The sequence below is a fragment of the Schistosoma haematobium genome, chromosome 2, assembly GCF_000699445.3.
Source record: "Schistosoma haematobium chromosome 2, whole genome shotgun sequence".
Classification (NCBI taxonomy): Eukaryota; Metazoa; Platyhelminthes; class Trematoda; order Strigeidida; family Schistosomatidae; genus Schistosoma; species Schistosoma haematobium.
Window position 1 is genome coordinate 30,103,580 of NC_067197.1, and position 121,896 is coordinate 30,225,475.

At 36.1% G+C, this 121,896-nt stretch overlaps 5 protein-coding genes across 10 annotated transcripts; 3 read left to right on the forward strand and 2 right to left on the reverse strand.

Annotated features, from left to right (window-relative positions):
• The first annotated feature begins 22,469 nt into the window (after positions 1 to 22,469).
• SETD3_1 (Histone-lysine N-methyltransferase setd3) lies at positions 22,470 to 34,356 on the forward strand. 2 transcript variants are annotated; one of them, XM_051219208.1, is made up of 12 exons: positions 22,470 to 22,723; positions 22,763 to 22,993; positions 23,027 to 23,140; positions 23,172 to 23,252; positions 23,290 to 23,410; positions 26,621 to 26,735; positions 30,075 to 30,149; positions 30,850 to 30,949; positions 32,051 to 32,117; positions 32,835 to 32,917; positions 33,065 to 33,234; positions 33,710 to 34,356. In XM_051219208.1, exons 3-12 carry the CDS (start codon positions 23,062 to 23,064, stop codon positions 33,890 to 33,892), a joined length of 1,074 nt encoding a protein of 357 aa, XP_051068072.1. In that variant the 5' UTR covers positions 22,470 to 22,723; positions 22,763 to 22,993; positions 23,027 to 23,061; the 3' UTR covers positions 33,893 to 34,356. The 2 variants fall into 2 exon arrangements, with proteins under 2 accessions (XP_051068072.1, XP_051068073.1); XM_051219207.1 differs by having other exon boundaries at positions 22,483 to 22,723; positions 22,756 to 22,993.
• A 2,253-nt stretch (positions 34,357 to 36,609) lies between these two features.
• MS3_00006683 (uncharacterized protein) lies at positions 36,610 to 48,062 on the forward strand. Its single transcript, XM_051214889.1, has 5 exons — positions 36,610 to 36,748; positions 38,069 to 38,185; positions 40,703 to 40,795; positions 44,554 to 44,709; positions 46,377 to 48,062. The coding sequence occupies exons 1-5, from the start codon at positions 36,681 to 36,683 to the stop codon at positions 46,543 to 46,545; spliced, it is 603 nt and encodes a 200-aa protein (XP_051068074.1). The 5' UTR covers positions 36,610 to 36,680; the 3' UTR covers positions 46,546 to 48,062.
• A 2,347-nt stretch (positions 48,063 to 50,409) lies between these two features.
• Positions 50,410 to 66,297, reverse strand: VPS37C (Vacuolar protein sorting-associated protein 37C). Of its 3 annotated transcripts, none has more exons than XM_051214890.1 (6): positions 59,487 to 62,739; positions 57,695 to 57,772; positions 56,648 to 56,798; positions 56,421 to 56,592; positions 56,301 to 56,383; positions 50,410 to 56,265 (listed from the first exon to the last, which is right to left on the reverse strand). In XM_051214890.1, the coding sequence occupies exon 6, from the start codon at positions 54,840 to 54,842 to the stop codon at positions 54,033 to 54,035; it is 810 nt and encodes a 269-aa protein (XP_051068075.1). In that variant the 5' UTR covers positions 54,843 to 56,265; positions 56,301 to 56,383; positions 56,421 to 56,592; positions 56,648 to 56,798; positions 57,695 to 57,772; positions 59,487 to 62,739; the 3' UTR covers positions 50,410 to 54,032. The 3 variants fall into 3 exon arrangements, with proteins under 3 accessions (XP_051068075.1, XP_051068076.1, XP_051068077.1); XM_051214892.1 differs by lacking the exon at positions 57,695 to 57,772 and adding an exon at positions 65,865 to 66,297 and having other exon boundaries at positions 55,632 to 56,265; positions 59,487 to 59,654; XM_051214891.1 differs by lacking the exons at positions 50,410 to 56,265; positions 56,301 to 56,383; positions 56,421 to 56,592; ... (1 more) ...; positions 57,695 to 57,772; positions 59,487 to 62,739 and adding an exon at positions 62,818 to 66,297.
• Positions 66,298 to 73,032: 6,735 nt separating this feature from the next.
• TRIP11_1 (thyroid hormone receptor interactor 11) lies at positions 73,033 to 113,417 on the forward strand. 2 transcript variants are annotated; one of them, XM_051214893.1, is made up of 22 exons: positions 73,033 to 73,114; positions 76,155 to 76,474; positions 76,509 to 76,585; positions 76,619 to 76,729; positions 77,464 to 77,599; positions 78,375 to 78,508; positions 81,976 to 82,044; positions 83,468 to 83,792; positions 85,175 to 85,242; positions 86,966 to 87,026; positions 89,778 to 89,823; positions 90,876 to 91,359; positions 92,120 to 92,320; positions 96,270 to 96,824; positions 97,835 to 98,662; positions 100,062 to 100,226; positions 101,691 to 101,943; positions 105,871 to 106,074; positions 107,234 to 107,315; positions 108,010 to 108,124; positions 108,739 to 108,855; positions 112,490 to 113,417. In XM_051214893.1, the coding sequence occupies exons 2-22, from the start codon at positions 76,384 to 76,386 to the stop codon at positions 112,748 to 112,750; spliced, it is 4,383 nt and encodes a 1,460-aa protein (XP_051068078.1). In that variant the 5' UTR covers positions 73,033 to 73,114; positions 76,155 to 76,383; the 3' UTR covers positions 112,751 to 113,417. The 2 variants fall into 2 exon arrangements, with proteins under 2 accessions (XP_051068078.1, XP_051068079.1); XM_051214894.1 differs by having other exon boundaries at positions 73,035 to 73,114; positions 76,155 to 76,729.
• On the reverse strand, positions 107,532 to 118,933 carry MED4_1 (Mediator of RNA polymerase II transcription subunit 4). 2 transcript variants are annotated; one of them, XM_051214895.1, is made up of 6 exons: positions 118,321 to 118,933; positions 118,170 to 118,276; positions 118,007 to 118,122; positions 117,564 to 117,969; positions 113,586 to 115,377; positions 107,532 to 107,816 (listed from the first exon to the last, which is right to left on the reverse strand). In XM_051214895.1, the coding sequence occupies exons 1-5, from the start codon at positions 118,386 to 118,388 to the stop codon at positions 114,833 to 114,835; spliced, it is 1,242 nt and encodes a 413-aa protein (XP_051068080.1). In that variant the 5' UTR covers positions 118,389 to 118,933; the 3' UTR covers positions 107,532 to 107,816; positions 113,586 to 114,832. The 2 variants fall into 2 exon arrangements, with proteins under 2 accessions (XP_051068080.1, XP_051068081.1); XM_051214896.1 differs by lacking the exon at positions 107,532 to 107,816 and having other exon boundaries at positions 114,791 to 115,377; positions 117,564 to 118,122; positions 118,321 to 118,497; positions 118,880 to 118,933.
• Between the last annotated feature and the right edge of the window lie 2,963 nt (positions 118,934 to 121,896).

Sequence of the window (121,896 nt, forward strand, 5' to 3'; positions counted from 1 at the left end):
GAAAATTCAAACCCCCTTTGTGTGTTCAAAAACAGTTTGTTCTTACCTTAAACCTACCCTGGTATTATTGACTTATTATCCAGAGTGATTAGGTTTCGAATTGTGTTCACATCATTATTATTACTCTTATCATTATCCTTATCTCCTGTTACCCCGCTTCCAGCCTAGTTGACCTTATATTTTTATATATAAATGCTCTTAACAAGTATATGTATGATCAGATTGTTCGAAATGTATTGCGCTAATATATCACATAGTTCTGATAATCTTCGTCTTCTAATTACATTATCGAAATATCTTCTATCAATTCATTTCTATATCTGTACATTTTAAAATAAATGTTAAAAGGTACAGTAAAACTTCAACTAGTTTTTAGTAAAAGGGTCAAATTTCATAAAATTCCGAAGAATAGATGTCAACCATATCAATAAAATCTGTTCACTATAATATTTTACAAATCGATCAATCGGTAGAAACCAATTCTGTTTAAGATCTGTAAAATTCTATAGACAAAATTGAAATATGCTTACTTATCTAAACAGATCCACATTAACGGAACACTTTATTTAAAATGACATAGTTACAGAAAATTAGAAACAATCCTTTCTGAGTCTAAGATGTCATATGTCTTTATAACACTGAGTGAAATTGGTCCAAATTCCACAGAGATCATAATTTCTTACATAACTATAGATAAATATCACTGAAGAGTGACAATCACTATAAAACTTAGATCTGTGATTTCTTTACAACAGCTACAAAGCACCAAAAATCAATTAATGTTTGTTTACTGAAGACAAGACTAAGCCACTGGAAAATGAAATTCGTACATAAAAATTATTCCCTACATCTTATCAGTAACTCCGCCTGAAGCCTCTGTGGGGCTACTGCCGGTCATAAGCCCGAATAAAGGAGGAGGGTTGTGCATAGGGTTAGTGACCTCATCCCGTAAAAAACTAACTCGCTAAAAAACGCTAACCAGAAAAAAAAATATTATTCGTAATATCTTCTCAGTAAATATTGTGAAGAAGAGTGGTAACTACATTCGATTAGAAAGATTGAGTAATATCTCTAATCAGATTAAAATACAAAACACTAATACACAAATACTAGAAAATGAGTACATTGATGAACACAAGAACCGACAAATATTATTGAACTATAATTTACTTAATTTTAATAAGCACAATATTGAACGTAATACAATAAAAGACATTTAACTGGAAAACAAAATACAAAATAAAGTGGACCAATAATCAAATATAAATTCGCTATTAAAGAATACCGTAAATAAAGTACAATCTACCAGTCTCAAATACTATTATGTTATTTATTATTTATTTATTTGAACACAAATATTGGTACTAGAGGGCACCAAATGTATACGCGCCACAAAAAACAACGAGAATGGGAAGAGAAAAAAGAAGGTAAGGAGCGCAAAGTAAAAAAGAACAATAACGACCAGATTAATGTAAGGTAATGTAATAATAATAATAATAATAATAATAATAATAATAATAATAATAATAATAATAATAATAATAATGGGGGTAAGACCATCTTTCGAACCCCAAACAGGGAGTCGTGAAGAACCAACACAAGCCAGTCCTTTGCAGCTTTCTTTCATACTACGACACAATGTCATACACTGACCACCTCCCCACCTTTTCCAACCAGTCCCAACGTCGGCAAATAATGCACGACGTGGAATTCTCTGGGACGACATTCGTAGAACATGTCCAAGCCACCGAAGTCGGTGTTTCAAGATGTTGACACCATTTGAATTATCGTCTCTGCGCCCGAACACACGATGCCGAACCTCTGCATTACTAACATGGTGTTGCCACTGGACGTCAGCAATCCTTCGGAGACAGCGATGATCGAACACAGAGAGTCGTCTAACGTCCTCAACTCGGAGAGACCAGGTTTCACAAGCATAGAGCAAAACTGCTCTCACCGACGCGTTGTAGATCCGACCTTTTACAGCCAGACTAACATCACGAAGGCGCCAAAGGTGGCCCAGATTGGCATAAGCCGCTCTGGCTTTCGCTATACATGAATTTATTTCATCACTCACGCCACCACCAGCACTTACGTAGCCACCTAGATACACGAACTTCTCGACTGCGTCTATCTGCTCACTACCCAGTGTGAGCAGAGGATTAGAATCCTGCCAGTCTTTTAAAATTTCTTTGCACCTAGAAGGTGCGAAGCGCATACCACACTTACGGACACTAACTGCCAACTGAATAAGTACGGATTGCATGGCTTGGGCATTATCGCACAGTAAGACAATATCATCCGCATACTCAAGGTCAAGAAGTCTTTCTCCAGGCAACAGATCCACACCGCCATTACTTACATTCATCAGAGCTGTTTCCAGAATGTCATCGATGGCAAAGTTAAAGAGCAATGGTGAGATTGGGCAACCCTGCCTAACCCCACTGCTCGAATGGAACAATGGAAAGAGGTGATTGGATGCCCTCACTCTGCATAAGGTGTTTGTATATAGGGCTTTTAGGATGTTAATGAACTTCTTATGCACAATCCCAGAGAACAGTCCTGTCCAACAAATTAAAGGCAGCCCTAATGTCAGGAAACATCACGATTGTTGGCCTGTGATAAGTATGACGGTGTTCTAACATTTGGCGGAGGGTGAAGATATGATCAATACATCCTCAACCAGAACGAAAACCAGCCTGCTCCTCGCGAGTCAATCTTTCTCGGAGTTTGAACAACCCTCAAATTTTGACAGAAGCCAATAGTTTGGACGCAATCGGAAGTAGACTTATCCCCCGATAGTTGTTACACGAACGACGTGAACCGTTTTTAAAAATAGGGACAACTATCGATTCATCCCATGATGTTGGTACACTCTCTAGCTCCCAAACTTTTGTAAACAACACAGTCAGTTCCTTAACGAGAAAGTCACCTCCATCTTTAAAAAGGACGGAGGTAAGTCATCTGGGCACGGTGATTTGTAGCGCTTCAAGAGTTCGAGTTCCTTGCGGACTTCCGCCTCATTTGGTGGATCAGTCGTCACCGGCCATGGAGGGCAGGACAGTCTGACCGATGTTGCCGGAGCAGCAGGCCAGTTGAACTGCTCTTCGAAAAATTCTGCCCATCGTCCAAGACGTCGATGGATGTTAGTGATTGGCATCCCGTCATCCTCGCAGATTGTTTCGCTCACACCAGACTTCTTGCTGCCAGTGGCTTCGATGAGTTGGAGGAACTTCCGGCAGTCACCAGATTCAGCTGCTGCTTCCAACTCGTTAGCACGCTCCGATCACCAGGCTTCTCGGTCGTTACGCAAACTTTGTCCAATTGCATTACGTAACAGCCTTCGCTTGTGGTCAAACTCACGGTCACTCGGAGTAGACCGACGGCATTCAATGGTTTGTAAGGAGTCAGAAAAAACCCAGTGCCTATAAGCAGGACGTTTCGCGAAGCCACATACAACTTTACTCGCCATTTCCTTACATACTCCAAAAGCAGCAGCAGTCTTTTACAAAACCACGCCAGCCGTAGCTGATCGCGATGTGACCAATGAGTCCAGGCTTGGGATGCAGAGGGAGGACGCCAGGTGGCACATCGGCGATGACTGTGCCGAAAGTTAGTGCTAGCCAGAAACAGGTTGTGGTCTGTGCACAGTTGCAGTAGACGGTCCCCGTTATCTGTCCTGCGACCAACATGTCCACATCGGCCACCCAAACGACTCTCTTCTGTGCCTAGACGCCTTACCTGAGCATTCAAGTCTCCGGCTAGTACTACGATATCTGCCCAACACACTGTCTGAAGAAGAACAGTTAACTGGTGTTAAAATTCATCCCTGATTGCATCCAGGCTGCAATCTGTCGGGGCATAGACGGAGATGACGAAAAGACATCGTTCCTCACACCGATTTCTCAATTTGATGGAACTTTCTAATCTAACAGCACATGACCGACTGTTAATGGGGATCCAATCGATTAGTGCTGCCTCAGCTCTAGCGCTCAGTGCGACACAAACGCCAACAAGACCAGACGAATCTGTCACAAGGTTCCCGGATAAACGCACGTAAAACAAGCTTTTTGAAGCGACAGATGGAGAGCGAATGTGTAGTACTTCACCAAAGTCTTTAATACGGGTCACGGATAGACAACAAACGTCGATATTAAGACTTTCCAAAGACAGCCAGCCCTATCTGTTGTCCGACCTGCATAAGTGTGCAAAGGTTGAATGCAGCCAGTTTGAATGGTGCACGTGGTTTCAAAAAAACTGCTTCAGTATTCGTATTTGGTGGTAGCATACAATTTTCAACCAGGCAGTGACTCGAGAACATTTAGATTGATCTTAAGGTCTAACCCACAAGGCAGTGGAGCATCGTGAGGAGATGCAGTCTCATGGTAGCCGGTCACTAACGATTGGTTCATACGCCATTTGTTCCTTCAGGATACTGCAGCCCATCTGCACCATTTGTTTGGAATCCGGTTAAAGCGCCGGACATTCGCTTTTCGTCCTCTTATTTTCGTAAACAACACCCCCGCCACGAGAAGGCAATGAGTAGGACTTCCCTGGCAAAGGTTGTATATGCGTGGGCGTGTGAGAGCATTTCGAGAGGGGAGCGGGCCCACCCCACTCTCGACCATACCAGGGTATTTGGGGGCAATAATTGCCCCCAAATTATTGGTATGTAGTAATATATTAACTATGCTTGTCTTTTTTTAATTGAAGATTTAATATCTATTGAACGAATTTAAGAAAAAAAAATAGACTTTAACCAGAAAGCTAGTTTTATTTAAACAAAGTATGGATCAATGAAACATGTGAAGTATGTATGTGATTATTGATTTTTGCTTCTTAATTATTCCAAAAAATAAATACTAATTTAATTGTTGAATTTGAGTCGAGTAGAGCTAAATCACTATGGAAATCCTGAAAGCACAGAACGGCCGTTTCATCCTAGTATGGGACTCCTCAGCAGTGCGCATTCACGATCCTGATCGCGGGATTCAAACCTAGGACTTTCGGTCTCGCATGCAAACACTTAACATCTAGACCAATGAGCCAGCATCCAACGGTGTTAATATCTAACTTCAACCAATCCATGAAATTGTGCCACCGTCCACCATTGTCTTCAGTGAGTCATTGCTTCACAACAGACACGGTTAAACTACACTCCTCACTAGAACTAATTCGTCCCATACATAAAGAGTATAGAGAATGAAAGAGTTTAATTTAATAGGAAGAAGACGATGAATCATAGTTGGAAAATAATTACAAACTGGCAACAATTTTAAAATCATAGATAAGTTAGATGTACATACAAGAATAACAAAATATTAGATATGTCTTATAGATTATTGAATTTAATATTGGCCAAGATAACTAATTAGATGTTGAATAGCACCCTACTAGTAGAAATGAGAATGTGTGTACTGTTTTGACCGATTCAATTTGAGTACCAAAAAAAATGAAAATGTGAACCATTTAAGATGTTTTGAAAAATTTCATAGCAATTTAACATATTTGTGATTGTCATGATTAAATATTAAAAACAACCCTCTAATGTTTGAAGTGATCAGTGGTAAGGTTGGAGTCCCACTGTGAAAATCAATAAATCAATGCTGGTATATTCAGAAAGAAATGGCCGCCTGATTATTACTAATAATCATTACTGGAAATGAAAAGAACTTGCAAATATTGATTCAAACAATGCACATCTAAACCGATTTACTTATTGACTAACGCCTGTCACTCCTCGTGGAGGAGCATAGGCCACCCACCAGCACTCGCCATTCAACCCTGTCCTGGGTAATCCTTTCCAGCTCCTTCCAGTTCCTATTCATCCTTTTCATACTTGCTTCTATTTCTCGACGTAATGTGTTCTTTGGCCTTCCTCTTTTCCGTTTACCTTAAGGATTCCAAGTTAGGGATTGTCTCGTGATGCAGTTTGGTTACTTCTTCAATGTATGTTTTATCCACTTCCAACGTCTTTTCTCAATTTCCTGCTCAGCTGGAAGCTAATTTGTTCTCTCCCACAGTAGGTTATTACTGATGGTATCCAAACAACGGATATTGAGTATCTTGCATAGAAAACTGTTTAGAAGTACTTGTACCTTGAGATTAGATGGTGGTTGGAGGTAGTCAACAGGAAACCCTGGACCCGCGTTTCGTGCTACTTGGCACTCGTCAGCAAGGTGTACCTGTAATCTTGAAGGAACTGGTGCTCCCTGGCGGATTCGATCTCGTGTCACCCAGCTTCACAGTCAGAGACGTTACCACTGAGCTATCCGAGCCGTGACTAACCTCCTGTAGGACTGAGATGTAATCACAATTGATTGATCACTGGGTGGTGATCAATCTCATGCTTGTCTAGTCCTTAATAGTGCAGATCGAATGCTATCGATCATGTTGCAATGTGGCCACCAGTCTAGGTGATTCGACACTGCGGGCACTATGTATTGAGATTAGATGGTGGTTGGAGGTAGTCAACAGGAAACCCTGGACCCGGGTTTCGTGCTACTTGGCACTCGTCAGCAAGGTGTACCTGTAATCTTGAGGGAACTGGTGCTCCCTGGCACCACCATCTAATCTCAATACATAGTGCCCGCAGTGTCGAATCACCTAGACTGGTGGCCACATTGCAACATGATCGATAGCATTCGATCTGCACTATTAAGGACTAGACAAGCATGAGATTGATCACCATCCAGTGATCAATCAATTGTGAGTACTTGTACCTTCTTGATGATGATTGTAGTAGTTCTCCACGTTGCAGCTCCGTATGGTAGAACTATCTTGACGTTCGTATTGAAGATTCTGACTTTGATTTTGGTTGGTAGTTGTTTTGAGTTCCATATGTCCTTCAGTTGTTGGGATGTTGCCTTTGCTTTGCCAATCCTCGCCTTTACGTCTGTACCTGGTCCTCCTTGTTCATCGATGATGCTGCCCATGTACGTGAAACATCCCACATCTCCCAGAGTTTCGCCATCAAGTGTGATTGGGTTGGTGTTTTCCGTGTTGTGTTGGAGAATCTTGCTTTTTCGTTTGTGCGTGTTAAGGCCTACTGATGCACAGACTGCTGCAACACTAGTTGTCTTCATCTGCATTCGCTCGTGTGTATGAGATGGGAAGGCTAGGTTATCTGCGAAGTTCAAATCGTCTAATTGGTTCTGAACTGTCCATTATATTCCGTGCTTCTCCTGAGATGAGGTCTTCATAATCCAGTCAACCACCAGAAGAAAGAAGAAGGGGGAGAGTAGACAGCCTTGTCTGACTCCGGTCCTCACTTCGAATGCACCTGTCAGCTTTCCTCCATGCACTACTTTGCAGTGTAGTCAGTCGTATGAATTCCGCATGATGTTGACGAATTTCTCAGGTACTCCATAGTGTCGAAGTTTCCATAATGTTCTCTTGTTCACACTGTCAAACGCCTTCTCACAGTCAATGAAGTTGATGTATAGTGACGAGTTCCATTCGATTGATTGTTCAAGTATGATCCGTAGTGTCACAATTTGGTCTGTGCATTACCGATCCTTACGGAATCCGGTCTCTTGATCTCGCAGTTGGGTGTCTACTGAGTTATTCATCCGGTTCAGCAACACTGTTGAATACGTTTCCTTGTACTGATAGTAGTGTGATGCCTCTGTAGTCCTAATTTGCTCAGATCTTTTTTCTTTGGTATGTTGATGAGGTGTCCTTTTTTACAGTCCATCGGCGCTGGTTCCTCCTCCCAAACCTTCTTGAATAAAAGGTAAAGCATGTTTGTAGTTACTTCGATGTTTGTCTTCAGTGCTTCAGCTGTTATATTGTCAGGTCCTGCTGCTTTCCAGCGCTCGATATGTCTGGTGGTCATCCTGATTTCTTTCGTCGTTGATAGAATGATATCTATGGGAAGGTCTGTGTGTGCTGCTTCAATATCCGGGATATTCAATGAAGCTGGTCTGTTCAAGGGTTCCTCAAAGTACCGGCTCATTGGTCTAGAGGTTAGGAACTCGCGCCCGATACAGATAGGTCCTGGGTTCGAATCTCGCGATGCGGAGCCGTGGATGCACACTGCTGGAGTCCCGCAATAGGACGAAACGGCCGTCCAGTGCTTCCAGGTTTTCCATGGCGGTCTAGCTTCAATTGACTCATGATCGGAACAGATTTGACTGGATTAATTTCTTAATTATAGGTGCTGGTCTTCATTTGCAGAAACCAATACATAAAACTCTAGTTTCCATGATAGTAAATAACTACGGTTAAAACATTATCCTATTTTTTGATACAATATCGAATGAAAAATATGTATTTCAGTCATTTTATGTTGGGAATATTCGTGAAATCACTGACAACATTCTGTTGAATGGGTAATTTCGACACTGTAATGTTTATATTCGTGAAAAATAATTTTAACTGAAAATTTCATATTCTCAGTAGATACTCAGTAGAGATCAGTTTAACTATGATAATTATTCTATCAAAATGTGAAATTGATGGTTATTTGGTTTACTTAGTTATTGTTATTTGAAGAAACTTTTTGAAATTTGAAAGATTTGAAAATAACGATAATAATTATTTGATTAAATAATGGGAACCAAGAAAAAATGAACTGGTTGAGCCTAACTTAGGACGCCTAACGTTAATCAGTAGCTGCTATATTGGCTGATCTTAACTATTCATCAAAATTACTGTCAGATAGTGTAAACATTTTAATAAAAGTACAATAGAAAATCATATGATCAGCTTATCAATTAGCTCTGAACTTTGTGATTTAGCTAAACAACTAATCTATAATTTGGTGATAAAGTTAGCAACTTCTATTTATTTATTTTACCACATAGATATTGGTACAAGGAGGCACCAAATAGGTATGAGCCACATAAATCATTCTATTTGTGTGAGGGCTGTGATACAGCCCGGGTGTTCAGACCGAAGCAGGTGGTTTTCTTAGGGGACCACACCCCGAGCCTTTGACCTTAAGGTCTAACCCACAAGGCAGTGGAGCATCGTGAGGAGATGCAGTCTCATGGTAGCCGGTCACTAACGATTGGTTCATACGCCATTTGTTCCTTCAGGATACTGCAGCCCATCTGCACCATTTGTTTGGGATCCGGTTAAAGCGCCGGACATTCGCTTTTCGTCCTCTTATTTTCGTAAACAACACCCCCGCCACGAGAAGGCAATGAGTAGGACTTCCCTGGCAAAGGTTGTATATGCGTGGCCGTGTGAGAGCATTTCGAGAGGGAGGGCTGGCCCACCCCACTCGCGGCCATACCAGGGCATTTTGGCGTTAAAATGCCGACTGAAATGAATATAGTCCAGTTGGCTAGTGTGTGTGAATTACTGAAAATACATAAACTACAACCAAACAACTGTTCAATGCTCCTCGCTCGTGTTCAATTATTATATGTCAAACATCATTCTGTGATACAAATCCAATTCACAAATGATATACCGCGATGAAAATGTCTAAAACAATCTAATACTTATTGTCAACAAAAATAAACGAATATTACACTGGTAAATGCCAGCTATTCAGAATAAACTTATCCAACTAGAGGGAGTCAGTTATGTTTTATTGATTATGGACCAAACATGAAATTCTTTTTAATGAATAAAAATGTAACTAACGAAAAAGTTACTGTCAATCATAGAGTTGTTTGGAAAACAAAAGTGATGAAAAATTGAGAAAGAAAGCTTGACAAACCGTCACACAATAATCGATTATTTTTTTAATATAGATCAGTGAAATTTCTGAATATATTTATGTATTATTTCATTTGTTTCGAAAAACAATAATAAGTTATAGACATTTTAATAAGATATAAAGTCTTATTGGGTTGATGTAAGTATATATGACGTAACAGTTGAGGTGAATTTTCAATTGTTGAGACGTGGTTATATGATCAACATAACTAGAAGAAATGGTGAGCTTTACATGAACACTATCTCTTCATCAAATAAAACTATGTGAATGTAGGCAGACTGAATATAACAAAAATGGTCGGATGGGATAATTTTCTTTGTAAGGGCTGATAAATATTTGTAAAAGAATAACATATTCCAGAACACTAGATAAACAGTAATCAAATATTTTTAAGAAAAAATGGGTGGTGGCCTAATCTTCATGATAATCAATTATCAACCAATAGGTTGTCGGTTCAAACTCAGCTCCGTATACTTCAGCTTGGGAAGTCAAGTAACATTGCAATCTCCCTTACATGTGTGTGTTAACAACCCAATAGTTGTTTTGTTCTAGTTTCTGAATTCCAAACGTTACACAATCTTGATGGATATATGAGATGGGAAGAAGGATATTCAAGTTTTGAAGCATGCCCATCACCTTTAAACCATTGAGTCGGAGCTTAATCATCTATGCTTATAATGTCTATCACAAATTAATTGAACTTGATCTCATGTGAAGTCGTGTGTGAGCACTACTAAGGAGTCTGAAGATAAAGTGAAATGACGTTTCGCGATGAAAAACATCGTATCATTGTGGAAATAAACAAGTCAAAATTTATACCGAAAGAACAAAGAAACAATAGATGAGTAATATTGACTTACCATTGAATCGGATACAACAATGAAACAGAAGTTAAGACACACGCTGTCAACTTTGTCAACCGTCTTGAACAGAATAGTAAACTTCGCTCCAAAAGTAAGCTATAAAGGACAAAAACAAAAGAATCCAAAGAACAAGTTAAATTTGATTAAGACAACGCCTTATGACAATTCTTCATTAGAATCTCTGATTGTACCACTGGATGAGCAATAGAGTATTTCACTATCTATCAGTGGGTCATATTTATGTTTACATTTTCATAATCAGTCCTAAAAAATATCAGTACAAAAACCCACAATTGCTGGAAGCTAATTTACGAATATTATATTAAGACTGTTTCGAATACACTTAATACCAGCAAATAAGGGTCTATTTAAGATCCCGTTGATACTCAGAGCTTTAAACGTCTAATGATCCCAATTAGAACTTAAATGAATTCATTTTCAAAAGACTCAAAAAATAATGTCATAATCCTTTATCTGTGAATCATGCTTTTATGTTTTCACTATAAATTTAGTCAACACAATGCTACAACCCCAATCATTTTCATTTTTTCATTAAAGCTTCCAGATCCATAACAGTTGAACAATATCACTTCAACTCAGTTACAACGAAATTACAAACTAAGTATTGATACATTACAAAATTGCTTTTCATTTAACATGAAATTACATTTCTAACGCTTTTATTATGTGATAAACAACGACAGAAATTAAATAATTTGAAGTAATCTCAAATGACTGCTACTGTATCATCATTTATCCCCACAAAGATTTAAAAGAAATTTGGAATAATAAAATGAATTCTCACCTTACAAATATATGTATCCACAGTGAAAGATCCAATGCATTGTAATATTCGATAACGTAGTTCTATTTAAAAATTATAATGTATGTGAACATACCACAACTTACCAAATAATGTGGGGATTGAGGTGTTGGAATTCGGAGCACAAAACCCTAAAATATAATTTCATCATCAGTTTGTTAATTCTTTAGATATAACAGTTTACATGGTATGTTACGTTTGTATTGAGTATTCACTTCATTTTAATTTAGAATTTCTACTTTTCTAAAACTTAATTTTGACTGTGAAAGGGTTGAGAAGTTTAGAAAAAAGTACAAACAGTCACAAAATAGGATAAAAAGAGCTCTTTTTAATAGAACTACTATCCGAAAACGTCTTTGAATGTTGTTATAAGCAAAATGATTACTAACAAGTTCCAAATAAGGTTGTATAGCGGTTGGTAATTGAATCGACGACAAGCGCTTCGTCGATTTGGGGCTCGGCTGCTGGATATACTTCTCAGTTTTAATTTTTACATTGAGTACATCAATTACACATTAGTGACAATGATAACTATGATGGGAACAAATTGAAAACAGCAAAAACTCAAATAAGTTTTTATTCCAAGAAGTAAATAAACATCTTGGTTGGTGCTGATAGCAAATTCATAGTATTTAGACGATTTAAATCGATTATATTGACTTTTGATTAGTAGTTAAGGGATTGTTCGAAAACAAAACAACAGTGTTCTTTACCCATGGAAATAATATCAATCGCTAATTTATATCCCAATTTAATTGAGATACACATGGCAAATAGTACTTTAGGTAGATAATATAATCTCGTGCTCTGGTAAATAAAAACTTTATTTAGAATTGATATGATGGGAAGAAAAATCAATTTTCGATTGATTTACTCATTATGAGTTTTATTCAACATTACATCCATTCTAATTCAATGTAATGATCATTCACTGTAGTAATTGTTTACTTTTGTCGCATGATATTTTATTCTGTATACTATACGATATTCTTGTATTCCATTGACATGAACTATACTCAATCTGTGATTTGTTATAACTCTAAGTATTCTTCATATATGTGATTTTATCCTAATTATTAATCAAAAATGGGTGTACAATCAATATATAAATGAGTGTATTTTCTACTAGAATCGTCGTCGTCGTGTTTCGGGGTCAATAAATCTTCACTTATACCAGTCTTTGTGTTCTTACTTCGTATCGTGGGAATCGCAGGGGTTCCTCGTTTCTAGTATAAGTGACTAGCGGTTTTTTTCCGGCACAACAAGAGTTAAACATAACTAAGACATGTTGTACTCCTGCTGTACTTTTGTTTGTCGAATGAGTGGATGTATCTATAGCAAGTTACGCCATCCTTTCAGATAAGGTTAAAAAATGCAAGTTCAATTTGAAAATCAAATTCATTTAAGCATACCATAGACGGGTTGAATGGATTCGCACATTGAATACGATCGATCGGTAAACGAGGTGGAATAGTAGAACTTAGATGAGAGAAGAATGGCTCCATAATGGACCAGTGAACATCACGATAAAGACCATGATGCCATAAAATGCTTAGCAGAGAGTGAAAGCACTCACACCAAGGAAATTTGCTAAATCAGACAAAATGTAGTTTATTAAAAAACAACTAATCAACATCCTGTTTACGCCAGTAAAGTAGTAATTATTGAACCAACAACAATAATATTTTTTACACCTAAATATGCATTGAAATAATAGACAAAATGTAAACCACAACAACGATAGAATTGATGTTCGCTTACAGATGAGTGCGACTTGTAGAGTGGTTAACTAAGAATTTAAATTTTTTTCAAAATCTGTCATTTTTAGCACTAATTCACCTACGCTTATAAAACAAATCAAGTTGTACTTCAGACTTAGGAAAAGTGTTTAAACTTGTTATTAGTTAGTGCAATACATTCAAATTATTGAGTAGCATTAACATGTTTGATGTCTCTCTGCAGTAATACATGCAAACAAAAAGTGGACAACAAAGACTCTAGTATGACAAACGTAAGTATATCTGAAATTATAAGTGAATTTTGTTGATGAGTGGTAACAATAAAAACCGACAGATGTTTTTAGATTATTTATAAATAACGAAATCAGCAGAACAAACTCTGTGAGTGAGTAGTTCATGAGTAACCTTTAAATTTTGAAACACCATAACAAGATAAAAATCTAAAATTACCTAAAGATACTGTTTCGAATTTAAAGCATACCCATTACGTGTCTACTAGAAGGAATAACTCATCTAAGTAGTTTGACAAACACTTTTGCTGAACTTATTCGTTAGCTACTGAGATAGACGACTAAAATTATACTAATGAAAGGAAGCAAGGAATATGTGCAAATATGCATCCATCCAAGGTAGATGCACTTCATATAATCATAATGAGACTTCGTTTTAGAAAGGACTAAGACGAGGAAATAATAACAGCAGAACAAAAACGTTGGGTGTAAGTCATTCGTAACATCGAAGAGCTGCTCACATATGTTAGTGGATGCAGGTCGTTATGATAGCCTATCAATAATTTTGATTTCATGTCACTTCAATTTGATATACCTTTATCAAACATTCGTGCAGCTTATGTGTACAATATGATAAGGATGTAACTGAAGTAATTAGCATAAATAATACGTTATTCGATCCATAATATCATTTTCAGTTATAACGGTAATGAGAACTATCATTGTTGAAGAAATAAAGTCAAAACACCTACCTTGAAATGCAAAGCAGAAATCTTTCGTTTGGTTGGTAACAAAAAACGAATTCCAATATGCCCTTGGCATCTGTGAATACAATCACAAATTCCTCTACTGATAAACGTCTACTTTATGATAAAATTATGGAGATAAAGCAAATTTAGAGAACCTTACTCATCACAACAAAATGCGAATTCGATGATACGTTCAATGAATACATCAGAAAGATCACTGGGATAACATCTTTTGACAGCTGGGCCTACAACATGTATTAAAAATGTTCAATAAATGAAACTAATAAAGTACCAGAAAACAAAAATGTGAGAATTACATTGTAATATCCTGATGAAATTTATTCAGACCAACTGTTAAAATGAATCCTTAAATTCAATGATATGAAAAATCCATCGTCTTAAAATCTTATAAATTAAAGTATTCTAAAAATCAAACTGGCTGGCAACTATTTTAAGTAAGCATCAAAATAAAGATTATTCGCGTAGATTCTGTCAGTCGAATTTGTAGGTTTTTTACATTCAACATTATGATTAATAACAATATTTTGTTAAAATTTGAAAATGCTTTTGTAAAAAGCAGATAATTTGAGAAGTAGTTCTTATATTTTTTAACTGAACGGAATGGATAGTTTGTTTTAGTTTAATAGCAGAACTATGACCATCTCGTAGAATTAAAAGAGACCTGGTAAGACAAGCATCAACTATAAGTATAAATTATGCCCAGACACGTTTTTATATGTGATAATAAACAAACTGTCGAGCACTACTTTGGATTTTTAATGCCTCGTTGAGAGCGTAAATAGAGGTCAAATAATAGAGAATTAAAAACGTGAATATAACGACGCAAACTATAATGATATGGAACTACAATTACAAAAAAAGTAAAGGATTAAATTTACGTTATTTTAGAAAGTAAAACTCCGCAGTATTTGAGTAGGATCATTCAATTCGTTATTTTGATCAGTAATGCAAAAGCTGCCCTAGAACTTGCAAATGTTTTGCAGTAATCTTTACAAATGAAATCATTAAACTGAAGTGGGTTGAGTAAAAACAATTATACATAGAGAATGTACAGGATTTGATATTACTACGGACCTACTCATAAATCATTATAATTTGAAAATTCCGCCACCGAATATTATGTGGAGTTCATAAAAATGCGAACTATCAAAAAATTACAAGAATAAGGACACCTAGTTTAACTAACTTCAAGACCCTATACGCACCGCCAAAAGCATCAAAAAACAGCTCATTTAAGTGAGCACCAGGTAAATATATATCGAAATATGTCTGTTTCGAGGGCATGGAGAATCACATAATAGTACAGTTATTCTACATTTACTGAAGTTTTTAATTTTCATGACCTATATAAGACCAAAACCAGGAAATAAGCGATGACATGTAAAGCTGTACTCAGAATGGAAAGAAACAATGGCGCGGAAACTATCCAATATGTAAATAAGTGAACAACCGGGAAACTTTTTTTAAATCAATCATTTTCGTGCGCAAAGAGAAAAAGTTCAGCATGAACTCACTGTCCTGTATTAAATATGTGACTTACCGTGATCACCTTGTTCATACAATATGTAATACTCGATAGTATGGTGCAGATCCCTAAAAAGAATAAAAAAATATAAGCTTGTTCCATCATGAATGCTAAGACAATTGATGCTAACCGATCCGCTACCTGGCACACAAGTCGAACATCAGCAAACACAAACAAAAAAACTGTGTTGAGCGCTGTGTCTTATTTTTGACCTACAGAGGAATGCAGTACATCATAACAAAGAGTGCATTAAACATGCCTCTCTGCAAAAGACGTTGAATATTGATGAAGAACGTCTATCCATTTGAGAATATGAGCTTTTGTGACAGTAAAATTAGCTTCAAATAATTAGTGTATCGTTCTGACCCAAATTTATGAACATGTCTGAAAATTTTGAAAATACAATATTTTCATATACAAACGTATGCGAACATCTAGTGAAATAAAAGTAGTATAATTTTTTTCTAAAAATACTGTCTTGGTGAATCAGCAAAACAAATAGAACTCAGATAAAATTAATAACTGTTATTATTTACTTCTGGAAGCATTTAACACAATATTTGTACACCATTATTTTTAACTTTTTCACATCGTAGAAAAGTAAATGCTCTTCAGTATGTCCAAAGAAAGCAAGTGAGTTTTTCGTGAAATTTTTTTGAGGGTGAATGAATGTATTATTCATTATTTCAGTAAATCTCTTTATTATCTATACGCTTACGCAAATATTCAAGCATTTGACCGACCAAATTAATGCGTGGGACTGAGAGAAATGCCACTGTATCGTATTTTACATAACATCTACACTTCTTGTCTTTGTGCTGTAAGTTGAACTTAGTTTTGGGAGACTTTCAATACAATGAACTCAGTTGATTACCTTCATCAAACTCCTATCATCAGTAACTTATCTCTGGGTTTTATCTCATCTCTCAAACTGTCGAGACAAATTTTCCGTGTGATCCAATCAAAAAGAATAATATCTATATAGATGGAGTGCAACCACAGTCATATTTATAAAAGGCCAAGATGTGTTTAGAAACGTTACCAACTTTATCATTCCTATTACTTAGAATATTTTGTCTATAATTCTTCGTTTGTCAAATCCCAACACTTTGTTCATGGTGTAGAAGCCTGAATCGGGATATATTAGATAATCTAGATAGGATAGTGAAATCAACATTCAAGTGACACTAAGAGTAATAAGCATAGGAGAGAAGCCTAAAATTCACTGAACTTTTGGCAATCATAGTGACACTAATACATACAAAATGTTTTAACTTACAATAATGCGTTTATTGATGCGATCGGCCAGTCATCTCTGTTCCTTGCTTTCGTGAGTCCAAGCTCCTCTAATGCGATTCTTAAACCAATGTATTGAAGCAACTGTAATTTTTTTCAACATCAATGTATAGATCTCACTGTTAGTTCAAATCTGTTCCTCAAAGATTCACCAAATCCAGGTCTTATTTCGTTATTAGTACATCTATGAATGCAACACGTAATTTTTTCTTTCCATCAAATGCGAAATAAAGCCCAGTTGACAGTATAGTGAAAGTGAAATGTCACTGTGCTTTAACCAAGTCATCTGTCAGTTGGGTCAGCAATCCTCGTCAAGTTCAAAGACAACCAACGCGCATCAAATAATTGCTCATTATAGACGGGGCCACGTGGTCACACTCTCTTCCTTTTACCTAATATTAATCATTTATATCATTAGCAAATTCCTATGTGTTATATCGTCATCAAAGTAGCTACCTTGATGAGAAGAAAGGGCAACCCACGTCAGCTGCTCACCGTATCGTGTGACTTCGAATTTGGCTTGTCCGTCGCACCTATCCGTCTTACTCGAGTAACCCCCAAATCATTCGACACTGCTTATCTACGGTAATGATCAACAACTTTGTTTGCAAAGACTTGAAATATTTAGACATCAGACGTCAAACTGTTTGTTCCGGAACAAGAAAATTAAGCTTATTCATTTTCAACTGAGTCGAAGCACACTCCATACAGCTTGTCTGTATTGATCAAATCACTAAACTAGGCTGAAAACAAAGAGAAGCAAAAATAAGACAAGCACGATGAATTTTTTTAACATTGCCACTATGAAGAAGGTTGCAAGAGCATGAAGACTGACGTGGATGTAAAGGCTCTTACCTACTAGTTTCAGAAAACAATGTTCATTGTGCAGATATCGTGCATTTTGTAGCTGTTTTAATATTGAATATCTAACATGTGAACTTTTGTGTTTCCAAATATTCAGTCTCACTTTGCGTTACAATAACATGTCTCGTTTGTAAACCAATGCACACATGTAAATTTTCAGAAACATTCATCTGTCATCTACTTTGGTCTATAGATTATCAACGTGGTCGATTTTAGTCGAATGACTGAGGGCTTATTCGAGTTATGCAGGACTGGTGTGACGAACCAGCTCACTTCGAATTCACACCTAGCAGTCAGCATCTAACGTGGATTGACCTTTCGACGTATCAAAACACTATGTCTGCTTTAACTACCGTATAACACAAAGGATGTTAGTATGGAAATATAATACTTAGCAAAAGTACAGAGAAGATAGTGAGAACACCACCGGATTGGCCAGTCTACGGCATACAATTAACTGATGCGCGTTGGTTGTCCTTGGTCTTGACGAGGATCGATTATCTGTTCGATATTCAGCAGCCCGATTGCCTGATGATTTGGCTGGTACTCTGTGACATTTCGTCGGCTCTGCAGATCAATTATCTGGCAGTCTTAGTTCTGCACGTGTTATATTCCTTAATGTCGTCCATTTCCTTAGTTAATAAATGTAAGATATTCTTATATACATGCTTGTTATTGAAAATCTTTTCTTTTTTCCCAAACTTTCAGATCAACATGCCTTCTGATTATACATCCTCTTAAGTACTGGACGACAAATAATTCTTTTAATGATTTCTACCTTACAGTGGGTAGACGCTGACAAGGTCTCCATGACTGTTGAAACATTGAGAGGTGACAATCAATAAATGTAACTGCTGAATCCTCGAAAGGCTTTTGTCAAAAACAATAGCGAATTTTCAACGGTTTTGCTTGAACTATTCGTTAATACTGCCAATGAATTGAATATACACGTCGCAACAATTTGATCATTTACAAAAAACCCTGAGATGATATGGAATAGGAGTGGATAAAAAGCAATTGTAAACATTAATTTTAGCAAATCATTTCTCTCGGTTTGCCTTTGAACTTATTGAATCCATTTACATAACCATACTTTTCAACCAACTGGTCATATCTAAAAGAAATCCACTCGATGTCTGCTAAACAAATGTCATCTGAAAGTCTCAAATGTGCAGGAATGTCAAGATTTAGCCTGTGAAAATACTTTTCAATTGGTTGTTTATTGTAGCGGCTATTAAATCCCCAAAATAAATAGCTCTGTACGTTTTCGACATTGGATACTGACCACATTACTTTTAATGGACTCACCTAGCTGAAGGCGCTCGGTCATGCATCCGCACCAGATCACGAGTGGGAACGCCGTGCTCAACAACCCCTGCAATCGCTAGCCAGATAAGATCAGACGATCCTCGATATATTGATAGCATATCAAATATATCTTCGAAACTCCTCGCTTCTGTCTCTTGATTTCACTTGGTGGGTACGCTTCATATTAGGTGTTACTGCTTAAAGCGTTGTCAAATTCCGAATACCCGTGTCATCTTCATTGGTGAGACCGACGTGATCTGGTACACCAAATTGCAAACTGTGAGTCTGTTCCTTTTTGGGTTTCTATATATCATTGACTTATTTTAATTTTTTATACATTGTGATATTTTTTCCTGTTTTTGGATATATGTATATATATTTCCCTCGTTCATTCTCGTACTTCATATTTCACCATGACTAAACAGACACCTAAGGTACTTCAGTTAAAGACTATGTCACCACCTTCGTTCTAACTAATGCCCTTCTGGCCAGACAACATTGAAGCTGACTTCTACGAGCATGGTGTGATTGACACACGTGCACAATTCCTCGCAGTAGTTAGGGCACTACCGCGGGAATTCAACAGGTATGTTTTTCGTGCCTTGAGGTAACCCTCGTGCTATTGATAGAAGAAACCAGACAAGTAGTGAATAGGTCTTTATTCCGATGTTCGCTCAGTCACAGTGGAGCGTGGGGTTATTTAATTAGACAAAAAAGCCTCTCAACATTCAATATAAGATAATAGGAAATATAACGCTTATACAAAATAAGTAAGTGCATAAATATTTGAACTATATTGTTTTGGCATATGCTTGGTTGTTTGGGGTCAACTCTTAACCAACCAACCTAAGCTGTTACATGTTTACTAGTGATGTTTCTGAACCTTACGAAACAGTGAAACGTTCTATCCTTAAACGCAGAGACCTAACCGATAGACAAAGGTAAGACCAACTCCTTATTAAAACATAGACCTGCAACACGGTTCTGCGACGGACATGTTGCAAAGGATGAGAGGGGGTATCGGCCAAAGGACCTTCGATGATGGCCTATTTAAACAACTTTTCTGATCCAGATTTCCTTAACAGGTGCAAACTGTGCTAGTCTAGTTTCACAACAACGCCTTAGACAAGCTGGCTGCATCTGCCGACCGCATTTTAGAAATCACCAAATCTTCTAATACCAAGGTTTTTCCAGTCAAAGAAAAGCCTCAAACGACCCAGAATGACACTACAGGGTGATGTCATACACTTACACGTTATCTTAAGTTTCGTAACGAACGTAAACGGTCACACACCCCTCGAAGAAGCACTTCACGTAAGCGATCTGTCTCTAGTCTACGAGAGACTGATAACCCCGACTGGTGCTAGTATCATAACCAGTATGGAAAGTCTCCCAGAAATTGCAGAAAACCCTGCAATTTTCCCAACTCCAAACCGACCGATACAATAAACGATACGGGAAACTTCGAAGCCGGCACGCGTTAACGGCAACCGTAGCCGGCGAACATAGCCGTCTGTTGTACGTCACAGATGTGACAACGAGAGTTCGCTACCTCGTCGACACTGGCGCAGAAGTTCGCGTTCTCTCAGCGAATTCTAACGACCGGCTTCACTAATCGGTTTTAAACTTACAGGCGGGAAACGGAAAGCCTATCGCCACATACGGTAAAAGGAGTTTATCTTAACGTGGGTTTACGCAAACCCATTCACTGGATCTTCGTTGTTGCAGATGTTTCTACGCCAATCATTGGTATAGACCTCCTACAACACCACAATCTGCTAATCGATACGCGCAAACGGGGGCTAGTAGACGGAAACACAAATTTATTTGTTTGCGTAACTTCTTTTTCTGGTTGCAGATTATCCCCTGTCACAATCATGCATACGATAGACCCACTTTATCAACCACTACTCAATAAGTATCCTGGGATACACCAGACGCAACCGAAATTACCGTGTGTAACCAGCAACGTTACACATCACACCACGACTATAGGACCACCTGTATTCTTTAAAGCACGTCGACTGGCCCCCGAAAAGCTGACGTTGGCGAAAAACGAATTCGATCACATTATAGACTTAGGTATCACAAGACCGTCAAACAGCCCATGGGCATCTCTGTTGCACATGGTCTCAAAAAATGGCAGCAACGATTGGCGTCCAACTGGTGACTATCGGCGATTGAATGCAAAAAACATTCACGGTCGTTACCCGTTGCCTCACATTCACAATTTGACAGCTACCTTGAAAGGTACAACTGTCTTTTCGAAAATCGACTTGGTTAAAGCGTATAACCAAATCCCTATGGCTACTGACGACATACCGAAAACAGCTATCATAACTCCCTTCGGACTCTATGAACTTTTGCGAATGCCTTTCAGTCTACGAAATGCTGCTCAAACATTCCGAAGATTCATAGACGACGTTTTTCGAGGTCTCAACTTCGTAGATGCGTATGTTGACGACTGCCTAATCGCAAATCCGGACAGAGAAACACATCTCAAGCATCTGGATCTTGTTTTCGAACGACCACAAAAACATGGCATAACTGTGAACGTTCAGAAATGCCAATTCGGAACCGACTCATTAAACCTCCTTAGGACACACTATAGATGCTCGGGGCATTCGACCCCTTAGAACCAAAGTGGCGGCAATTCTGGATTACCAGAACCGACCAACGTCAAGCAATTACGAACGTTTAACGGCCTCGTAAGTTTCTATAGACGTTTCATACCGAAATGCGCGTTACTTATGAAACCTCTTACCGACCAACTTCGTGGAAATACGGAATCTATTAATTTGAACGACACTGCACGAAAAGCATTCTCCACAGTTAAAGAACTGATCGCTAAAGCAACAAGGCTTGCACATCAGGACACTGAAGCACCCATTAACATCGCAGTAGACGCATCCGACTCAGCAATCGGAGGAGTCTTACAATAATGGGTTAAACACTTATAGCTGAACGGTTTTGCTGGCCTGGTATGAATAAAGACGTGAGGGAGTGGGCACACTCCTGACCAATAATTTGAAGTATTTAATGAGATTACATTAAAGCTAGAAAGGCCATACACAAAAATATACATACATTTACCCACAGTAACAATCTGGACACTGAGGGCTTCTGAAACCCTATTATGTTCGTAAGGAGCAGGCTAGTAAAAATAAGAAAACAAGAAAAAATAGTGGTGAGCAAGACCACATGAATATATTAAATTCACGTGTAAAATAACAAACTATCAATCACCAGGACCACTGCAGTCGTAGGAACAATTTAAATCACGAGAGGTACTGGAAATTGGAAGCTGCTGCCAAACATCAGAAACCTAGATTAAAAATATCAACTACCTTTATTGGATTTTCAAGGACATCGTATATTGGACAACGTACTCAACTAGGAATTATGCGTTACTGTCGGCCTGAGTGGGATGTGTAGGGCAAATAAATACAGTAAGAGTTTACGTCAGGTGCGTGAGAAGACATCATCACTTGCAGCAAAACTTATGGAAAGTAGGATCTAGCTTTTTTTCTATTTCTTAGGATGCTTGAACTCGACAATAACCTCCGCCAATGCAATAGAGATTATTAAAGCATTGCAGTCTCTAACTTCTGAAATTATTTCTATCCAGAAGGGTAAGCGGTTTCAATGGATTATGCATGTTCAGAACATAGCTATGTGTCTAAATTGATGAAGTCTTGTGAGAGGAGAAAGAAAGACCTGGAGAATTTTCTTCCATGTGATAATTATACGGTTCACTGGTTCGAAAAATATGGGTTTGGACTCACTGCCTCCGTTCCTGTTAAGGTAATACTGGAAGCTTTTATACCTTTAGGAGGGTCAACAATTAATCAGGTTGCCTAGGCGGGCCGTGCTCTCTGTAGAAGATTCATCAACACGTCTGAGTATGTTTTATCTTCCAGTATTTAATCTGTTAGGAGAGTTTATAGCACAAGATAACCTGGCATCGAGTATGGAGAATGTTGCACTTTGTTTGTGCTTATTGCGTGAACTGTACCAAGGAGACAAATCAACATGGAGAGATTATATAAGTAAAATGTTTCACAATAAATTAGTGTACAGAAACATTGCCTTTTGAGTATTCTACATTTCTGTATATGGACGTTGTGGATCTTTGCCTCTTGAAGGGATCGCCAGTTCTAGGTAATATGAATGCTTGACCTTTGACATCGCTTTTCAGAAAAAATTGTTTCAAACTATTTGTTCATTTGTCGCCAATACGCTTACTTTTGCTGTCGCTTCATTAATAACCCAACGGTCTTTGATATCCCGGATCTCGTCTTTTGTTTCGATGATTATAGGTCAGTGAACGCAATGTTTAATTTGTTTGTTTATTTACAACATATGTTTTGATGTTTAAGTGAGATATACTCTAAGCTACTATTACAATATTGTGCCCCTCTCAAATGGGTATTTTTGTTGTTTCATCAATTGTTTCTCGTTTCTGCCTGTGGTTGTGAATGTTTATCAGATATTGTGAGTTAAGTATACGTAGTTATCATGGTCTTTCTTGTACATATAATCCAAAGCATTTCAAAAATACGGCCTTCGTATGCCAAAGGTGTTTTACTTGTTTGTTGAAAAATAAAACTGATTAGCTACAAAAAGATAATTTGTCCGTAAACTCCAGTCAAAACCTACAAAGGTCACCTAACTTAATGAGCGAAGTGTTTCCATAGGACCAAGTCATTAAAGAAATAAACCGGATTAAGTTGTGGGACAGATTGTAGTTTCTAGTGTGATTACAAACACCTTATGTGTTATCGACTATGCACTTGTCGAAGTCATATATGGCCATCAATTCCCTGGAATTCACAGCATATCTTGTCTTAGAAAATCGTTTGGTGATATGATAAAGATGTAGATAGGTAATCCAGAATGCTGCACAAAAAAGTTCATTAAAGTCTGTACGGGTTTCGACGTTGAGACGAATGTAAATGAGAGCAGTCGACCTAATTCCAAAGTGAGTATCACAATGAAATTTTCGTAAATTGACGGAAAATGTATCAAAGAGTTATCCAGCCTCCGGATGCCCTGATACGGCTGAAAGTGAGGAGAGTCAGCTCTCTCCCTCGAAATGCTCTCACATAGCCACGTGTTTACAAGCACTGTCAGAGAAGTCTTACTCAATGCCTTCTCGCGTTGCGGGTGTTCTTTCCAAAATTGAGAGGACGGAAAGCGAATGTCTGGCGCTTTGACCGTGTCGGTTGATACGGAAGATCCACCTAGAAGAGTTGAAAAACCCTGATTCCAAACCATTGGTGTACATGGGCTTCAAGCTCCTAAGTAAACAAATGTCGTTTGAACCTGTTGTTAATCACCAGCTACCACGGAACTGCGTCTCCTTACGTTGCTCCCCTGCGTTGTGGATCAGGCCTTTATGTCAAAGACTCCAGGTTTGGCCCTCTAAGAAAACACCTGCTTCGGTCTGTGCACCTGGGCAGTAAAACAGCCCGCACATAAATCAAGTGATTTGTATGGCGCATATGTATTCGGTGTCTCCTTGTATTAATGTTTAAATAATAATAATACCAACTAGTATCTATCTGTAGTCAAGGAATCCTAACTTCATGGTTCATACAAGAAGCATATACTAGAATGCATAGATTAGACCGACTTTTCACTCCGTAAATTACCACTATTTTTTATTCTGGTCCTATTATTTTACCAATCAATATTACACCTTAGGATATGTTGCTTGACATAAGTCGCAATCGACTTTCTTCTCGTTCCCATTTAACCGAACAACTAGTCCTCCCTATGCAAGACGTTCAAACTCACAATTGTTCTCCTTGTCAGTTACATTAAATCAGTTCAATCTGCCGGAGTAATTCACTTTCGCATTTTCAATATAGATGAATGAAGTTGTAAGAGTGTTTCTTAATGTAGTTAAGATACACTTGACACCATCAATGTATCGTTCGATTCTGTTAATCAGTAGGTTCTATAGCAGTATCTGTCATTGAAAAGCGTATGAAAGTATATTAACTTTGTACGGGCTCTCTACGTGAAAACTACCGGTTGGGTTCAAGCTTATGGCGAACTGCCATGGGAATCGATTACTTCAAGTGGTATTGGTCAAGATTATCCGCTTTCTCTATTTTTATCTTACGTTTTCGCAGAAATTCTTTTAGATAACACTCATCGTCTGACTTTCCAAGAATCGAACCTCCAGGAAAAATTTTTTGATTTAGAATATTCAGATGATATAGTTCTGTTTGAGGAAACCGCTGACAAAATGCGTTCTTTTGATCACTTTAAGCAACAATACGAGGATGTTTAAGCTGCATTTCTCTGCTTTCACATGCAAAATATCGTTCAAAATCAGTTTATATCAAACCCTGATTTTATGATAGAGTTAAGTAGTTGAATGTCTATAATTTCATTTATCTTGGTAATCTCATCAGTCCTGGTGGTTTGTTGTTTGACGAAATCTCCTTACGAATTCGGAAAGCCTGGTTAAATGTTGCTAACTTGCATCACTTGTTGCGTAGGCGAGATATCCACCAGTCATCTCGACGAGTTTGCTGAGTAGCAGTTCGCTCCGTTCTACTTGGTGGCTATGAAAAGTGGCCTTTGAAAGTGAAGAATATTCGTAGGTTACACTATTATTCGATTATACGTATCACCGAATCATAGCTCATATATTTTTGGACCATCGCGTTAGAAATTCTGAGATTAGACAATACTGCATAAGGATTGCGAGTCGATTGACTTCGTACTGAGTCTGTATCGACTAGAATCGTTAAGACATGTGCTCATTTTGTTTCTTGATTTTTTACGTTGTATATTGAACACTGAGTTGCAACTAACGTTAAGTAACTTAATAGTTATAGGAATTATTAATATTTATGTAGCCGAGTGTATCCACACCGACGAAAAGCAGTTTTCAGTCTAGCTTTGTGAGTGCATCACACAGTCTGTTGCACACAGCTAGTTATTATATATCTTCCACGTAGGATATTTTCAAGTTTCTATGTTGATGATAGATTCGGTCGATTAGTCATCCATAAGCGAAGTAGAATCTGGCATATTTGTTCTTCTACCTAAGATTCCACACCATATCAGCCCAATGAGGACAAATCGAAATGTATGCAAGATTTAAGAGGTTTTTGTAATACTAGTGGTACAAAGACTGAATTTGTCTGAAAACATTTTATGGTGTTTAACTACAATGTATTTATCTCCCTGTACATTATGAATAATACAATAGTTTTCCTTCTCCAACTCATGTGTTCAGTTAGAATTGAGCGTTACTAATCTGAACATTTTAACTACCAAAGGTTTTTCATCATAAAAAATGTTAATTCTTCCATGAGTCTGTATTAATAATGTAATTCGTTTGATAGGTACATATTGAAATCATTACGAGCTTCTGATGTTTTAGGTATCGATGGTGTAACCTGCAGCTTTTCATGCATGTCTTGTCAAACTTTACTCTATGACTTCAGTACGATACTGCTTCCAGTGCTATCCCAACTATTTGATGTTTTTTCATTATTTTTATCTAGATGGGCTGTGTCAACAGTAATGAGTAGGAGCAATTACATACCACACCTTAACGGAAGAGATAAAATTATGTGTCTTATCCCGGTTTGGGATATGATGAATCATAAATCCGGTCGTGTAAGTCAGTAAACTGTACTTGATAAAATCTTGTTCAATGTTGCTTTAAGCAGTGGAAGTATTCCAATTTAGTATGGTATAATGAATTCCAGGACTTTCCAGTGCGTACTCTAGTAGTCTCAACCGTTGCTGCTACCTTGACGTGGTGCTCGGGCATACTAATCGTGATAAGCCAATCGAGTTATACTGGCTGGAACAGTTGTTGCTCAAGGTCCTACCATGCCAGAAAGGTTGGTTGAAGAGTGGTAAAACTTAAAGCAGCAAACCGAAGGTCCGAGGGCGAAGTTGTAATGCTGACTGTACAGAGGTGTAACGGCAGTAAGGTGTTTCCTTCAGACAACCAGCATAACAGCGATAGTGCCTTCCCACAAGGGATGGTGGGTCTAGAAAAGGTCGATCCTAGTGATGCACGTCTTGTCTTATTCCACGAATATCCGTCTCCATCGGTAAGGTTTCAACAAGTATAGAGCTAACACGAAAATTATTCACAAAAAGGTCGTGCGTGACTGGCCTACAGCTGTTGTCCCTTGGATACTACGGTCACGCTCTCAGGTCACTAAGACTGCCCGTAACCCAATTTACTTTTCAGGAATCTCTAGAAGAAATCTTCCATGGTGTGAGCAACTGGGAAGTGATAACCAACCTCATATCTAACAGCACATAAGACCACTGTTCATAATCAAGTTCCTTCTTCAACTCTTATAATTCCTTCTAACTCAGCTATCAACTCTAAACTCCCCCCTCAAGTGTCACCATGGCCAACGATTCCAGTGTGCGAAATACTGTCTCAACTCTACTATAACCTTTCTCCAAACTACACATTGGAACCTTCAATGTACGCATCCTACTTCAAATCGCTCAGCAGGTCTACTTGGCTAAAACCTTAAAATCTCGTACGATTGATGTATGCTGTTTCTCCGAAACACGCATATATGGTCCTAGTGTAGTTATTCACTTGACCTCACTTCGCCAAAACAGAGAGCTGACGAGATACACCTTCCGTTAATCTGGCAACCGGATGGCTAGTTCTCGTACACTGGAAGGTGTAGGCATAGCACTGATTAGGAGGGCAAAACATGCATTATTAGAATGGATCCCTTATAACAGTCACCTATGTGCTGTTCGGCCAAACTGCTCCGTAAGAACTCGGAAGCATAGAGACACACACCGTTACCTTTTTGTTGTTTCTACTTATGCTTCCATTGATTGCAGCCTGGTTGAAGTGAATCAAGAATTTTGCAGAAAGCTTTTTTTAGTTTTACAGCTCAGCAAACAGATAATCGTGACCGTCAGCTTCAACTGTGTTCAGACAATATTTTATTTCTGACCAGTATAAAGAGAGACATCGTCTAAGATGGCGACCCCCTGCACCAAATGGACGATGCATTCAAATAGACCATGTTACCATCAGTCAGAATTGGAGAGGCTCGGTAGAAGACTGCCTATCCTTCTGGAATACATGTTTAGACTCTGATCATGCTCTAATACGAGTATGCATTTGCATGCGCTTCATTGGACACAGAAAAGCCACATTAAAAAGACCCATCAGAGTTGATCTCAGACGTGACAAAGCAAAAGACGATTTCCAGGAACAACTGAAGTCATACTTGGGCCATTTTAAAAATGAGGCTGACCCAGGTGTTGCTTGTTGCGGCTGTAGGTAACACAAGACAGCTCTTCAGATTAATAAAAGAAACTTGAAATAATAAGTGTAAGTGGAGCAATCTCGGAAAAAGACGACACTTTTGTGCTCTCAATCCCGACGTTTAGAACGATGGGCGGAACATTTTAAGGAGCAGTTCAGCTGCTGTGCAGCTACCCACTATTTCCAAACAACCCGGATGAAACATCGAAATAGACCCCCAACTCTAATTGAAGTTCAAAAAGTAATAGCTAGTCTGAAAAGAGGAAGAGCAGCTGGTTCGAATGAATTAACTCCAGAGATCTTTAAAGATGGCAGTCGTTTTAATTGTCAAGTTGACTGATATTTTAGCTAAAATCTGGAAACTATGTAATCCCACGTGACTGGTTACAATCACTGACCGTCCTAATATATATATATATATATATCCAGCATTAACTCAGTGAAACTTTTATAATCATCCCATTATCTATCGTATTTAGTTTGTAATTCCTCACCATCCGAAAGACTAGATTATATTACCTCAGTCCTCGTGATGGTTTTACTGCATGATTCTTTTCCGGGCTTTTGAGGAAAGACTTCTGTGTCGCAGAGAGTGCTGAAGGCAGTTAGCAAGATGTGTGGTGAATCTTTCGAGGTCATAATATGGTTGTGGATAGACATCTAAAGTCATGCAAACTCCTGGCAGGTGTTATTTTATCAGACTCTAACCATCCCCTTCACTCTTATCTTTCTCCTTGTATATCTTCTGGTAGAACGAGACGTAATTACATTAAAGTCCGTGCACGCAAGCAAAAGTATAAGAGTTCTATAATACCTTATCTAGCAAATATACTCTGTGAAGAACAGGTTGTTAGAGTTGACCTAGTCAATAGCCTGCATTCTTAACATGTCTCAAATTTGAAAATTTGTACGGTTTTTCGGTGTTTTTTTAAACCTTTTTTGTCTTTGTTACTGTTTTTTGCGTAAGTAACTTGTTGAAATACCTTGTGCTGAGAATTCTATATTGTACCAAAATATAATATTGAATAAAGCCATTCAATAAAAAAGGTTTACCGGTTATTATCTCTCTAGTCTGACACCAATTCCCGTTCCAAGGAATAATCAACGGGTTTTTATATAGTGTGATGTAAGCCACTTTTCACTCCATATTTATGAACTATCAATATTCTTCGTTTTCATAATAGTTATCGTTTTATGACCTTTTATGAAAAGAGGCTTAGTGACATTTAGCAACAGCCTTGCTTTGATAAAACCTTTTACTGTTTAAAACAATTTTCCCTAACGCAGTTACATCTTTTTTCTCTTGCTCACAATCCTGCAAGTCATATCATTTTCTAATTTGTTACCGTCACCACCCATATTTTTGTTAGTTTTTGACTAGTTGGACACTATTCACAGGAACCTCTGGTCCTAATTCTTGGCTTGTTGGTACCCGTTAGCAAGTCATATTTTCAATCTTTACTGAGCTGGTGCTTTTCCATATAACTCAAATCTGTGTCTTCTAGTGTCACATATATGTCTACTGATTTTCTAAATTTGTGTGCCAACTTTAGTCAATTCATTTTTGTATTGAATGGCACGTTGTTTATCTATGATCTGCTTTAAAGTGAATTTCGCTAATGATTACTGATACTTCCTAGTGTATTCACATACGTTTTGTGTATAGATTTTATTGTCTTCATTTTTTTATTTAGGTTACAACACACTATTATCCTGAAGTAGATGAATTAATATTCTGTACAATGGAGGCATACAAACCTGGTGATCAGGTACATTTTTTTGTCTCAGAGCTGTATTTTTATAAGTTAATAAGTCTGGAACGTTTCCTGTCTAATTATAAGTTCACTTTAAGATGATAAACAATAAACTAGCATCCTAGTGTTTATTTTATTGTGCAGATCAAAACTCACAATAAGTCCACTATTTTGGAAATATAATTTGTGGTCTTGTAACACTAATGCAAATTTTTAATATAACTCAACAGCTAAATATAGATACGTATACCCGACTTTGAGTTATGCTTCTCATGTGAGGATTATTGATACCATACCTATTCTTGCAAATCAAATTAATGTGCATAAACCACTGACTTATTGTCAAACATTAACTTGCTAATTAGTTTCCAACTTATAATGGTAAATAGAGTTAATTTACAGTGCAATATATATGGAAACCGCTCAGCTGATGACTGTTCTTCAATCTTTTCATAGCGTAATACGGAAAACATAAGACCAAACTACCTCAGGAATTTTTCTTTCAAGATCGGACGATTTATTGAATAAAAAATTCTTCCCACGTTCTAAACTTGTAGGCCTTTGTCGTGCCACGAAATTATTACCTTACTGGAATAATTCCGTACTAAAAATGATGTTTATTTGTTTATTTTGTGTCAGCAATTACATTAATTAATTAATGAGGGTAGTTTCTCCTATTTCTTTATTTTTCACACTTCCCTGTTTATATATTTAGATATTTATGGACTACGGAAACCGTTCAAATGAAGATTTTTTCATGTTCTCTGGTTTTATACCTCATGTTAATCTGAACAATAAGTTGACAATAACTCTAGGCAAGTTATCATTTTGATACATCAGTTTTACCTGTAAAAAAATTCGTGCTTATTAGCAGTTGTAATTACTTTTTTTCATGTACCTCGTACTAAATCTGTTTGGATCAAATCATCGTATCCTATGTTACTATGGTAAAATTGATCCAAGAAATGCATATCTCATTGATATTCAATTACAATAAATGTGGTATACTAGTGGCTAAAGCATTCACTTGCCAACTAATAGGCTTTAGATTTTAACTACAATTCACTTTGATTTGACAAGTTTGATAATATCACTAATGCTTACACTTGAAGTGTTCCTTAAAGTCGGGTACATGAAACTGTACTTGGCAAATGAGTTACATTATTTATTACTAAAGGACTCTCTCGTTAATTAGTTTTCATCTGTTCTCCGTTTTCATATTGTTCATTACATTACACTGAACAATTATAATATGGATATGGATAAAATTGTTTGTTATTTACCATAAGTTTGAGCATCCGGCCAGTATCTTAACCCTTACAAAAATTTTCTGTAGCACATATATATTTTTTTGCCCCCTTATATCAATGGCTGTATGTATAAATAATAATAAGACATTATTGAAAATACAAAACGAGTTTAAGTAAATATCTCTTCTACTCACAGTGACTGGAAACATAACCATATGAACTGTTAAGTCACAATATTTCTGTATAATGGAACTGATACTGGCCATTAATATTATGGTGTATAACTTTCCTAGATTGGTATTGTGAACTTGAAATTGGCCGAACATGCTTCATCATTCAAATAAGTTCAATAGATCAAGTATTGAAGGTTTATTTTTTTACAAAGTGTTTATATTAGGCAAAAGTTATTCAAGTCAAAAGATGTCACAATAGTTTTCAGATCTTTCCTTTAACATTCAGTGGCTATATAAACTTACCATTGAATAGATGTCAACTGTAAGTTTTTAATAACATTTATTCGACAGTAAGATAAATATATTTTTTCCTATTATTTACATAAATCATAAAGTTGTATGGTGTTATAATTGGTTAGGTAAAATACACTATTTTCTTTCTTCCTATCCTCTGTTTTATTCATTGTTATAACATTCTGTTCTATTCTTCAAGGTATCAGTTCTTCCGATTCTCTGGCATTAACACGTAAACAATTATTACAATCTTTTGGCTTAAATGTGTAAGTCACAAACTGAGGTTTTTTTAATGCTGCATAGTCGTATAAATTCATTTTATAATTTATCAATGATGCCTAACATACTTGATTTAAAACGTGTCAACAAAACTAAATGTTTATTGAACTCTCTGAAAAGAAAATGAAAACTATTTATTTATGTGATATTACTAACCGAGTTCCTTTTACAGCTGTCACTATTTCAGCTTACTGTATGTTTATTTTGAATGTCATATAACAAGGATTCGACAAACCCATTATTGATGATAGGCTACTGTAACATGTACAACCCTATAATTCGTAACACATGAAGTTGAATTTCATTGTTAACACTTTAAAGTTATTGACATACTTAAAAATCATATATTAAGTATGGGCTTATATGTTTGGCTTTGAAATGCATTACTTGTGTAATTGTGATACTCCCAGCCTAATCAAATTAATGTGTGTATAGCCAGGGTTAGCACACCTAACCTAGTGTTTGAAAGTCAGTCAAAGCTATAATTGAATATAAATTTACAAGTTACGTGATCATTTCCCATTACAGTTTGATTCCATACAGAGATGAAAATCTTTTCGAGGTAGAGCCAAGTATTTTTTAAGATATAATACTTAATTCTCAGTCATATATAATACAACACATATGTAAGACTATTCATTCTTACATATGGTTATATTAAACTTGCTTAAAGTTCCGTTTCACTCTATTTTTTTTTGTTTTAGTCCATTGAAGTGTGATTTGCGTGGTGATATTGAATCCATGACAGAATTCCTCATATTTTCACGTATTTTTTCTATGGACAAAGGTTAGCGCTATCATCTATTCTCTCCTCATAATAATATCTGCCAATATATTACTTTTATTTATAATAAACTACGATAACCTTTTTCCGTTGTATGTCAATTTACATATTCATACTCGTCTTCATCTTTTTTTCTTCTATACATTGCAGATGAACTTAATAAATATCTAGTAGACTCTAAATCGAATCACACAATAATGAAACTTCAGTTGAGTAGTTTTGAGTTTAATAAAGAAATTGCCTGCGAACACAAAGCATTAAGTTTTATGATTAATCGCCTAAAATTATTAATTGCTGCGTATGGGACTTTACTGTTAGAGGTTAGTTTATTCTCAGTTTTCTGAAGATTGATTATTCATAATAAGTGGATGTTTTGGTGTTGATGTAAAAAAAAACAGTTGTTCTAGTGTGTATCGTTTAAATTCTTGTTGTTTTGTTACTGATTTTCCACATAAATCATAATTATGAATCGAGTTAACAGTGAATATACTGGACAATTTCATCTCGCCGTAATAATGGGATATGGCAGTGTACATACATACCAGGTTCTATGTTGAGACTGATCAACTGACCAACCGGTTATGATTATTCGGTTGACCCTTCATCTTATCGATATGGTAATTTGATATAATTCGCACTTGAGATATCTATGGAGATCTGTTAATCATTTGGGTTCTAAAGATATTTTTATGTTATTTTTACCATTCTATTTGGATTATATTTAAAAATCACGACATAACATATAAATGACTTAGTTTGACTTGATTAAAATTTTTCTCTCACTTGTCTATGTAGGATACTCCTGAATGGAATCAGTTAACGTTAATTCAACAGAATTGTGAACGTCTTAAACATCATGAAGTTAATATTTTACGTTCTAGCATTGAAAACATTCAAAATATCTTGGATAATACTTACAACGTCATCAATAATAACTTACTATCTGTCTCTATTAACCGTAACAGTGGAAATGTATGATTTTTCCCCTTTGTTTGAGTTAGTTATAATTTCTAAAGCGATTCATGACTATAATTCTATGTAATTTGCTTGGCTTTTTTTCACATATTCATAGTAGACAAATTCTGTTTTTTTTTAATAAGATAATTTTCCCTTCACTTATTTTACAATGTTTAAGTAGGTTATAATACCCGCTGTAGCTAATTTGAAGCATTTGTTATCTTATATCACTATCTCCTGGTGAATCCTCTTTTGCTTCACTTTTTCTTTCTATATTTTATCTTCTCGTTTGAACACTTTTTTTCAATGTACTTTTTATCTCCGTCGATTTTATAACCATTTTATACTTTTATTGTAGATAAAATTAGAACGTTTCTTAAATTGTTATTGTAACGTAAATTGTCTTCTTTATCCAATCCTCCTTTAAACATATTCAGATATGTGCAAGCTTTTGTAAAATAAAATAAATTATACATAAATCTGCATTTCTGTTGTTTTTTGAATTATTTTAAAGTAAAAATAGTTTATTTTATTGTTGTTCCATCTTATCAAATAGTTGTGTCTCATACGTTATTAATTAGTGAATATTATTACACCATTTAGTTAGTAAATTCAAACCTATTTAAGGCAACTAACTAGAAATGTTTATATATTGACCAAGTATTCAATTGTAAGTAAATCATGTCATGTCTCAACAGTTGGACTAATATAATGCATAGGGTTGTTGGTCCGTTTAATCTGGTAGTCGCATTACGTCTTAATCGGTAGACGTCGACCACCCAACATGACTCACTGATCATTTAGTATAAATATATCAGCCATACAGGAAGTCGACTGAGTTTGAATGAAAAACTCAGTGGTAGCGTCTCTCATTGTGACAGTAGGGGGAATCTAACAAAGCCCATCAGTTCACTCATGGAAACAAACATGTCTTGTTAATCAGTGTTAACTAGCATGAAACATATTTTCAAAACTTATTGTCGACTCTTTCCGATTATGCAACATCTGACGTTTATTTGCATTGGGTGGAAATTGTATGAAGGGGTTTGCTTACTTTTGTCAGTACCACCTTATTAATATCGATATTAAGTATAAAATACAATGTAACTCATAATATTTTTATACACCACTATTTCTCCTAGTGACTGAAATATATTCACTAAATGATTCCCTACTTTGAATGAATTACGTAAAAATTATGATACACTAAGTTGTATGGTTAACTGACCACCGAACAAGGCTATAAATTGTAGTGTGAATATCCGAACTGTCCAACTCGATCTAGTTGAAATCAACTTTCAAAGACTTTCTGTTACAATTATCCACTATCATCTCTCTTTTTGTCTCTCTAATTGAGGAACACTCATCCTCTGTATATTTTATTTTCCGGTTTATGCACAGTTATGAAGTGTGGCATTTTGAGTCGATGATGAATATGACTTCATATCATTGTATCTATTTTTAGCTATCTTTCTATTATCTATCAGAAATGATTTATCAATCGTCGAAAATTAAAAAGCACTGGATACTTATACAATTATAAAGTGCCTTTATTCTCAACTATTACTAATGTATATTGAGAAACATTCGAAAGTAGACAAATAAATAACCAATTCATTATAATGTAATTTGAGAACTAATATCAAATCTTTAAGTGATTATGTCTATTTAAAGTAACTGATTAATTCGATTCTTTAATATAAACCCTAAACAAACCGATACTGCTTATAGAGATTGCAAATTAGATAATTATGAAAAGTGAATTTTTCAAATAAATATGAGTCGACAACTCTTCGTAGGCCATAGTAATATGCAAATTCGATAAGTTTTTTTTTAGATGATAACTCTGATCATATATCAACCTATGTCTCAGTTCATTTTTAATCTTTATAAAATATGTCCAAATAAGGCATTATGTAATTCAATTAATTAATATCATTGATTTGTATCTGTGTCGTTGTTGTCTTTGTTAGTTCCATGGTGATTAGTTTATTAACCCCATTAGTTATGTATAATCTTGATAAGATAATATTTTGATATTTACTATTAAACTGCTAATTAAATCTTAAATGAATAAATTTCAGTGTTTAAATTAAATTAACTAGGGATACAAGACTAATCTAATCCAATGAACAAAATATAACATCTCAATTTAATAGAGTATTGGGTAGATTATTTACAATAAAATAATCATATATTTGTGATATCCCAATGAGTATACATAGGAATTTCGTACATTTCACAACTTAGTTTAAGTCGTTTCTTTAAAGAGAAGAAATCATAATTTCCTCTCATTAGGACACCACAAATATATCATTATTTTCGTACTGAACGAAAACATCTAATGAATAAATAAAAATAAAATGAAGAAATATCCATTACGTAATTCAAAGTATGATAGATAATCTTTTTAAGAAGTACATTATCCGGAGATTCGTTTGTATATTGCAGTTAATATCTCGGTCACAAACCCAACAGCTCCTACTTCAGCACGGAAGGTGAAAACTCACTCTCGACTTACGAATGTAAATTAGCTCAAAACCATTTTATAAGACTTCATATAATGTACGTCGAATAATTTTTATATCAACTTAATGTCCACCTTGATGTATCTTTTAGTTTAACGCTCACAATGTAAGTGTTATTAGGAGAAGTGATCACCTCTAAAGACTATACATTATGATATTATCTAGTGCTCGTTGACAGATCACTATTTACCGTCAAGTTGTATTTGATTTTTTCAATCTGTTCGTTCTAATTCTTTTCATACTTCTTTTTTAAAAATTCTTTTACGCTAATCTTCAGTACAATGCAGTCTCATCCATTGTTTGATGGAGCATTTCAATGCCTATTACCGACGAATGTAGTTGATGCCAGGTGAGACAAATTATAAACTTTTCTGTACTTGACGAATTGTGCCGAAAAGTAATTGAACTGTATGCCAGTTAAATATATCAGGTAGTACTTATCGAAATATTAATGCTCCATTGTAAAATGTTTACTCTATGATATAGATTGAAAGAGCAAAAAAATAATCAACTTGTGTATGAAGTAAAATATAATAATTTTATCCCGAACGGCAATTAAACCATCTAGCTCAGGCAACAAGTCATTACCAATAGTTAATTTGTATTCAAACTTCAACTTTATTAGTATGCACTCTAAACACCAAACATTCTAACGATAATTCATTCAGCCTTATAATCATTTTGCAGTTTTCAATAGATTTCTGTAAATAAATGAGTACCAAAAAACTACCGAACTCTTCATTGATATTATCATCGAATCTTTTATTTCTGGAGCACAATTTTTACAATACCCTGTACCCGTACTAATAATCTTATAAAATATTTAAGTGATTGGAATATGTTTAACTGTCATTTTTATTATTTCCATCATTCTCACCCTGAAACAAATATTTAGCTACACAGTAACTGTTAATGTAAAATATAATTTGTTTAACACGACAAAAATGTATGAACTAGAATATTTGAAAAAACCAGAAATTGTTTGATAACTTCTCCATGAATTCACAGCTTTCAGCTCTTGTAATTGTTAGACTAGGTATGTTGAAATTCAGCGTTGCACATCTGGTTTGATAAATATATAAACTTAAGAAATACTGAATTTGATTTCCGAATACGATGATCTTTTTTTATTTGCTTGATTGAATAGACGATAAGTCTAGTGAAAAACTATAAGGATATTAAAATAAGTTATCTGGAAATCTACATGAAATAGTAAATTATCCTAATGGCAGTATATATTTTTTCCATTTGCTTAATTGACTAATTAAATATTAATGTTCACCTTTGTTCTACTTTAACATTAGTTTCCTTCTAAGTATCTTTCATATTGAATTGGTATTAGATATAGGAACATCTAAAAACCAAAATACATTGGATAACTAACTTGTTAGTCCTATTTCGGGGGGCCTTACTAAAATGTTTACCTTTGACCCTTTCCATACAAAGTTGAACTCAAAACCTTTAAGTTTCATGAACACCAATATAAATTTAGATCAATTGAGATTGGGTCCTGTGATCCATATCCTAGTGCTCATCTTTTGTCTTGGCTTCTAGGACTTTTTCATTTCATATTTTATTAAGTATACTTTTTGAAAAAAACTGCATATAACTGATTCTTAATTCATACATTCTTTTTTTGATTAAACTGTTAACTACCTGCAATCGTAAGTGATTTACGTCAAATTCCTGATAACCAAGAAGTATTTGTTCATCCGTCAACCTCTCAAAGTATCACTATAGATATTTTGGAATATGTGGATGCTAGTAATCATGAAGATGCAGCAAGGTAAAGTCGAATTTTCTATTGAATATTATCTAGTTTTTGGTTTTTAATGAAAACATGCAAAATACGTACACGATTTCTTAGCATAACTTATGGAGTCCATTCCCTATTTATGTGATTGAATAGTTGTCTGTGCTTAACGTTCCGAGGCATGGTGCATTGATTAGAAATCTCAGTTCCTTAAAGTTCTGCTATGGAAGATTCCTCGGGAGAAAAGGTCAAATCAAAACACTGACAATTGTATTATAAATTCTATCAATCCGTTCGTGATGGAATTTGACGTTAGTTCTGAAGTTTTTGTTAGGTTATTCAGCTCTAGAAACTTTTACTGCTACCTAATATTATTGTAATCCCGTACTAAGATTAGCTTATATTGAATTACAGGCTAAGGTTAACTGTAGAATCTATACTTTTAAAAATAGAGGTCCTGTATAATTAACTACAAAGATATGTCTTCTACTTTGTTTTCATATACTGTACTCAAACATATCAATTAATTTGTGTTACCTATTAGTAGCTATTATTGTTAGTTCCACATTTTTTCCATGAAATTTTTTCATTGGTAATTTGAAAACTTATTGCCATGTTACTAATAATTGTAATCATTATTATTTCCCTCAATGTGCTTCATTTTTAATGAATATCTACAATTTACTGAGTACTTAATGTTTAACTACGTATTGTATTACCAGAAAATATATTCCTTTCATTAAAGTTTTATTAGGCTCAAAATTCAAAGTACTTTAAAACTGTAGATAGATTGACTGAGAAGTTTAATATTTTATTTCTGTTAATATCTTCATGATCTCTATATGTATACAAATTTCACAGTATAAAATGCTGTATTTAGAGATATGGTCTAATGAAGATTTAACGTAAATACATATATAGTATCAGAAGGGGTTTTGTGGGTGTTATAGTAATTTTAATAGTTGAGATCATGAGTCAGTTGAAGCTGTTGTGAGATAATGACTCACTGAAGACAATGGAGGATGTGTCACTCAATTTCGTGGATTGGCTGAAGTTAGATATTAACACCGCTGGACGCCGGCTCAGTGGTTTAAAGTTTAAGCATTCGCGCGCCAGACCTATAGGTTCGAATCTCGCGAGACGGGACCGTGGATGCGCACTGATAAATAGTCCCACAGTACAACGAAACATCCAGTGCTTTCAGGTTTTCCATGCTGGTCTAGCTTCATTTGACTCATGATCTCAACTATCGTAAATACATATTAACTGAATATTACACCTTTCACATTATCACATAATTTCTAGATATCAAAAGCGTAGATAGCTTTATTAAATTAATAAGGATATGGAAAGGTACTTTCATTCTTTTGTAAGTGTTAATTCCTTTCATTTTCGGAAATTTTATCGGTATCGGTTTCCTTTGTGTAGTTGTAAAGACTAACATTTGAATAGATTTCATGCTGTAAATTATGTGTCTTCACTTTGAATTGTGAATGCATTAGTTATATGCTTTTCTGAAAGGAAAAATACTGTGTTTTATTAGACGTTATTAAACTTCATTAGCATGATCTACGTTCAATCATTCTGTACTGAGATGTATTATATATGAATTGTGTCATGTTTTATTTATAAAATCCATAATTTACACGTATTTTACTGTGACACTGTAAAGAGTTTTTACTAATGATACGTGTTACTGTACCATTGTACATTCTATTATAACCTGGAGTGTATAGTTAACATTGTTCCTAATTGTGATAATTCCAATTACATCTGGATTGAATATTCATCTATGTGGTAGATTACCTTGACTTTACTTATCTAATTACTGATTGTTCATTTTGATTAGTAGTCCTTGCTTTTATATTTTGAATATCCTCTTGAAGGTAATTCCTGTCATAATTAATTTTACATGTACTTAAAATCTGGTAACGTATTTATGTCTGAAGATCACTGAATAGCTGTTTCGCACCGCTTTAAATTTCATTAGTAATCCTATGGTTATCATTTTCTAATATCATTCAACTTCTGATATAACAAGGCTATTATATTATGTCTTGATTCTTAATTCACTTTACAGTTTACTTGCTTGGTTCTATAGGTTAGATCTTCACCTGAACCCTTGAAGAGTTGTTCTAAAAAATTACCATTGAACAGTGGGTTACTAGTTTTTTCAATTTTGATTATTTTAGTGACAATTTCTTTTACCACAGTTTAATATAAACTTGTGAGTGATTAAAGTCATGAGCATTGTACAATCAGATATAAGATTTAACGCAGTAACTTTATATCTCAGAAGAAACACTATGTCATCCATATACCGGTTGTTTAGTACAGAACAGAAAAAATTGATCTATTATTTTCTATTTTCCAATGGTTGTGTAATTGTTGTCAATCGATAATCAGAACCCCCTTTAACTTGAACAATTTTCCTTTAACCATTTAATTTATTATATACTAAAATATTCAGGATTTTTTCTTGAATTTTATAACCATCCTTTTTTCTCATTGATTAATAATACATTCCTTTTTGATTTCTACCATTATCAGAATGCATTTTAATGAAATCGGTGCAGCTAATGAAGCTACAGATTCAAACATTTCTTCTCTAAGAACTGTGTCACTACATAATCCAGATCCTTAGTAAGTTTTCTAAAATAGACATATTATGCTTTAATCAATGTTTTTGTGAATTAACTTGTAAAACGTGCTTCTAGTTTAATAAAAGTTTTGTGAATGCAGTCAGCAGGGATTTTCTAAGTCCAGTTTTCATGTTTATAATCATTCACTAACATATTTGAAACCATTAACGACAAACGAATTCAATTTAAAGGTAGTTATTACCAAGATCTGACTCCAGCTAGATAACCATGGAAAAAACTAGCTGTCACTAGACATTGTTACTTCTTTAATTGAAGCAACTACACTGTGTTCAAATATTATGACCCCTTGAGATATTGAGTTCGGAATTTTCAGACTTCACACGATGGCTAAATACTCTTGAAGGGTTCGTATATCATGAGTATTTATCTGTGATCCACTAGGATTATTAAATCGAGCAGAATAATTCATTTTTCCCACTGTTATCCATATCTACTCAGAAATTTCATAACACCGTGGCGAAAAACTTATGTCAGTTATATGCTATTGCCTATCAACGAATGGGTTAACCATGGTATTGATGATAATTCCCTCTCTATAAAGAGTGAAGCAATACGTAGCTTCCTGAACTCCATTCATAACTATTAAACTAACAAATGATATAAAGGTGACATGTAAACCATGATATATCAACTTAGTGGTTTAAAGTTTAGACACAGCAAGGCCTGAATTTTTGAGTTAGATCTCTCATGAGGCCATGGATGTGCACTTTTAAAAAATCCTACACTGGGAAGAAACAGGTGTTTTCTGCTTCCTGGCTTTCAATAGTTGTCTAGTTAAGATCAATCCGCGAAGTAAGTTGTGATATTTTTGTAAGTGCTGTCGTGAACAAAATATCAAATCGAGTTATGCTTTAGGCGAGTAGTCATTCCATTAGAAAGTGTTGCTAAGAGGAACAGGCTGGTTTCGTTTAGGTCACGGATGCAATGAGCGCATTTTCACCCTCCACCATATGTTAGAGCAGCTCCTTACTTATTTCAGGTTAACAATCTTTATGTCTTTTAATATCAGGGATGCCTTTGATTCATTGAACAGGACTATTTCCTGATATTTCATGCTGTAGAAGGATGCATCTGTAAAGTTTATCAGCATCTAGAAGGCTCTGTGTGTAAACACCTCAGGGATAGTGCGTACGCACAACTACTTTTTTCTATTGTTACATTTGAACAGTGAAGTTAGACAGGTTTGCCCAATCTTGCCATTCCTTCTTGCATTTACGATCGGTCCCATCCTCGAAACAGCTCCGATGTAAGCAGGTAGTAGTTATGTGAATCTATGACATGTAGAATGACTTTTTCATTTTGAGTATGCGTATGTTATTGTCTAACTTTTAGATGATATCCAATGTATGCAACCTGCACTTATTGAGTTAGTGATCAATTTCTATAGGTATAATATGTACCTTGGACCTACTGAATGCAACGTATTTCTACAAAACTAGCAACAACCTGTGTCTCCACTCATTCCTGGTTGTAAGCTCTTAAAAGTAGTCAGAGTGAATTATGTCCGTCTGAGTCATTTTCGGAGCCGTCATGATGTTTGTGTATCTGTAAGCGGCCGAGTGAGAAGAGTTTTGTTAAACCCGACCTCTTCGAGTTGTGGGATGTTAGCAACTCTCTGTGTCCGATTATCTTTGTCTCCAAAGGATTGATGACATTCAGTAACAAAATTATGTTCTTAATTTTGAGGTCCAGTAAAGTAAAAATGGAAATGTTTCAAATATTATCCTAGCGGCTTCCAAATCGTGCGTTAGTTACGAACACTAGGGCTGGTTGGAAAAGGCGGATAAGTGGTTAATATACGACCTGGCACCCTAAAACGAAAGAAAACTTCAGAGGACTAGCGTCTGGCGACTCTTCGTGACTTTGTGGTTTTGATCCTAGATGTGTTGCAACTTATTCGCTTGAGAACATATCAGACAGAACTCAGAATGGCAGCCAATTGTGATCCTGATTTAGTTTTCTATCCCATTTTTTATAAAATAAGAACTTATTACATTCCTTCTATTAGTCTTCCTCTCCTATCGCAATTTATTTTCTTTCATTAATTTTCTACACCTTTTTCTTTTGTTTTTGATTACGTTCCCCTTCTCGAATCTTATCTCTCCACAATGTCATATCTTATTTTTATGGAGCATATTTATATAGTACCCACCCATACCAATATTTATATGTTCAAATAAATAAAGTTTGGTCAAAACATTCTCGAAATATACATAATGTATTTTATAATGTACCAAGTGATAATCTAGTGAATGAGAACACCTGTGGGGACAACCAATTGTATTTGATAAAATCTGATGACCATACGGTAATACTTCATTCTCAAAATATCCACCAATTGTCTCAAACTTTGTTTTTCCTTCGTTTGCATACCAATCACTCTCTGTTCTTATTCTCTTCTCTCCGATTTTCTCAATCTTCCGCCTCCAAGCATTCCTTTTTTGATTAGTGATACACACTACCTATGTTTGTCAATATCAGTAGCATACACCATAATAATAAACTAGCATAAAAATAGAATATTTCCATATTTAGATGTTTATTAGCTAGACTACTATTATTTTCTTTAAATAAAATGCGTTAGACAAAATCATTTAACCTACACAAATTAATTTCTCAGTTTACTGTACTTAAACATGCACAAAATTCAATAATTCATTCAAGAGTTTTTCTTTTTTGAAGATAAAAACCAATAAACTTGTTGTATTTCAGAAATGCAGAAAAAATCTATCTATTGATACGTATTAGTAAGAATGTTATACTCTTTCACCCGCTCTCTCTCTCTCTCTCTATGTCTATCTTCCAACAACTAGATTATGTTAGCCAGCACAATAATCAAAGATTTTTTTAAACTTATGTAGATTACAGTCTTACATTCATGGAATAATTAATCTCAAATTAATTATACTGGTTTCCTTTAAAAAAAAAAGGGTTAACATGAGAAATAATAAAAGTGAATTTGATTATTCTAATTGGTTAATTCTTATATTTTGAAGGCTCTATTTTTTTAAACAAACAGTTGCTTTTAAAATTTCTTACATAACCATCGTTTCGCTTCATATTTACACTTTCTCTCTCTTGAAAATGTAACAGTCACCTTATATATATATATATATATATATATATATATATATATATATATATATATATATTCAGGTAATTGAGTAATTGCCAACTTGGTATTCAATATCTGTTGTCGTTGTTTGGGGATACAACTAGGCCTCATTATCAAGATTTGTGTTTTTCTTGAATTTGTTTTACGGAACATAAATAAAAATCTACTGTATTTGGAAGGATCTATGCATTTACTTATGTTGTGAACCAATGGTTTTACATGTTTGTCTGAATTGCTTGTTTTGTAAACTAATTTTTAAAAAATCTATGAAGCTACCTTGCGGATTTTTCTGTGCAACATCAGTTACACATACGGATTGTAACCAGCATTAAAGTCCAGTACATGCGTTTTGCCCTGTTTTTAACTCGTCAGGTGGGTATCCTTTCATCTTAGTGTTGATTTCTACACAGATTCAAACCAAGTGCTGTTCACTCCGAATCTCAACGTGTTATCTACTGAGCTACTGAATTCAAACAATCACTAACTTGTTCAGTGGGTTCAAAATCTAACTAACACTGAAAAGAATCGACTTCACTGTGAACGTATTACTTATTCGTTTGATCTCTCTCTCTGTTGGTAAACCTCTCTATATAATAAATTTTATGTTTTCAATTAATTTATAGCTGTTCTTCTGTCGTTTTATTATCTGGACAGCAAAAAGTGTCCAAGTTTAATCAATCCAACGAAGATGTTGTATTCATTTATATGGCTTTATATAGATATACACAATTCCAAGCGGATGTATTAGTTATTGTCAATAATCCTGATGGTGAAGATGGGTATGTTATAAAGCAAAATAATTCTCTTTCTTGTTATAAGTAGTACGTATTACCCATCTACAAAATGTAAGTCGGTTTATTATTGCATTTCTCGTTTTATTATGAATCTTATTCCCACTATTACTTAATATTATCAACAATTTAAAATCAACCATTACTATAAACCAGTTTGCTAATACCCAAAATCGAGCTTCCTCGATGTTTAACAATTATGAAACTACTTGATCAAAGTTTGATGATGCAGTCGCTAATTATAGTCAATGAGTTCAAAAGTTCAAATATGACTATATCTGCTTCATTTGGGGGAACCGGCTAGTATCAATAAACCTCAAATCCTCAAAGTGTGTTTTGAAGTTAAGTACACAATTTTGTACTTAATGAATGAGTTGATCCATTACTTTTGATCGGATTCTAAAGAAATGCATTCCAAATTCGTTCAGAAAAATAGTTTTCTAAACTACGATTGTGAATTTAGAGGAAATAAATTGTTGATTGTTTATCACATTTGTGTATTACAAAATGGTGACCGACAAAGTCCTCAGTTAATTAGCAACAAGCAATAGTTATGTAATTGGTTTATCAAATATTCTGTTTTCTACTGAATGTTTTTCTCAACTTATCCCGTATATCTTGAATATCCAATAAAATGTCTACATTAGGATGTTGCACTAAATACAAAACATCTTCAGACGAATTCTGTTCATTGAAATCATGGACATTTGTGTAAACGCTGACAGTAGTGGCAGTATTGCTATGAATAACTAGGTCACCGTCGTCTTTTCTTAAACAACATTCCTGGCTAATTTTTCAGTTACTTTTTAGTGCTGTCATAAAATATTCGTATTTTAATTAATAACAACGCCTACACCCGTTAAAATTATACCATTCTTTGCAAATGTTTTGATTAAGATTAAAAATACTCAACTCAGTAACTCAGTAATAATATCGACCAAAAAAACCAGTATCATTTTCACAAAAGTCGACTGATATAAGTTCAATCTCTGAAAACCAAACAAGAACCAAATTGGCGACCTGCTTGAATATCTGGTTATCTGTTCTTGTCATCTAGATATTGCAACAGGTTACCTGTTTCTTGTTTGTTTCAACAATATCATTATGTCTATTAATCGCATAACTTATTCAGGCGCATTTATGAAAATTTTATGACCTTTCGCTGTACAAATTAAAAAAGTACAATCAGAGACATCATGGTGGCTGGCATTAATCATTGAAATGTCGATTTCATGAAGTGCTGTCATCCAACTGGCGATCACATATTATTTATCGTCAGTATCGATCAAGAAATAAGAAGACGGAACTTTTTGACATACTTCGTGCTGGAAATTCTATATTATACCAAAAATATAATATTGAATAAAGCCATTAATAAAAATAATAATAATGTACAGACTATAAGGAATTAGAAAGAAAATGCTAGTTCCGTAATTTAGTCAACTCGAACTGATGTACGTGCGTACGAAATTCTACGTTGTTACTGACTGACTGAGAAAGTAAATGCCGTCATTAATTACTTGATAGTAAAATCATTATTCCAATAGGTTAATTAATTGATATATCACTTCTAATTGATTTTGTCTGTAGTATCTAATGCTTTACTGTCATTAAATACTAATGATTGTGTTTCTTGTCCTTTTTTTTACTTTCAGTAGTATCATTCATTCACCTTCATCAGGTCACGATCAAGTTCATTTCACGTCCCAAAATAATAACAATAATGATACTAGCTATTCTACAGATTTAATATGGTCACAAGATGAAATAAACACAATACTACCTTCTTTACGTCTAATAAATTCAAATGTGTTTGCATCATAACATTTGATAATTGTTTAGATAAAATGTTGGTATATGGTGTTTTTTCTATTCATATATATATTTGAATGAATATTCTATTTTATATCCTTATACTGTTTATAGTGCATTTAAAAAAGTCCTCAACTAACAGATTTTGTTCATTTTTCTTGTAATGTATTTGTTTTGAATCCATTACACTTTTGTAATGAAAATTTGTGTTTACAATTCAATTAACAGATACATATACACCATGAAATGGTAAATAAACATAGATTCCAATAAATCTATCCTAACCTACATGAAGAACATCTTTATGATCATAAACAGACTATTAAGGTCTTTAGGAATAGGTGCACCTCATAAAATGTTTACTTTCAACATTATACAAGCCAAAAAATACAACGACAAACAAACATTATCTACAAGCTAAATTTCAGTATTTGAGAAAAGAGTTACATGTGATAAAGTACTCACCATATCCTCATGTATATACGTAAACATTAAGTGAGTGTTAAACATCGAGATATAGCCTCGCCTATAGCAATACATGTGCACAATTGTGGAGATGAGTTAGAATGACAAATATTGAACAGATGAAACATAAAATACTGCAACTTCAATCAACCATCAATCAGTGGGCATATTGAAATCGGCCTGATCAATAATTCATGAAGGAAACGGATAAAATTTAACTCCAGATCATCGTGTAAACAACGGTTACACAGTAATTGACAACAACTAATCAAATCCTTAGTCAACAAAACGAGCTGTTAGTCAATTGTTTGAAAATTCTAATATTATATTTTTTCGAGTGTGCTGATTGTTTTTTCTAAAAAGATCATGAAACGACGAATAAGTCATCCAGTTCAGAGAATACATTACCTCTAAAATCTTCATTCTAAGGTATCAGTATTCCTCACTATCTCAATGTAGATTTATGTAATTAATCTTAACTCCCAAGTAAAAATTTAAAACCTCTACTAATAATTCAAAACAATCGCTATGATTGGGAATCTTGGACTTGATAATTATTCCATAATATTGTGATTATTTCACTTATCGTCTATAAAGTCTTCAATGTCCAATTTGCTACAGATAACAAACTCGCCAGGTTTTTAATCAGTTAACGTGCTCCTCATTAAAACTTGATGTCTTAACTGATTGTAAAATAAATCTAAGTTCAAAAGAATTCTGTACTGTGAACAGTTTTACGAAATTTCTCATCTTCACAGACTCCTAGTGTTTTTTTATTCAACTCAAAAAATTTAAATACGGAAATATAACCCTAGAGTGTATTGAATTTTAAATGAGTGCCAAGAAATATAAAATCACCAAATATATATACATATGTAAAACATATTGTTGAGTCGGCTTCCGGAGAACTTCAACGGAGCCTCTAGAGGCCCAAAAAGAGCCGAAGAGTCCTAGACGATCAGAGCATGATGGAGCATTCTAGAAGTTCAACGTGGCGTGCTACTATATGTCAGTAGCATAATATGTCGTTAACGGATTGGCCGAAATATGATGTTGATTTAACAGACGCCAACATCTATAAATACCCATGATTTTCTGTACAAAAATGAACCTTGGGATAAAGTATTTTCTCTCCTACTTGCGTCTTTCTGGTGTTCAAGTCGCTAAGTAGTTCTAGCGTGCGGGTCATCGGAATAGCTTAGGAAAACGAATATAGCGTTCGATCGACAAGACTTATCACATATGACAAATTTTTTACGCTACTAGAACGTGTTTCCATATTTATCGACTGTTAATATCTAACTAAACACAAACGAGTTATGTTTTCAAGACAAAATTAACTCATATGATTTTCCATGTAAATAAAAAAAGTTATTACAGGATAAACCAAAATTGAATAGATCTGTCCTTATTTATTGACTATTCATACTAAACAATAAGCCAAACAAAGTTCTGTACAACCAATAAAAATAATTCAATTTTAAATATTCAACTCATGATCTCTACTTTTAAATGAATGGAAACTTTATTTAAGGTTACATAACAGTAAAAGTTGCCTACTTACACGAAGACACAAGTGGTGTCACCACTTCTTTTTTTTTAATTGGTAGATTACTAATGCCCTATTACAGTCATCTGATCACAAATAGCGTGACCAAATTGTATTGTATACTTATTTATTTAGAAAAACAATTAACTATGGTAACATAGGTAAACCGTGCTTTATGTTGTATTGATTTCTAACTAAACTGTTTTGGAGACATGGGGGTTGTATAAACTGAGAATAAGCAAGTATTTTATTTTGATGGGGTACACAATGAAATAATCAAACATGAAGTATGGCAATCATCTTAGTTAAGTTCCAATAAATCAGTACTCCTGTGATGGCAGAGAATTATGTAGGTGTCGTTGATCAGATATTCAGGTTCCATTTAGGTTAATTTTAAAAAAATTTACTAGTTACCATACCAAGTACGGAATTCTAAATGTTGGGTCATTATATAGTTATTTGTGATTGATTTATTTGCGATAACAGATGGTCGTATATCGACTCATTTCAATAACATACTGAAAGACATGGAGAAAAAGCCCATGGGAAATTTTTAGCTAGAACAATTAATTAAAGTATAAGGAAACAGATAAAGAACTAAAACTAAACTATCTTTCAGCAACCTTGAAACTACTAGGTAATCAACATAGATCGTCTTCAACTTACCAAGATTCTTCCTGTACTATATCCTTATTGCAATCTTTCTTTTATATATTACCACCTCTGAATTAACTACTTTTATGAATCCGGTGTCCATCTTGTTGGGTTAATGAGGTATGGCTACTTGGACCGATGCATATATGTGCCTAGTCCTATGTTGTAGCTGACTGACTTACCAAGATTTATAAGACCAGATAATATTTATTTCTAGCTAACTGTAACCTTCACAGTCTGACGCAGGAACTTATACGTGATTGTTGATTGGTATCATTTGTCGTAAAAACAAAAAAGGATACAGACCTTCCAGAACATTTCCCTTTTCGATGTTTCTTATGTTTGTGTAATCCCAGTATTTGTTTGTTCATCTAATTTAATAATGTGGTTTTCAATTCTGACTACAACAATGTGACTCGCTTCATTTATGTTAAGACCGACAGAAATGTACTTGTCTGACTATATTATCACCCTCACTTTTAACCTTGATCAATTAACTATGTGCCGTATGACAAGTAATACCTCACTTTAGTTCAATATTTTGAACACAAATGACATTTTTAATTCCTCAATATAAAACTTCGCATAATCAGTTAGTTTTTTAGTGTTTTTATCATTCAGACTCCATTCGTTTGAGTCCGGTTTTGTAGGTAAATTATCAGTTCAGCTACTTCTATCCATACCACTAATTTCATTGTTTACAACTCTGGGTATCATAAGTTTCCGACGGTAATTTGATCCGGTCCACCTTCCAAGGATCATATAATCTGTTTCGAATAAGTTTTAAAGAAGTTGCTCGTTATTGTAGTTATTAATTCTGTTTGGAAAAGTATTGTTGCAGTAGAGTATATAATAATTTTCTGGATTAAAAATTATTCAGTTCTTACCTTTGATTCATTGAAATCATGAACGGATCAATGTTAGATCACCGTTGAAAACCTGGAAGCACTGAATAGCCGTTCATTGATTTTTGTCATCAGTACGTTTTTTTTGCAGGGACTTATTTCCCTACTAACACACTGTTTGATATTCAGTGAAATTTTATATAGTATTTGAAGTTCATTTCCTTTTCTTTAAAGATATTTTATCCAGTATTAATTATTTAAATAGAAAATTTATTTAACAGATGTTGATCTGATAACTTAACCTATTGATGTAGAGAAGCAATGAGAAATTTGAAGTTTTTCTAAAACATGTTACTAACATTCGGAACATTTAAATTATTCAGAATAAGAAATTTTCTTTACGCTAGTCAGTATCTAGTCATAATTAAATAAATATGTCAATTAGTTAGTGATGGAAATAATGACCAGAATAAACTTCGTCCATTTTATATGTTCAACATTTAAAAAATATTACCACAAAATATGGCAAGATAAGAAGTCCGTTAGTATCATTTCTATGTCATTCTTACTTTCGTGTTCCAGAGCAAACCGTCGGAGACTACTCATCTCTTGTGGTAATAATAGTAATAAATTTTGAACAACCAATCTGAAACATGAATACACAGAGACATCTGTAATTGAGTGGCTTAACAACCCGGAATTTAAAAATTAGTGTTCAGTCTTGCTGATTTGAACGCTATATTCGTTCCTAAGGTATTCAGATAACCCGCACGCTAGAACTACACAGCGACTTGAACACCAGAAAGAAGACGCAAAGTATGAGAAAGACACTTTACTCCAAGGTTCGTTTTTGTACAGAAAACATGGGTATTTATAGATGTTAACAGTTGTCAAATCAACATCATATTTCGGCCAATCTGTTAACGACATATTATGCTACTGACATATAGTAGCACGCCACGTTGAACTTCTAGAATGCTCCATCATGCTCTGATCGTCTAGGACTCTTCGGCTCTTTTTGGGCCTCTAGAGGCTCCGTTGAAGTTCTCCGAAAGCCAACTAAACAATTAGTTATGTTTGAAACTGATCCAATCAACTTCGAGTTAGACACTCCACAAATTGCAACTTCAAGCCTGGAACACAAACCAGTTGTTCATTATCGAACAGAATTAAACTTTACAATCAGTTATAGATGAGGATCGCTTCCAATTTATAAACAATGGCGAAAAATGCTACATAAAGTGTCTTATTTTTTCAAATCGACTCCATCCAATAATTTTTCATTCACGAAGTACAGGCTTCTCTGATTTCGGTTTTCAGTCACACTTTATGTGAAAGCCAGTAATATAAACCAGCTCTCCAAGTAGGTGGAAAAAAGTTCGAACAAGGGATTAATTTATTATTTATTTGAACACATAAATATCGGTACAAGGAGGCACCAGATACATATGCGCCACACAATAACAATGAGAATGGGAAGAGATAAAGGATTTAAGGTAAGTATAAAAAAGAAAAAAAACAATAACGACCACAAATTAGTGTACGGTAGTGAAATAATAATGGGAGAAACAGAAAGGTACAGCCAGAAGAAATCTTTTAGTTAGAGAAGTTACGGCCACTTTTTATGAAGAAAGTAAGAGATTACAACACGATCGCTACTGGCTTCTATTCTGAGCCTTATCTGATAACGTCTCTAGCCACTGTGTAGCACCATCGCTCGCACCCCAAACAAGGAGTCATGAAGGACCAACAGAAGCCAGTCATGTGCAGCTTTCTTTCATACCACGACACAATGTCATACATTAACCACCTCCCTACTTTCTCCAACTAGTCCCAGAGTCGGCAAATAATGCACGACGTGGAATTCTCTGGGACGACATTCGTAGAACATGTCCAAGCCACCGAAGTCGGTGTTTCAAGATGTTGACACCATTTGAATTATCGTCTCTGCGCCCGAACACACGATGCCGAACCTCGGCATTACTAACATGATGTTGCCACTGGATGTCAGCAATCCTTCGGAGACAGCGATGATCGAACACAGAGAGTCGTCTAACGTCCTCAACTCGGAGAGGCCAGTTTGGGCAACCATATCTAACCCCACTTCGTGAATGGAACAATGGAGAAAGGTGGTTGTATGCCCTCACTCTGTCTGAGGTGTTTGTATATGAGGCCTTTAAGATATTAATAAACTTCTCAGGCACACCCTTCTTCAATAGACAATCCCAGAGAACAGTCCTGTCCGACGAATCGAAGGCAGCCCTAATGTCAAGAAACATCACGATTGTTGGCCTGTGATAAGTATGACGATGTTCTAACATTTGGCGGAGGGTGAAGATATGATCAATACATCCTCAACCAGAACGAAAACCAGCCTGCTCCTCGCGAGTCAATCTTTCTCGGAGTTTGAACAACCCTCAAATTTTGACAGAAGCCAATAGTTTGGACGCAATCGGAAGTAGACTTATCCCCCGATAGTTGTTACACGAACGACGTGAACCGTTTTTAAAAATAGGGGCAACTATCGATTCATCCCATGATGTTGGTACACTCTCTAGCTCCCAAACTTTTGTAAACAACACAGTCAGTTCCTTAACGAGAAAGTCACCTCCATCTTTAAAAAGGACGGAGGTAAGTCATCTGGGCACGGTGATTTGTAGCGCTTCAAGAGTTCGAGTTCCTTGCGGACTTCCGCCTCATTTGGTGGATCAGTCGTCACCGGCCATGGAGGGCAGGACAGTCTGACCGATGTTGCCGGAGCAGCAGGCCAGTTGAACTGCTCTTCGAAAAATTCTGCCCATCGTCCAAGACGTCGATGGATGTTAGTGATTGGCATCCCGTCATCCTCGCAGATTGTTTCGCTCACACCAGACTTCTTGCTGCCAGTGGCTTCGATGAGTTGGAGGAACTTCCGGCAGTCACCAGATTCAGCTGCTGCTTCCAACTCGTTAGCACGCTCCGATCACCAGGCTTCTCGGTCGTTACGCAAACTTTGTCCAATTGCATTACGTAACAGCCTTCGCTTGTGGTCAAACTCACGGTCACCCCGTGAGGTCACCTCGCGAGGCCCCATGTGACTTCACTCGCCATTTTCAATACATCGTGCGATTGCAACCCATGCTTAATTATACTTTTCGGTGGGATGGTAGCTAGCCTAGAACCTAGATCAGTTTGATATTTATTTACAACAGAAGCTGCAACCAATTCGCTAACATCGATCGGTTTAGGACGACGAATTCGTTGGCCACTGAAAAGTAAGGTAAGATTAGCGCAAACAAAGGCATGATCCGAGTCCAGCTACATACTCCAAAAGCAGCGGCAGTATTGTACACAACCACGCCAGTGGTAGCTGATCGCGATGTGATCAATCTGAGTCCAGGCTTGAGATGCAGACGGAGGACACCAGGTGGCACATCGGTGATGACTGTGCTGGTAGTTATTGTAGGTCCGAGACAGGTTGTACTCTGCGCGAAGTCGTAGCAAACGGTCACCTTTATCTAACCTCTGACTAACAAGTCTCCATCAGCCACCTAAACGGCTCTCTTCTACGTCTAAACGCCCGACCTGAGCATTCAAGTCTCCGGCTAGTACTACAATATTTGTCGAACACACTTTCTGTAGAACAGTCAACTGATTGTAAAGCTCATCGTTTGTCGCATCCAGGCTGCAGTCTGTCAGAGTTCACTATCCGTAGTTGGTGGTAGCATTCAACTTTCAACTAGTCAGTGACTTGGGGTCGTTTAGATAAGACAGGAATTCTGCCATGGGCGAGCTGTTGCATAAGTTTAAAAATGAAATGCGCAAAATGATAATAAAAAAAGAAAGGTCAAGTGGAGTAGTATAAGGAAAATAAAAACGAATATTATCAAATGATCGTGACTGTGATTTGTCAGAGCGAGAATTGAAGCAAAAATGATTTTTTTAGTAGAAATCATCGTTTGATTTGTCTGAGGGTTGGGATAAAATCCAGAGTCCAGATAGGTACTTTAAAAGGAGCGGCAGTCTTGTACACAACCACGCCAGCCGTAGCTGATCGCGATGTGACCAATCTGAGTCCAGGATTGGGATGCAGAGGGAGGACGCCAGGTGGCACATCGGCGATGACTGTGCCGAAAGTTAGTGCTAGCCAGAAACAGGTTGTGGTCTGTGCACAGTTGCAGTAGACGGTCCCCGTTATCTGACCTGCGACCAACGAGTCCCCATCGGCCACCTAAACGACTCTCTTCTGTGCCTAGACGCCCGACCTGAGCATTCAAGTCTCTCGCTAGTACTACAATATCTGTCGAACGCACTTTCTGGAGAAGAACAGCTAATTGGTGGTAGAATTCATTCTTGATTGCATCCGGGCTGCAATCTGTCGGGGCATGGGCGGAGATGACGAGAAGACATCGTTTCTCACGCCGATTTCTTCTCACTTTGATGGAACTTTCTAATCTAACAGCACATGACCGACTGTTAATGGGGATCCAATCGATTAGTGCTGCCTCAGCTCTATCGCTTAGTGCGACACCAACGCCAGCAAGATCAGACGAAGATGCCACAGGGTCCCCGGATAAGCGCACGTAAAACAAGCTTTTTGAAGTGACAGATGGAGAGCGAATTTGTAGTACTTCACCAGAGTCTTGAATATGGGCCTCGGATAGACAGCAGACATCGATATGAAGACTTTCCAAAGACATAGCCAGCCCTATCTGTTGTCCGACCTGCATAAGTGTGCGAACGTTGAAGGCAGCCAGTTTGAATGGTGCACGTGGTTTCAGAAAAACTGCTTCAGTATTCGTATTTGGTGGTAACATACGATTTTCAACCGGACAGTGACTCGAGAACGTTTAGATACAGTCGAATTTCCACCATAGGCGAGCTGCTGTATAAGTTGAAAAATGGAGATACATGAAGTGAGAATAGAGGTAGATAAATGACGTAGTATATAAAATAATAATGATGAGTGTTACCAGATGGATGTAGAATGTCTGAATTCTAATTAAAGCGAGCTTAGTATTTCGTGAAGTGATTGTCATCTAATTAGATCTGTGTGAGGGCTTTGATACTGCCCGATTGCCCAAACCGAAGCAGGTGGTTTTCTTAGTGGGCCACACGGCGAGCCTTTGACCTGAAGGTCCGATCCACAAGGCAGTGGAGCAACGTAAAGAGATGCAGTCCAGTGGTAGCCGGTGACTAACGATTGGTTCATACGCCATTTGTTCCCTCAGGGTCCTGGAGCCAGCCCATGTGCACCATTGGTTTGGAATCAGGGTTTTCCAACTCTCATAGGTGTACCCTCCGTGTCCACCAACTCGATTAAAGCGCCGGACACTCGCTTTTCGTCCTCTCAATTTCGTAAACAACACCCCCGACACGAGAAGACAATGAGTAGGACTTTCCTGGCAGAGGCTATATACGCGTGGCCATGTGAGAGCACTTCGAGAGGGAGAGCGGACTCTCTCCACTCTCGGTAGTACCAGGGCATTTGGGGACTCGGATCAGGGACATACCAGTTGGAAGCCCAATGCTTTACCTACTAAGCTATCTTCAAAATAAGCCACTAATTTAGAATTATGAGAGTGAGATGATAGCAAAAGATTATCTCATTTAAATAATTTTTTCTAATATGTACATAGATACAATGAATGCGATAATTTGGTTTAGTTCCTTACAAAAAAAAGACAATATTAAAGTCGGCTGAAAAGAAAGTAAATTAAGAAAACGCACAATTACTATTCTTGTTTTAACTGTTCTAATGAGCAATATAAAAACAATTGAATCTGAGTACTTAATAATATTTTTAAAGAGTTCAATCTCAACACATCACCGCTGAATGTAGATCCAAATATGCTATTTGGTTGACAAAAGAAACGATTAAATCTAATATCTGTTTACATGCACAGGAGCAAGCACAAACAAACATACATCTGTCCAACATGTTTATATTTTAAAGCCATAAGTTGGTGGTAAATGGTCACTCGTACTACTTAGAGATAGTAATGAAGGATAAAGCTGTGATGTACTGGCTGACACATCTGAATTCGTCATCACATTAGGTACATATGATGAATGAGGAGTATTGGAAAAGCTTGATGCCCTTATATGACCAGACGATAATTGCTCCGCTAACTTTTCACATTTAAATCTACGTTCATTACATAGTTTACGAAGAGGAATAAAATCTTTCAAAAATGCATCAACATCCATGGCTTTGTCAAGAAATCGACTAGCCAGTTCCTAGAAATAAAGAAATGAGGGAAATGACAATATACCTCAGATTGTTCTTCTGCTTGTGCGTTGGCAGTTTGTAATAAAGCAAGAATTACACTCGGAGAGTATTTTGTACCGATGTTGTCTTTATTTTAAATGCTCAAGTATTGTGCAAGACTTACCAACTTCTGATTTACGTTTCATATATTCATTTTCTAATTGTCTGTAATTAGAATAGGTTTCTACAAGCTCCGTTTTGATCATATTGAAAGTTGGTTCCATAGATAGATTTGCTTCAGCTTGACGTCGGTTTTCATTCATGCAGGCTTCTTTGTCAGACTCGATCTTTTTAATCTGGTTTTTCAGAAAAAAAGTAAACGTTTAACAGGGAACACTTTAGGACACTTACATCAGGACAATTTTTAGCTAGCTTTTTTATGCCTTCATGATCAGATAATAAGGCTTCAAGTTCCGTTTTGGATAATTTTTCCAAGTAGGATAGAATTTCATCCTTGCCATCCACTCCGTTATAACTTGTTGCATTCATTATAGTTCACAATCTAAAAAACAAGGGCATTATGGGATTTTTCCACAGTGATTCTTTTTTAAACGAACACATTAAAGCAGAACTTTACGCTGATACAGAGAAATAGAGTAGTCTGAGAGTCAAACTTTAGTTTGCATGGCCCCTGAATGACCTACAGTGTTTAATCGCTTATGTTTCAAACGACATTTAGTTGTGTTGATTTACCAGCTTAGTACTTTATGTATATCTTATTTAACTGAAAAAAACTCGTTGTGCTGGGTAGCTGTGTTCGCTTTTAATATCAATATTACTTCGATAATCCAGTCTTAAGGATAGTTATAAGTCAAGCACATTGTGTCACTGTGTATTCACTGATTAGCATTTTGTTCATTATTTTAACAATTTAGAAATTGCATCACCATAACATCCTAAACCCCTCTCAATAACACTCTGAAAATAAATATCCATCTCTTCAAACTTTCACACAGGACTGCAATCAGCTATCACATTTTGGTTAATATCTTTCATACATCTAATGTTGAGCGTTGAATAAAGTGTAACGATATAATTTATTGATCTATCCATTCTGAAGTAACTTATAGGTCAAGTACATTAGATTTCGACCCTCAAAATAACAAAGAGAACACCACTGAACAAGATGCAATATTATTCAAACAGAACCAAAAGAATAGCTAATCATTTCTGAATTTTAAATTTACAAAAACTAACTCAGCAGTGATTGACGTATTCTGGAACTAATGATTTGGTATAAACATAAAACATATTAACTAGCGCCATGATCTCTGTAATCTGATAGTCACATTGCCTAATATGATGACTAAATTAAATAAAGATCTACTGTACATAATTTTCAGCAATCCAATCACTCTTGATGGCGAAACTCTAGAAGATGTAGAATCCTTCACATACCTGGGAAGTATCATCGATGAACAAGGAGGTTCAGATGCAGACGTAAAGGCGAGGATCGGCAAAGCAAGGGTCGCATTCCTACAATTGAAGAACATATGGGACTCAAAACAACTTTCAACCAATATCAAAGTGAGAATCTTCAATACGAACGTCAAGGCAGTTCTACTGTATGGAGCCGAAACTTGGAGAACTACAACAACCACAATCAAGAAAGTACAAGTATTTATAAATAGCTGTCTACGCAAGATGCTCAACATCCATTGGCCGGATACCATCAGCAATAGCCTTCTGTGGGAGAGAACAAACCAGCTTCCAGCTGAAGAGGAAATTCGGAAAAGACGGTGGAAATGGATAGGACATACATTACGCAAATCGTCAAACTGCATCACGAGGCAAGCCCTAACTTGGAATCCTGAAGGGAAGCGAAAAAGAGGAAGGCCAAAGAACACATTGCGTCGGATAATAGAAGCAGATATGAAAAGGATGAATTACAACTGGACGGAGCTAGAAAGGATTGCCCAGGACAGGGTTGGATGGAGAATGCTGGTGAGCGGCCTATGCTCCTTCACGAGGAGTAACAGGCGTAAGTAAGTAAGTACATAATTTTGGAAAGTTAAAACAGATCAGTCAGGTCTGAATCTAAATAGCATATATGGCTAAAGAAATGTAATGTAAGCAAAAAGATAAAACAGGAGATTACACAACGTTTGTACGTAAAATAAATACTTTAGTTAATAAAAGACAACTATATTAATAAGAATGTTTTAAAATTGAGGTACAGATTACTCAGAAACAGCTTCGGGTTAGTACTTAACAAGCGTAGCTTAGTGTACAAAATATATACAACTTTTTCAGATCCAGGAATCGAATAATGAAGGATTTATTTGGTTTAGGCTGTCATTAGTTATAACTAACTAATCAAAGGTGAATAGTGCACCCAATCGTCGAATGCTCTTAATTTACAGTCTGAATATTGTCGTCAGTTTTTTTCAAAAGTTCTCTACCTAAAAGTTAAATCCGTTTTAAAGAAATATGCAGTCTATATATATTTGATTATTTTGATTATTACCCTGAAGTCCAGACAGGTTTGCTGGACGAAACGCTGGAATTATTTAAATTTCAATCACTGAGATTAATTAAATATAATTGTCACATACAATTAATCAGTAAAAATCCTCAAGAAACGAATGAATTCTACAAATGAGTAGCTGAGATAACAAATATATCATCTTTTATTGCTCGGTGATAGCACAAACAACAGGTTTTGGAGAACAAATCAAATATTTTTATCTAGATGAATAGTTGGCTTCATACTGAAAACATCGTGATTTGATGAGCAAATATATAGATCTATTATTGATTTCACACATCGGTTTTGATATTGATTCTTGTAACAAAGTACAAAACATGTTTGCTGAAATTATATATATATACCAAAATCACATATATTTCAAACTGTTAACAGATACCTCTGCTTTTCCTAATATCTGACAAACTGCCTTTTATGAAGAGATCAGCTTTGCCGACTATACTGTTTCAGTTTAACTATGTTGAGCGAAACCCTTGTTAACTGAAATCTAGAAACAATTTGAGTGATCGAAAATAACTACTAGTGTATTGTAGGTAATTATACTAACAAAATCTATGATTTTTAAGCTACATAGAGGTTAGTGATATTCCAGGCAGTATTGTCCTTCAATTGTAAAATAACGGGTTATAATTTAGTAAACAACTAATACAGACCATTGTCATAGTGATAGTCAAATTTAGTTGAATAAAAATTTCTAACCACCTGGGAATCATGCAATCGTATGTTGTACTTGACTGTGTTAATATTCTAATATACGTTGTTAGCTAGGATAAGCAACAAAAGCATTTGTGAAGTACACAGGTAAGACAGGAGATAAGCAAGTATGTATTGATGAAGAACCCAGCACAAAAGTGAGTCGATTTAAAAAGCCTGAGTAGAGAAAAAGAAATTCATTACATGTGAGAAAGTATTTAAAACAAGAGAAACGTCTAAAAAAGACAAACAAATCAAGAATAATACGGTATTTGAGATTCAGAAGGCGAAGAGTAGATCCATTTGCATCACTTCCATGCTAATACCACTCAATAACCATTGGATTCTAGCCTATCAACACCCAGCTCATGGAGTCTGTATTTCGATACACAACTGACAGACTGTCAGGTGCAGCCTGATGGGATGAGTTTACGAGAATCCATCAGTGCAACAGACCTTGAAGAAATCCATTGGTTCTTTGTAATACTGAGGTTTAAATCACTAATAGATGTCACTGCTGTTTCCATAGCTGCTTGTATATCTTTCCAAGCAACATCTGGGTCAGTTTCGTTTTCAGAACTACCTAAGTGTGACCCCTACCTACTTTTGGTTTTCTCGTTACTCATTTCAGTTCTAATAGGTCTTCTGAGTATGCTTTTTCTGGGTCCAGTGAGGCACAAGCAGATGCGTGCCCGTATTAGAGCATGGTCAGAGTTCAAGCAGGTACTCCAGAATGAGCGACAATCTTCTACTGACCCTCTCCAACGATGACTGACGGCAATATGGTCTATTTGAGTCCATCGTTGATTTGGTGTAGGGGGTCGCCATGTTAGACGATGTCTCTCCTTATGCTTAAAATTTGTGTTTGCTAAAAATAAACGATTGTCTGAACACAGTTGCAGCAGACGATCACCATTATCTGTTCGTTGTGCCGGAATACTAAAATACCCACCTAAATGCCTTTCTGTTTGGTTTAAACTACCTATCTGGGCATTAAAGTCACCTGCTACGAGTACTATGTCTGGATGTTTGACTTTCTGAAGAAGTTTAGACAGCTTTCTGTAAAATTCATCTTTCACATCATCCGAGCTGCAGTCAGTGGGAGCATAGGCAGAAACGACAGAAAGGCAACGACTTGTGTCCCTATCCTTCCGAGTTCTTACGGAGCCATTTAGCCGAACAGCACATAAACGACTGTTAACGGGGGTCCACTCTAGTAGTGCTTGTTCCGCCCTCATGCTTAGTGTTATGCCGTGTAATATACCACTAAAGATAGCGGACTGTTATCTAGTACGTCCTTCACTTGGTAGACAGTCAGGTGTTTCCAGTGCAACAGAGCAAGTGGATTCGAGAACTGCAAACAAGCTTTCTGTGTACATTAGTACTTATCTCGAGGAACCGACTCAGTGTTGATACAACTGACATATACAGAATTACCAACATGCTAAACCACTCCACTCCCCATCTCCAAATTAGTAGAAGATGGTTATTCCAAGAGTGTGACCTTAAATTCTAATAGTTCTAAACACAGACTATCAGTAGATTTCCCACTGATTCACTCATAAAACCTTGAATCCTGCTACAGTTTATGTTTAATAAAACAATGTTATCTATCTGCTTATTCAAAAGGGAATCACCGAGTAGAAGAGGACATTGAGACATTTAACTCCAATAGATGCGTTAATACGATCTACTTAAAACGAAGAATCCGTCTGTCATCGGAACGCAATATGAACATGTTAGAAATCCAGTTAGGTAAACCCTTTTCACATACTTGTAATTAGTAGCTGATTGCTATGTGAACTATGGAGGGAATTCTGGATAGTTCATCGGTTGTGGTTGTGTTGAGAAAAGGTATTGAACAAAAGCGTACTGTGATATGAATAAAACTGCAGACAGCAGCACTTGTCACTTGATTAGCTACTAAAGAACCCCCACTGGTAGCTTAAATGATTTTCCCTTGTTTCGAAACAAGCTATCCACAGCTAGCACCACAAAACCTGTCAGACAAAATCTATAAAGACCAATTAGATGGTGTAATTTAAACTAACAGTCCTAAATAAATGAAGCCTAGGAAGAATACTGACAATGTCATGAGCAAACATAGTTTACGACTGATTTAAGAATTAATTTCGTCCAAATTTTAATCACGAGCTTTTTCTACAGTAATCACGACCGAATCAATTTAAAAGGATATAAACATTCAAAGAGTCCAGGTTCTATCAACAGAAGACGTTTCAATATAGTGAGTTGAATTATATTAAATACCTAGACTAGGGGATTAACAATTGTTAGCCCTATACGTCTATACCACGTTCCACTAAGAGATTTCATAAACCAACCACACCTCTATTTCATCTGTCAGATTTCAGAGTAAAGGACTAGTTTTTGTGTGGAAACTCCAGAAACGACATTCGCAAAATATATCTAGGCCACGAGAGACGTGTTTTAATATGGTGAAACTGAATTATCAGCGTCCCACAACATTACTAGATCTCAACATTTTTTATATCATGCTGCCAACGGATATGATCTATGTTTCGGAGACAATTGCCTGATTGTGATAAAGATTAGCGTACTGTAACATACATAACATTATTATCCGATTGGATCAATATACGACGTTACGACTACGCACTTCATTAGTCCTCAGTTTCCGAATGCCCTAGTACGGCCGAGAGTGGGGAGTCCACTCTCACTCTCGAAATACTGTCACACGGCCACGCGTTTACAGCCTCTGCCAGGGAAGTCCTACTCATTGCCTTCTCGTGTCGGGGGTGTTGTTTACGAAAATGAGAGAACGAAAAGCGAATGTCCGGCGCTTTAACCGGGTTGGTGGATATGGAGAGTCCATGCATGGGAGTTGGAAAACCCTGATTCCAAACCAATGGTGCACATGGGCTGGCTCCAGTATCCTGAAGGAACAAATGGCGTATGAACCAATCGTTGGTCACTGGCTACCATGGGACTACATCTCCTTACGATGCTCCACTGCCTTGTGGGTTAGACCTTTAGGTCAAAGGCTCGGGGTGTGGCCCCCTAAGATAACCACCTGCTTCGGTTTGGGCACCCGGGCAGTATCACAGCCCACACGCAAACGATGAACTCTCTATATCTATGGAAACTACTTTTCTCGCTTCGAAAAACAACTAAATGATTCAAACTATTATCATTAACATTATTGCCATTATTATTACTATTATTATTGTGATTATCACCATTATTATTATTATTATTATTATTATTATTATTATTATTATTAATATTATTATTATTTTCCACATTATTCACCCTCTTTTATACTTATACAGCGGCTCGTCTTTGGTGGAAATTCGACTGTATCTAAACGTTCTCGAGTCACTGTCCGGTTGAAAATCGTATGTTACCACCAAATACGAATACTGAAGCAGTTTTTCTGAAACCACGTGCACCATTCAAACTGGCTGCCTTCAACGTTCGCACACTTATGCAGGTCGGACAACAGATAGGGCTGGCTATGTCTTTGGAAAGTCTTCATATCGATGTCTGCTGTCTATCCGAGGCCCATATTCAAGACTCTGGTGAAGTACTACAAATTCGCTCTCCATCTGTCACTTCAAAAGCTTGTTTTACGTGCGCTTATCCGGGGACCCTGTGGCATCTTCGTCTGATCTTGCTGGCGTTGGTGTCGCACTAAGCGATAGAGCTGAGGCAGCACTAATCGATTGGATCCCCATTAACAGTCGGTCATGTGCTGTTAGATTAGAAAGTTCCATCAAAGTGAGAAGAAATCGGCGTGAGAAACGATGTCTTCTCGTCATCTCCGCCCATGCCCCGACAGATTGCAGCCCGGATGCAATCAAGAATGAATTCTACCACCAATTAGCTGTTCTTCTCCAGAAAGTGCGTTCGACAGATATTGTAGTACTAGCGAGAGACTTGAATGCTCAGGTCGGGCGTCTAGGCACAGAAGAGAGTCGTTTAGGTGGCCGATGGGGACTCGTTGGTCGCAGGTCAGATAACGGGGACCGTCTACTGCAACTGTGCACAGACCACAACCTGTTTCTGGCTAGCACTAACTTTCGGCACAGTCATCGCCGATGTGCCACCTGGCATAGTCGTTAAGTTGCTTGAAAAGATAATTCGGGTTAGGTTGCTTCTGCATAAGACCGAAGTGTGAAACCTTGTCAAATGCTTTGCTAAAATCTATGAATATCACATCGACAGATAGACCTTTATCTAAGGCTGCTGTCCAGTCCTCTCTCTCAATAAGTTTGTCAAGCATGAACGCTTGTAACGAAACCCATGTTGCTCAGGAGTTAACAGATTGTGTGAATCTATGTGACTTAGCAACCTAACCCGAATTATCTTTTCAAGCAACTTAACGACTATGCTGGTTAGACTGACAGGCCGGTAGTTAGATACGATCTGTTTCTGACCATCCTTAAATATAGAACTGACTATAGCGTCTTTCCAATCTCTAGGGAGTTGGGCGAGTGAAAGAGACATGTTGAAGAGTGTCGCGAGCGGTTTTGAAATAATGTCCGCAAGAGATGACAGCAGCCGTGGATGTAACCAGTCAGGGCCCGGTATCTTACAAGGTTTGAGGTTAGTTATCAACGGAATGACAGTAACGGGGGGATACCATGACTACGTTTCATTCGCCGTTTAACATACGAAAACAGTCGTTTCGGACAAGTACGACTATCATATACCAACCGTCGTTCGTAAGTAGTACGGGATTTAGCTATGGTTTTCTCACAAATATTCCGGAATTTTCGGTACTCACATTTAAATGATGCGTGACCTGTCAACATAAATAAGTCCCAGAAGTGTTTCCTACACTTTAACAGCTTCCGGGTCTGTTTATTAATCCATGGAGGTCAATGTGATAGCTTACGTGCTGACCATGGGATAAACGGCGACGTTACGGACTCGAATGTAGCCTTAAACTTATTCCATTCGTCTTCAATCGGTCCGTCCGCTTCGACCGACCAATCAGTCGAGATAGCACAGACTCTGATTGCCAGAATATTAGCTCGCCAGATAATGGGACGGGGTGGGGCATATACAAATTGTATACCATGTGTCCTAAACTTAAAGTGAAGTACAACGTGATCACTGTTCACTAGTGAGGGAAGGTGCTGAATATCAAAGACATCCTCACAGTGGTGGGTGAGGGCAAGTTCCAGCAGTGACGGGTCATGTTTCAAGTCAGTATGTGTCGGTTTTGCCATACATTGTACAAGTGCACACTGAACAACGGTTGATAAAAGGTCGCTATCGAAACCACCACCTGGAGCTGTAAGCCCTATCCAGTTGATACGCGGTGCTTTGAAGTCCCCAATGATGAAACAGCATTCTGCCATACTCCAATAACAGATGTGTCTTAAGATAAAGTCGTCAGCAAGACAACACGGACTACGGTATATTCCCCCTAAAGTCACTAACCCATTTCTAGATTTAATTTTACAACATGCTAGCTCACATGTACCACTAGCATAAGCCTCAGATATGATTGATTGTATACGAAAGTGATCCCTAACGTATAACATTATGCTTCCCTCCTTGCGACTTAAACTCTATCACTTCTAATACAGATAGAGCCTGCAATGACAGGAGAACATTCTATATCTACTGTGAACCAAGTTTCTGTAACAACAATTATATTGGGACTTAATTCGTCCACCATCAGACTTAGCTCGGACGTTTTATTTCTAAGACCACGGGCGTTCGTGTAGCACACACTTAAAGTGTTTTGGCAATTATTCGTTCCACCTATACAGGCCATGGAAGCATTGGCTTCCAAGACCTGACCACCCGAAAACCCTTAATGGTTAGTTAATTTCTCCATTTAACTTGCGAGTTCTCAACTCCGTAAGCGCATTCTTCCACTCATGCGGCCAGTCTGGTGGGATACGAATATTTGTGTTACCGCTGTTGCTTAGATAGTCGACACTATTGTTTGTGGATGACTTAAAAATCTGGAGAACAACAAAAGTGAGGCTGATGATTTGGATCTTTAGGCTGACTTAAAGGAATTAGTTAGATGGGCCCGAGGTTGGATCTTGGAAATCAATTCTAAGAAGAGTGTGCTAATGCACATCGGTCACGGTGATAGTTACCATTATACTATTAATGATAAACCTCATCCATGCGTGCAAGAACATAAAGACTTGGGAGTGATGATAAGTTATGACCTGAAAAACAACTACGCATTGCAACGCAGCTACTTTAGTATTTACAAAACAAACAATGAAAACAGTGCATTAAAACCCTTTTATAAAAGTATATCAACCAGTTTTAATAACTTAGAAATATACAACATTATCATATTTTTCTAAGGGACGAATATTGTGCTATTGGATCCAACCTTTCTTACAGATTGGGAATAACCATCCGACTTACGCAACGCAAACAGATGAAACTCCTGCCGATACAATTATCATTTTGTTCAAAATCGTTCAAGTGGTTCAAATGGTTGTGGACGGAATAGAAGAAGCTTTCGCTTAACGGGCTTCCATGTCTAGTAGCAGGGGATCACGAATAACTCCAGGCAGGAACCCAGGTATGTTAACGATAAAAGAAGAAAAAGAAATCGGTAAATCATAGTATGATACTATCCTTAGACCATAAGAATAGATCAGATTGCCTCTTAAAGGACTCCTGGGAAGTCTCTTGGACTAGCTCGGCCGGTAGCGAATTCCAGCATTTGACAATTCTTAAGGAGTAGAAGTTGTGTCTACAGTCCGTTCTGTTTTGTTGTGTCTCCAATTTCTGGGTGTTACCACTTAGGTTGGTATTGGGACTAAGCATAAATAGGTGTTTATTGGGATGTCCAGAAGTGCTAAGAATAATGTAAGCCATCAGAAGGTCACATCTAAGACGCCTATACTCTAATGGGTAAAGGTCAAGTGATTGGAGGCGCTCTTCATGAGGTTTGAATTTTAGTCCCCGAACTGACTTCATGGCTCACCGTTGGATACGCTCCAGAGTGTCCTTATCCTTTTGGAGTGAGGGAGGAAACACTATGTTTCCGTACTTTAAATGGGAACGGATAAAACTGTTGAAGATAATATATGGAAAGTTCTTCCGTCAAACTGGCTAAAAATGCGCTTCAATGTTACCAGTGCAAGGTTTGCTCGAAAGACATTTTGTCACAGTTAGCCTGAGACTTCGAATTGTAGAGTACCAGGACTCACAAATCTTTTTCGACTCCGGATACTAATACAGAGGAGCCTCCTAAGTTGTAACTATAGTCTGCAACATGTCGCAGATGGACTACTTTACACTTTGATGTATTAAAGGTAAGTCCGTTGTCGTCTGCCCAACTTTGAAGTGCCTACATATCCTCTTTGTTGCGTTTCGCGTCATCAGCAAATATTAACAAGTCTGACGATACCTGTCGAGGAAGATTATTTACATAAATCAAGAAGAGAAGAGGTCCTATTACTGAGCTCTTGGGGACCTCACTAGGACATTCCATAGCCTGAGATAAAGTGAATTTACCCTGACCTTAAAATGTCGGTTTTTTTATATGAAATGAGCAAATCAATTAGAGGTGGTCTGACACCCAATTGTTTAAGCTTTTTGATATGACATATATGGTTGACCCTATCAAAAGCTTTAGAGAAATCAAGGTAAACGACATCAACCTTCTCCATGAGATCAAGGATGGTTGTCCATCTGTCCACCGCAGTCAGCAGGTTGGCTATACAAGAGTAACCCTTCCTGAAACCATGCTGTTGGAGTGAAAAGAGATTTAATAACAGTAAATAGCCACATATGCCATCGCGTATGAGGGACTTCATGATTTTTGAAGGTAAAGAGAGAAGAACCACTGGTCGGTAACTTGATGGTTCGCTGCGTCGACCTCTTTCAAAATTGGTGTGATGTGAGTCAGCTTCCAAATTTCCGGTAGTTTGCCTCGGCTTAGTGAGCGTAAGAACATCACTTTAAGCGGTGTTGCCAGGATTGAAGCCGCTTCCCTTCGAATAACAGAATGAACCATGTCTTCGCCAGGAGGAGTGTCTTTTCTTAGGTGCTGCAGTTCCCGGGACATCAAGTCGGCGCTCAGGTTCACTTCGGAAAGTCCTGTTCAGTTGCGAATGAAGCTATCCTCAGTATAGTTTATGTGGGCCGGTTGGAATGTCCGGAAGTATTGTTCAGCCAAAAGGTTAGCGGCATCGCTGTCGTTATTGGTTGGGACATTAGGACCTAGCAGTTGGGAAACTCCAGTTATGGCTTTTCGAAGAGAGGCAGCATGACAGAATAAGCTTTTCGGACTGGAGACGAATTTATCCATAAGCTTTATCTAGTTTGAAGCCTGTCTTCTCTTATAGCCTTCGTGCATATGTTCCTTATATGTTTGTATTGCCTGTACGTGCCGTCGTTATCAGTTCGTTTGTATTCTGCCCAATAGTGCCTTTCGAGGCTTAGCAGACGAAGATTGCGGTTCTTGATGTAGCTTGCAGCTGTTGGGGACCGTTTGAAGGCTAGTTTGTAGCACATGAGAGCGTGTGCAGTAAGAAGTCCCAATGAGTATCCACATCGAGTTGATGGTAAACATGTCAATCCACCTGTTGTAGATAGTCCTGTAAAGCTGACAGATTCAACCGTTTGAAATTCCAGCGCATGTTGTTGGTGGGATATCTTAGATCATTTTTACTGACAAAACTGAGAGCTTTGACGGCGTGATCGCTTTTCCCCAGGGAAGCCAGGACTGAGAGGATGTCAATGAGGAATTCTTTGTTTGTAAATACCCGGTCGAAGCGCGACGGTATCTGACTGCTTCTCCAACGAGTTGCCGACCTCACATGTTCGTATAATTCCACATCCTTAATGAGTTTGGAGAACCGAGCTTCAGTTGAGTTTTCACCTCCAATATACATATGTTCCGCGAAATTGACTCTAGGGAGATTCAAGTTCTCTAGAATCAGGATATGAGTAAATCGGAGACAAGTAGAGAGGGATAGTCCCTTCAGCATATGACTGTCATACTCGATGTCAGCAATGGGCTTCCTATATATGACTCCGACTAGGCACCTCGAAGTAGTAGACAACCTTACAGAGCACCATATGGATTTCTCAAGATTGTTAAACTCTTGGTTGTGAACTTGGTGCACCTCCAAGCAAGATCGTCTGTATACGGCTACTCCACCCCCAATTCCTGATTTCTTGTCGTTGCAAAACAAAGACATCCCAGGTATTGCTAGGTCCTGGTCCGAGAACTGAGATGTCCAAGTTTCAGATATTCCTATCAGATGAGCATTAGTAGCATTGCTAAGTTCACGTAGCTCATCCATTTTGTTTGGTAGACTCGCGGCGTTCATGTATAAGCAGTTTATGCTTTCAATTTGAAACGAGTGAGCTTCCACGTCCTGTTTGTCTGTATGAGCCTTACGTCAATGGACACGTAACCTACCTATTTAAGGTTTGCTGAGTTGGTAGGCCCTGTCTTTTACACGTTGTTTTATGATTAAAACAGTCCACAAGTGGAATGGTCTTCTACAACTTACCTTAGTGCTTGATCCTGGCGTCATAAGGCCTATCCGGATGCATATGGATTCCAGTTGACAACCAACGTCTATTGGCTGGAAATGCTTCCACGGTTGCAGCCGCCATATAGGTGGATGGGAAAGTTATCCTCATAAGCCAGGCCCAATATCTTTGTAAATGCTCCGTGTAAACTAATTTATTTATACTATCATCTTCGTACGTTGGTACAGTTTTTGATCTCTGGTATTGCTTATCTCGACCGAAGCACCAATTTCGTGGACTCTGAAATTACCCGATGAGTTTATTTCTAACACTAAAAACGGTTAGGTTGTCAACACACCTGGCTGTCTAAAAATAAAATATGTGCTCTAGATGTGTCTTTCGAATGTTTAGCACCAGATTCTAGCTATTATGATAACAGCAGACGTAGCTCATGTGCTTTTATGAAGGTAATGTGTTAATCATAGAGGATGTAATCATCCCGTTATGCTAATAGAGTGCTGAAACGTATGATACTATATCTTCAGATCGAGCCCCGAACTGTTTATATACTTCGCTTTCTTCAATAATGCTATACCTCTTTGGTACTACAGTGCAACTGTATTGCTTGGTGTGAATTACTAGTTTTACTCAGCGCGTAGATGACAGCTGGTGAACTGTTATGTTCTGGACGACGTTTAGTCAATATCAAGAAAAGAGGACCTACGATTTCTTTTTGAGATACATGGGATATCAGCTTTTCCTACATCGACGTAGGATTCATGGTCATATGGATAAGGTATCTAACTTCTAATCAGAAAATTTCTGATTCCAGTCTTCTCGGAATCGGCCTTTCTGCTCTAGATATGAAAGCCATTTAAGCGAAAGCTTCTTCCACTCCTTCCGAAACCATTTGAATCATTTGACTTTTTGACCTCTGAACAAGATTGCCGGTGCTTCGCATAGTCTGGCTAATGAATGAAATAAACTTGCCAATCGCACATTGAATACTTTTATAGTGAGTACAGTGTGTGGCTCAACGCTGCATGCTTCGGCTTCTCAAGTGATTCCTTGTCCGAGGAGACCATCTTGAAGAGTTCTAGAAGAGGAATCAACATGGTTCGAAGAGTTACTTTGATGCTCATGTAAAATGCTAGAGAGCTAAAATATAATGAACTTTTATGCTAGAAGAATTTCATCGTGGAACAAATGCCAACAGTCTAGAAAGAGATAGACAGAATGAGAATATGGCGGGGACAAAAACATCGTTAATGGGAGAGCGGTCTTTCCATACTATATATCCTATTTGTGAAAAGACCACAAGGATGAAGTTGTATGGTAAATACACTAACCGTTTATTACCTCTCTGTTTTAGAAACACTGAAAAGTATGTTCCCGAAATGTTACTCACCACAAAACGAACAAGATAATTCGAGTTTTGTAATATCACCACTTGATTAAAGTGATCTCGCAATGTATATTAAAGTAAGAATAATGAATCTATATATCACTTGGAAACCAGATTATTATCTAATTTATTGGTGTCTACGTCGTACCAACTATAACGTTGACACAAATAATCCAACCAAAGGTCGGAGAAAGTTTTAGCGGTTTATAAGTCCTCAAAATTGATAGTTCCACAAGTCTTTGACTTTTATATTAACCCCATTAATTTCACTGTACATACCTTATCTGAAGGCGCTCAGTTATGCATCTTTACCAGGTCACCGTTAAGTGTACTCTGTTACGCATCCTTCACAACAGTTAGCCAGATAAGATCAAACACTTCTCGACATACCGAACACCTTTCGTGCCTGTAGGTAACCCTTGTGCTATTGATAGAAGAAACCAGACAAGTAGTGAATAGGTCTTTATTTCGATCTTCGCGCAGTCACAGTGGAGCGTGGGATTATCTGTTCAGACAAACAAAGGCTCTCAACATTCAATATAAGATAATAGGGGATATAACGCTTATACAAAATAAGGAAGTGAATGAATACTTGAACAATACTGTTTTGGCATATGCTTGGTTGTTTGGGGTCAACTCTTAACCAACCAACCTAATCTGTTACACACCTTCCGAATATATCTTCATTCCTGACTTGGTTTGCAAGACTTCTATTACGATGGTGTCAGGGGCAAAAGCTTGGTCAAACTCTTAGCATCTGTGATATTTTTTGAGTAATCGGTGAATTGCTGGCGAACGTAGTCTGTCGAGTACGGTGTTTTGCTCCAACTTTATGGACAGACAGTTCAAGTACGTGGCGAAGCAAAACATTTTACCATCGAAACTCGCAGTTGTGAGTAATGTTCCATGGTCCCAAGTTGGCTCATAACAAGTAAAAATCATACATTTAGTCGGATGCACGAATCCAGGTAACTCTTGTCTCCTGTACTCAATCACACAGCAGAAAAGTCTCATTTTAAAAATTGCTAGTTTACGGCAAATAACCCTTAACACTGGCAGGTAATAATGATAAGAATAATTGCGTATGTAGTTAACAGTACCGTAACTTTTCATTTGTATATATCCATACCTTACCTAACCCAAAAACGGTGAGATATGAAAGGAAAGTGATATAAAACTGGGCGTTTGCCAGCGTGGCATTGTGGTCCTGGTTTTGTGGTACGACGAAATAGTTTTGATGTAGCTTAAAAAATAGGCAAAAACATGGTTTACAGCGAGAAACAAATTATCGTCACAGTATAGGAAATGCTAATCATATAGCATTTTTCAAAACTAGTTGTCAGGTTCTATAATCTGACTGTAAGCTCCTTGTAATTTTGAGGGATCGTTTGTTGGGCTAACAGTTTTATAGCATATAAGATCATGTGTAGTACGAAATCTTAGTAAGCGTACACATCAAGTTAAGGGTGAACTTCCCAGCCCACCTGCTGTAGCTTGACCTGCAAAGTCGACAGACTGAACGCCTGTTGTTAGTAGGACATTATAGCTCATCAATAAGCTCAAACAAACAGGCTTACTTCATGTCTAAACGATCGACTTTTTGAGGCAGGGAAACTTTACTTTTTCTTAGGCTACAGAATGTCGTTCTGGGTTTCCACAGTGTTCCGTCATAGGACCTCTCCTCTTTTCAGTTTATATAAATGACTTTCTTCAACGAGCATCGTCAGATTTTTTACTTTTTGCTGATAATGATAAACTTTGGAGGGAAGTATGCGACCAAGATAACAAGCCGACAGTTCTGGGAGGATCTGATGCAATTCGAACTTGTGAGGATAAAAACAGATGTACTTATAACACTTCAATATGTAAAGTGATTCCAACTGTGACATGTTGCAGACTATGAATGCAACTTATCTAACTCTATTCTAAAGGTTTTCATAGTTCAAAAAGATCTAAGAGTCTTGGTACCTTATGATCTAACGTCTTACGCAAACTGCGATAAAATGTCTTTCAAGTCAACCATGCACTGGAAATGTTGAAACCCATTTTTGGCCAGTTTTACGGAAGATTTTTCCATCTAGTCTTCAACAGTGTTCTTATAGTGTATGGAAATATTGTGGTTACTCCCTCACTTCAAAAGGATAAGAATACACTGCAGTGTATTCGAATGCGAGCCAGGAACCTAGATCAAGGACTCAACTCCATGCCTCATGAAAAGCACCTCCCTTCATTGGATCTTTACTCACTAAAGCACAGAAGTCCCAGACATGGTCTTTTAATGATTTGTAGCAGCCAAAAAACGTCTTCTTTATCCCCCTAAATACCAATCTGTCTCAGTGCCAACACAAAACTTAAGGGTAACATCTAGACACTGAAAATACATCATTACAGGACGAACTGTAGGCATACCTTCCACCCTTCAAGAACAATCAACCGCCGAAATTGGCTGCTGACTGAGCTTGTGCAAGAAACCCAGCAGAAGTCCTTTGAGAGAAAACTTAACATATTCTTATGGGCTGAAGACAGTTCCTCGCTATAATTTATCAATATTTTTTCTCTTTTATTGCTAAATTTTCCTAGGTTCCTACTCGTCGACATCGCTGATCCATCGTTACCAGATACGGTAGTCTGTTAAGCGAAAGCTTCTTCTATTCTCTCCAGAACCCTTTGAACTATTTAATGTGACCGAAGGTAATTGTCCCGCGTAGAATAACGCGGTTCAGTACGTCAGCTTTTTTGGTTGTACACAGTTTGGAGGCCCTTTAGTTAACTGGTAAGGAGGTTTCGAATTGTTTTTACACATGCTTATGTGGGTCCAATCACGTCTCAACCCAACCACTTGACTCACGGGGAAATCTTGGTAATTATAAGGATCCCCATAGGAAATGCTGTGTTTTTAATCAATAATATTTGTCAAGATCAAGTGATCGTCACTTGAGGTTGAATGATGTGTAATATGATGAATATAAAGTCTGGTTTCGCAAAACTTTTACAAATCTCACCTTATCTGGTAATAAACGATAGAACATTACTGGGTGTATACGGCGTACGCTGGACATCATTGTTCAGCGTTCTTTAGAAACACAGGTTTAATCCTACTTATATTCCAAACACATGCATGAGCTCCTGAGGCAACATGGGGAATGCGTAAGCCTATAACTGTTAAATCCATGGATTGAATGGAAAAGTTAGGGATAGTTGCTGAGTTGTAAATATTAATTTCTCGGCGAGACTCTAATTTAGCGACGACCTTTGAACGAATCTTAAATGACCTTGACAATTATTAGCCAATCAGAAGACAGTATAAAGTGAGAATATAATGTAAGTAAGTAATGAATTACAGTGAATATTCTTCTTTTACATGATTTAAAAACTTGTTAATGTTTGATGAAGGTTCAGCGGCTCTGAATTCATAATGCATATTGTATAGAAACTCGTCCATAGGGTTAGGGTTAGGTTATGGTTAGGGTTAGATTAGGGTTTAGGGCTAAGGTTAGGGTCTAGGGTTAGATTAGGGTTTAGGGTTAGGTTTATGGTTAGGGTTAGATTAGGGTTTAGGGTTAGGTTAAGGTTAGGGTTAGATTAGGGTTTAGGGTTAGGTTAAGTTTAGGTTTAGATTAGAGTTTAGGGTTAGGTTGAGGTTAGGGTTAGATTAGAGTTAGGGTGCTAACATGCGATCGGTTTACATCGGATTTTAGAGAAGAGGTGTCTATTGACAGGCTACAACGAGTTTCTATACAATATGCATTATGAATTCAGAACTTCTGAGCCTTTATCAAACCTCAACAAGTTTTTAAATCATATAAAAGAAGAATATCCACTGTAATTCATTACTTTCTTGTAATATATTTTTACTTTATACTGTCTTCTGATTGGCTAATAATTGAAATTGCTCAAACGCTTCTCATTGGCTTGTCCCTAAATTAGAGTTTCGCCGTCCCATCTGTTTTAACCTCTCATTAATCACCTCCTCTCTAAAATCCTCTGTGAACCGACCGTATGTTAGCATCGCGTGTTGAACTTGGCTCCGTGACCTTGAAATTGCTCAAACGCTTCTGATTGGCTCGTCGCTAAATTAGAGTCTCGCCAATTTCTCTTCACGAGCTTTACCTAAACGTTAGGAGCTAATATTTTAGACACCGTGTTAATCAAAATGGTTTTTCTGTCATTGTTACAAGAGGATTTTGGCTCTTTCTTGTAGACTGCGATGATCAGGGATCGAGACCAATTAGATAGAATTACATTCAGTCTTCAAATTCTATTTAAGATCTCAGCTAATATAGCTGCTAAAACTGAACCACCATCCTTAAAAAATCTCAGTAGTTAGTCCACCAGTCCCTGCTGCTCCCCATCGTTCTAGATTACTTATAGCCTTTTCAATCTCTAAGAGTTGGAGAACTCACATCAGTTTGCCATTCCGGTTATTCGGAGATAGTGGGTAACTGAAGTGTGGCTGAAGATTAGTTGAGCTGTTCCCTAAAGTGCTCTACCCATCAGTTCAGTCTCCTGAATTGAGAGCGAATAATAGTTCCGTCGTTTTCCAAGATATTTTCACCGACAAACGGATTTTCAATACCCGTTTCCTTGATAAGTCGGAACAATTGTCTACTGTTACCCATCGCTGATGCCTTTTCATCTCTTCTGCTTTCGTTACCCACGACTACTCACGATCATTACGTAGGCTTTATTACCAACCTACGTTTAAAATTACCTTCGCTCCTTACCATGTTCTGAACCAGACGGGATGAAATTCCGAGCATCTATCAGTTCTGTAGACGCTGCCGAAGTCCACTGATCTCTTTTCGCCTTTTGATTTAATTCGCTGGTTGCCATCATTGCTATTTTCACGACTCTTCGCATAGCGTGTCAAAATGATTCGGTGTGCATATCACCTTCATGGTTGACTAACTACATTTCTGGTCGATCCTGAAATATTTTCCCCATTCTTTCTTATCATCAAGTTGAATTCTGACGAGTTTTCCCACTGTGTATTTTCTGTTTTCTGTAAGACACAGATAAATACGACACAAAATAGGTGTAATAAAATTATTAGGTTATTAGAAGATTTGAATACTCCGGGGTAAACGAGCTGGCGTTCATTAGGGATAATTCTTTACTTACTTACTTACGCCTGTTACTCCCAATGAAGCATAGGTCGCTGACCAGCACTCTCCAACCAACTCTGTCCTGGGTCCTCCTTTCCAGTTCTATCCAAGTTTTGTTCATTTTTCTCGTGTCTGTCTCGATTTCTCGGCGTAATGTGTTCTTTGGTCTTTCTCTTTTCCTTTGGTCTTGAGGATTCCATATGAGGGCTTGCCTTGTGACGCAGTTGGGTGCTTACCTCAATGTGTGTCCAGGGGTAGTTTTTTAGCAAGATTATATTGATATAAATAGTCCTTTTAGGCGATCTACATAAAATTACACAGTAAATTAATTACATTTACCTAATGTTATTGATTATAAGGGCTTATAAGTCATATTAAGTGATGAATTAATAAATTAGGGTAATAGTAAACTTGCTTCTTTGAAAGATCGAGTCTTATTAGCTATCTGGATAAAATGTTCCGAATATTATACCTGACTTGTATGGGACCATATTTGGAATATAGGGTTCCTTTTTTCAATGTGAAGTGGATACACTAAACCGAGCTCAAGGGTTGGGCTCAAAATTGTGAAAGGTCTTTTTAGATTGTGTTATGAACATAGATTGAGACGCGTCATCCTATGTCCATCTTACCATAGGTTAAGGTGCAATTGAATACTAGCTTATTGCATAATTAACGATGATAATGGTACTATCTTTTTTTGTCTAGGATATCATTTAAGAGAACATACTCAAGAATTTCAAGTATCAAGACTTAATCGTCCGCCCCTAAAGTTTCGTCTTTTGCATCTATTCGTGAATGACTGCAATTCTGTATCAGAACACGTAATATCACTACCTGTTAGTGCGTTGAAAGTGAGATTGAATCTTCACAGTACGACATATCGTGAGGACCAACATAGGTCACTTGACCTACCCTTACCCTTCAAGAAAGTCAAATGGATTGGCTTGGGGGATTATCGTCCATAAAGGGCCAGTTAACAAACATCACCAAAGATCTTTTGGCCGAAGGGACGCGTGAAATTAATGGTTTGTTTTATCTTAAACCAATATCTGTCAGCAGATCCTGAAAATGAATTATCGATTGCACGCACACGTATATGTGAACTTGAATCAGTTGTTGAGACTCAGAAGACAGAAGTTAGCAAACATTACCTTTCTGTGTATTGTTAGATTAACTCTCTTAGGTGTAGGAATGAGGAGCTTGTGGTGCAGCTAGAGTCATTACAGCTGAGGCTCGATCACACAAAGGAACTGTTTATTCAACAATTGCGTGAAAAAGATGTATGTTTTCCTCAGTTTGTTTCGGTTTTCTTTGTGTATTTCTATGCTATTCCAATCAAATCTTATGACTATAGATCTTCAATAACATGTCTACTGCTGGGCAATGTAATCGGTACAGTTGCACTAACTGAATATCCATCTATTTAGGAATTCACATTTTGTGTCTAAATTATGAGATGCAATCATTGCATATTATGGTTTCTGATATATATATATATATATATATATATATATATATATATATATATATATATATATATATATATATATATATATATATGGTTAACGATTTGTTAATATTTAACGTATTCAAAGAATGGAAGTTCATAAACAGGTAACTTCGTCTAAAAAACTCACATGATTTCTAAGTTATATCTCTGTGCTTCTTCCATACCCTAAAATTCCGTATAGCTTCTACGGATTTTGGTACAGCATTCACTACATATATTAGTTGTGGATATGTTTACTTTTCATTGTGTATTCCAAATATTAGTAAGAATTTATATTTAGAGAGCTTGATTATTCTTGTCAAAATATTGGTTTTTACAGTTCTATTATTATCATTAAAGAGTAAGGAGTTCCGTAGTGGAAGATGGCTTTTTTATGGGATTTAATAATCTAGTTTATAATTACACACCTTTCTTTCGTCTCATGATTGCCTATGTAATAATCTGTCATCTAGTTTTCCCATCTGTTTTCCCATGTTCACCAAAAACTGAATGTTAATTCTTTAGATTTTAATTTCCAAGTTACAAGCTGAGGTGTCGAATGAACGTGGGGAACCTGAAGGACAGCCGGAAGCTTCACTTAGGACTACAAGCTGTCTTATTGACAATAGTGCAACCAAATCTGGACTAACACAGTATCCTGGTGAGTAATTCATATACTTGTTCCAGCAGGCATTGTGACTGAATTTACTGAGGCTTTTACATACATGATTTAGGGAAAACATGCAAAGAAATTTTAAGAAATCGTGTACCTCACACTCAAAATGGTTAAATTATGCGGAAATACTTATTCTATTCATGTGTTAATAATCCAATGACTGTTTACTGTACATGCAATCAAAATCGTTAAATCACCAAATCATCTACTATTAACTTCCTTTAAACTGCGCCGTTATAGTAATTAGTATCTCAACTAATATCATGGTTACTCCCTTGGAAAATCTTATTTGCCTCATTAACAGTCCACAGTGTAACCTTTTGAATCCTGGTTGTTGAGCTGATAGTTGCGAGAGCGGACATAAGTCTGTTCTATCTTCTTAAAAAGTGTTTCTTATTGTTAGAAGTCTCTGTATTGTGGTTTTCAGCCATATAAAGTGTTTGTATTGACAAATCATCAACGAAGTAGAGCTTCATGTACCACACTTTGAGAATCATTTGTTGTTGAGAAATAGGTGTTTTCACTTTAATCTTACAGTGAAACTTCAAAAGTTCTCTATGACTCCTGCCTTTAAATGTAAACTACGATGTTTGTTTTACAATTATTAGAGGGTTTCGCATGAGTCGTTTATAGAATTTTTTGGATGGAATAAATCATTTGCCTTACGTAACATATTTGTTTCAGGCAACTAGATAGATTTTCAAATAACTCCGTTCATTACTTTCTCTGAGGCAATTAACATCTTTCTCCATTTTCTTAGATCTTGCAAGTGAAGATCATCAAGTTCCATCAACTGTATCACATTCAGATGGCACAGTCACTTGGGAAGAATTAAAAAATGAGGTTGTCCAACTTCGTGCAGAATTAACTAAATGGAAGAAAGTTGCCAAAAAAGTGAGGCTTAAAATTTTTTTTTCGCTTTTACCTTCTGATGTTTCCACAATGCAACTGGAAAACAAGTTACTTACTTGCTTAAGCCTGTCACCCTTCTTGGGTCATAGAACACCGATTAAGGTATGATTTTTTCTTGTAATTTGCGGATTCAAAGTTAGGACTTGACTTGGTGCAGTTTAATGGCTTGTGGGTAGTTTTTATTATCGAACTTCTTCTTATTCTCCTAGTTTCCTCGGATAGTAGCTGTTTTGTCCTCTGACACAGTATGTCATTGTTGATAGTCTTTTGCCAATGGATCTGGAGTATCTGACTTTGGTCTTAAGTGACTGTTTATTTGAGTTCCAAATATTCTTTAATTGTAGTAATACTTTCCTTGCTCTGTCATTTCGCGCCCTCACATCTGAAACATATCCTACTTTTCACCTCTCCTAGAGTTTCCCCATTAAGTGTGATTTGTCTGGTACTCACTGTGCTGTTCTTCATGGTCTTGCTTTCTTCCTTGTGAACGCTGAGGCGTACATTTGTGGAAGCCGTTGCCACATTGGTTGTGTTCGTCTACATTTGTTGCTGTATATATGAGAGCAGGACTAAGTCATCTGCCAAGTCCAAATCGTCCAGCTGAGTCCAATGTGTCTAGTCTGTGCTTCTCCTGAGATGTGGAGGTTTTCATAATTCAGTCAAGAACTAGCAGAAAGAGGAAAGGTGTGAGTAGACAGTCTTGTCTAACATTAGACTTCTCTTGGGATGTATATGTGAGCTGCCGTTGATGTATGACTTTGCAGTTGATTCCCTCATATGAGTTCCGTATGATAGTGATGGTCTTTTCAGGTACTCCATAGTGTCATACTATCCATACTATAGAATTTCTTTATCATAATCAAAAGAGTTGAAATGTGATGAGTCCCATCCACTTACTAAGACCTTTTTTCGGTATCTTAGTGAGTCATCCATCTTTCTTTTCTGCTGGTACTTGTCCTTCTCCCAGGATTGCAGCTTCCTGTCTACTTGAATTTAGTGCTTCAGCTAGTGTACTATTTGGTTTTGTTGCTTTGCCATTCTTACTTAGTCTGATGGCCTTGCTTATTCCTTGTATGGTTGGTAGGGGACTATATATATGGAGGTCTGTTTATTCTATTTCAATGTTTTGGGGGCTCAGCGTGGCTGGTCTCTCCAAGAGCCCTTCAGAACACTCTAATTACCTGTCCCTCTACTCTTGAACCTCAGTGTTTGGTTTATTTTCTTTGTTCTTAGCTATGCGCTATAGTCTGCTATATTTCCATGTGTATGAGGCATTTTCTTCATGACTGTATTTCGATATCACCTCTCTCGAAGCTAGTCTTGTTTTATCCGAATTGGCTCCATTGAGTTTGGCTTATTGTAAGCCCAGTTAGGTTGTATCTTTTCATTTCTATGGCCATTTCATTGGCTATCTCCCTGCCTCCCGGATTGTTTAAACGTTTCACGTCACCATGTCTACTGTCATCCTGTTTCTCATAAGGGGATTTGGCCTAGTGACTTCCAGGGATTCCCGACTTTTATCGTGAGGCGTTATAACTCTTCTACACGAGGATCATTCAACGTCTACTCACTGCCTTCTCGTGGTGGGGGTGTTGTTTACGAAAATGAGAGGACGAAAAGCGAATGTCCGGCGCTTTAACCGGATTCCAAACCAATGGTGCACATGAGCTCCAGTATCCTGCGGGAACAAATGGCGTGTGAACCAATCGTCGGTCACCGACTTCCATGGGACTGCATCTCCTTGCGATGCTCCACTGCCTTGTCGATCAAACCTTCATGTCGAAGGCTCGGGGTGTGGCTCCCTAAGAAAACCACCTGCTTCGGTTTGGGCACCCGGGCAGTATCACAGCCCTCACACATATCGAATGAGATTTGTGTGGCGCATATGTATTTGGTGCCTCATCAAAACGTCTAAGGGAGAGTTTAAATAGTTAGAATGCATTTTTGGCTAAAATTTACTAGTTTTCTTTTTGACGAGGTGGGGTAGCTAACCCTACGTCCATCTCTGCCTTATCTGGTCTCAGGACCAGTCTTAACCTTAGAGGGACTTCAGGTGTAGTCGGGTTACGATCTACAAACTGATAAAATAGACAGATGGCATGGTGTGAACAGAATTGAAACTAACATAAATAGACATCGGTCTAAGTTGCTACACCTGATCAGCATAAAAAATAAAGAAAAAAAAGTGTAGGACGAAAAAAGGTAATATCGAAATGAACGAATGTAAATAGATATCATTACTAAAGTTTGACTTAATAATTTCGAATAAGTTGAACATTTGGTACGTTGTTATGAATAAATTAATATCTTTATATTATTCCAGTATGTGGAAATTAACTTGGATTAATTTCGATTTGGTTATTTATTCTCTGAAGGAGTGGCTTACACTTAGTCACGAAACGTCATAAAATCTCATTTTTGTACAAATATATTGTTTTATTTAGAACGAATGTAAATGAAAACCGAAGGATATGGAATACCATAATTCCAAGATTTAAATTTTTTAAATAAGTACAGCTGCACAACCGCGAATAATTTTGAACCATATCACCCGCAGTCTCTCGCCTTGGGTTATGGTTGTTTTGCCAAATGCAACGAGGAATTCTGTATCTCTTTACAGGTCTCAAACAAGTATAAGTGACTTTGTGGACTGATTTCATGTGTTGATTTGACCATCTTTTATATTATTTAGTTAACACAAACATTGGTACAAGGAGGAACCAAATAGATATACGCCACATAACATATTATCATATTCCGCAATCTAACTGACATCTAATGTAATTGAACTTAAAGATAGGGTGATTCTCAAGAGATAGTAAATTCTTGCGTTCATCTCATTACTCCTCTAGTTAAAAATTTTCCACAGTGAACACTGTTGTGGATGCGGAGGAATAGACCAATAATTATCATGTTAAGTCCAATGGTGTCCTTGGACTTTAAATGGACATTTCCTATTGGTCGATATCTGTTCATTTGTTGGATATTGTACAAAATGTTGTTTTCTATTTTATGGTACGATGTGGTATGCTTGATTGGTATATAAACAAAGTATGTTTGAAATATAATGATTCATATCTCAGAGGTTGTGACTTGTGTTCTGGACTCAACTGACTGGGCTAGACAGGGAAGCGAGACCAATAGAGACTCTAGGCCGTCCGTACGTGTTTGCGTGTCACTGCAATCGATCGATAACACAGGGTAAAAAAACGACCTCAACTTAAAGCCATAACAAACACTTACCACTAACCATATGGTTCCTAATATATTTTCATGGATCACGTCACACATCATTTGTTCCAGGCCTTATACAACGCAGCATACACAGTTCCCGGTGTTTGACAGTACTTGTCTCTATCTTGTTTTTTTCTCCCACTAATTTACATCTGAAGAATAATTTCAGTTCAATTTTAAGATTGTTTCTTCCTTTTAACGTCTCGTTTTTCTAGAAAGAAAAATCTTCGGATAACACTTCATCACATCAGTTGTTGAACATAGAGTTGGAAAATCAAATTGAAGTAAGTAGAATTTTTTATTTTTATGTGGCTTATAACTTTAGGTTTGTTAAATGGTGTTGAAAATAGTATTCCATAAAATGTTTAGAAAAGATTTTTATTTACAGTCATTCAACTATATTTCTTGAGCTATTAAAATCTTATTTAATTAAAGAATATATAATAATTTTTGATCCACACGTTTATGCTTTAAATTCTTATTTTAAAAAACCCAACAAAATATGATAAAATTATCCCTTTCCGGTCAAGCTACTGGTATTGTTCAAAAACTACTATGAGTTACTTAGATGACTATAAACAGTAGCTTTTAATAGTTAACTTAATTACGCCTGTTACCCCTCGTAGAGGAGCATAGACCACCCACTGGCACTCTCCATTGAACTCTTTTCTGGGCAATCATTGGTGGTTGCCATTCATCCTTTTGGTGTCTACTTCCAATTCCCTCCTCAGTGTATTCTTTGGTCTTCATATTTTCTGTTTCCCTTCAGGATTCCAAGTAAACGCTTGCTTCGTGATGTAGTTCGGTGATTTCCGCTATGTATGTCCTATCCACTTCCAACATGATTTCCTAATTCTCACTTCAGATGGAAGCTGGATTATTCTCTCCCACAGTCGAGTGTTTCTGATGGTTTACGGCCAACGGACATTGAGTATCTTGCGTAGACAATTGTTTAGAAATACTTGTACCTTTTTGATGATGATTGTGGTAGTTTTCCAAGTTTCAGCTCCGTACAGTAGAACTGTCTTGATGTTCGCATTGAAGATCCTGACTTTGATGTTGGTTGACAGTTGTTTCGAGTTCCATATGTTGTCCCACTATAGGAATTCTGCCCTTGCTTTGCCAATCCGTGCCTTTATGTCTGCATCAAATCCTCCACGTTCATCGATGATGCTGACCAGGTACATGAAAGTTTCCACCTTTTCTGGGGCTTTTTTACAGAGTAAGATAGGGTTGGCGCACTCCGTGTGGTATTTGAGATTCTTGGTTTTCTTGTGAATATTGAGACCTACCGCCGCAAACGCTGCTGCTACACCGATTGTCTTCATCTGCATTTATTGGTGTGTATGAGATAGAAGGGCTATATCATCTACGAAGTCCAAATCATCTAATGCGTCTTTGTAAATATGTATTCTTGATTTTTCTGATTATTCGAAGTAAAGACTTCCTGGATAGATTTGAAGTAACACATGAACACTGTATTATGAAATAATGGGGATTTTTTATTTTATCTATTATTTATTTAACATCCACGTATCCCAATCATTCAATATTTCCCTATATATCCCTTCTTTGATATCCTTGCCATCTATAACTTCGTGTGAAAACCTTCATTAGATTTCATTTATTCATGTATATTATTTACAGAATTTCGTTTCAATTATATATGGTTTCTTGCCTGTGTTTTCTTTAACATTTCTTACCAAGCAATTAAAACGACAAGTCAGTGACTTACAAGAAACACATAGGAATGAAATAGCTGCCGTACAAGAGAGTCATTCAGATCATTTGTCTAATCTTGTGGAACAGTTAAAAGAAACTGAAACTGAAGTGATTAAACTTCAGAAACAAGTAGATGAATTTCAGGACCGCTCAAGTTGTGTTGTCAATCTTAATCAAACTGATCTTGGAAATATTACTTTTAAAACTGATAAATCAGTCTGTACTGATGTCAGTGATTTAACAATGTTTGTTGAAAGTCAAGAAAATTCGAAAAAATCACGTCCTGGTAAAAAGAAGAAAAAGAAACCAAGTAGGTTACACCTCTACTTTTTTCAGTATTCATTTAGATTACTCTCTTAAGCCTATCTTTAACCGTTTTTGTTGTAGACGTTTCTTAGTCGTTATAGATAAGTGTAGAAAAAGGCAATCAAAAGGAGTCTATATTTGTTTTGAGAAGTTACAAAGTACTTACATAATACATGTACATAGCCCTCAATGTTCCATTCGCATCTTCCGGTATGCTCTGCCATTTGAACTGTCTTCTCGTCTGGTCTCCAAGTGTTCTGTCGACGCCGTACTTTCGATCTAATGAAACTCTTCACTCCGTCTGATTTGTTGCAACTTCGACGCCACTATCCGCTAAACTACTTACGAATAGTCTTGTGAGTAGCATCCACTATATAAGCACTACTAATATTTTATTTCTCGAGTGAAGATGCATCTGTGATCGATTTCCTTCGATTAACAAAAACTCCATTGTTATATACTAAACATTATTTGGCCCAAACTGTTAGAAAACGAATTGATATCAATTTCAAAAGTAACCGAGGGCCTGTAGTTTATAGATTAAGGCATCCTGTACAGAACTGTAAATATTGGTTTTTTGTTCATTCATATTCGTACACGAGACTGTGAGCCACGTCTGCTGCTTAAATGTTAACACCACAACTTAGATATCACAATTTCTTTGTTTCCCATAGGGTTCAAGTACTAGGTCACTAAGCAATGGCTTCATTCATGTCTTCCTTCTAGTTTTGGTTATGTAGTTTATTCCACGTGTTTAGGTTATTGATGGTCTAAACTGTTTGGAACATTGCTTAAGGTTGACTATTGTCAGTGAATAAACAATGCTAATGAGCTATTTAAGTCAGTTAAAATGTATCTTTATGAAATCTCAGGCAGTTAACTGATGATGTGTTTGAATAATTAAGCACCATTTCGTGTGTGAATAATTTTTAATGACATTATTATTATTATTACTATTGGTATTAGTATTTGTTCTAGTGGTAATGTGGCGTATGCTACTTATATCTGTCGACATAAGTAGTATGTAACATTAATCGGAAGTGGAATGCCTAGCAACAGAAGGCTAAGAAGATCGACTTGAAGAAAACAGAAATGGAAATAGAAGGGGATCGTGAAGTGAAAGAATCATACATAATGTGAAGGATAATTGATGAACGGTTTGTAAATGAAGTATTTAATGTATGGTTTCCACATTTTACGAAAGAATCCTGTAATTTTTCATTAAACAATAAATTGCTTGTCCCCACGCAAATCCCGTTCATTACAGTAGTAGTAACAGCGATAGTAACATGCATATATTGTATCACTACTTCCTTATTTGTTATTTTCTAATCCAATAGTTTCAAATGTGATTTATGCAATTCATTTAAATTTATTTTACTGTAGCTACTCAATGGGATGCAACAGATATTGCAAAGTCTCCTAAATCAGTTTCTTGTGAAATGTCATCCCAGGTAGATCAAGTTTACTTTCATTCAGTCTTAGTTTTAAATCTCCTTTTTCTCATTGTGTTTGTTGATTTTGCATAGTTTGTCCGCACTCTGTCCATAGTACAAAAATTAATGTGAATGATCTGTTCATCGATTGAATTTTATAGTCTGCTTACTACATTTTTCATCTGCCTTTCGGTAGCTAAAGATGATACAATGTCATTGTTTGCAGCTAAGAAAACACTATACGAACTGTACAATATATAACTATACTTTTATTATAAAATTATTTACCATTATCCATCAATCATTGTACCAGTGATTTAAATTTATGTTCATGATGCCTACCTACTAACACTTAGACTGCGCGAAGGTAATCTAGATAGTCACAAACTTGGCCATTATCATGTCTTAAATTAAGGCGGTTGTTTCAGCAATACACATTTTAGAGATAAAAAGAACACCGATCTAAGATCCTTTCACTATATCAGTACATTTTCCCATATGCAGAGTATGAATCTTACAAATCTTTCCTATGTTTGTTTGGCTAGATCGTTATTCCTATTTGATATTGTCCTAGTAATGAAAAATCTTAAAATTACTTTTCCATAAACATACTGATTTTTCCCTGTTCAACTGTTAGGATTTGCCACTTTGTGCTTATGACTAGTTCTGACCATCTTATAGTGCATCATGGTTATTTGGATTGGTTAAGAGGGATCTTTAGTTCAGTTGACCTTTTAAGGTCTACTGAATAGAAATTTCATTAAACTTTCTGAACAAACCAAATATTGTGAAAGAACGTACGATTCAGCCTAATCAATGGCAATTAGTAGTCGTGCAATGTATATTGATCGAGCTATGTTGTCATTAGTTCCTAATTGATTGGAATCAGTTTCAGGTTATATCACCTGTGATTTTCAGCCACTGATTTAAGATGCTTTACGAATTTTAGACACGGGGCCTCCACTTCTCTTACGTCATTAATTATTGACACTATGATTCGTTAAAATCTTTTTTAGATCACTCTGAACCGTTTCCTAACTACTTCTACTGCAATTAATGTTACTTTTTGAAGTAATATGAAGTTGATTGTAATTTTTAACATGTCGTATCACAACTTGGTTGCATAAAACTAAAAGAATCCTACTGAGTATTGATAACTGACTCGATACAGTCTACAGTGAATTAGGTACTAGAATAATGCTTGTAAAGATAAGAAGACTGTCCAGCAACCTATTAGAACCATCTAAATTATAGAAATTTGATTCCAAACCAACTATGTCCATTATACATTGTGTTAATGAAGATATGTAATTCGTTGGATGTTTTCACTCACATGTTTTCTAAAGTGGATGGCTTAATTACTAGGTTTTGTTGTTGTTGTTGTTGACAGAATCATCAGTGTCTACCTGAAGTTGCTGATGACGTTGCCTATAATTACAATGGAACCTCCCTGATCCAAATACCCCTATCAAATGACACACAATAACTAAAATTCGTTGGTATTCAAGAATTAAGTGGTTGATTTACATCATTTACCAAATAGTCTTGAATTATTACCTTCCTGACACTTGTTTTACTCTAAATGTTAAACATGTACATATGATTATTAGCACTTATATTGATGTATTATATAACTCCTTATTTTATTTGAATTTTTAATAATACTGATTTGTTGTTGTTGCACAGAATTAATTAATTAACAATAAATAAACTTTAAAATCATTTTCTTATTATTTTATAGACTGATTATAGTCAAGTGAAGGATTCATCTGTTCAGTCTGCTGATCAAGTTGAAACAAATGGTAAGCAATGACTATCGCAATTTCATCACATTACTTATATTATTATAATTAATCAGTGAAATTTGTTTTGTATTGGCTATTTAATGTGATGCAGAAAATATGTCAGTTACATTTATAGTGATGGTGAATTGTATGATACATTGAATTAGGGTTGTTCTCTCATTCCTATTATCTAAATTAAGAACTATGGATTAGTGCTACTTCTGTCGAAATACTTATTATTATCTTTAGTGAACTATAAATTATCATTTATAAATGCATTATTTATCAGCCATACATTTTAGATTAGAGAAACTACTGAATAAAAGTCATAATCATCAGTCGAAATAATTAATTATTGTGTAGTTCTAATTTTTTCTTCATTGATCCAATTCATTTTATTGTCGTGGTGTTCTGAGAAATATTGGTCATAGTATATTCTTCAGTAAATCTACATCATTTTACTTAATAAAAACCAATGTATTATATTTAGGAAGGAACTAAACATTTCACTTCCAATTCAGTCATCCACATTACAAGTTACATACACGTCTGTATTCATATTGATTACTAACGATACTTCATTGTTAGTTTTTGTTGGGGAGATCCAGAAAACCTCTCGAAAAAAGCCAACAAAGGCTCTGAAAACGCTCAGAAGTATCCTATCCAATCAGCATTCACTAGAAGTTTTGCCAGAAACATTTAGAAAGTGAAAAGTCACATGTTTCTGATTGGATGAGTACCTATACTGCTACTATGTTTAGTAGCGTTCCAGAATTTTCCGGAAACCTAAGGCCATCTATAATACTATAAAAACCCGAGATTTTCTGTGCATAAACGGACCTTTGAAGTAAAGCATCTCTTCCATACTTCATGCCTTTTCTCTCGTGTTCAAGTCGCCGTGTAGATTTAGCCTGGGGGTTACTAGAACAGCTCAGGAACCGAATCTAGCGTTCAATTAGAAGACTTATCAGTTTCCCTGTTTGATAATGTAATCAAACCACAGTAGGAATAAAATATATATTAATTTTTCAAAAATACTCACTAGTCATACTCTTTTCTTTGAATGATTCTATCCACAGCTGCCTCTGATAAAGTGTTGTGAAATGTCAATCAAGCTGACTGTCTATCATATGTATTCAGTTTAACTTTGGCATTTTTCTTCTAGTGATGTTGTAGATTGGTATTTTAGGATCTATGATGAAATACGTTTAAGGACTGTTAGAATATCAGGTACGATGGACCTATCGATTCAGTCAGTCAGTCAGTCAGCTACAACGTAGGACCAAGTTGCCATACCTCATTAACACAACAAGATGGACACCGGATTCATAAAAGTAGTTAGTTCAGAGGTGGTAATATATAAAAGAAAGATTGCAATAAGGATATGGTACAGGAAGAAAGAATTAGTTCGTAGAAAGAAAGATATGAAGCCGTAAATTAAAACAACGAACTGCCGCGCAGTATACTCGTTCTTTTATTGATAGACGGATATCTCGCCTTCGCCATAGGTGACGTAAGTTGGCAAAAGCCAAACGAGTTTTTCGAATCCGTGCTGAGATTTTGTTAGACACCAACCCATTAGGGCTGATCAGACCTCCAAGATAAGTGAAGTTTTCAACGCGTTCGACATCTTCACTCCCTATCCTTAGTTCAGGTGTTAACGCAGACCAGTCCTGAAGCAACAACTTGCATTTAGAGGGAGAGAAGCGCATTCCAATCCTATCGACCTATCGATTTATAATATTCAATGATATGATGTAGTTACTGATAAATTGGTCACAAGACTGAGTACTTGATACAAACCATCGATTGATTTATATCAGAAGATTGGAAAGCTATTTATTTATATGATCTATTCCACTATTAGCACTGACTCATAAGCTGTCTTGATGGGTTTATTAATTTCGTGTATGAATATAAATATTACTGTACATTAGAGTAAAGCTTGATGAAGATCTAATCGAAAACAATATTGTTAGCTCATATATGTTGCTTTAATTCACAAATTTGGAATTTCCAAAACTTCAGTGTGGTTCATACATTCAGTTTGTAAAATATGTATTTCAGTAATATACATGTTTACTTATTAGGTTATATACTGTACATATTTTCTAAGGGCTTTCGATCATAGATTATTTATTAAACTATTACTCACCCGTCGAATGTTGCAACCAACAAACTACAGCTCCCTGTGATTGATTACTTACTTTTTTGGCCAGCGTTTTTTTGGCGAGTTAGTTTTCTACGGGATGGGGTCGCTAACCCTATGCCCAACCCTCCTCCTTTTCCGGGTTTGGGACCGGCAGTAACCCCAGAGAGGCTCCAGGGGGAGCTTGTGATTGATTAGTGGCCCATATAAATCCACTCAGGCAATAAGATTATAGAATTCATTCATCTAACTTCTCAACGTCTCTCTTGCTCTCAAATTATTGATTGGTAATACTTATGATTAAAGTTGGAAACTATATTGTTTTTAGTGATCAAGTGCTTTGTGATGTTTTGAATATCTTTATAAGCATGGTATGGTGTAGGTATCAGAACGTGACACGACTATAGGGTTTTATAATTATCAACGATTTGAGGTAATATTATTAATTAATAAAATTTTATAAATTACAGTTTCAACCACCCTACTATAACGAAATTTATCTCGAATTTCTTAATCCTTACTAAAGTTATTTTGTTTGTGCTGCATTCCTTTTTGTAATTACAAGATTATTGATTCAACAATTTTTCATTCTTATCATGTCGTTTATTTCTTTTTCATAGATGCGTTTACTGAAGTTTATTTTTATCAATCAAGCAGTTCCACTTCGTAAGTTAATTACTCGGTAATCAGTTGAGGTCGTTTTCAGTTATTATTATTTATTAGAGGAGATAAGCTCATTTGCCATACAAAATTAGTTCCAATGGTTATTATTCTAGCTATGTTTATACCTCCACCTACTCTTGATATGTATATTGTTATTTTCGTTATTCATTTTAGACAAACTAAAATAGTCTTTTTCATATAAGAAAGACATTGAATTCAAAAGTAATTTTTCACTTTCAGAATCATTGATGCTCAATACGAGTATATTTTCGTAACTGAGATAATGTTTCGTGACAAAGCAATCATAAATAACTTGCTTCACATTAGCTAAAACATCCAAACCACGTGCTAGTATAATATTGATGTTTTCCAAGTTTCTGACTAGAATGAGTTAAAATGATAAATCTTTACTATTTTGAAATCTTTACACTGTATGAGAAAGTTTAAGTCATAACTTCCTAAAACCCTATTCTAAGTGTCTGATCCTCAAATATACGCCAAAATATTCCAGAAATATCTACATATTTTTTATTGTACTCTTATCGATATTCGCAGATAATGAGCTCTTCAGTGCTTATTCATCTTCCATGTATCGTGGATACAATATTGATTTTCAGCCTTTGCATAAAGCTTTTTAAAATGTACAACCCTCACTAAACTTTACACAACACCATGTGGTTACTTGTTACTTTGAATGGTCGGTTTAAACAGGCAATTTTTAAGTGACGAATATATCATTGTACTATGTGAACCATTTATTTTATATAAATGGTTCTATTCTCAAGGCTCACTGCTCGCACAGCTGAGACTTACACTTAGTCACTTTCGATAATCTCTTAGTAAACCTATATGCATATCGATTTTCCTTGTGATACATATCGCCGAATCTCAGGTTTTCATAAGCAACTAAAAACCTCTATTATAGCTTTTGAAGCTTTAATTGAAGCATTGTAAGCCTGGCAGTGATGTCTTGATTATCATAAGCATTTATAAAAATAAATCTCATTCTACATATAGATTAGTTTTATATTTTCTAATTTTCTTTTCCTTCCAAGTGTTCAAACAGATTCTCTAGTTCAATCATTAAGTAAAGAACTGCAAACTGATTCACCATATGAAAAAGCAACAACATCAATTCCAACCACGTCAGTTGAAATTCAGTTTTGTTCAACAGATTGTGAAAATGCCTATCATTTAGGAAATATTGACGATGCTTCTAGTAATAATTATCATTTCACATGTTCAAACGAAGCACAACAAACACAATCGTCATTACATAATGTTTTCAGTAAATCTGACGAAATAAACGAACTAGTTGACCAACTTACAAATGAAATAAATACTTATCATCGGGTGATATTCGATATGTTAAATCGTAATGGAGTTGAATCATCACAAATCATGTCAGCTTTGTCTCAATCAATATTATTTTCCCAGTCAAATCATGAAACTAATAATGATTTACTTGAAAAGTTAAAATTTTTGATAAACACCATTCAGTCTCATCATGAATGTATTACTAAAAACGATGTTCAAAAAGTAAGTCTATGATAAACTGGTAGTAGTATTGTTGCTAAAAGTTATGAAGGTATTGACAACTGAATTGACCCACGTTGATAGGTTCAAACTATCTGGTTGGATTTGTAATAGTTAGATACCTCAAGTGGCATGTTGTTCCACACATTTCACTGAAGCAATCCTTTATTGTCTTGCTTACTTCCATAATAACATGGAAAACTATTTTTACAAATGATAGTAATGTTTTTCTTCATAATTTCACACATCTTCAGCATAAATTCACTCAACTAAATATGCATGTTTGAAAGTTTTCGTCTGTATAAATTATAAGTAATTTTTCGAATTTAGCAAAACTATCAAAATCTATTATAAAGTAATTTCGGTTTTAAAAAAGATTGTATCATTGTATAACTAATGGATTTCATAAATCAAGAATTAATTCCATTTATTATCGGTTTCTTTAACACGGTATGTGGATCGATGCTTAAAGTAACTTGATTTACAACTATTGGATTGCAAATTTCAACAGTATTTTGGTATTAGAAGCGGACAAGGTCACAAAATCCCACTGAAAGCGTATGACTGAAATACGAGTACGTAAATATGTACTTGGAAAATAATTCATATATGTGGTATACTAGAAATAACATATAAGGGTCGCGTGATTTCTATCAAGTATTTATCTGGGTTCTATCTCAGCATTAAAATCTGTCATGTGTGAGAACTCACAAAAGTCTATTTATGATTGATTACAGAACAATTTTTTGTTATTCACTTCTAGACTGTGAATATGAGCTTATCTGTGCCTGTTTCTAATACACGTTTATCTGGTGAAATAAGTGATTCTACAGAAGTTGAGTTAGATGCTTGGCAAGATGATGATTTCCCTGAATTGAATTCTAATGCTTCAGAAGAAACGAAATGTCAAAGTGAACTTCCTACTGATAATATAACAAATTGCAATGAAAAACTTCAAGATGAGGTATAGTATGCTTTTTTGTATTGATAAATATATTAAAAAATATATACACAAGTTTATGTCAGGAAACTTTGTCATTGATATTGTACCTATGAACTTAGACTTTATATCCTCTCATGTCGATATCTGATCAATTTATCACACTCTTGGTTTCATGATAAATTGTTTTTTCATGGATTCATGTTCAACAAAATACTTCGAAACAGTCTGCCACTAATCATTTACTACTTCTCACGAATCTGATTAGTTCGTCGGTACTATTTTAACTTGTGTTAATGTAACTCGGTTATTTTTCCTTTAGGAAAGCCACTTATACTAGATCGCAAAACATTTAAACTCCAATTTTTATACTGAAATCGATGCTAGAAGTATATTATTAGTTCTAAATATCTTTTGAAGATTGTACATCAGTTGTCCAGGAACCGGTAATCTTAAACAAATGTTTCCACCTTCAGTTATCATCACTCGGTAAAAAATCCAGTTATATTATTCTACATAAGTAGTACTTTAGGTGAATCGGTAATAACAAAATGCGATCTGAAGTTTATATATATACTTTCATGCAGAGATTATTATGGCACTGAGCAACAATCCCAGGATATTCAGGATGTTTCTCCCTCCCTCTAAAGGCAAGTTGCTGCTTCATGACTGGTTTGCTTCAACATTTGATCTAAGGTTAGGGAGTGAAGATGTCGAACGCGTTGACAACTTCACTTATCTTGGAGGTCTGATCAGCCCTAATGGGTTGGTGTCTGACGAAATCTTTGAGTGGATTCAAAAAGCTCGTTTAACTTTTGCCAACTTACGTGACCTATGGCGATGGGGAAATATCAGTCCATCAATTAAAAGGACGACTATACTGCCCAGCATTTCGTTCTGCTCTACTTTACGGCTGCGAAACGTGGCTATAGAGAGTAAAGGATACTCGTAAATTACTATTATTTGATCACAAATATAATTCTTATATATTCTGAAAATAATAATTGCAGAATTCACGCCAGTTTACATGCATGATCAATTTGATATAAATCGTAACATTAGATTGAAGAGGAAGGTTGATTATCAATACAATGGTCTTGGGTGCTGTTAGAGGTATGAGGGCGGTTATCACTTCCTGGTTGCCCACACCGTGGAAGGGTTCTTCTGGAGGTACCTGAAAAGGAAATTGGATTAGAGGCGGTCTCAGTGACCTGAGAGCGTGACCGCAGTACCCAAGGGATAACTGCTTGCGGCCGGTCGCGCACGGCCTTTTTGTGGAAGGTTTTTGACGTGTTAGCTCCGTTCTTCAAAGGGCCTTACCGCCAGAGACGGAAATCCGTGAGGTAAGGTGAGGTGTGACATTTTTAGGGTCGACCTTTTCTAACCCCACCCCTCCTTGTAGGAAGGCAGCATCGCTGTTATGCTGGTTGTCCGAGGGAAACACCTTACTGCTGTCGCGCCTCTGTACAGTCAGCAGTACGACTTCGCCTTCGGACCTTGGGTTTGTTGCTTTTAGACTTACCGCTCTTCAACCGACCTGTCTGACATGGTAGGACCTTGAGGAACGGTTGTTCCAGCCAGTATAGCTCAGTTGCTTCATCACGATAGGCAAGCCCGACCACCACGTCAAGGTAGCAACAACGGTCGGGGCCGTTTCGTCCTAGTATGGGACTCCTCAGCAGTGCGTGTCCACGATCCCGCACCACGCGGGGCTCGAACCCAGGACCTACTGGCTTCGCGCGCGAGCACTTAACCACTAGACCACTGAGCCAATGTTGTAGTCCTGTTTGGTGAAGACGCTGACAAAATGCAGAGTCTTCTGGTAGCACTGAGCAACAATGCCAGGATGTTTGGAATGCGCTTCTCTCCCTCTAAATGCAAGTTGTTGCTTCAGGACTGGTCTGCGTTAACACCTGAACTAAGGATAGGGAGTGAAGTAGTCGAACGCGTTGACAACTTCACTTATCTTGGAAGTCTGATCAGCCCTAATGGGTTGGTATCGGACGAAATCTCAGCACGGATTCGAAAAGCTCGATTGGCTTTTGCCAACTTGCGCCACCTATGGCGAAGGCGAGTTATCCGTCTATCAATAAAAGGACGAGTATACTGCGCGGCAGTCCGTTCTGTTTTAATTTACGGCAGCGAAACATGGCCATTAAGACCACAGATGCCTTAGAAATATTGCTGGCGTCTGCTGGGATCACTGGGTAAGTAATAGTGAGGTTAGACGCAGGGTATTAGGGAATGATGGTAAATCAGTTGATGAGGTTATGAATCTTCATCGACTGAGATGGTTGGGCCACGTGTTACGTATGCCTGAACACCGATTACCACGACGTGCAATGCTATCCGGTATTGGAAATGGTTGGAAGAAAGTTAGGGGCGGCCAAACCAAAACGTGGCATCAGTGCTTGAAGTCACTAACTTCTAGTCTGAGCCATGTTGGTAGATGCAGACTACTTGGTTGGGGTCCGCGTGACTATCGTAACCGATGGTTGGAGACTCTTGGTGACATGGCTCAGAATCGATCACAATGGCGTCGGTGTATACACTCCCTGTCTTCCCTTAAACTAAGAGATTAAAATCGCTTCATATCTTTCTTTCTACGAACCAATTCTTTCTTCTTGTACTATATCTCTATATGCAATCTTTCTCTTACATATTACTACCTTTGACCTAACCACTGCTATGAATCCGGTGTTCATCTTGTTGTGCTGATGCGGTATGGCAACCTGGACCGACGCACATATGTGCCTGGTCCTACGTTGTAGCTGACTGACTGACTGACTGACTGACTGACTGACTGTAACATTAGATGTACAGAACAAACATGTGATAGAAGAAAGTTTTAAGTATACTAGTTCGGTAATCGTTTAGGTAGTACATGTATTTCAGCGATCCAATGCATCTGCCGGGAACTTTTAATTTTTCTTAAATGGACAGCCTGTTGATTTATGAACGGTGTAATCAAGGTCATTTAGTGTGCCAGATAGAATAAATGGCAATTATCTACAACTAGAGAAATTAAAACGAAAACAGAGAGTACGAAACAACAAAGCAGTAATTACCAAAATATGTCAATCAGGTCTACCGAAATGCGTGTGTCATGTGACACAGTGATATACTGTTGATATTAGATATTATTCAAATTAGTTAAAGTTGCTAGAGACGGTGTTAACATAAAGTGACAGCAAGTAGGTGGTTTTACTTAGAGAATGCACTAATAAAAATGGCCAAACATATCTTAGAAATATTGCTGTCATCTACTAGGATCACCGAGTAAGTAATAGTGAGGTGAGACGCAGTGTATTAGGGAATAGTGGTAAATCAGTTAATGAGGTTGTGAATTTACATCGACTGAGATGGTTTGGGCACGTATTACACACGCTCAACCACCGATTACCACGACGCGCAATGCTGACTGATGATGAAGACGGTTGGAAGAAAATTGGTATTGGCCAGACCAAAACGTGGCATCATTCCATAAAGTCATTAGGTTTTGGTCTAATTCATGTTGGTAGATGCAGACTACTCGATTGGGGTCAGCGCAACTATCGTAACCAGGGGTTGGAGACTGTTTGACATGGCTCAGAATCGATCACAATGGCGTCGGTGTATACACTTTTTGTTTTCTGTTAAACCATAAGATTAGAATAGCTTTATACTTTTCTTTAAACGAACTAATTCTTTCTCCCTATATCATATCCTCATGCACATTCTTTCTTTTATATATTACTACCATTGAATTAACTACTTCTATGAAGTTGGTGTTCATCTTTTTGTACTAAATAGGTGTGGTAACTTTGACCGATGCATATATGTGCCTGGTCGTACGTTGTAAATGATTGAATATCAGAATAATCTATTTATGAATAAAATTTAGTTTACACGTTATCATCAAGCGTAGATTTTGAAGTAATTATTGACTAATGTAAACGATTATTCATTGTATCTTCAATAATTTTTCCTTCAGCTCCCATCTTCTCATAGTCTGAAGGAGAAAATCCAACAGCTAGAAGAAATGCTTTCAAATAGTAGTATCGCGAATGCGAATCGTATAGCTGAACTAGAAAGCCAATTAGAACCATTCAATCGTTTACAAAAGTCTTTAAACACAACTGTTTCGGATTTATTATCACTTCCACCACCGCCTACTTTGCCCAGTCATTTACTCAGCCAACAATCTTCCTGTACATGGCCACCTACAAGTGTTGAAGACCAACTAGCTCTATTAACTGCTTCTGAGGTTTCTGCTCGTAATGAAATCATTCGTTTGAACGATTCACTTTCATTGTTTAAAGAAAAATGTAAACGACTAGAATGCGATAACCAACAGTTGTATGATCAGTTAGCTCACTGTGAAGAAAATCTCAAATCTTCTAATTCTACAGAGAACTTACAGATTTCGGACGATTTTGTTGAATTAAGCTCTCTGGCTTATCAGATTTGTGTTTCCCTCGATCCTGAGGTTAGTGAAAAAGAATGGAATCCTGATGATTGGGAAATTGAGTTATTTACTCTACTTAAGGTGAGTTTTTTTCTACATTTCAAAATAATCTATAAATCTACAATGAAAAATGATAAGGTACTTCATATATAATTACCTATCCAGTTAGTCCTGGACAGTTTCCAAGTCAATTTCTCTAATATAGGTGTTGTGTTTAGGAAAAATTCATTTTATGTTTAAGTGGTATCACTGTTTGTCTAGCCTATATTTAACGTTAAGGTTTTTTTACGGATTATTCAATCTAAAGTTATTTTCCTTACGAACTGATATCCTATGGAGATCCATAAAAAACCATTCAATTCTGGTCAACTGTTTTTTGGTTTAGAAATCCTTATTAGCTAACACTTATAACCCTCTAGAGATCGAACCCAAGATTTTCACAATTCAGAGAGGGCCTCGAGGTAGTTTTGGCTAATTTGGAAGGAGAAACTAATAATTTTAACTTTCGACCGTATAGAAAGTGAAGCATATCATCTATGTTATTTGATTATAATCATATTTGATCCGAAACTGATTGAAGTACGAAATGTGTACTGGAACTCGATAACCTGCAAATATCATGCTCACCGTCATAACTGAATGTTGATTTAGTTTTGATTTCATATTATTTTACAGTTATTCATTGCTGAGCAGCTTTGGATTTAAACCATACATCTTTTTAGTTATCCCTAGTTTCCTATAGTTCTCTAACTAATCCTGGTGTTGTGATAAAAGCGACCTTATGCATTCACCTATTTTTCTTCACACTTAACTCAGTCATTAAGTGTCTGTGATATTTTAAATAGACAACAGATGTGCAGTTCTTATAACCTGAACATTATAATATTTATGAAAGTGATTTAAGTTTCTTGTATAAAGAGAGAATAGGTGGATCTTCTGTTTTCATTGTAACACCATATTCTACTGATATATATATATATATATATATATATATATATATATATATATATATATATATTCGTCGCTGAAACATTTGTTTTAGATCCTTATAAAAATCATATATTTTCTTTTTTACTAAAACACATTCATAGGATCGCCTAGATTCAGAATTAACTGAAACTGATGATCAATCTGAAAGTGTTGTCAAATTGTCTGCAGAAGTTGCAGCACTTCGTGATATTTTAGCGCAGCACACAACATTCCGAACACAAGCAGAACGAGATTTAAAACATTTACTTTTCACAATTCAAAACCAACATGATATGATTGATAAGTTGAAAATGGAGAAGCAACAGTTGGAAAGTGTCTTGCCAGGCATGGAGTCCAAACTTACACCTATTACTACTACTGTCGTTACCACTGCCTGCGCCGCTACCTCTACTGACTCTCCTGTTATTGCTACTGTTAGTACTAGTACCTCTACAACAACCGACGATGTTGTCAATGATGATACAGAACATAAATGTAAAGCATCATGTATTGATACTGAAACACAAACCTCCCCAATTACTGATAACGCTATTGACGAAATGAATAAGCGCAAAGAAAATTATGAACAATATTGTAAAGAACTAATCAAATATATTTGTTCTATATACAATGATCATTTGGTCAATTCATCACAAAACTGTGAAACATTTATCGTGTCACCTGACTCTTTTGAACTCACAAATATTTCAAAAGTCTTTTCTTTATTAGAAAAGTTCAGTTTTAAATTTAATGAATATAAAATTAATTCAGATAATTTCCAATCGATGTACAATACGTTAGTGAATAGTTTACAACAGAAACATGCTGAAAGTCAATTATATCATGAGAGATTACAGCATTCTTTAAATGAATTAAATGAAGTTAGAAAACATCGAGAGGAAGCAGAAATTTTAGTGAATAGTTTACGAGAACAATTAAATGTTAAACAAGTAAGTTTATTTATTATTATTCTTTCATAAGTATAAATAGTATGTATAAAGATAATTGTTTTGGAAAAAGGGATTTAATCAACTAGTTGTTTCCTCTGAACTTTTATTCAACACTTAATCAGTATCCATTCTCGATATTTGCACTATTCGAACATCAGATATTCAGGTCTTCATATATCCAATAATTTATGGATAAATCACAAAAAACGTTTATCAATTCATAGCATAAAAATAATATGCATATATGATTATCCTCTGTCACTCTGTATCATGTAAAATATTTCCGTTGATTTCGCCTCAACATTTCAATAATTAGAAATTTATTATTTATAGAATCAGTTTTTAATTACTATAATCGGGTACCTTATTTACGATAATATCTGCATAATGTTATTCATCACATTTATCAACATTTATATTGTCTTTCTAAGCAGGGACGTATAGCGGCTAGTAGTGGAATTCAAGATATGCGTTTTGTCCTATTTTGGACTCGTCAGCTGGACTTCCTTGCATCTCGGGATTGTTTACTCCCAGACTCGAACTCAGTGCAATTCACCCCAAACACCAACGTGTTGTCCACTTAACTACTGAGTCTAGATAGCCTTGTGACTTTATGGCAATGTCGATCTAATCCACACAAGATGCAAATATGCCAAAAGGCATTGATCAGTTGCATTTTTAAATAACAATAAGAAAATCCAAACAACCAATATAAATGAATTATATTATCTGTGTGAAAATTATATTTGAAATAATCCAAGCGACTAAAATTCAAATAATTCCAACGCTTCATCCACAAACATGTCTGGACTTCTTCAAGGTAATAACCAGAACCATAATTATTATTCTTTGATAAATTTGATTTTAATGATTACCCTGAAGAAGTCCAGACAGGTTTGCTGAACGAAACGTCGGAATCATTTAAATTTCAAACACTGAGGTTATTTCAAATATAATTTTCACATATAATGACTTTCTATACTCGGCGCCCAATTTCTGTCAAACTAGTCGCTCTAATATTGACGAATATTCATATATACTATCTTTCGTTTAAAATTTATTCACGGTGTACCGAACTGTTATGTTAACATATCATATACAGCATTTAATAAACTGTGTATCATGGTGAACTACCACTATCACTGTAGTTTTCATAAAGTTAAATCTAGGCTTCAAGCTGAAACACATTGGTAATTTTGGTGTGTGCATCATACCTTATGACGGTCTTTAATGTATTTTTATTACTAGATCTCCTAATAAAACAAAGAGGTCGAGACACTAATAGCGTTCACTTCTCAGTTTATCCAAGTAGATCTAGTTCAATATTTACATTCCAATACCAATGTACCGTTTTTAGACTTCATTCTTCCTCTTACTGTTTGATGTCATTATTATCAAGATGGAGGCTGACAATATCGTGAAACAATCTCTGTTAATGAATGAAACTATAACAGCGTCAACTAAATTCGTAGATCAATCAAGTAAAATGAATTTTGAAGAGGAAACATCAAACGAAGAAAAATTAATAGCCGAAATCCAACGCTTACAAGCACATTTAGTTGAGGTGTGTAAAATGATCAGTATATTTTAACAAGATTTGTGCACTAAGTTTGATAACTGTATACTTTTTTTTATTCTTACTTATTGAAATTAACTTATAATCGTTATGTATACTTGGTTACTGCTTAACTAACTCATTTTTGAAAATAATAAAAATAAGTTGATTATTAACTACATGGCTATGACCAACTTATAATCACTTCTGAGTTCAACTTCATCAAAATCTCATTGCATTCCTACTCTAGTTCAAATACGCCTCAATTGTTGCTTCTTTATTTTTGAAAGTATATTCACAGAAATTTGGTAGTCATATCCAATCTTATGGACTCAGGGTGTTGGTTATTTCGTGTCGATTTACGAAACTGCTCGAATTCCTAAATTTCAACCTTTGTTTATTCAGAAATTTTATTTTTTCTTACTGATTGTCAATGAAGAAATTCCTCTTTACAAATCTAAAATTGTTTTGATTTGATCATTTTAACTACCAGCATACTTTGCTATTGTGGCCGTTTATTTTTTGAATCAGATTTACGCAAACATTAAATATTATTAAGTTGTCTCATAGGCATGTCTCTATTGACCCATAGGAAATATATTAATTAGGAGTTTTACGTAAGTGGTTTCTGTTGATGCTAGAAGTAATGGTTATCTTGCCAAATGTTTCACTTTGTCTATATCCCCTCATTATTTAAAAAAGGGAACATAAAACTTTGTTTTAACTTTCATTAAATTCACTGTCCTATTGTTTTATCCTTAAGTTCACACTAAATAACTACTTAATGCAATTACCGTCGGTAACTACTAATAACTTGTCCCCTTTTGAAAGGATAACTATTTGTAGCTTAGGCAATTTATTTTCATTGTGTTACACCCTCAAATTTGGAATGATTTAATTTATGTGATTTCATTTTTGTTTTACACAACTTCATTAACTACTTAAATTAGGCACTGATTTCGTCCAGAACGACTGTGAAAGCTCTGCAATTAAACTACTCATCTCAGAAAATGCAACACTATTAAAAACTTGCCAAATATTCATTGTTTACCCGTAGAGTTGTTATTAGTTAAAAGAATTGATGGGTCTTGTTGAGTCATATTGGAGTGGTTTCTTATAAAGTGTGTATTACAGTTAAAATTCAAAATAGATTTTGAGTCGTAAAAAGTTGTGTTTCCTTCCATTTTTCGTACTGCAAAAAAGGTACAATTCCTAAGGTATGTACAGATTTGTTTGTAAGGTCATAGTCTACTCAGATAGGGTACCAGTGCTGTTCAAGTGCTTTGAAGAAATTATGTTTTATGGAATTTAGAACCTCGAATGCTTCAAAATTAGAGATATTATGGTTTTGCTTCAGTTTTCCACAGAAGAAAACTTTAAAGAAGCATCGCACTTGAATGAGCTAAAAGTAACCTTGTTAATATATTCTATCACGTTTCATACTTTTATATATTTTCCACATGTATAAATCAGATGGAAGAATCTTATACCTCTGAAGCTGTTATTGCAGAAAATCGTGAGGTGGAACTTCGTTCACGTTTAAACGAAGCTGAAAAGTCCCTTGCTCAACTAAAAGATTCATGTACTACAACAGATACGCAATTGCAGACAGCTTATTCTGAACGAGACGATGCTTTAAAACATTTGGAGGCTAGTCGACGTGAAGTTCTGGATTTAAAAGAGAGTTTAAAAACTCTACAAACAGTTTTAGATAATTTTCAGCGCAGTAAGTTAATTTCTTTCGAGTTTAACATGCATCATCTTTTGTTCTTATAATATACTGTATTTGGTCAATAATTGAATTCCTGCATGAATGATAATTTACTTTACCATGCTATTTTATCAACTAATCAATGATACATGATGACCGATTTGTTTACGTGATGATTACCTAAGTTAACTGGTAAATTTTTTTTATTAGTTTATTGTTTTTATTTACAAGTCCTGGCTACCTACTCACTTCGTTGTATACAGACAGATGGTAAAGATTACTTATACATTTATGTTTTTAAGAAAACCAAATAAGTATTCACAAATTATTCCCTTTATGACGTTTTCCTATATGTATTTTGCTATATTCATACCGGTCATAAGAGATTTTCATGTTTCACCTCTATAAAATCATAAAACATATTTCTCCTTGTTCGGATTTCCCTTTCACACGCGCATATGAATTTCTGTAGTTTCCTATCTCTTTATTACTTGTATTTCAGATAAGTGATACAAAAACAACTCCGTTTGCTCCATATCATTATAGATTTCAGACAAATTACTACTTTCAGATGAGCCAACTATTATTTCTTGCTTTTATCATGCACGTTACCGGAAAAGCGATTGTCTGGCACTTTAACCGGAATAAAGTTTACAGAGAATCTACCTAGGGGGATCGGAAAAAACCTGTTTCTAAACCAACTGTGCACATAAACTTCAGGATCCTGAGAGAACAAATGGCGTATGAACCTTTTTGTCGGTCACCAGCTACCATGGGGCTGCATCTCCTAACGTCGCTCCACCACCTTGCAGATTAGACCTTTAGGTCAAAGGCTCGGGTTGTGGACCTCCTACGAAAATCACTTGCTTCAATTTGGGAGCCTAGATATTATCCCAACCCTCAGACAAATCAAACGATGATTTCTACTAAAAAAATCATTTTTGCTTCAATTCTCGCTCTGACAAATCACAGTCACGATCATTTGATAATATTCGTTTTTATTTTCCTTATACTACTCCACTTGACCTTTCTTTTTTTATTATCATTTTGCGCATTTCATTTTTAAACTTATGCAACAGCTCGCCCATGGCAGAATTCCTGTCTTATCTAAACGACCCCAAGTCACTGACTAGTTGAAAGTTGAATGCTACCACCAACTACGGATAGTGAACTCTGACAGACTGCAGCCTGGATGCGACAAACGATGAGCTTTACAATCAGTTGACTGTTCTACAGAAAGTGTGTTCGACAAATATTGTAGTACTAGCCGGAGACTTGAATGCTCAGGTCGGGCGTTTAGACGTAGAAGAGAGCCGTTTAGGTGGCTGATGGAGACTTGTTAGTCAGAGGTTAGATAAAGGTGACCGTTTGCTACGACTTCGCGCAGAGTACAACCTGTCTCGGACCTACAATAACTACCAGCACAGTCATCACCGATGTGCCACCTGGTGTCCTCCGTCTGCATCTCAAGCCTGGACTCAGATTGATCACATCGCGATCAGCTACCACTGGCGTGGTTGTGTACAATACTGCCGCTGCTTTTGGAGTATGTAGCTGGACTCGGATCATGCCTTTGTTTGCGCTAATCTTACCTTACTTTTCAGTGGCCAACGAATTCGTCGTCCTAAACCGATCGATGTTAGCGAATTGGTTGCAGCTTCTGTTGTAAATAAATATCAAACTGATCTAGGTTCTAGGCTAGCTACCATCCCACCGAAAAGTATAATTAAGCATGGGTTGCAATCGCACGATGTAATGAAAATGGCAAGTCACATGGGACTTCGCGAAACGTCCTGCTTATAAGCACTCGTTTTTTTCTGTCTCCTTACAAACCATTGAATGCCGTCGGTCTTCTCCGGGTGACCGTGAGTTTGACCTCGAGCGAAGGCTGTTACGTAATGCAATTGGACAAAGCTTGCGTAAGGACCGAGAAGCCTGGTGGTTGGAGCATGCCAATGAGTTGGAAGCAGCAGCTGCATCTGGTAACTGCCAAAAGCTCTTCCAACTCATTCGAGCCACTGGCAGCAACGTAAGGAGGTGCAGTCTCATGGTAGCCGGTGACCGACGATTGGTTCATACGCCATTTGTTCCTTCAGGGTCCTGGAGCCAGCCCATGTGCACCATTGGTTTGGAATCAGGGTTTTCCAACTCCCATAGGTGAACTCTCCATGTCCACCAACCCGGTTCAAGCGCTTGATATTCACTTTTCGTCCTCTCAATTTCGTAAACAACAGTAATGCCACGAGAAGGCAGTGAGTAGGACTTCCCTGGCAGAGGCTATATACGCGTGACCATGTGAGAGTATTTCGAGAGGGAGAGTGGACTCTGCCCACTCTCGGCCGTACCTGGGCATTGTTGACATCCAGTGGCAACACCATGTTAGTAATGCAGAGGTTCGGCATCGTGTGTTCGGGCGCAGAGATGATAATCCAAATGGTGTCAACATCTTGAAACACTGACTTCGGTGGCTTGGATGTCTCAAGAATGTCGTCCCAGAGAACTTCACGTCGTGTATTATTTGCCGACGCTCTGACCGGATGGAAAAAGTGGAGAGGTAGTCAATGTATGGGATGGTGACGTGGTATGAAAGAAAGTTGTACAGGACTGGCATGTATTGATACTTCACAACTCCTTGGTTGGCGTCCTAGACATGGTGCAACACAGTGGCTTAAGAGGTTATCAGACATGGTTCAGGATAGAGGCTAGTGGAGATCCTGTTGTAGTTTTATTTTACTCTTTTCGTAAAGTGAACGCAACTTGTTTGAGTGAAAGAAATCTTTCTGGTTGTATTTTTTAAGTAAACTGTTACTCTTATTATTATTATTATTATTATTATTATTATTATTTCACTCTCATACACTAATTTCTGTTCGTTGCTCTGCTTTTTATTATACACACTCTACATTCTCTATCTCTTCACAACCTTATTGTTATTCTGTGGCGCACATATATTTAGTGCCCCCTTGTACTAACGTTTATGTGTTCAAATTAATAAATCACCCAAACAAATACTAATTTATAATTCATCCCCGTTGCATAAACCAGCGGCTATCTAGAATCGGTAGGTTAGTGGATAATGCGTTGTCGTTTGAAGCGAAAGGCATTTGGTGTGAGTCTCGATGTAAATATCAATACTGCAATAAAGGTACATCCATCTGACGATTCCCGAACAGGAAAAGACGCTCGTCCTGGATTCCATTTCTACCACCCTATTCATCCCTGACTAAAAATATTTCAGCATCTAATTACATGATTGTTGTGGCTGTAAGTCTGGCTACTTATCACGTAATTTATTCCCCAATCGAAACACGACTTATCCACTCTTGTACTGTACTAAAACAATGACGTTCGACCGGTCTGATCAGTCCAATGTCCTCATTGGTTCTTTGCTCGTCTAGCCCATACAGTTGGGCCCATAACACCAATGACAGCTTCCACTATGCGAATCATTTATTCCAGACATACTTGGTTTATATACCAGCCAAACAGACCGCATCGCACCATATAGTAGGGAGTAACATTTATACAAAATAAAGTCAAAAGTGGCTGTGAACGTTGGGAGAACAGTAAATCGTACAATAATAATCTGTAGGTCAAAATCAAGCTTATAATAAGAGGAATATAGATATACACAGTCTAGTTATTGAATAGTTATACAATAACAATGTATGTAAGATATTAGTCCATTAATAGTTCTCGGAAGTTACTCGTAATTTAATCTTCACTAGGATATAACAATGTTCGTAATCCTACAATATTCGATTTTATTTAAGCATGTTGAATCGTAGCATCAATGGCACTTTTGTCAAAGTTGCATGACTCAAATCTTTGAATACATGAACCTTTACATAATTATTTTTATTTACGACGACTTTTATGATGTATCTTATCTAATATCTTTTTCTTTTGTTCACTATACCTTTTCTCATTTTATAATAATAGATCAGGAAGCTACTCTTCTAGCTGAAACGGAACATCTTCGAGCTGAACTTAATCGAACTATTCAAAAAGAAATGGCTACAAAACAAGAGATGGAACAATTAAATAAATCAATTATCAAATATCAAGAATTAGCCAATGAATTAAATCAAATGAAAAATGTTAATCAACAATTACGTGAACAAATCCTTCGACTTGAAACAAAAGGTTAACATTGATATTAAATTGCTTTATTTAAATATGTGTATTATGATCGAAATTACATTTCATTTTCTTGAAAAATTTTATTACTCTAGTTTAACTGTTCCATCATAAAAATGGATAAGTTTGTCTTATCCTATGAATCTAATGTTCTGTAATTTTACTCAATAAATCCGCAAAATTTAATTTTGTTCCACGTTATTTTTATACTTAGAATGTAAAAAGCTCTCTAAAGAATATTTCGGTGAAAATCACTTGTTGTTGATCCGTTAAAAACTTAGTCATTTTCATCGTCTATTGATTGATAACATTAACCTAATAGTGTATATAAATATTTACCTTATATCATTAATAGGTTTTGCACTCAAGATTAACAATTTATTAAAAATGTAAACATGCACATACCCAAATGATCTTCCAGAGAATCTATCCGTACTTAAATCAGATATCAGAACATGTAGAAGATATTTCCAGGAGTGATCCCACTTCGTTGTTGTTAGAATATGGTGTTGTTTATCCATTTTACCTGTATATCATTAGAGTGGCTGTTTGAAGATGACAACAATGAAACATGTCATAATCCGCTACTTAAATTCGGAATAAATAAATGAATTTTAAAAGCTTCATTCTGTCTAGTTCATTAATCTTATGAAAATAATAGTTCTCATTAGTAATGAACATTGCATACATTATTATAATGCAGTCGTTATTGTTTATTAACATCCATTTAACACTTAAACTCAAATCACTCTAAAGAAGATTCTAATAAACAGATCATCCAGTAAATTCATGGGCACTGATGCATTTTTTGGAAAGTGAATCCAATAGTAAAGGAAGTACTTAAGGTTTGTTTAGTTGATGTTTATTTATCTCTTACTTTTCAGTCAATCAATAATAAAACGATTAAGAAACTAGTGATGGTAAACCAAGGTTTATTATAAGGAATATGAATTCCTGACCAGTAGTGATATTTTGCAGTACAAATTTAGGATCTATTGCGATAACATAAAAGTAATGGGACTTTGTTAGATATTCGATATCAGAACATGAAACGGCTTCATTATTTAGCGTAGACTGATAATCTCTAATGTATAAAATAATACTGTACAAAAATGTTTCACTATTTGAAGCCCTACTCTAAATTGTTTTTTTTTTTATCTTTTAGTTAAAAAACGTGATACAGAAAATAATGGACTTCGTGATCGTCTTGCTAAAATGGCTGTAGATACAGATGCACGAATTGATAAGTACGATATGAACTTTTTCTGTTTTGGTTTCTTTACTATGAATTATGTGTTGCTTTGTGAAATCTTATATGTTGATTATTTGTCCACATTTCAAGTTGATAGATTTTTCAAAAGACATAATTTATTATGTTCAAAATATTCATGATCTTTTACATATACATATGTTGTGCAACAGGATTTTAGTCTCAGTATGCGAATTTACTTTAACAGTGTAATTGATAGATGAAATGTATTGTATTGCGATAATATTATCTATGATCAGTCAATGAGTAAAAACAGATACAATTGAATCTATTATATATAATTTAGCAATTAAGACCATAATTAAGTTATCCCATTATTTTACTCGTCATTGATATCTGGTCCTTAAGAAAACAGTTGGTTAATTGTATTTTAGTCTATAGCCATAATATAACATAATGCTTCCTGATAGATTACATACAATGTTGTTGGCTGAATTCTTTATATAATTGTTTTGATGTACGTGTTCGCTTTATGTTACTACAACAAATGATTATATTTGAAGTTCAATTATAGGTCGCGTATACCAGATACCAAAGTTATATAAATTACTTCTTTATAATATATATATATATATATATATATATATATATATATATATATATATATATATATATATATATATGGCACAACAATAGAAATCCTTTAAAATGTTCTTCATTACCTCTTTTAGAGTACTAATTAAGAATTTGCTACTTAGCTACTTGCAGTTACCTGCAAATCAACGTAGTAGTGCTATTCGAGTTATCGGAAGTTTGTTGGAATTTTCAGATGAGGATTACTTGAAAGTTAGTTTCTGCATACTTCCTTTAATTTGTATATTTTTTCCCTTCTGATATTCAACATGTAGCTTTTCTAACTATAATAATGATGATAAGAACATTATAAATATGTTTGTACACAATGACTTTATATCCAATCATTTATTTCTGGTGCATCATATATAGGTCTTCCAGACAGTATATGACTTTTCGTGCTAGATTAACTGGAGACTGATGACAACCATCTACTTCAAAGCACCTGATACTGGATGTTGGAAGAAATTGAGTGCACCCAGACCAATATTTATCACCAGTCTGTAAAGTTAGTAACTGTTGAACTGAGCTGTAGGGCCATACCAAATACTTAGAGTTAGCATTATTATCGTAAATAATGGCCGGTGACATCGGATGACTTGTTTCAAAATCCACCACATGTTTTTAGTTTAATGGACCAGCAACTATTATTACTTGTTATTTAATTTCATCCATGTTTCTCGTTTTTTTTAACAACAGCAATATTTTGAGTTGTAGTCATACTGTACCTTTAATAATTTTGAATTAGTATTAAAACTGTTGTAGTTTAAATTGTATGCTTAACGCTTGATAATGTATATCCTATATCACCTTACTTCTTTGCATAGATTGGCAATGAATCTGGCACATTACCTAAACTAATGAAATGGGTTCGAACCACTGTATCTAATTTACCTAGTGGACCCCCAAAAGATGTTCTACTTTCATCGAATAATAACGATAAGGTTAGTCATGACTTAATTTTATAATTTTTGCAATTGCACACAATAAAAATGTCTTATTACTTCCTATTTATTTCACTAAATTTTCATTCATTATCTAGAATATATATGTATAGGTAATTATGATGTTATCACTCTATGTTATCTTTATGTATTTTAAGAAATTCTCTGTTATAACATGTGGCCTGTGTGCCCTGCTAATGTATACGTAACGACACCGCCGACTAGAGAACAGTGATTTATCGACCGAACCAATGACGCATAAAACCCGTGCGAGAAGTCTAGAGTCCTTATCGGTCTTGCTTCCTGTCTAGCCCAGCCAGTTACGTCCAGAACACCAATCTCAGCCTCTGCGATAAAAATCATTTATTTCAAGCATACTGGGTTTATATACCAACCAGATAGACCACATCGTGCTGTAAAATGGAAAATAACATTTGTACAAGATTTAGCCAAATGTGGCTGTGAATGTGGGAGGTAGTAATTAATAGACAGAGCATAATTCAAGAATGGTAGATCGTAGAATAATAGTTCATAGGTCAGAATAAAGCTCATAATAAGAGGGATATGAATATGTATAGTTTAGTTATTTAACAATTATACGACACAAATATAAGCATAGTATTGGTCCATAATGGATCCCAAAAGTTACCATTCATTGTGCTTATCATGACATAATATTCTCTATGTTTCAGTGTTACATCACCAAGTACTTTCTTAAAAAGTGAGACTTTCTGTCAACTACTACAAAGTTGCTGTAGAATAATTAAATTTTCAGTAAAACTGTGTGTACATTCGTTTCACTTCTCAGAACTTCACCACACAACACAGTAACTGATTATGTCGACTCCAACACCAACCACTGCTGAATTGTAAAATAAATAATTTAGGAAATTCTAATACTTTCTATTTTGCTAACTGTACCTTTCTCAATAAGTGTAAAAATGCACTGCACTCAGTTGTAATCATAACAGAGCTAATAGTTACTATTTTAATATGTTTGTTTAAATTTGACAGAAATTTCATGAAATAGTTATGTATAGCTGTCATAGTAGGATATTTTTATGATAATTACTCATAAGTATCAAAAGGAGTTTTGTGGAGATTGTAAAAATTTAAACAGTTGAGATCATGAGTCAATTGAAGCTAGACCACTATGGAAAACCTGGAAGCACTGGACGGCCGTTTCGTCCTATTGTGGGACTCTTCAGCAGTGCGCATCCACGACTTATAAAACAATATTTTAGATCATTTTTTCTTACAAGGAAAATTTATGTTAAAAATCTTTTTAAAACTGATGCTATTAACTCATTATTATTATTCAGTTAAAAGTAATAAATTACCATGTACATATAAAGTGACATGAATAGAAAACCTGATTTCATTACCAAATAGTCAATCCGTGAAGTATAAACTAAAAACAAAACTTCCTGATAGTATTAGACATTTGAATGGTTTTTTTCCTCAAATGTAATTGAGTTAGGTATTAATTAATATAGCTAAACGTAAATTTTACGAATTTCTTTCTGTTAAACATACTTACGGGTGTTCACTTTATTCATTCTGTCTGTGTTTTAAACCGTCATTCATGGTATATTGGTTTGTCTCACATTATTTTCATATTTCCTTTGCTAAATAAAACATATATATATATATATATATATATATATATATATATATATCAGATGATTAGTTTATAATGTAGTTCTGATGTCATGTGTATGGTAGTGGTGGTGGATTAGAAAAGAAGTCATTTGAAATTCGTGATTTCAACTACTTTTTTTGCATTTATATTTGTATATGAAGTCTTCAATGGGTTTTTTTTTACTCGATAATTCCTTAATAGTTTTAATTGGTCAATCAGTTCTTTTTTTTAAAAAAAGGCTTGTAAATAAACAATGTGTGGGTAGATAGATTCATTAAATTTTCCAGTTATGGTCTTCTTCGATAAATTACCCTCGTATCATAGTGGGTGCTAATCATAATCTGATATTCATTTATAAATCTGTATATGATTAGTGGTACGTATTTTCATTAAATTTAATTCATATTCTCACTAACGAAAAAAAGGTTTATTATAATTAGTCGGAAAGTAGAGAGATTGATTAAAAATACTTTCAAGACATTATCAACTAAGGTTATAATCAAAGGTGTAATGTCACCATATTTGGCAACTAGTTGATGTAAAGTGGATGGTGTCGATATTTTACGTAAGTTACACACGAATGCCACTTTTTTAAATGACAGTCAACATCATCAGTATTTCGATGCTTTAAACTCAGACATTTCACAATTAGCTTATTATCTTGTATTTTCTCAAATATATGTATCTTACAGACATAGCTTATTCATGAAATCCTGCTAACATGTATTATACATTAACATCTCTTATATCTAGACTATTTTTGAGTTATTTTTTAAGGTTATCTCCTACTGTATTTCAGTATCGAGATATTGATTTTGAGTTCATTATTATTGTAACTGCCTCAAGTGTTAGGATATAACACAACAGTCAGGCACGATGGGTTCAAATATGAACACAATATTAAAAGTGCTCAACTTTCTGTCTAAATCATTTTAAAACTGATAATTTTTAACTTTCTGATCATTCAGGTTAGTTTATGAGAGAACCTCGTGAGCTGAGCATCTTACTGGGGCAGAGTGATTGACTAAATCGCCCACAACGATACATAAATGATGAGTTTTGCTGCGACTTCAATAAGCAGGATGAAACACCAGCATCATAGTTAATGTGGAAAGGTCCTAAAATGAGTATTTGACAATTATGACCCACTTTACACCATATTTATGGTTTTCACAGTGTAGGCGACTCACAAAGAAAAAGGATTCTATTATACTATATTATGTTGATGAAACATATTCACTGAGAGTCATATTCTTTAGCTAAATCCTTTACAGCTACCGTTTCAATCGTACTAGGGTGACGTAGCTTTTTTAAAACCTCCTTACAGTTTGCTCCCAGGTTTAGTATGGATGTAAACTTATTCATTTTGTTTTGTACTGGTTTCTTGGTTTCAAATGACTGTTTTTGATCGGGCTTTGAGTACTTTTTATACATATGACTTCCAACCGTTTCCATTATCATAGCATCTGTTGTTCACTTGACAACTACTGACTGTAAGTGTAGGTTGTGCTGGGGTATATATACTAAGAATGTAGGTCGTCTGTAGACTGAACTACTATATTTAGATTACACATGGCCTTGGTTCTTGTAGGCCTCTTAATAACAAAAGGAATTATGTAGAACGACCTGTCGAAAACCCAGTTACATGATTACTCTTGATAATTTCCCTAGTAATGGGTCAGTATTTTTAAGTTTCTCCAAATTCGAATTAATTACTCAATCTTTACCTAAATAAGTGTAGTTTGTCCCGGTAGAAAGTATTTTTTCCGTCGTATGGGAATGATTTCATTATTTAAGGCATAATAGCTTAACACAATTGTGTTTCACCTACCTTATCTACTCAGCAAGATTTTTCTACGATAAAAACTAAATAAAATTATTGACATCTTATCGGTGTAATATCCTAATTTTCCCTTATATTACATTATCAATGTTAATTTTGTTTATCGAGGACTCAATAAAGACCATGATGACATTTTTCTGTTCACTTAGACCTTCACAGAATTGTTACTGGCCTTTCTAGAAGAAGAATCATCTCCTCGATCAACAATTAAGCTGCCTATGGATTATTATACACCTGATATGGTCAGTTCAACTAATAATTCCAGAAAGCAGGTGAATACAAGTGGTACGGAAGATGAGAAGTATCCTGTTAGCAAAATTATAACAGGTTCTACTTCACTATCTAATCCTCCTAAATCCGATAATGATTCAAACTTATTAGATCATAAACCGGTTTTCTATATGCTTTAACAATGATTACATATTTCTCACTTATTTCCTTTGAATTTTTTTCCGTGAGCTGTGATTGTAAAATTTCCATTCTCTTCTACCAGAATTTTCATCTGATTTCAAACTTTTTTATTTGTTTACCTTTCACACAATGGTTCGATGAACCGCTATTCCGGGTAAATTTCAATAATATATTCATTTTGTTATGCATTGTGACAACGTAATTCTATATAAAATAAGTATCACGGTTGTAAATCACTTCTCCAATTAAGTATTAGTTGACTATGGTAATAATAAATTATTAGACGATTATTATTTAGTATCAGAAGGGGTTTGTGGAGATTTTAGAAATTTCACAGATTGAAATCATGAGACAGTTGAAGCTAGACCAGGTTTTCCATGATGGTCAATCACGATCTGCCTTTGACAGGAGTTAGTTTGTTAGTTCTAACCTCGAATATAATTGTAGTGATATCGCGTATCATCATTTACTACAACATCAGTCGAATTTCCGTGGCATAGTTATGTAATTGAATGCGAACGATGACCTTTATGTAACCTAAAAACAACTATCTTCGACGTACGCAAGGCCAAGTTACAAAACCATTTAACCATCCAAGAAACCTAAATAAACGACATTCTTAGTTAGGAATAAATCATAACTACTGTTAAGGTTCGCCAAACATAATTAATTAAAATTAACACCTGACAACTATTCTGTTCTATTAATGTCAAACAAATCTGCTTTTAGAGTTGAACCCATTTAACGGACTAGGTCTTGATTACGTTTCATAGCTGAATTCTTCAAATAATCGAATTTTATGTTAAAACGCGCACTAATTCGAGTTTATCTTACCTCAAATTTTCTTTCCGTGTGTGAACTATTTTCTGGTAGGATAGGGCTTTCTATCACTCATAAGTGCGAATGTTACTTTTAATCTACTCGCTTGATTCGTCCGTTAACAAAGCTCGGTTGATTCATTTCTATGTGGTCTGTACTGTTATTATAGATTCCAATTTGATGGATAAGGTAATGGTGGCCTTAGAATCAACGAACATTTTATGCAACACTAGTTTGATTTGAGTACATCTACTCATTAATTAACAACGCTTTAATAAATGTCCTGATACGCAACTTGCTATATATGCAGACTTATTTAAACAACCAGTCGAAAATGTTTTGAAATGACAACAAGGGACTTTATGACCGATTCGCAAAGAAATATTAAGACTGAATCAATATGATATGATATCACAGAGATCTGGGGAATTAACATTCAATAGCTTTTTTGGCCGATGACATGCTGCCTCGCCCATCAATTTGGATATTTAGTGATTGTGTGTCCAATATGTTTACTATTTTCTGGAAGATTTTGAGAGTTGTGTGTTTTTGATTGTAACTGCCTGCCAAGCAATGTAGAAATATTTTAAGATAACAACTGGACAAGTAAGTTCGAAATTTAGATTCGTCGATCTTACCCGAATAAATTTAATTCCAAACTGATTACAGCCATGTAAATGTTAGCTTACTGTAATTAATTTAACTCACAAAATACTACCCACATTGTTACTGTGAGGTTAGAATATAATAATTATTTTGTCGATGTTACTTAGTCTTGTAAAGTCAATCCATTTTCCACAGGTTGATTTTCAGTACACTTTTCTTCACATAAAATTAACTGTAAACAGTTTATTATGAATTAAAACCACCTCAAGGAATACTAGAAACCATAATTATAAAATCTTTTCTGATTATGTAATCCTACACGTTATACTGTTCATGGTACCTAAATTACCGGTTAAAAAATACAGATAGTTGGATCAGAATCTAATGTTACTGATGTGCTTCCTGTAAAATCAAGAAATTTTTGGTGTGATTTCATATTTTCGAGAACATGATCTACTTAGAAGTCTCACACTGAGAACTAGTCGGCACCGCTCTGTATGAGAAGTTTGAAGACGATTTCCCTCATCTTCTTTGCTCAACAACCGTTGAAATGACATGGGACGACAGTCGTTCTTTCAAATATCTGAGTAATCTCTATGAGAATAAAAAGGTGGTTGGTTTGTTTGAATGTTATTGAAAAGGTAACAAAAGTACAGTCATTCCTCACCACTGGATGAATCACTAGAGGAATTAGATGACATTTCCGTACACTCTGTGTCTGTGTGTTTCCGATGTGCACGTTTGGAATGTGGTCGAGATGTTTTACTGTTCGGCATAAAACCGGGATATGTATCACTATGTGGATACTGCATATGTTGCGATCCAGAGGAATTCGGAGATGAAGGAAATGCTTGTCGATTTCCAGAGTTAGATGGTCGAGGTAGAACACCACTTGGCCGGAAAGACGTGGCCTGACTTGTTTGCATTTGTCCGCTTCCTGGCTTAAGAGGAGGTGGAGGCAATGTGGTGTTACGAGAATGTTGATCCATTATATTTGTACCAGTAAGCATAGCGGCTAGTGAAGTCGAAGGCGGTCGAGAAGCTGGTATTTGCGGACCAGCTAATTCCGAACTGGTAGGATTTCCTGTGACGAGGTTCATATTTGGTCCAGTCCATGTAGACGAGCCACCAGACTGTGAAAAGGACATTGGTGAGGAAACCATGTTAACCCCTGGTAGAATCATATTCGGAGAGCAAGTGACTAGATTTTCATAAGATAAACAAAGTAATTTGCACCTTAACAATTATATACAAAAATAAGTGTACGCTAAAATAAAGGCAAGAATAATAATTCATAATTATTCTACACGACTGTGCCAAAATATTTCTACAATTCTGAGTTTTATTCGGATAAACTAAATGCATGCACTAATTAGTACATGGAAAAATCTGTGAGAAAAATATTAAAACAAAACAGTTCATTGCAAAACTTAAAATACAGTCGACAAAATTTATTTCACGACTATCGGATGTAGATCAAACAGCAACACGATAGCTATTTTTCCGAAATCCATGGTTTACGCATGTGATTAATATGAAAAGAATCGGCTTCTCACCATCGCTCCTTAATTCCATCCATCGTCTACTACAGTGAACTGCGCTGGTCAGCACAGGAATAAGTCGAAAGAAGTCAGGCGCAGTCAAACCAAAACATGACATCATACTACGAAGTCATTGCTTCTTCAACTAAACTATAACGAGAACTACAAACTATCTGGTTGCGGTTCTCGGGATAATCGTGAACTCTGATTGGAGACCTTTGTTTCCATGATTCAACACTGGTCTCAGTAACCCAGACTTATACATGTCTGATTTTATTCAGAATATTGAGTGAGCATTACTGCAAGTGTTTTTTTCCCAAAATTTCTTTCATGACTAGTTTTCACCACCACTGATATCAATATTACTACGATGATTTACGGACAATCGAGTTCGTTCCAAAGTGCGGAAACTTGGGTCAGTGTACATTTTTGGCGGGTCTTATATTGGTTATAATTAAAAATAAACTGGTCTACCACAAAACAATACATTACATAATAATTTTGTTTCTGACATAACTTGTTTCTTAAACACCCCTACTTGGGACCTCATCTAAATTTAAAATAGATACGGCTCTAGGTGAATGAAAACTGCCTTCCAAGGTTGATACTAGACTTGAAAATACATTAAACAAGAAACCCAGCGGCCTTTCCGGTGCTCTTCTTTGGAAAAACAACTGGAGACATGGAATGGTTACTATCCTATTTTGCTAAGCACAAAACATCTACTGTAAAACTCCTTCCCAGAATTTTCATATAGTTTTCTACGTAACTAGATATTGGACGAGAGCAAAACGGGTATGGTACTGTTAGGCAACACCACAAACGAGGTTTTGATAAAGTTGGATTCTTTTACTTATTGAGCCTTAAATAGAAGTTTGACAACACATGTCAACGAATCAAACTTTTTCATCTTAGGTAGCGTATGATCTTTTTTATTTCTAAACGTCTTCGGTTGAAAATATTCTGTGGTATCGGTACATATTTAACTCTATGTATAGGGCTGAAATAACTACTAGTTTAAAGTACTTGAAAATATAGATTGATTATTGGTGCTCATTTTTACCACTCCATTACATATCTCATGTGAGCTTCAGTTGGTCAATCATAACGTAATATCTGAGAGAAATGTCTATTAGGAAAAGCTGCCAGATTTCACATTATCACAGTGGAAGATACCCTAGGAAAACCGAAATCGTTTTAGTCTTATGTATATTACGACATGAGATCACTAACAATGGCTTGTGCGCATCTATATTTAAACATAATGATACCTCAATACGCTATATATTTCCGTGTTCAAGGTCAAGCACTTTTGACACAACCTAGACCGAAAATTTATTGTAAGTTCCAAGAGGTTTTCACATCAGTTCTGATGTGAAAGCCGTGAGATAATGCTTTCGGTATCATAGTATGGCTACTGAATCACTTCCTTTAGTATGATTGAAGATGGCTGGTTACCCCCAAATGTCTGTATAGTGGACAATTTTGTTAAATTCACACATCAACATACTATATAAGACTTACTACTGTGACGAAGTGTATCCTGAAAAATCATTTTGTATTTCTAGGGGGTTTATAAAACCTCTTATAATAAAAGTAATAGGAACCAGAGAGTAAATAGGAAGATCAGACTGTTCATTCTAAACTATTAAATCTTAGCTTCCAATACAGACTGAACTTTTTCATGGTCGCTATAATGGTTTGTCAACTACTGAAGTATAGGAAGGTCTATCACACTTATAGCTTAAGTTTAAATAACGTTGATAATCTCAGGGGATGATAAGACACCTTAACGTGACAAATTTGGGTCTGACATTCAAAAATAACAACAGTAAGTGAATATTACCTAGCGATAAACTTGTGGGTTGCGTTTGGTTACTGTGATATACAGGAGTCTGAGACGCCACTATATTCGCGTTGCCCAAACTATTTGGACCAGAACTACTGGAGACTGATGGGGTAGACGAACTAACTATTGAGGCTGCGGCAGCAGCAGTATCCAACAAAGCATCCCAAAGAGACTGCCGGAAATTTCCAGCATCATCAATATGACCCAAGTATCCACGCCGAATCTCTTCTTTATTTGGGTATGGTCTTCTAGGGTCTCCTTGAGTCCAGTTGTCTGGGGCTATTACGCCATGAGTAGCGCTAATCCTGTGGGAAAATCTAACGAGCTCTTCCATATCAATCGGATTCTTAACAGCAGTAGTCATGGAGTCCAACTTCTGTCTGGAATAGTATAAAGCAGTGCTCTACTAACTATGCACAAGTAAAGAACAGAAGACTAACCAAAATAACTTCAGTCTTTTTTAAATGAAGCTGACATGACTGGATCTGCTTGTCGGATTTCGAACAATCCGCCTTAAGGAGATCGATCTTTTTCTGTATTTCGTTGTAAACTTCGACTAAACGATGGAATTAGTACCGCATGCTGCAAAATTTAATGACATACTTTCTTTATAAGTTTCCTTAAGCTGTTGATCTTTTTCCAACAATAATTCTATGAGAGGAAGCAGTGTAACAGAGGATTTCTTTTTGGAGGCTGCAGAAAGTATGTCCCTAATAGAACAAAAGAAACTTGAGATATGTTATGTATAGCATACCTTAAAATTGAATCAGCATCTTCTAACTGACCTATCAGTTTTTGTTTTAAAGACACTCTGCTAGACATGTGACGTTTAGTCTTTGGTTAATAGATCTGCTATCGTTAAGAAAATGAACAAAAGCCCACGAACACTTGATGGTGATCGTCGTTACCGACAATCACTCAACGCGAGAATCTAAGTAGAAAAATAACAGGAATACAAACAGATAACTTGGTGATTTTATCGAACTATTTTATACATAGTAACGAGTGAAGCTAACAACAGTTAAGAACACCCAAGAGCGAAACTACAATTCCGTATTCAAGTGCGGATGCAATGTTAATATTTCCAAATGCATTAATTTTGTAAGTCGATATTCAACAACATGGTTGAAGCTAGCACCAGATGTAGTCTTCTTTAGATGCGAACAAATAATTTGGAATACCATTTAGCCGATAAAAACAGTATAACCACTCGATCAGAGCAAAAAGTCCTAAAAATTGAGTCTTCACCAACTTAATCTTGAAAACTCGCGCTACCGTCTATTTTAGTTTCAAGAGCGAAAAGCAGTACTTACATACTGAGTGAACGGAAAAAAGCCTAAAGTAACGCAATAGTTCTATAACGCGCTATTAGTTTTCAATAATTATTGATGCAGGTTCGGATAGTTCAAACGGTGGTGGATGGTATATAATAAGCTTTCTCTTAACAGCTTTTGTGTCAAGTAGCAATGAATCGCCAATACCTCTAGTCAAGAATTAACAGAATAAGGTGCCAACTAATAGACTGCTATTGAAGTTGGCAAACCTTGGTATTGCCGGACCTCTTTTAAAATGGATTAAGGATTTCCTAGTAGGTTGTAGGCAAAAAGTAAGAATAAATTCCAAGTGCTCCATCTGGAGACCAGTACTTAGTGGAGTACCCCAAGGTTCTGTCCTAGGTCCTTTACTTTTTATAATGTACGTTAATGATCTTACAAGTATAGTACAGTCTCCAATGTTATTATACGCTGACGATGTAAAAATTTGGCGAGTTATAACTGGAGACAAAGACGCATTTACTCTTCAGGCGGACTTAAATAATATGATAAACTGGTCTAAAGAGTGGCTAATGCCTATCAACTCGGAAAAGTGTGTCTACATGCACTTGGGGGATTCAAAGGTTAATACGTACAACATAGGGGATGTGTCATTACCCGTAGTCCGGTCTCATAAGGACCTACGGGTGACAGTGAGCAATGATCTTAAGACGACGGCCCATTGCCGGGAGGTCGCAGTTAAGGGGTTTCGAACCCTCTGGGCTTTAAAAAGGACATTCACTAAGCTTGATACTACCATGTTCACCACATTATACACATCCTCAGTGAGAACTAAGTTAGAGAACTGTGTTCAGGCTGCAAGCCCCTGTTTAAAAGGTGACTCAGACATACTAGAAAAGGTACAGAGGGCAGCTACGCGTGCAATTCCGGAACTCCGTGGTTTATCATATAAAGAGCGGCTTGAAAAACTGAACCTCTTTACTCTGTCCTATTGCAGACTAAGGGGAGATCTAATATTGATGTACAGAATACTAAGAAATGATTTCGGACCTAACTTATTCTCCCTCTTCCTTCCCACTAGATCGGGACACCTCAGAGGACATAGCAGGCGAGTAGAAAAGCCAAGAACGAACAAAATACCCGTGGCATACAGGTTTTCACACCGAGTCATCAATACTTGGAACCTGCTGCCTGAAGCAGTGGTATCCGCACCTTCAATTGACTCTTTCAAGAGAAGACTGGACACTCACAGAAGTATACTAGAAAAGGAATAACACAGGCCGTAGGCTTTCTGTCCTTACTACACAAATCTGAATCTGAATCTGAAAATCTCCAGACTTCCGCTTACTTATTATCATCCATTACTGATATATTTTCGTATCCGAACTGCTGTAAATGGTACAGAAGTTACGTATGTTGATGAATCAATAAGATTTCCGAGCGAAACCAGTTTCTACTCGCTCGTATGTACCAGATCGTTCTGAAAACTCCTAAAATCCATATTTCAAGGTTTGTGACTCATACTGAAAAGGATCATCAACCACAATTATATTTCCTTTTTATCACAAATCATTCCATCATTTTATCGTCCGCTGAGAGTATCTCAAAGTCGTCCATATACTTCCCTTACACCTTGAATAAATTTTCCTTCATCATTTTATCATTTCAAGAACATTTATTTATTTTTGTGAATCCACTCATGACTGAAATGGAATGTAGGTCTTTGAATAAGAAAAATTTTACGTTCAAGTTCGAATTTTATTAAATGAACTAATAGGATGACGAGCGCGAATATCAAATACTGGCTTGATACTAGTTTTTACCACTCTTGGTGTCCAGTGCCTAGTAACTGACTCTCCTCACTCATTATTTATATGGAATATCATCGAGGTATGACAGATAATCTTCGAAGCATCAAGGTTATTTAAACGATCCGTAAATTTGACGCTGCTGAGAGTAATGTAGTATGTCATGTATCCTCGATCATCAATCCTCTGTTGGTATACTTCAACATTTCTAATTCTTACTCCGTAGTCTACAGCTCCAAGCTTTTCAGTGAAGTCAAGGACTCTATATAATCAAGCCTGCCCAATAATATGGCACAGTGTACTTGGTGGTGGACAGATGAGCGGATGCTTTTATAATCAAGCAATAGGATTTACAAACCTAGCATACTTACGTCAATTTTAACATAATGACGACGCTTGAAGGATCATTTTTGCTCGTTTTATGTGAATATGTATGAAAATCCGAACACGTATATACCCCTGTAATGAAGCTTGTTGCTATAATTGTAAAATTGTTTTCTTAGTCCGTTTAGATTTTCCTCCTGTCGATCTTCTGGTTGTGGATGAGATGGTCAATACATTTTTTTATTGTAGATTTTGTTATTCCTATGTAGTGGCATGTATGACTACTTGTCAACTACTTCAATACAGATTTAATTCGCACTGCAGATGTGATGGCTGTCATATTGATTCTTTCCCTCTTTGATTTCAAGACGTCGGGTAGATTTGCGTCTAGTTTTATAATATTTTTTGTGCCGGTGGAGTGTTAGGAGCAGTGAATGAAATTATATGGAAGAGAACACAACATAAGAAAAAGTGAGCCGACGACTCGTTAATCACATAAAATAAATTTGCATTTAATAATGAAAGCAATTGATACCAATCAGAAAAAACTGAAGCGTGAGATTGAGACAATCCGATAACTGGAACAAGAAACTGATGGTGTAAGATTTCGGACGTATTACAATTTTGTTGCTTAAGCTGGCCGAAATTGTGAATAATTTTAAATGCGAATCGAAACACACTTTTGGAACTGGGAACACTCATTGTCATAACAAATTACTTTATTTACAACTCTTGATACTTTTGTTATTAGTATTACTATTGAGTTACATATTACCTTCCAGGCGAACTGTACATGATATGACCGAAAAAGAGAATAACATTCCTGCACTGATAGAAACGTTTATTTTTGGAACCGGTTATAATATTATGTCATTTGTCAGTTTTTTTTGTAAATGTAATTTAGATATTATTGTTCAAGTTTGT

Coding starts and splice junctions, on each gene's coding strand:
- SETD3_1 (XM_051219208.1), top strand. CDS start 23,062: ATGGAGAATGTTGCACTTTGTTTGTGCTTATTGCGTGAACTGTACCAA. Junction 30,950..32,050: donor TAAGTTGACAATAACTCTAG/GCAAGTTATCAT, acceptor CTATTCTTCAAG/GTATCAGTTCTTCCGATTCT. Junction 32,918..33,064: donor TATTTTTTCTATGGACAAAG/GTTAGCGCTATC, acceptor TATACATTGCAG/ATGAACTTAATAAATATCTA.
- MED4_1 (XM_051214895.1), bottom strand. CDS start 118,388: ATGTCTAGCAGAGTGTCTTTAAAACAAAAACTGATAGGTCAGTTAGAA. Junction 118,123..118,169: donor TAAGGAAACTTATAAAGAAA/GTATGTCATTAA, acceptor TCCATCGTTTAG/TCGAAGTTTACAACGAAATA. Junction 117,970..118,006: donor AAAAGACTGAAGTTATTTTG/GTTAGTCTTCTG, acceptor CATAGTTAGTAG/AGCACTGCTTTATACTATTC.
- TRIP11_1 (XM_051214893.1), top strand. CDS start 76,384: ATGGATTGGCTTGGGGGATTATCGTCCATAAAGGGCCAGTTAACAAAC. Junction 83,793..85,174: donor AAAGAAGAAAAAGAAACCAA/GTAGGTTACACC, acceptor ATTTTACTGTAG/CTACTCAATGGGATGCAACA. Junction 91,360..92,119: donor CTAAAAACGATGTTCAAAAA/GTAAGTCTATGA, acceptor ATTCACTTCTAG/ACTGTGAATATGAGCTTATC.
- MS3_00006683 (XM_051214889.1), top strand. CDS start 36,681: ATGCAGTCTCATCCATTGTTTGATGGAGCATTTCAATGCCTATTACCG. Junction 38,186..40,702: donor AATCATGAAGATGCAGCAAG/GTAAAGTCGAAT, acceptor TACCATTATCAG/AATGCATTTTAATGAAATCG. Junction 44,710..46,376: donor AATCCTGATGGTGAAGATGG/GTATGTTATAAA, acceptor TTTTACTTTCAG/TAGTATCATTCATTCACCTT.
- VPS37C (XM_051214890.1), bottom strand. CDS start 54,842: ATGTTACCACCAAATACGAATACTGAAGCAGTTTTTCTGAAACCACGT.